The 144,179-nt window shown below is 40.8% G+C and overlaps 1 protein-coding gene across 2 annotated transcripts; it reads right to left on the bottom strand.

Moving 5' to 3' along the window:
- Positions 1-69,061: 69,061 nt before the first annotated feature.
- On the bottom strand, positions 69,062-120,410 carry CHIC2 (cysteine rich hydrophobic domain 2). 2 transcript variants are annotated; one of them, XM_007075883.3, is made up of 6 exons: positions 119,882-120,410; positions 97,042-97,096; positions 96,738-96,893; positions 73,102-73,158; positions 72,876-72,935; positions 69,062-69,419 (listed from the first exon to the last, which is right to left on the bottom strand). In XM_007075883.3, exons 1-6 carry the CDS (start codon positions 119,998-120,000, stop codon positions 69,369-69,371), a joined length of 498 nt encoding a protein of 165 aa, XP_007075945.1. In that variant the 5' UTR covers positions 120,001-120,410; the 3' UTR covers positions 69,062-69,368. The 2 variants fall into 2 exon arrangements, with proteins under 2 accessions (XP_007075945.1, XP_007075946.1); XM_007075884.3 differs by lacking the exon at positions 119,882-120,410 and adding an exon at positions 115,520-116,076.
- Positions 120,411-144,179: the final 23,769 nt, after the last annotated feature.

Genomic DNA, 144,179 nt, shown 5'->3' with positions numbered 1-144,179 from the left:
CCCCATTTTACAGAAAAGAAAACGGGGGCTTGGTGAGAGACTAAGGATTAGTGAGGCCTAGTGAGACTAATTTTTCCAGTGCCTTCGAAAAATGAGCCTTGCACTGGCCTGTTTAGGTCCTCCAGCCAAACAAGTATCCTGAGCAAGACCCAGCATGCTTTTCTCAAACTCACACCCTCTTGCAATGTGTCAGTGAGGACAGATCAGATATTGGACGAGACAGATTTGAAAAGCTGTGCCATTCATGAAAAATAAAGCTATGAGTAACTTCTGTGTGGGGTCCTGGGAAGGCAAGGAATCTTCTGGTCATCACTACAAAACCTTGGACTTTGGTTTGCTCCCCTGACATTTATTAAGTACTTAACTGCATTCTAAAGAAGGCACATGCACACAAAAATTTACAATAGCACTATTTACAATAGCCAAATGTAGAAACAACCCCAATGTCCATGAACAGATGAAGGGGTAAACACATTGTGGGGCGTGTACACAAAGGGATATCATTCACCCTTGAAGTCATGATCCATGCTGCAGCATGGATGTACCTCAAACACAGCATGCTGAGTGCAAGAAGGCAGACAATAAGGTCACATATTGTATGGTTCCCCTTACAGAAAATGTCTGTCAATCCATAGCGATAGAAAGCATATTGGTGGTTGCCAGGGGCTAGGACAAGTGACCGCTCAAAAAGTACAGTATTTTACTTTGGAGGAAAATGTGTTCAAATAGAGATAAAGGTAGTGATTGTACAACATTGTGAATGTACTAAATATTACTGAATTATTCACTTTAAATGGTTAATTTTATACTATATAAATTTCATCTCAACGTTTTATAAAAACAAAAAGCATGTGCATAAATCTGTTCCTGTAGTCCATATATATATATATATATATATATATATATATATAATAAAAAACCTATAAATTAGATACTAACACTATTCTTCTCATGAGAAAATTAAGCCTAGAGAGGGTAAGGGAACTGGTCAAGGTCATACTGACATTAGACTTGAAGTCAGGGTCTGGTTGACTCCAAAGCCTTGGCTCAGCCGAGCCGCTGGCCCCTCGGCCCCTCAGAGTCTGGTGTGGACGCTGGGAGAACACACGGCTAATTGGGGAAGTGCCAAGGTAAGAAGCACTGGGGCAGAGAAAAGGTCAAAGCGGAAAGGCTCTGGGGTCTCTAGGATCCCAACTTAATACCAGCAAAGCTCCGAGTCCTGAAACTTTTGGCTCCTGCTACTTTGGTCCTGTGGTGTGGCTGAGCTCCTTGCATCAGGGAAGAGTCGAGAACCATGGATAAGAGGTGAGATGGGGGCAGGGGCAGGGGTGGAATGAAGAATTAGAAACATATCACAGAACACTAGACCAAAGGCCCTGTTAGCAATGCCTCTATCCCTCTTCCTTAAGATGTCTGACGTCTTTGACTCAGTAACAGGGCACCTGGGCGACTTGAATGTAAACATATCTACAGGGATATGCAGGGATATGTAAAGTATATCTGAGGGAGCTCCATCTCAGATTTGAACCTGGTGTCATTCAGCTTGTGGGGAGGGGCAGAGGCGGCTGGTGAGCAGGTGGGATGGAAAAATGAAAGTGAGTGTGGCAGAATGGGCCCACAGTAATGGGCCTAATGATTTCAACACTTAAAAAGTTTAACAGCCCTTCGTGAACACCAGAGATAAGCTTCCGGTGGGAGGCTTCGGGGGGAAAAAAAATCCACTTTGACAATTTCTGCACTTTTTTGAGCTTCTCCTGTTTGTTTCCTCTTCAAAGCTTGTTAGCACCTCCCATTGGGGAGACATTGGCCACCGTAGGATTGTGATGAGGCCTGGTTCCAGGGGGCCGGACCCCAGCCAGGGCTAGCGCTCTTGAGGATTCGATGTGAGTTTGTTTAGAGCTGTGGGGGTGGGGAGGACAGAGAAGGCAGAAGATCCTCGGAGACCCTATCTTGGTGCCATAACCAAAGACTTCAACCGTAATTTCCTAAAAGCGCAAAAGATCAATGCGTAGAACAGAAGCGAGTATTGGTGACTTTCATGAAGAAGGGCCAAGGTATGACTGGAGATGAGCAGGGACTCAACCCGCCCCTCCTACCAAGCGGAACCGACCTTTAGAAAGAGGAGCCCCACAATCACAAGCCTGGCAGATTCTTCTCCTGGGACCCTGCCTAGGGAGTGGCTTCGTCTTTTGAAAAACCATGAGGCTCCAGTCCACAAAGTCGTCAAAGAGCCTTACAGGAAGCAAGCAACATGCCTCCCTTCATGCTCCAAACAGACCAAAGCAAGCAATGACGGGATGGACACTCAGTCAAGCCTCCATTCAAGTGCCAACGGTGTTGACCCAGTCCTCCATGTTTGCCCCAGGAAAGGACCAACCCAGCTGAGTCTCTTAGGTCGCTCAGCTGTCCCACTCATTCACACCCTGGAAGAGGAGGCTGGAAGATTTGAATATGCAAAGGCCCCAGTTGTATCTTCCTCAATCGGGTTGATTAGTGAGGTTGTTGGTGAAGATCAAACGGGTCAAAGAGGCTGTTTACAAATTTATCAGATGCCGGGTTTACAGGTCCTCTTGGTGAGCTCAAATCTTGGTGGTGTTAATTGGTTTTGACTCACTAAGGATTAATTGACTAAATTACTAAAGTCACTTGGGTGGGGGGGGTGGGGGAGGTGGGGGGGTGGGGAGGGGATTATATTCAGCTGCATGAGATAAAGACTATTTTATACAATTTTTATTTATTTATTTATTTATTTATTTATTTATTTATTTATACTATTTTATACAATACAATGCTTATACGCATTGTCTTCAGACATTCTCTGTGCTTTTTCTTTTGAAGGGCTCGCTTGTCCCTGACGTTTTAAATACAGTATTGAAATATAAGTAAACTATGTCTAGAAAAAAAAAAGATGAAAGGACTCAAAATTAAATGGAATGCCAACAGATATGTGTGGAAGAAACTATAATAGGGAATGTGGACAAGTGGATAATGACAAAACGGTTCTCTAGATTATTGTTAATGTCCCCAGAAGTTCTCCCTTCAACCTTTGAGTGAGCTATACAGTGTAGTGGTTAAAATTTCAGGCTTCGAAGATAGAATATCCAGGTTCAAATCCCTACTCAACCACGACTTTTGCCAAGTACCCGACCTCTTTGTGTCCCGATTTTTTCCTTGGTAAAAAGGGGATGCTACGACTTGGCACTTAACCTGACTGCTCTGAATGCTGTCTACACCATGCACGCGGGACTGTAGCTGGTCTGGCACACAGCCACCAAAGGGCTTGCGACACACTTCCCATGTCCATTGTTTTAAAAAATTTTTTTAAATAGTAAATGAAGCATTTCTATGCAGAAAGGTTGTTTTCCCCTCTACAAGCCTACCTAAGCAGGCCCTTTCGGCCGTTAAACACGTATTCAGTGTTCCCTGCCAATAGGGTAACCTGTTCACGTATATTTGGGCTGAAATACAAAAATATCCGCGGTGTCATCCCAACCTCTTCTGTGACGGTTTCAATGGTAATTGCTTTCCGGACAGTTGCATTTCTCGTTCCAAGTACTGCCCCAGGAAGGTTCGCACAGATTTCAGTTAGGATGATAGGTTCAAAAAAGCCCTAGGTGGCCTCCCGTTAGTTCCCAAGCCCCAGGAGAAGACACCGACATAAAACTGGGTAATAATCACAGGAACAGCAATTACTACCACTGTATTTGAGTGCCCTGTTCTATGCCAGGCACCGTGTCAGGTATCAGATATAATCATATATATCATAATTATCTTATCAGCTTCAGGAGGCCGGCACTATGAGCCCCGTTTGACAGATGAGGGAAACGGAATGGACCCAGGGTTGCTAAGTGCCACGAAGTGCCTGAGGCTGGTTTGAACTAGACCCATCTGGCTCCAGAGTCAGTTTTCCTTCCAGTCCACGGGGTGTCCAACCAGCTCTTGGTCCTTCTCGCTATTACTTCTGAGACCAGAAGCCATACATTTCAGGATCGTATCATCTGGAAAATTCTTGTCCATATCTACTATAAATCTCATGTTCCTGGTTCTCAACCAGGGGAGTCTTGCCCCCCGGGGACGTTTTGCCGTGTCTCAAGGTATTTTTGGAGTCACAACTGAGGGGAGGGGATGTGTTACAGGCAGCTAGTGGGCAAAGGCCAAACAGGCTGCCAGACGACCTGCTACGCACAGAACAGCCCCCACAACCGAGAATTAACTGGCCCCAAAGATCAATTGGGCCAAGGCTGGGAAACTCTGAAAACACAACTCTTGATTTCTGTGCCCCAAATCTATCACCCTGCAGTCTGCCTCTGTAAAAGGCACCATCGCTCTTAAGCAGCTCAGGCCCCAAACCTAAGAGTTTGCTTTGATTTGGCCCTTTTCCTCACGCCTTTTTACACATAAATTTTAGCTGTCACTGTTAGAAAAAAAGCATTGATTCAAGCACGATATTCAACTCATATTTCAACCCTTGTGGGGACTCAGTTAATTCATTACAATATCTCTTCATTCATTCAATAGATAAATGATTATGGAGAGACCGCCAAGTGCTCAACACCCATATCAGCTTTCACCTGAACTTTCTAAAGTCTCCCAACTTCACAAACTTTGTGAACTTTCCCCCAAACACAATGAGGCGCCAAAGGGCAATTCACTTAAAGGAGTCTAAAAAGATTTTGCAAAAATGCCAAACGAAGAAAAGTTTAAGGATAAAACAAACATGTAATGGCATAAAGTGAAAAGAAAGGCAACCAGACAGGAATTCCGAGGCAGGGCTCAATGCCCAGGTCTCTATTGTGAGCTCTGTCTACGGGCAGGGGGGAGGAGGTAGGGGGGAAGGGAGAGGGAGGCGCAGCTGAACCTGCCACAATCCCCGTCTTCAGGTTGCCTAGAGTCTATACATAGCACAGTGGGCTGGGGAGGAGAAGAGAGATCATTTAAGCTGCCCGCAGGAATCCACTGAGAAGCCTTTTTAAATGGTCACCCCCAAAAGGAAACACAAAGAGGCTCGAGGCCATTAGGCAGGCCATCCCAGAAACGATTCAAGGTACAGTTCCTCCTCCTGGAGCCAGAGTAATGACCCCAGTGGTACCAGGATGTCTAAGGGGAGTGCTTTTCATATCTGTCTGACACCTGAAGACTGCTCAGGGTTTCATGGAGGCCAGACATCAAACCATGAGTTAGGAACCTTTGTGATCCTGCCCCCAGGGAGTGAGCTGGATCCAGGACGAGCCTAAACCATTTTCTTTCACACTATAGATGTGGAAACATGGGTTCGAGTCCCAGGTTAAGTTATGTTGGGAAAGTCACACAACCTCCATGAGCCTCATTGGTAAAATGAGGATAGTAATACCTACTTCAGAGAGTTCTCGTAAGGATTCAATGACCTATCATATGCCAAGCACTTACAATAGTACCTTTCATAAGTATTATGTATAATTTCATAATTGCTATTGTTCTTGTTATAGCTTTCGCAAGAGCCTGGCACACAGTAGACGCTCTGTAAATATTAACGATTACATCTTAGGCCTAGGGTAGACCTGAAAATCTTAGGTGATCTTGTGAAACCCCGAGATGCCGGGATGCGTCCCAGTGTTTTGTATAATCATTAGAAGGAGACACAGGGAAAAACAAAAACTCATGTTTTCAAAAGGAGCAATAAACATTTAGTAAGCCCCTACTGTCTGCCAGATATGTAAGGCACTGAAAACACGATGGAAAGTTTGAGAAAGTTCCTGCATTCTTAGTGGTTCTTAGAAATTGTAGGGTCACACACCCCCTCCGAAAATGTAACTAATTGTATCAACCCTTTAATGATGAAATGAAGGCGTCCTAGTTCTTGGCAATGTTTTCCCTTGGTCCGGGTTACATCCTAAAGAGCTGAATCATGACCGCATCACCCAGTTAACTGGGAGTAAACTGTGAATTTCACTGGCTTGGCCACCAGCCCCCCTCCCCCAGGGGTGGTAATCTAGCAGCAAGCAAATGCTTTGATAAAGGTGGGAGCGCGCTAGACCTTCGGAGATCACAGTTAGGATCTGGATAGGATGAGCAGAGAGATAAAAGCAATGCAATGGGCTCCTCGGTTGGTGTTTTCTTTTTAAAGAGGCATCCAAGATAGCCAGAGAGAGGCACATGACAGTGAATCTGTACCATAATGCCTTTTGTGGTTATAAAATTCCGTTTTCTTATCAAGCCAACCCCAAAGATTTCCCTGGGACCATAGTCTCTGGAACTTAACCCCTCCCTGCCTGTGGACCTCGCTCAGCGGAACTTTCCCAGCCTACATCTGGCTCAGAGAGATGGCTGGGACCAGGCTGAACTGAGGGCCGGGGAGAGTATCTGCTCATCCGTGTCCAGGTCGTGAGATGTTCAGGGACGAACGAGACAGCCCCGCTTTGCCACCTCCCTCCACTGAGCCAGCCTGAGTTGAAGAGCGACCACAGGCTGGCCTAGTGCACAGTGCGGTCTGACGGATCCTGCAGGGCCTCCCACCCTGTCTCTAGACACTCGTCACCCTCTGCCCAGCCACCTCCCACGACTTCGTCCCTTCTTGCCTTTGCCCGTGGCATTCCCTCTGCCAGAAAGGCCCATCTCCTTCCTTCAAACTTCAGTGTCTGCTGATCCTTCCAGACCATGCTGGAGCCTCATCTATTTCTTGCACCTTTCCTCATGCCCCAGGGCAGAGCAACAGCTCCCTTCAACCTCTGTACCTCACTCTCCCGGGGCGCTCAGTGCACAGTCCCCTCTTATGTACGTGCACATGGCGTGTCTCCCAATAGCGTGAGTTCCTGGAGGGCTGGACATGGGCTGAGCTGATTTTAGTGATTTCTGGTACGTGGGTGGCTCTCAGTAAATGTGGAATGAATGGGTAACTGACTGCATAAAGGACACCAGTCTCAAATTGTAACTAAAGTTACTCTTCTGTAGAATCACAGAAAGACTGTAGAGATCATTCTTCCCAACCCAGCTCTACTCCTTAGTTAAGCTACTTAACTTCCCTGTGACTCAGATTTTTGATCTATAAATTCAGATAATGGAGTGAAATATCTACTTCATAGGGTATATAAGGTACTTAGAACAGTGCCTGGCATATAGTAAGTGCTCTATCAATATCATAGTTTATCAGTATCACTGCGGTGATGTCCCCAACGTCCGGCTCTGCACCTGCTCCACCCCACCCCACCCCCTGTCCCCACCGCTTCGAGGGCTGGCTATGAATGGCCCTACCTGCACTTTTTCTTTGGAGACTTGTCCACAGCCAAAGGGAGCAACCTCACCTAGATGGTTACCCCATGGGGACCGTGTCTGAGCTGTTCCTCTGCAATTCATCAATGCCTGATTGACACGGGGTATGAAGTCTTGCGCCCTACCTGAAGGTAGGATAGACTTCAAGCTACGGTCTCTGTTCCAGAACTCCCCATAGGAGCAGACTCAGCTGGGATCCAGCTGAGCATATTCTGTCTCCCTTTGTCCTAATTCCACAACCCCTTCTCCTGAGGGCACACCCTCCCCCAATAAATCACTTATACAAGAATCCTCACCGCAGGCCCTGTTTCTCGATAGGCTGATCCACATAATCATGGCTACCGCCATTATCATCAGAGAGGGGGAAACAGACCAAGAGTGGGTGCTTGATTTGTCCAAGACCCAAGGTTAGGAAGAGAATCAGCTGGCTGTCAGGCAGTGACCGGGAGTTTGTTTGTTATTTTAGAGGAGTGCAGGTTTCTGAACCTCCAGGGAATTATTTCGAACAGCTGAATGAATTAACTAAGGATCAGCTAGAAAAACAACAAAAAGCTTCCGGTACCTGAGGTTGGTGCAGAAAGTCACAGCCTCTGGGGCGGCGAGGGAAGGTAGGTCAGCCTGTGTTGAGACCAGATATCCTGGGATGAGAGTCCAGGGGCACAGGCCAACAGGGGGGCCCTCGGGCCAGCACAGCAAGCGGGTGTGGTATAACTGGGGGCAAGACTGCGTTCCTGCTAGCCTTGGCCTTACTGGAGATCCCGCCAGTGCCAGAAACACCTCCCCACTCTCTCACCTGCACTGAGCACTCTCATTGAGCCCCCAGCCCGGCTGGAAATCATCTCCACTTGATGACCCCGTGGCAGTTATCAGATTCTGCCCTTGCTCTGGCCAAGCTGTCACCCGAAACCACGAGGTCTTGGCCGTGGATTTTTGCCTTGCCCCACGGGGGAACTGCTGCATGAGGGAGGAGAAAGGAAAGAAAGTCACAGACTCTTGCTGTTTGGCAGTTGTGAGGTGGGGAACCTTACGACACTTTCTCTTGTGAGTCGGGACTGGGAGCAGCCCTTTATTTCATGGCCACCCAGCTGCTGTGACTGATGAAGTTATGTTTAAATCCAAGGCGGTCGGATCCCAAAGTCTGTGCTAAAACAGACTTGGAAAAGGAAAATATACTCCAGGTGAGGAGTTTAAAGACAGTTGATGTGGGGCACCTGGGTGGCTCAGTCAACTGAGTCCGGAGCCTGCTTCGGATTCTGTGCCTCCCTCTCTCTCTTCCCCTCCCCCGCTTGCTCTCTCTCTCTCTCTCTCTCTCTCTCTCAAAAATAAACATTAAACATTTTATTGTTATTTTTATTTGTTTAAATAAAGGCAGTTGATGTAATTAGATGAATATTCTGATGGGGAGGGGACTGGACTGGTAGGAAAGTTTTGCAGGGCCTGGTACAGGAGTTCTTTTTTTTTTTTTAATGAAATAAATTTTTTTGTAACTACAAAAGTAGCATATATTTGTAAAAAAAAAATCAAATAAAATAGAAACATATAAAACAGACATTGGTAGTGCTCAGTATTTCCTCCCACCTTCAGTAACAGCTACTATGAAAACTGGACAATCCTTCCATCGTTAATAGACATGTCAGCTGGACAGACAGACAGATAAAGTACATACAGATCTGACTTTTCCCCTGATCTTTTTTCCTCTTTCAGATATTTCTCCAATTAGTATCCCTTTCTGTTTAACATCTGAAAAATTATCTTAACCATTCAGCAAATATTTGTGTACCTGCTATGTACCAAATAACATGACAGACACTGGAGATAAAGCAATTCCACGCTGCTGGTAGACTTTTAGTTTCCTTTTATTTACTTATTTTTTGCTCTAACAAGCCAAACTATTACATCTTTTTACATATACCTTTGGGTATGTGTTCAAGAATTTCTATAGGAAATTCTATAAGAAATCGATGAATCAAATGTCCATTACAAATTTAAAGGTTGTTACCAAATTGTTCTCAACAACAACAAAAAAATCACGACAATTTATATTTTCACCAGCAATGTATGAGATATATATTTCCCTGCATCTTAGTCAATAATATCACTCTTGTTTATACTCTGCTAGATAAAAACTTACGTCGTGTTTTTTAAATTTTCATTTTTAAATTACTTTCATGATTGGTAATTTTCATATGGTCAATAGCTACACGAATTTCTTCTGTAGTGAATTGCCTGTTCTATACTTGTGTACCTTTTAGGAAAAGGTTTCTCATTAATTTGTTGAAGCTTTTTATAAGTAAAGGACCTCAATTCCTTTGTCACATGTGTTGCAAATATTTTTCCCCATTTGAGTATTTTGCAACCTTCTTTAGGGCAGGCTTTCTTGACCAGGAGTTAAAATTTTTTTAATTAATTAATTTATTTATTTATTTAGAGCAAGCAGGGGAGGGGCAGAAGGAGAGGGAGAGACAGAATCCCAAGCAGGCTCTGTACTGGACAGCCTGATGCGGGGCTCGATCTCACAAACCGTGAGGTCAAGGCCTGAGCTGAGATCAAGAGTCTGATGCTTAACCAACTGACCCAGCCAGGTGCCCCGGGAGTTTAAATTTTCATGTTGTTAAATTTTACCTATCATATCTTTTGTGGGTTTTGGTTTTCATATGTTAGAAAGATTTGTTATTTGTGAGTTAACAGGCCAGTCAAGAGTTTTGATTTACAGGAGTCGATTCTAGTATATGTGGAGTGTTATATTGCATTTTGGGAGCATATAAATACTTGTGTGAAGCAAGTTGTTTTTAAATTCCTGTAATTACAGTTTAATACTAAATCAAATAATTTTTTTTATTATAGCACAAGAATGCAAAGAACTACGTTCAATTAAAAGTGAGTATCTGATTAATTGTTTTTAAATAGACATTTTTCTAATCACAGAAATAATGCAGATTTATTATAACTGGGGGGGAAGGATTCCATAATAGCACAAAAGGGAACAAAAGCTTTTCTCATAGTTGCATTTTCCCAAATAGTTTATATTTTACTACTATTCTAGTCTTATGCACTTATACTTTTTTTTGTTTTAACAAAATTGGATTCATACTCTTCTGAAACAGCCTTTTTTTTTTTTTTTTTTTTTTTTTTTTTGGTCAATATCAGATTGTGAATTCAAGAGGAGGGCTGAGTGACTGTTGTATACTCTGTTCCACAGCCTGGGATTGATTCATCTATCAGTATTTGTTTCCCAGGGAGAATCTTTTAAGATAATAAGGTGCACACCCAAACAATCTTCCTTGAAATATCTCTTCATCCTTTGATCTTTTATTATCTTGCCTTTTTTCTGAAGCTCCTCTTACAGGTAATTGTGGTGCTATGCTATCTTGGGGAGACCCACTCCCTTTTCCCCATTATCAGCAGGACTTCGTTGAAGACCCTGTTAGCAACTCGTCCGGCTGCTGTTTCAATGGAATGCCAAGACAGCATTTACTCTGTGCCCTTCAAAGCTTTGTATAAATCCCAACACTATCTTATTTTCCCAGGGATACCATTTCATCAGATTTCAGAGGGAATCGCCATTTCGGACTGATCTCCAGCTTCTCAGAGGTGCCTCCTGATGTGCTGATTCTGAATTTCTGTCACACCACGGCCGCCCTCCGGGTTTCTGACAAATCTAATAACGGTTGTTGAACCAGAATAGCCAGATCAGCTGAACTGCGCCTGGTGGGGGCTGGAACCACAGATAACGCAGCTAGAGGGCGCTCACGTCCTCACATTTCTGAAGAATTAGATGTGAAAGATGTTTTCTTTTTTTAATGTTTATTTATTTTGAGAGAGAATGAGAGAGAGAGTGGGGGAGGGGCAGAGAGAGAAAGAGACAGAAATCCCAAGCAGGCCCGGCACTATCAGCACAGAGCCCAACATGGGGCTCTGTCCCCCAAACCTTGAGATCATGACCTGAGCCAAAATCAAGAGGTGGCTGCTTAACCAACTGAACCCTCCAGGCGCCCCAAGATGTTTTCTCTTAGTACCCAAACTTAAGAAGCTTACAGTCTTGGGGGACGGGAGAGCAATAAACTAGAGCACATGAAATAACTGACAAAATATTGTCATCTATCTGTTTTCCAGATAAAATTGATATATAATGAATACAGCATGTCAGATGCTGTTCTAAGCCCTAAACTCTTCCCCCAGCAACCCAAAGAGACAGGTACAGTATGATCAAACCCTCCCTTTACAGGTGAGGCACTAAGAGATTTGTAATTTTCCCAAAGTCACAGGGACAGAGGTAGAAGTCAGACCCAGGCAGCTTGCTCCAAAGCCCATGCTTGAACACCATGAACTGGCTCAAGAGAAAGGTATTTGAAAATGGATGTCAAATTAATTGTGGTTAGCTCTGGGGAGCAAGGAGTATTGGGGGACTACATTATTTACTCTTGATACAAAGTTCTGTATGTCAAAAATTATTTTTTCTCATGCGTAAACTATTATGGTTACTTTTAAAATTCAATAATTTTTATAGGTATAAGAGTATAAGGAATTGTTCAACTGTGGTCAAGGGCAGATTCAGGTATTTCTTTTTTTTTTTAATGTTTATTTTTGAGAAAGAGAGAGAGAGAGAGAGAGCGTGAGCAGGGGAGGGGCAGAGAGAGAGGGAGACACAGAATCCGAAGCAGGCTCCAGGCTCTGAGCTGTCAGCACGGAGCCCAAGGCGGGACTCGAACTCTCCAACCGTGAGATCGTGACCTGAGCTGAAGTTAGATGCTTAACTGACTGAACCACCCAGGCGCCCCAGATTCAGGTATTTCAATTAAAAAAAAGAAATCACAACAAATTACAAATTTTTAGAAGGTGACAAATACCACAAACATAACAAAACCATGAAAAATTATATACTAACCCTCTATTACACTTTTTCCTGTTGTGTTTTTTTTTTTTTTTTTGGTTGCAGACTCTTTGTATAATCGTCTCTTCATATGACAACAATTCTGTAAGTATCATTTTCATGGAGAGAAGAGAAGGTAATTTAAATGCATCTTAAAATGTCATTATATTGAATTGAGCCCCATAATTGTTTAATCGAGTCATCCTTAAACTACAAACAATAACTCATGGGTGAATATGTGTGGGAGTTTTATCACAGGAGCACTAGGTTGCTTTTCTGTGATTTTAGTGCGTGTGTGTATGTGTGTGTGCTTTTGAGTGTCATTTCTTTCCATAATTGCCAGGCTTCGTCAGGCCAAGTTGTCTCAGATGCTAAGACTAATCCAATATCTTGGGAGGCATAAAACACAATTTGGCATGCATAAAAATGCTGCTTCACAGTTCATAGTATTGCTACAGTTTTGTGCCCTACTGACACGAGAACTCTGGTCAATTCTATTTTGCGTTGATTCTCATTTTAAAAGCATGGTAGTACGGTGCATTATAATTGCATATGGAGGGGTGCCTGGGTGGCTCGGTCGGTTGAGCAACCGACTTCGGCTCAGGTCATGATCTCACGGTTCGTGAGTTCAAGCCCCGCGTCAGGTTCTGTGCTGACCCTCAGAGCCTGGAGCCTGCTTCGGATTCTGTGTCTCCCTCTCTCTGTTCCGCCCCCACTCATGCTCTGTCTCTCTCTGTCTCCGAAATAAATAAACATTAAAAAAAATTTTTTTTAATTGGATATGGATTATTATTTTCCTGAAGGTAGTTTCCGTCTTGACTAGACATCAACGAGACCCAAATATTCCACTTAAAATTTTGTGCATCTGGTGATGAAAAGAACATTCCTCACGCTAGCTTCTGTTTCTGCACATTTTGACTCTTTTTTCTTCTCACTACCCACACACTTCCAGTGTCAAGCATAGCGGGACAGATTTATATTTGCAATAAGACCCAGATGAGTATGCTCTGAGGACCTCAGGAATACGCCTAGAAGTCATTCTTACCCTAGAATAGCCAACAGAGAAGTAAGTGTGAACCATATGAATAGATCCACTGAGCCCAAACAAATCAATGTCCAACTCAACGTCTCCTTAGCTACAGTCCCCCAAATGCTCAGGGTCTCTCCACCGACACACAACTCAAGGAAAAACTGATGAAGGGGGAAGCCAAGTGGGAAGAGACCACATCCTTTGCCTGTTGCAGTTAAAATATCTCACTTTTGCAATTTCAACCAAAGCACGTGACCATGTGAACCCATGATTGGAAGTTGCCCTTACAACTAGCAAGTCCTGAAGCCTAAGCTTCCCTTGCTTGACGGGAAGTCTGCCCTGACCGCGGTGAGGGCGACGACTGCAACAAGGGTGGAGATCGTGGATGCATCCGTGTGGACTGGGGTTGTCAAAACTTCGTGTGGGAGGCAGGCACTGAGCTAGGCCTTGAGCCATCGGTAGGATTCAACAGACGCAGGAATAGGAAGCAGATAAGCCACAAGTTTCTGCAGTCTGCCAAAAGCCGCCACGCATATATGTGGATGTAAAATGTATTCCCCTGCCAATGAAAACATTTATTCATCACTGGCTTAGAGCTACATAGTAGGAGCCAATGGCAATACATTTGCACATCACTAAAGAATGAGAATTGAACTCTCTTTTCAGCCCCCTCTCCCCCTTCCAACCAGCAAATAATGACTCCCAAGCCAGGATCAACCAAAGCTTCAGGCATTTGGCGCACATGTGTCCACCATCCACCTCTCTCCAACACAAGGATCCAAGAACGCAGGGTTTGCGCTCCAGGCAAGGGGGGGGGGGGGGGAGCAAAGGGGAACTGGCTAGAAACCAAGTTTTCTGGGTAGACACAGAAAGAACCCGGCGAATGCCTGATCAACCAGTGTGAGGAACGAAGGTCCATTCCCAACTCTAACTCCTCTTTCTTTTCAGGATCTTTTGTGCCATGACACCCCCAGAGAAAAGGAAACTGTTTCCTGCCAGAGGCAGCAGCCAGCCAGCCATCTGGAAGCCGGAGAGTTGATCTGAGCCATGGTCTTTCGCCTGTGTCTTTAATACGCCGTGTTTAATCTTATTTTATTCCTCTATTTTTAAAAATTTTTTTTAATGTTTATTTATTTTTGAGAGAGAGAGAAAGAGCACAAGTGGGGCAGGGAGAGAAAGAGAGAGAGAGAGAGAGACGGGGACAGAGGCGAGCCCGATGTGGGACTTGAACTCTTGAACCGCGAGATCATGACCTGAGCTGAAGTCCAACCGACTGAGCCACCCGGGTGCCCCTCAGTGTTGTTCCCCTTGATCCAGGTTCTACTCTGGAATACAGATGAAATGCTCCCAGGAAGACCTTGAGTGTAAAGACGTTTTTTAAGTTTATTTATTTATCTTGGGAGAGAGAGCACAAATAGGAAAGTGGCAGAGAGACAGAGAATCCCGAGCAGGCTTCCGACTGTCACTGCAGAGCCGGATGTGGGGCTTGAACCCACTAACCGGGAGATCATGACCTGAGCTTTGAAACCAGGAGTCTGACCCTTAACTGACTGAGCCACCCGGGTACCCTGAGGGTAAAGAGTCTTCAGACTTTAAGGAGCTCTGGGCTCCCGCAACGTTCGCCTCAACCGTCAGCACTCAGCTCTGCCCAGAAAAGCATCTCATCCGCAGACATTTCTTCAGCCTCCACCGCGTGCCAGCTACTCTCTTCGAAACTACAGGGTTCCCGAATTCCCAGTCTCCTTTCAGATCATAAGCGTGACTACCCTCCTTTGGTTTCCCGTAAGTGGAGGTCTAGTAAATTGCAATTTGTCCTTCATCCAAATAGCACATGGCCGCTGGAAGTCAGCTGGGTTTGCTCCCAGGTCAGCCTCCGCGCTGCCTCGGAGCTGCGGCCCTGGCGCTGTTTCGCTAGTAATAACGCAGCCTCCCTGCAGACCAACTAGCTCAGCCCGGAGCCTGGGCGGGATTCTGAACATTGGCACGTGGAAAGAGGGGAGGTTAGGGAACAATTAACAAAGGCTAGGTTAAATTCATTTCAGGATATAGTTGGGATTGGGGTGTTTTTTTTTTTTTTTAACTTTTTTTAACACTTATTTATTTTTCAGAGAGAGACAGACCGAAGATGGGGGAGGGGCAGAGAGAGAGGGAGACACAGAATCGGAAGCAGGCTCCAGGCTCTGAGCTGTCAGGCCAGAGCCGGACGTGGGGCTCGAACTCACGTGAGATCATGACCTGAGCCGAAGTCGGATGCTTAATCAACTGAGCCACCCAGGCACCCCAAGGGTTTTTGGGGTTTTTTTTAAATGTACATTTGTTTTTTGGAGAAAGAGAGAGACAGAGACAGAGCATGAGCAGGGAAGGGGCAGAGAGGGAGGGAGACACAGAATCCGAAGCAGGCTCCAGGCTCTGAGCTGTCAGCACAGAGCCCGATGTGGGGTTCAAACCCACAAACTGTTCGATCATGACCTGAGCCCAAATCAGACGCTTAACCGACTGAGCCACCCAGACGCCCCTGGTTCAGTTTTTTTAATGCTTATTTTTTAGGGGCACTTGGGTGGCTCAGTCGGTTAAGCGTCTGACTTCAGCTTCCGTCATGATCTCACGGGTTTGTGGGTTCAAGCCCGCATCGGGCTCCGCACCAACAGAGGAGGCTGCTTGGAGTCTCTCTCTCTCTCTCTCTACCCACCCCCCACTCATGCTTTTTCTCTCTCTCTCAAAAATAAATAAACTTTAAAAGTAAATGTTTATTTTGTATTTTTGAGAGAGACATCGAGGAGGAGGGGCGGGGGAGGCAGACAGAGGATTCGAAGTAAGCTCCACCCTGACAGCAGAGAGCCCCGTGTGGGGCTGAAACTCACAAACCGGAAGATCATGACCTGAGCAGAAGTCAGACGCTCACCCTACGGAGCCACCCAGGTGCCCCAGGATATGGTTTCAAGTACAAATCCAAAGCGCTTTTTCTCTCATTTGAATCCATTTATTGAATGAGCCTTGCTTTCCCTTTGTGACGCTCACACATCATTCTAGATTTCATTATCATGTACCTTTAGATCTATGCCCAACTCTCTAGCCAGCTTCGTTGCACTGCATCTTTATCCTGCTGAAAGCACAGCGCTGGAACCTGGAGGGCTCGATCCATTTCTCCCAAACCCCACCTTCCTTCCCCCTCTTTTCTGGGGAGCTTGTATTCTCTGTAGGAAAACAGTATTTATGCCCCTGAGATAAGTGAAGGGCTCACAGTCAGTGCTTGATTGAAATAATAAGTTCAAACACAGTGCAAAATACCATCAACCAGCTTCTCTATAAATTACTCACTACTCTATAAAAACGGCTCCAATCATCCTAATTCCCATGAATCTCTACTGTTGCATAATCTTGCTCTTGTCTTTCAGATTGGCCCAATGTAAGTTGTGTAAAGTAAAACTCAGTGGGATGACTTCACCCAACTTATTTAGAGATAGAAAGCTAGTTATTTGAATCATTGTTTTGTTTCATTCTAGAGGGGGAAAAATAAGCTGGAAAAGGAATATTGTCAGATAAACAGTTTATAGAAATTTGAAGCCACAGAGGGGGAAACAACTGGAATTTAGGGACTATTTCTCCATTGGCACTTTGCTGCTTCAGTTTTTTTTTTTTTTTTTTTTTTTTAACGTTTATTTATTTTTGAGACAGAGAGACAGAGCATGAATGGGGAAGGGGCAGAGAGAGAGACACAGAATCTGAAGCAGGCTCCAGGCTCTGAGCTGTCAGCACAGAGCCCGACATGAGGCTCGAACTCACAGACCGTGAGATCATGACCTGAGCCGAAGTCAGATGCTTAACCGACTGAGCCACCCAGGCTCCCCGGCACTTTGCTGCTTTAGAAGCACAGGAATGTATTCTGTACCATCAGATCACTTGTGAACTTATATTTGGCATTTCCAGAGATGTAAAAGGTTGATTTAAGAAGACAAAACTCAGGGACGCCTGGGTAGCTCACTCAGTCAAGCATCTGACTTTGGCTCAGGTCATGATCCTGTGGTTCATGACAGCACAGAACCCACTTCAGATCCTCTCTCTCTCTCTCTCTCTCTCTCTCGATCTCTCTGCCCCTCTTCCACTCGTACTCCCTCTCAAAAATAAATAAACACTAAACAAAAGAAGAAGACAAGACTTGGCCTCATCCTTACACAAATCAGGAGGAAAGATGGGTAAATACTCCTACTACTACTAATAATAATTACAAAGTTGTTTTCCAATCAAATCTTTCTGACTTTAAAAACTCTAAAGTTAGGGGGCGCCTGGGTGGCTCAGCTGGTTGAGCGTCCCACTTGGGCTCAGGTCATCATCTCGAGGCCTGTGAGTTCAGGCCCGGCGTCGGGCTCTGTGCTGACAGCTCAGATTCTGTCTCCCTCGCTCTCTGGCCCTCCCCCGCTCACGCTCTGTCTCTCCTCTCTCTCTGTCAAAAATAAATAAACATTAAAAAAAATTTGTTTTTAAAAACAAAACTCTAAAGTTAAGATGTTCTCCAGTGACCCAAGGTTAATTCTGGGCTTCCAGAATTTTTAACAGGAATGCTTGGCGCTTCATCAGCCATGATATGAGACCAATCTCTCTCTAACCCAGTTCATTCATGTCACCCCAGTTAGGGTGGAGCCTGCCTGGACTTTGAGGAACCGCACGCGTGGGAGTCTCTGGATCCCTCAAAGTCCTAACTCTCTAAAGCTGGGTTTTGTGATTGGTACAAATAACACTTGCTCCTGACCAGTGTGTCTTAAGCATTGGGATGCATTAGAAAGAATCACCGACTGAGTCAGGCTGTCCCAGAGTGGGACCCAGGCAGGCAACTTCCTACAGGCTCCCCCCCAAGTCCTGGGAGTCCCCACTAGACTAGAGGCTTTACAAGGCACAGGAGATATTCTATTTGGTTCTGTGTCCAGGACCTTGTACAGTACCAAGCACAAAGTAAGTACTTTCTAAGTATTTACCAAACTGATCATAACTGGCTCTAAATTCCAGTTGGAGTTAAGTTTTCAGTTTTGTTTTGTTTTTTTTCTTTACAGAAAACAGATAATTGGAACAGCCTCCAAATGCTGTCAAACAAACAACAACAAAAATACCCTACACTTGATTGTATTTTTTTTTAATTTTTTTTAACGTTTATTTATTTTTGACAGACAGAGAGCACGAGCAGGGGAGGAACAGAGAGAGAGGGAGACACAGAATCTGAAGCAGGCTCCAGGCTCTGAGCTGTCAGTACAGAGCCCGAGGAGGGGCTCGAACCCCCGACCTGTGAGATCATGACCTGAGCCGAAGTCAGTTGCTTAACCGACTGAGCCACCCAGGCGCCCCACCCTTCACTCGATTTTAAAGAAAACACAAAAAGATATTTAAATTTTTCAATTCAGAGGTACCTGGGTAGTTTTGGCAGTTAAATGTCCGACTCTTGATTTCAGCTCAGGCCATGATCTCACAGTTCTGAGATCAAGCCCCATGTTGGGCGCCTTGCTCAGCATGGATGTGTGTCTGCCCCTCCCCCCCCAAATAAATAAATAAAATCCTTAAAAAATAAAAAAAACAAAAAACAATTCAATTTCAACAATTATCACTGCTACGAATTCAGCTAGTGTCAGGAATCACTAAAAACAAGATTTTTCCGTGCTGGCTAAAGCAAATGACACATCACTCCGTTTCATGAAAGCCAGAAGCAGCAGGGAGAAAAGTTCAGACAAAAAACTGTCCGGCTTTATGATACAGGCCACTTGAAAATAAAATCCACCTTGAGGTTGTGACCACATCTCAGTTCTCGCTTGTCTTGTTCGTTTCTCTTTTTCTCCCCAGCTTTTCCTCTTCTTTGACTTGCTATTGTCTCTGCCTGTCTGTCTCTCATCGTCTCGGGAGCCCTTAATGAACGAGTCGTTCTCAGAGAGGGTGGTCGAAAGGCTCAGGCCGGCGCCGTTGAGAGAGCAGAGAGAATGGATCCAGGGAGACTTCCAGAAGGATCCACAGCTTGAGTATGGATGGGCTGTGGCTTCGCAGAGAGTGGCTGGGGGTACAACCCAGGATAGCAATTTGTAAACTTACGTGACCTTAGGAAGCTTGCTGTTCCAATAGGAGTCTGTACTAGATTCAGTCCAATCCAATGAAGGTTCATGGACATAGGAGTGAAGGTTAAGGACACAGGGTCTGCAGGTGCATTATCTTATTTCCAAACCCAGCTCCAAAACACACTCCCTGTGTGACTTTGGGCAACTTACTTTTCTCTGCCTTGGTTTCCTCATCTGGTGAAGGCAGATGACAATAGAGGTGATGTAAAAATTAAACAAGGGTATGATGAGAGGATATAGCTCAGTGGTAGAGCATTTGACTGCAAGGGTATGATGACCTACACATATTAGTCATTACTTTTTGGCCATGATTGCTTTTATTTTTTTTTAATTTATTTTATTAAAAAAATTTTTTTTAATGTTTATTTATTTTTGAGAGAGAGAGAGAGAGAGACAGACCGTGAGTGAGGGAGGGGCAGAGAGCGAGGGAGACACAGAATCTGAAGCAGGCTCCAGGCTCCGAGCTGTCAGCACAGAGCTCGACCTGGGGCTCAAACCCACGGACCGTGAGATCACGACCTGAGCTGAAGTCGGACACTTAACCGACTGAGCCACCCAGGTGCCCCTGCTTTTCTTCTAAAAGTAAATGAAAACAAGAGCTTATCATTTAGCTGGGGGCAGTGGGCAGGATAATATGAACAACTCATACTGATTTTCCCTTCCCTGATTATTTCTCTTTTTGTTTTTAAGGAGGACATGGCATATGCATGCAATGGAAGAAATACTTAACCAACGCATTTTGGCAAGCGCTTAGCTAATTGTGTCAGTTAATCCTTACAAACCCCTAATGAGACAGACGTCATCAGCCCTAGTTTACAGATGAGGAAACTAAGCCTGAGAGGCATCATTAAGTTGCCCAAGGTCTCACAGCTAGTAAGTGGCAGGGCAGGGGTTGGAGCTCTGGTCTCCTCCCAACCCATAAGCCCTTGCGCGACACCATGAAGCAGCCAGAGAGCTTGAGAAACAGCATCAGCCCAGAGTTTTCACCATGGGTGAACTCTGTGAACCTTCAGAAGAAACCACTTTCCTGCTAGCACCCCTCGGAACCCCACCCGGCTGACTCACCAAGAAACTGAAAAGGCAGTGTCACTAGGGAAGTCACAAAAACATGGGAAATCTTGACTGGCAGAAGCCACCTTGCCTTTCAAGCCTCCGGGCAAAGTGATCAAGCTCCAGGGAGATTAGGTAATCTTGGGCAAGTGTAGGATACCTGGTTGCCAGGATTCACAGGAACTTGTTGGATTCTGGTGTTTACTGTGCATTTACCGGTCTCCCGAAGACGCCCCCTTGGAAGTCCTAGTTTTTAGCCAGAGGCAAGAATAAATTTGGGGCCAAGCCATCCATTTACCAAATAAGACAGCCGAGATTTGCCGACCAAGCGGACAACACGCCAATATTTCCTCTCCACTAGGTCTTCGACAATGGGCAAGCGTTTTAAGGTCTCCTCCACACCGGCTATGAAGGTCCCATTTCTCAGAAGCATTCCAGAAAGCTCTGGGGAAGAGCAAGTGTTCGGTGACCTTCTTTGGGTCACTTATGGCCAGATTGGGAGACCATCCAAGATCTTAGAACCGATCTCCTCCTCTTCTTCTTTGGATGCCATCGACCAAAGAGCGTTTAAGAATGTGTAAATAATTCCCAGGAGAAATTGGCCAGGATTACCTAGTCATGACTAATGAAGCCGTCATCCACTGATCCTTCCCGCTGTTCAATAATGCTTTCCAAGGAGTGCTTTATGAAGATGGATAGTATTGTAACACTGCACCCAAGAAACTGGCACGATGTCAAAGAAAACAGAGGCCAGCTTATTTTGCATGCCACTCTATTTTTCATTATACCTCACAATAACTTGTTATTAAATGAAAATGAATTCGCCATTAGGGACTAGCTACTATTTAATAACTGTTCAGAGATGTCTCATGATTCAAATTTTTTTTTTTTTTCCTGTTTGGTAACTAGTGCAGCAGCCATGTGAGCAAATGTCATTCTGGATTAGGTGCGGTTGGATTTTCGAGAACAATCTTAAACGTTTCACGGAACTTGGTCGCTAAAACTTGTGGTTCAAGACTTTGTTTGCAAGATTCTGACTTCGAATTGGCTATTTGAAAAACAGAAAGAGTGAGGTAGACTGTCTCCATAAGTACTCCCAGAAAATGACATGAAGTGGGGATAGGACAGAGTTTATGTGCACACACACACATGCTGGCTCTCCCAGGAGGGGCGAGGAGCCTTTCTGGAAAGCAGTGTCCCCAGCTGCGCTCTCCAAATGGTATGCATGGGTCAGGATAGTCAATGTTATTTTGCAATAACAAATAAACCAAGAGTCCAGTGGTTTAAATGGCAAAGGTCTGCTTCTCGCCTGTACCCTATGTATACGTATAAGTATCATGGGTACCATATCTGCGATGAATTCTCTTAGAAGGTAGAGGCTGATGCCCCTACTATCTGGAAGGGTGGGAGAGGAAAAAAAAAAAAGAGCTCTGGAGGATCTCAAAACAGCAATTAAAAGCTTGACCTTGAACTGGTCACATGGCCCCAACCAACCCCAGGGGGTGGGTGGGAGCCAAGAACTACAATCTTGCTATGTGCCTAAAAAGCAGAAACCTTACATCTGGTGGTCAGCCCTAACAAGTACTAATGAAAGATCAAAATGAGGATTTTATTCAATCAGTTCAAGGCCTGAATAGAACAGAAAGGCTGACTCTCACACAAGTAAGAGAGAATTCCTCCCACCTGATGGTCTTTGAACTAGGACATTGGCTTTTTTTCTATCTTCAGACTCCAACCCAAAGGCTGGCTCTTCCTGAGGCTTGAGCCACTCCTACTCAAGATGAAAAGGTGCAGATTCTTTGACCCAGCAACTCCACTTTTAAGGAGTGCCACGCACTGTGCCTGTGGATTGAATGAGATGGTGCGATTAGAAATGTGATATTTAGAGGGGCGCCTGGGTGGCTCGGTCGGTTAAGCGTCCGACTTCGGCTCAGGTCATGATCTCGCGGTCCGTGAGTTCGAGCCCCGCGTCGGGCTCTGGGCTGATGGCTCGGAGCCTGGAGCCTGTTTCAGATTCTGTGTCTCCCTCTCTCTCTGCTCCTCCCCTGTTCATGCTCTGTCTCTCTCTGTCTCAAAAATAAATAAACGTTAAAAAAAAAAAATTAAAAAAAAAAAAAGAAATGTGATATTTAGAGTTATAATATCCCAGACCCATCAACTGCTAACAGCATGACCTGTTAAATTCTGTAAAATGAATGCTACCACCTCACAGCATTGTTGTGGAGGTTAAATAGGATCATTTATGTACAGCCTGCTGCCTGGGATGTGGCACGCTCAATCATGGTGGCTCGTTTGTTATTACAACCCAAGACCGGTTGGTGTCCTCTCCCTGCAGGAATGGACTCAGTTTCATTGGTTCTGATAGACAGTGGGAAAGAAGGTTGGGCCCTTTAAGTCGTGGCATCTAGATCAATGACTCCCTGCGCTTTTTGGTGTTAGCAAACAGCCTCCATGTACCTCAGAAAATTGAGACCCCCTTCAAAAATGACAACGATTATGGAGCGTTAAACCCTTGACGTAAGCACGAAGAAAACCTAAGAAACTAAAAAGCTTCTCGAAAGTTGGCCCTCAAGATGTACACACCCAGTAGTCTCCTTCTATTTGCACGAGATTCCTTCCAAGACCCCTAGTGAATGCCTGAAACCACACACATACTCAGTCCCATATGTACTTTTTGTCCTTGGGAGCTTGAAATGGTTGTACTTCCTTCTCGAGCTTCCTCCGACAATGCAGCCCCGCCCAGGGAGGCGTGCGCTGACCGGAGACTTCCCTCGGCCACCTCCTCTTGAGGGGCTGAGCCACCATAAACATCAGTCACTTGCTCAGCTCCAGTATATACTCCAGTATGAAGACATGACTAAGAATTATTATCTCGTTCTCAAAACCTTATTTCTGAACGCATTTGCCAAAAAGATTAGAAAACCTAGGGAGACCGCACACAAGCATAAGTTGGAGGGCGGGACATCTGATCACTTACACAGGAAAGATGTTGTGAGACCAAATGGCCAGGACTGTGGTTCTGGCCATGGTCCCAAAGCCCAGGGAGACCCATCTGGAGAGAGACTGTGGTCCTCTCTGCATATGTGACTTTAATTTCACCATCTCCGGGGACAACATCCCCACCAGTCACAGTCCCACACGTGAGCTGGTTCCCTCTTCGAGAAGCTAGGGCAAAATTGGCTTCTTGCTGGCTCTGAAGGTTGTTTCGTCTAGAATCGGACGTCTATACAGGTAGGCTGAGAAGTCGTTTGCTTCTTGTCCTCAACGTGCAGCCACACAAATCAGCGAGACCATGGATACACTAAACACGAGGAAAATGTGGGGCCCAAAATGACAGATTACAAAGATCTTCACATGTATGACATGCATAAAAATCAGCAGGAAGAAGCAGCTTTTCTTGGCTACAACTCATTCATTCATTCATTCATTCAACCAGTATTTATCAAACCCCTACAATGCGTCACACGCTGTAGGCTAAGCATTCTACTTTTGAACAAGCAAAACAGGCAAGGCATATCTTCGTGAAGCTGGATTTCTACTGGCAGACAGATTATTTGTCAAATAGTCACAGAAACAAATGCAAAACTGCAAAAGTGACAAGTGACACAAAGGAGAGGTTCACGGTGCCAAGACAGCCATAATGCAGGGTGTCAGCTAATGAGGGAGGACGGGGAAGGCTTTCTGGGTAGCGGATACGAGAGTGAAGAGAAGAGGAAAGAGGTTTCCAGGCATAGGAAACAGTCTGTGCAAAGGCCCAGTGGTGGGGAAAAGTCATAAGGAGGAGATTTCGATCTTGTCTCTCCTGAAATTAGAGAAATTTTTTTTTTAATGTTTATTCTTTTCAGAGAGAAAGAGAGTGTGAGCGGGGGAGAGGCAGAGAGAGAGGGAGACACAGAATCCAAAGCAGGCTCCAGGCTCTGAGCTGTCAGCACAGAGCCCGACGCGGGGCTTGAATTCACGAACCATGAGATCACGACCTGGGCCGAAGTCGGTCACTTTGAGCCACCCAGGCGCCACTGCCCCCAAGATTTTATTTTTAAATAATCTCTGTACCTAACACAGGGCTCAAACTCACAACCCAGAGATCAAGAGCAGCATGCTCTACTGACTTAGCCAGATGGGTGCCCTGCATTTTTACTTTTTTTAAACCTCTCTGGAGGGGCGCCTGGGTGGCTCAGTCGGCTAAGCGTCCGACCTCAGCTTAGGTCACGATCTCACAGTTCGTGGGTTCGAGCCCCGCGTCAGGCTCTGTGCTGACAGTTCAGAGCCTGGAGCCTCTTTCACATTCTGTGTCTCCCTCTCTCTCTGACCCTCCCCCGTTCATGCTCTATCGCTCTCTGTCTCAAAAATAAATGTTAAAAAAAAAAATTTTTTTTTAATTAAAAAAAAATAAAAAATAAAAAAAAACCTCTCTGGAAAACAAATTTGATGCATGATGGTGTGAACATCGCTAAGAACCTCTGTTGGCTCCCTCACAATTTGTATTTGAGATATCTCCTCCACTTGGATCTGTTTCTTTTCAGTGCCATTGATTTATTTGTGGGCAAAAACTATACTTTTAGTTGTTGAGAATTCAAATTATCTTGCAGATAATTTCGCAGATGTCTGGCGCAGACTCCATATCTTCCTCATTCTTTTTTTTTTTTATTTTGGAAAAAATAAAAACAGAAAATTGCAGAGAATAATATAACACCGCCTACCACATATTGTAAACAAAGATTCGTATTTTAGCATAGTTGCTTCAGACATTTGTCTTAGGAAAAGGTATAAAATGTAGCAGATTGATTCAAAGTCCCTGGCCCACTCCCCTGCCTCCCACCCACCAAATGAACATGAACTTGACATGGAACCTTCCGGTTCACATTTTAAAACTTTAACTTAATTTGTATCTACCCATAAGGAAAATGCCATATTGTTTTGTGGGTTTTCACTTATTTATTCTTCCAGGTGAATTCTAGAATGATCTTGTCTAAATCTCTGTAGACTCCTTTTTTGGGTTTTTATTGGAGACGCATTAAGGGGATTTATTACTTTGGAGAGAGTTGACGTCTTCACGTTATTAGTTTTTCCCTCTAGGGACAAAGTATGTTTTTCATTCATTTAAGCTTCTATCAAGTCCCTTCATAAAGTGTCTATTTTCCTTCTTGTCCATATAGCAAATTTCTTATTATTTCCAGGTAACTTGTGATTTGTGTTGACGTTGCAAATAGGATTTATTTTCGTATTATAATGGCTAATTCGTTCTTACTAATATAAAAGGAAGAAGTTAATTTTTCAAATATTTACTCGGTAACTGGCCATTTCACTATTCTTATCATATTTAATACTGTAGTTTTTCAACTGATTCTTTTGTGTCTTCTTGGCACATATTCACACAGTATATGTAATACTAGAAATTTGCAAATAATGATCATTTGGTCTGTTTCTTATGATGGTCACGCTCCATTTTTTTTTTTTTTTCCTTACTCAATGAGTTAGCTAGGACTTCCAGAACAATGTTAAATTACTTTAGTGATGTCCATTATATTATATCCAGTAAGGTATCTTCACCTTATCCCTGTTCTGTTTTTTTTAATTTCTTTTAATGTTTTTATTTATTTTTGAAGGAGAGAGAGAGAGAGAGAGAGAGAGAGAGAGAGAGAGAATGAGCAGCGGGGGAACAGAGAGAGAGGGACACACAGAATCAGAAGCAGGCTCCAAGCTCCAAGCTATCAGCACAGAGCCCGACGCAGGGCTCGAGCTCACGAACCGCGAGATCATGACCTGAGCTGAAGTCAGATGCTCAACCGACTGAGCCACCCAGGCACCCCTCACCTTATCCCTGTTCTTAAGTGGAGTGCCTTCAGTATTTCACTTTTTACAGTGTCAACAGCTGTTCGAGACAGGCTTTATCATGTTTTTTTTTTCTTTTACAATAATGAGAGGTTTTCCACACACCCCCCCCCAATCTGTATATATTTATAAAGCAGAGTTGATTAAAAAGACACTGGAACTCACTATGTTTTTTGGTAATATTTTGCAAAATTGAAGACTCAACCCTCATCAGCTCTCTTTTCGGTTATTTGTGTGGGGAAAAAACATTAGTTCCAGTTCAGGCTTTGAATCCAGTTGATGGCTTCATTTGGGACAGGCCCTTTTATTTCCCCGGCCCTCAGTTTCCCGCCCCCTGTAAAATGGAAAAGGATAAAATTCTAAAATTTACTTCCAGTTGTTAATAATTGAAGCCCTGCTTTAACGAAACCTCTATTTTTTTTAGTCAAACAATTTTACGGGGTCAACCACATGCCGTAATTTGACAAGGCTGAAGAAGGTTGAAAGTTTAGTGAACTCAAAATAGTTCATGATAAGTAGACTGTAAACCTGCATGAAGTTCATGGACTACTTATTGAGGATTTACCGTGTCCTGGGAATACGTGTTTTACTTACACTATAGCCTAGTAATTGCTTATGACAGCTCTACGAAGTAGGGAAAACCGCGATTCCCATTTTCTAGATGAGGAAATGGAGATGTGGTGGGTTGGGAGCTCCGGAGGTTAGCTCACTCAGCGCCTGGTCCAGTTTCCTTGTGGTATAGCCTCCTTCCTAGAAGCCCAAGTCCACGGTTCCCGGTCTCCCTCACATGTAAGATTCTGGATTTGACTTAGCTTTCATCCATCAGCTGCAATGGCCAGTGACTGGATTTTGAAATGGAGAGAGGCAGAAGGCAAGGCTGTGTTTTGCAGATCCTTGTGGTTCAGATGCCTACAGTTGGGTGCCTGGCTTCCCAATCCCCAGATCGCAGTGGAAGCAGGGGATCCTGGCCCCCCTGGCTGGGACAGCAACTTCTTGAATCTCCAGATCGAGGCAGAGAAGTTATTTCCTTCCACAGGCCACTTCTACAGTACTCTTCTTGGAGCCGTTCCCAGAAGCCAGTCTCTGGCCTCCCCTTTAGCCCTTCCAGCAAAATGCGATAAGCACCCAATTCCCTTATGAAATCCTTTTCTTCTTAAACCAGCTAAAGTAATTTCCATTATCTGCACTTGAACTTGGATCATTATTTTTTAATTAATTTTTATTTTATTTTTAATGTTTATTTATTTTTGAAGGAAAGAGACAGAGCATGAGCGGGGGAAGGGCAGAGAGCGAGGGAGACAGAACCAGAAGCAGGCTCCAGGCTCTGAGCTGTCAGCAGAGAGCCCGATGTGGGGCTTGAACCCATGGACCGCAAGATCACGACCTGAGCCGAAGTCAGACACTTAACCGAGTGAACCACCCAGGCGCCCCAGAACTTGGATCATTATAAGCCACATAATGAATCTTCCTTTTCTCATGTGCCCCCTTCAGCTGAATAAGAGAAGCCACACAGGACAATGAATTTGGATCAGTGGCCTGGGTTCTAGTCCCATCCCTGTTATTTAATAGCTGCATACCCTGGGCGAGTTCCTTTACTCTCCCACGTCTCAAGTTTTGTGGTTGTGGTGGTGGTGGTGGTGGTTGAATATTTGACCTGAGGGAATACAGGGTCCCTTTTGGCTCTAACATTTCATGAGTATCATCAGCCCAGAAGACTATGAAACACCCAGGATGCTGATGGCCCGCTCAGCAGTTCACAGGAAGCCAACTACACACCTGAAACTAGCAAGGCTATTTCTAGTTCCCAAGTCTTGGCTCTTCCCTGGTCCAACCCATTTGGCAGAATGCTCTGTGGGGGGCCTGGGATCCAGACCCTCCCCGGAGAGGGACCTGAACCACTGGAGCACCACACTGATGGCCGGGAGGGTGTGACACCAGCAGGATCTAGCTTCATTAGGAAGCTGCCGGGGAGACGAGCTGGGGGGCGCAAAGCCCGTGACTAGTAGGGACCAAGCCAAGCAAAAGGTCAGGAAACTGGAAAATCAGGACAGGACGACGGAGAAGTCTGAGGGCAGAGGCCAGTCACGAGTCAGGGAGGGGAGCCAAGAAGTCTAGCCTGAGGCCGAGGAGTTGACAGTTCAGAAAGCCGTGGTCCAAGCAGGGGTGAGGAAGGCAGACAGGCCTCAGCAGTGAGGACAGAGAATTCAGAGTCCACATTGTGAGGTAAGATGAGGTCCTCATCCACGCTCGCCTTGCTTGCTCACGTTCGGCCAACTCGGCACCCCGCACGGTGTGCAAGCTCCGAAATGGTCGTGGCATCCGTTTGCCTTGAATGAGTGAAAACCTCGGGGGTCACAACAGAGCATACCTCGTCTTGGAACAGATGTTTCCAGCCCCAGTGACAGGCAGTGTTTTGGTAAGTGAGCCAATCAACTGCATCTGGGGAGAATGGCTGTCGCTGAAGGAGAACAAGATGAGGTGCAGTTGAATTCTGGCAGATTGTCGAGCGGGGGGGAGGGGTGCGGGTGGGAGGAGAGCTGGGTGGGGTGTGCTCCAGCCATGCAAGGGTAGGCTTCTAGGGTCTCACCGTGTGGCAGGGAGAGCGAAGACCCACTGTCACATGGGTGTGTGCCTTCATCATTTGCTATCCTCCTGCTTATGGTTCTTTTCCACCCCCCTCTGCCCGTATCAACTCCCTAAGCATGACCCTTTCTTTTTTTTTTTTTTAATTTTTTTTTTAACATTTATTCATTTTTGAAAGGCAGAGAGAGACAGAGCGCGAATGGGGGAGGGGCAGAAAGAGAGGGAGACACAGCAACAGAAGCAGGCTCCAGGCTCTGAGCTGTCAGCACAGAGCCCGACGCGGGGCTTGAACTCACGGACCATGAGATCATGACCTGAGCCGAAGTCGGCCGCTTAACCGACTGAGCCACCCAGGCGCCCAAGCATGACCCTTTCTAATCTGCTCTCAGGTCCCTCCCAACAAGGAAGCTGACAAACAAATTCATAAGATCCAAATGACTGAGATAACACAAGTCATCTCCCTTCCCAGAAGCTGTTGCCTTTTTACAGGCAAACTAACAATGATGAATTTAGAATATCAGGGGAATACTGTGGAGGAAGAACAAGGTTAATGAACTCTTACCCTGAAGGGTATACGCTCAATCTTCATCACTCACAGGGGCTGTATTTGTGAGTTTGTCTAACCACTAAAATTCACTCATAACCCCCCAAATCGGCACGTGGCAGGAATCGTGCGGTCACTCCCGGACGTGCGCAGGGGGGAGAAAATCTCGAGCCACTCAACATACAGGTTCCCAGGGGAGGTTGAACACGGCGACCCTCTGCCTTCTTGCTTCAGCTCTCAGAAACAAGTGTCCTTTTCCTGGTCTATGTAGTTCCACATCGTGCGTGCTTTTTGTTGGTGATATCACTGTTTAATGGCCCCCAAACACGGCGCTGATGATGTGCCGTCTAATGTTCCTAAGTGCAGGCGCCTTAGGGAGAAAACACGCGTGCTAGATAAGCTTCCTTCAGGCATGAGTTATAGTGCTGTTGGCCATGGGTTCAAGGTGAACGAATCAACACTATCTACTAAGGAAGGTGCTCTTAAGTGAAAAAAAATGCATGATACAAGGTTACGTGTTGATTGAGAGATGAAGACGCTGTGCCCAAAGCTCAAAGGATACTAACTGTGTATTACCCCAGGAGAAATACTTGGGTATTTGCGAAGCATTGCTTACGGGGACTTTCTAAAACGTAACCACCTCCAATAATGAGCATGGGGTGTCCTTGGTACTTGGTCTACCAAACACTTCCTCATGCTAACACTGTTACTAGGAAATGCTTGCAGGGGCCTCCTGCGTGATTCTTGCAAAGAATTATAACGAATTCATTCATGCAAATGAGTTTTAAGAATTATAATGAATTATTATGTCGCAGGGGAGGGAAAGAGAGAGACAGAGAATCCCAAACAGGCTCCGTGCTGTCAGCGCAGAGTCCCATGCAGGGCTCAAACCCACGAAGTGTGAGGTCGTGACATGAGGTGAAGTCACGGGTCGGACCCCTAACTGACTGAGCCACCCAGGTGCCCCCCAAGATCTTTGCCCCTTAACCTTTGCATAGACATGGCCAAAAATTCTCATTGACAAGCCTTGAATTTGGTGGCCCATTTAGGATTGGATGTGACGTTCCAGAAACTAAGACAAAAAAGAAGTTCTGTAGTAATTCTACCTGAATTTTTTTCCAACTTTAGCTTTAGGGGATTTCTCCTCCTTGAACAGATTCCTGATGAATATAAAACCAAAAGGGCCTCCTAAGTGACTACTAATTTCATTAATTAGTGCTCACGCAGAGTTTGTCTCCGTGAAGTCCTCAGCAGCAAGCTTGGTCTGGGGCAGAGTTGGGTGGACAGAGGTTTACAGGGAAGTCCTTACTCCTGTTCTAGCAGATGGTAGAGGGTTTGCTTTAGTCACCAACAGAGGGAAATCTTCCTTTTTAGCCCTTAGTCTGCACTGTTTCTACCCTTTCCAGAACCATCCTGACTGGAATTAGAGCCTGGTAACACTGGTGAGAATAAATTCAAACGACACCAGGAGATGGCTGTTAATACGGACGCCTGGAGAAGGTGCTTCTTAATCCCTAGTGCACACAGCCCAAGACAAGAGTCCCGGGGTTACTTTTAAGCAACGATACCCGGTAATTCACGTCCCAAGATGGTTTTAAGTGTATTGTGAGGATTTGAGCAGCTCAGATGTTAGCTGAAAGTTTGGCTTTCCTGGAAGGAAAGGCCTCTCGGTGCAGTCTTCCAGAGCCATGGGCCCTCTGGGCTGGCTGGGCCTCCGACAGGGCCTCCGCAAGGGCCTCAGCAGCTCCCCGCCGAGCCGCTCGTGTGGCTGAGACCAGGGAGGAATTCGTAACCAGGGACGGGGATCAGACGCCTTTCCAGTTTCCTACTCAGTGACACGCTTTCTCACACAAAGGTCGAGAGTCAGGGCCTGACGAAAGCGTCCTTCGAGACGAGCTGCTACGAATGTTTTCTTAGTAAGAGCCCTTCTCTTTTCCCTTGAGACGCTGAGAGTTTGAACCTCAGACCTTTCAATCCCTCGACAGACGCCATAAACCACAAATGTGCTGCATGCTGAAAGGGTGTGCAAGGGCCCGGCACTTTGGTCTTCCCCTCAGCTGACCACTTGGGCAGTCTGCCCACACTGGTGGGGAGAGGGGAGGGGACAGCTTCCTCTGCCACCAGGGAGCCGTCATCGTCGGGACCAGGTCAACTCAGGCAGGCCGGCTCTGGCGCCTGTTCTCAGGCCTCGGCCTCTCTGTGTGTTTGCGGAGGGCCGGCTTGTTTGAGGCATTCTCGTCCTCCCGGGGGCCCTTCTGAGAAGTCTCCTGCGGCTTTTGCCGTGAGACAGAGACCCCGGCTGCTGGTCCACAGGGAGACAGCAGAGCAGACACAGCCCTGAAGAAACTGGAGAGCCGGGAGGGTGGCCAGGCTTACGCCTGGCCCCGAAGCCACCTGGCGCGGGCTGCAGGGACTCCACCGCAGGGCAGATTTCCTTCCTTCTTTCTTTTCTTCTTTCTTTAACGTTTATTTATTTATTTTGAGAGAGAGCATGCACGGGGGAAGGGCAGAGAGACAGAGAGAGAGAGAGAGAAAGAGAGAGAGAGAGAGTCCCAAGCAGGCTGCACGCTGTCAGCACAGAGCCCAACAGGGGGCTCGATCCCACGAAACGGGAGATCATGACCTGAGCCGAAATCAAGAGTCTGCCGCTTGCTTTACTGACTGAGCCACGCAGGCACCCCTTTCTTTGCTTTTTTAATTGATTTGCAAATATTTTTAGCAAATGTTAAAATCTGCGTGTGTGTGTGTGTGTGTGTGTGTGTGTGTGTGTGTTTGGTGGTGGGGTTGGGGTTTTCTTCGTTTTGGAAAAGAGAAAAGACGGAAGGAAAGTGCAGGGGGGGTGTTTGAGGGTTGGGCACGCAGGAGGTATAACGACCTTTCACAGAGCGAGGTGTGTCCTTCCAGGTGTCTCTTTATGAGTGTGTGTGTGTGTGTGTGTGTGTGCGCGTGTGTGTGTTAACAAAAACATATTCCACTTTGCGTACTTCAGTTTTTGATTTTTTTTTTTCAGTCACTGAATTAGAAACGTCTTTCCAGGAAGAAATTTTTTTCAGTCTATGAATAGTACATGAAAAATCTTCAACAGTTACATTTCGGTTACCACATATTTAACAGATCACCTTTGTTTTTGTTATTGTCCCTGGCCTTTGTTAAACAGAACAAAATTACGGAAAACCAGGGATTTTCTGGGGCAGTGCTGTCCATTAGCCCTTTGGGCCATGATGGAAAGTTCTCCATCTGTGCCATCCAATATGGTGGCCACTGCAGTGGCTGTCGGGCTCTTGAAATGTGACCAGTGCTACTGAGGGAATAAATGTTTGATTTATTTAATTTTAATTAATTGAGCTGCTAATTTAAATAGCTATGTGTACCTGGTGGCTATTGCATTGGACATCACATTTCTAGAAGATTCGGGATCATCCCATCCTCTACTACTAGAGGAGTTACGGGAAGAAATTTTGAAGCCAGACTTCCTCCATTTGAACCACAATTCCTTCCGGTTACCAGCAGTGTGACTTTGGAAAAGGCACTCAACCCTTCTGAGGCTCAGTTGGCTCATCTGTAAAATGAGGGTAATAATAGAAATGCCTCATTGTGTTGTTAGTAGGATTCCGGGAGTTAACACTTGTAACGCCGTTGAACACATTAGTGCTCAATAAATATTGGGTTATATAATTCCCTCCTAAGAATAGGAATGGAAGGGAAACCAATTAGGGGAGAGGGGGAGGCTAGAGAGAAAAACCTTTGAGTGAATAACAGGGTGCTTTTTTCTTCCAAGAAAGGTGGGGGGCAGCCGCGCCAGCAAATCACGCTAGGTTCTCCCTTGCGTAGACCTCACCTTGACCACAGACTTTCAGAGGTAGGGGGGTGAGCAAAAAGTACTGTCTGGAAACCAGCACACTCCTCCAGTCAGTCATCTATGGAATTCCTCTTTTCCCCCAGAGGGCGCCTCCCCTGCCGAGGGGCCCAGCCTGAACCCCCCTGAGGCCCTGCAAGACAAAGCCCCTGCTCAGCAGCCTGGGCCTCCCATCAGATGTCTGCACAGGCCTCACAGGCAAACAGTGGGCGCGGTGTTCCCAGCCCCGAGGAGCAGTCCCAGCCCCAGGAGCAGTCCCTGCCCTGCGGCTGTTTCAAGGCTAGTTCCAGTAAAAGGCCGGAAAGCGGCATCTAACTTTGTCTTGTCGTAGGAGGGGGATCCTTCTTCCAAGGGGCAAACCCAGTTCTTTATAGCTGGAATAACTGATGGCGCAAAGCAAGTATTTTTCTCTCAGGCCGTGTAAGAGGAGTTTACGGATTCATTCAGACTGTTGGCTCTTCCCTCCCACATTTAACACCCAGTTCGTGTCCAGGATTTTTCAGAATGTGTTTCTCTGGCTGTTGCCACCTCCTGAAACCCCACCGCAGGCAGCAAGTTGGGCAAGAGCCTACTTGTCTCTCTCATCCCTCCCCAGTGAGTGATTGGTGAATGAATGGATCAATGAATGATCATTGAGTGCGTCCCTGAAAACCCATATTCTAAAATCTACATTCTCCGAACATTAGCCTTCTGCGTTATTAATAGCATTTAAATAGAAGAATTCAATACGTTATGGTCTTGGGTCCGTGTGGATGGTAAAGAATGTCAAGAAACACTCCCTTATCTCAGGAAAAGCCAGCAGCCCAGGCTGGCCATCAGAAGGCCCGGGGGTCAAGTTCCATCTCTGCCCTCTGGCATAGAGCCTCAGCTTCCTTTTTTTGTCAAATGTGGGAGAGATACAGATGACCTCCGGGATGCATCAGAGCTCACACCTTGTAGACAACCCGGGGCTCCCCGGAGTGAGACCATCCTACCCGCCCAGCTGGAATTTTCTCACCCAGGAGGAGGCCCTCGGGGAACCTTTTTCAAGGCTGCTCTTGTACTGCTTCTAAAAGGGCCAGTTAGCCCAGCGTCGCTACAGAAAGGTCCACAGTGGTGGTTCTTGGGGAGCCAACCCACCCCTCCAGACACTATTACAGCTCTGATCACCTCACTGGCTTCTGAGGCGGGATTTCCATCCACAGGCCCCATTCAGCCCTTCTGTCCTGGTGCGATGAAGCAGGCTGCTGCTTTTTTCCACCAAATGGCCCAAAGGGAAATGACATTCACCGAGAATTTGGACAAACTTTTTTAGAAGAAGAAACAGTGTGAAAATTGCCCAGATCCTTGTTACTTAAAGCGTTTGAGAAGAAAACTGCAGGAAGTTATATTCGGGATATAAAAGACATCATTTGCCTGCCTTGTTATCTCATTTTTCGGCGGAGTTGACGGGACAGCTGCCTGTTATTACGGGGCACACCAGGAAATGTTTAGCTGCCAAACGGAAAAGAACGAGTGAGGGATTAGCAGCCCTGTTCATGCCACACAAATAGAATTCTTGCACCTGGTAGTCACGCAGTTAGATTTATCATCTTCGGAGGGTACGTTACTTAAATCCCATTTACAAAGAAACAAAAACAACCCCGAAAGGCGCCTTAATGTCATTGTAATTATGATAAGTGTTAGTAGCCATTTTGCAGTTTTTAGCCTAGATGAGATTAATTGGTGGTGGTTTTCATTTAATCGCGCTGATCTTTTATTTGGTTTCTGTAATGTTGGAGATTTGCTATTTTATGTTGCAAGTCCAAAGTGTTCTTGAAAATGGAAGATCGATAACACTTTAATCCTCCGGAAGGCTGCTATCACTAATGATGTTGTGTAACAATAGCGATCTCTTTGCAAGGTGGCAGGATCACCTACAGACAGGACATTTCAAAGTCAATAATTTGCCTCCAAGTTTCCTTTTCTACTGTCGGGGTTGGGGGCAGGGGGACGGAGGCTGGCGGGGGGGGGGGGGGGGGGGGGGGGGAGCCAGCTCCTTGAGCCATAGCACAGCAGAGATCCGGAGCCCAGAGAGGCCCTAAATAGCCTCCTTGTTCACACCAGGAGTAAACTCATTTCCCTCTTGCCAAGCCCCAGGGAGGAATCTAGCAGGAGGAAAAAAAGTGAGTCTTGAAAACCACCCTTTAGTAGGAATCTGGGAATGAATGAAAAAGTGAACTCTTCAGGGAGGCTGGTGGCTTAGAGGATCAGGGAAGAGACCTGAGACCGTTAACTCTTCGTTCCTCCTCTGCCGTCTCCTAGGTCCTCTCCGTGCCAACCGCTGATATAACGAAGGATGAGACCAAAGGGGACCCTGTAGAAACCCCTCACAGGCTGGGAGCACCAACTCTGCCCGGAGGTCCCAGGAACGCTTAGGTTTTCCAGGGGCTATTAGTTCTCCAGGCGGACAGCAGTCCGGTGGAGACAACCGTAAAAAGAACACACAAAAGGTCTGAGAGGCAACTGCAAGAAGTCAGACGGAACCAGAACTCCACTGTGGCTACGCAGGAGTAAAGGCAAGAAAAAGAGAGGGCCTTGCACGCCCTTCTAAGGGGCCTGGTCTTCGTCCTCCCCCACCCGCCGGTGGAGAAGAGTAATGGAACGTGGGTGACGTCTGTGCGGGGTACTCCTCCAGCATGGATCTGAAGAAGCCGGAAAGGCAACGCTTAGGAGACTGTCGGGGTGGTCCAAGGAGGAGACGCCGAAGCCGCGTGGCAGTGAGTGTGGAGGAGACACGGGGCTTCAGGACAGAGCTCTGACGAGACACCGCCTGGACGTGGGGTAAAGGGGCCGGACAGCCCGCTTGTACACGTTCTGAAGGACGGTACCATCAACAAAGGTGGGAAATGCAATAGAAGGTTGGAGTAGGGAACGAGGGAAGAGTTGATTTGTGCCATCGGGGCATGCCGGGTTCCGGGTACTGTGGGGACGCCCACGTGGAGATGGCTGTGGGGGTGATGGTACTATCAGCACTCAGGTACCTGGTGCCCCAAGAGAGCTCCGGAAGTTCAGGTTCGGTAGTTACCCAATTTGGTAGAGCTCCTGTGTACTTTGGTGAAAGGGGGGTAGTGGTTGAATCCACTGGAGTAATGAAATCCCTCGGGGACCATGGACCGAGACCATGTTCGGGCTAAAAACAGAGAGAAAAGAACCCCACGTGGTATGGACTGAATGTTTGTGTCCCCCCCTGCCCCCCCAAACTCATATGTTAAAATCCTAATCTCCAATGTGATGGTACCAAGAGGGGGGGCCTTCAGGAGGTGATGAGTCACAAGGCTGGAGAGCCGTGCTCTTATGAAGGAGACCCCACAGAGCTCCCTCCCCACCTCTGCCATGTGAGGACACCGTGGGAAGACGGCCGTCTCCGCACCAGGAGGAAGGCCTTCACCAGACGCCGAATCTGCCAGAGCCTTCACCTTGGACTTCCCAGCCTCCAGGACTATGAGAAAGAAACGTTTGTTGTTTAAGCCGCCCAGGCCATGGCATTTTTGTCACAGCAGCTGAAACGGACTAAGACACCACTCTTGAGAGCTGGCAAGAAGAGGCAGCAAAGAAGAGTCCGGAAGCTGGCGGAGAGGAGGGTTTTCATGAAGGACGTTAGCAACAGTGCCACCCGCCAGACAGGTCTCGCGTTCCTGGAGTTGACAGTGCCGAGGCCACTGAGGACCCACAGCGAGAGGAAGCAAGAGCTTCCTCTTTCTGGGGGTGGAGGTGGGGCGCCTGGTAGGGAAAGGCCAGGGCACCGAGCAGAAGCGCTGGACTGTAGGGAGATGAGCAGAGGGTGAGAGCGGGGAGACCACCGACAGACTTTAAGGACTAGGATAGGAAAGAAAGACCCCCAAGGAGACGTGGGATTAAGGGAGGACTTTTCTTCTTACCCTGGACCTGCATGTGAGCTAGAGGCAGGGCGGCAGCGAAGGGCGACAGGGACAAGGGGGTGATGGCTGCGAAGCACAGGGGAAGCCGTTGGCCGCGTACTGTACGAACTCCGTTCTCCGGGAAGGGTAGCTGAAGGATTTGCTGTCTCATTTCCTGCTTGCACTTGCTACAGCTCCTCTCTCCCCTGAGAGGGTGTCCTTTTGTCCCTCTGCCCCCCATCACCTCCAAACCAGTATGTGCATCCTTCAAAGCTGTCCCTTTCTCTGAAGTCCCCCGATGCGTCCGGCTGCCAAGTGATGTTTCCCCTGGCCTGTCTTCCCTCCCGGCTCAATAACGTTCGCCCCACGTTGCTCTTGTTCGGAATCGGGATGTCCCCACTATTAGATACGTAGCTCCTTGGGGGAAAGAATCATACCCTGGATCACTTTTGAGCTCCCCCCATCCATTCGCAGAGCCTGAACGGGGTGCCGCACACACTGGGCATTCTATAATGTTCTTTAAAAGATCAAATGCATAACCTGAAATTACATTTCATCTCCCGCCGGCTTCAACTACTTCTGATCCACTTCCCGCCATCATCAATTTCTATTTTCTAAAAATATAAAATGATTTCCATTTTGGCTTGAATTCCTAAATGAAATGTGTCAGAAAGATAAATGTGCTGTGATCAAAGTCACATGTGAAAATTTTTGCGTGATCAGCCTGGGGTGGCTCAGTCGGTTGAGAGTCCGACTTTGGCTCAGGTCATGATCTCGCGGTTCGTGGGTTCGAGCCCTGTGTCGGGCTCTATGCTGACAGCTAGGATCCTGGATCCTGCTTCGGATTCTGTGTCTCCTTCTCTCTGCCCCTCCCCTGCTCATGCTTGCTCTCTCTCTTGCTCGCTCTCTCTCTCTCAGAAATGAAGAAACATTAAAAAAAAATATTTGAATGATCTTTGCCATCCAGGGCAAGTTATATAATCTCTTGAAGTAGGTTTCCTCAGTCAGTAAAGTGAGAATAATAATAATACCTACTTTTACTGTTTCAATCATTAAATGAGACCATGTGTATATAGTCCTTAACAATCTTACATACAGTAAATAATAATAATAATTATTATTATTAGCCAACTAGACAAACTTGAGACCTACTGTGGCTAAGTTCTATGAGTCTTTCTCCCCCAGTGCAGATAATTAAGGGTAAACCATACATACCTATAAAACATGCACATATTTAATAATGCACGATAGCCATGAAATTAGGGTTAACCCTGTACTTAAAATTTTTTTTAGTTTTTTTTAAGTTTATTTTTATTTATTTTGAGAGAGGGATAGTGAACAAGCAGGGGAGGGGCAGTGAGAGAAGGAGACAGAATCCCAAGCAGGCTCTGCACAGTCAGCACAGAGCCCAGTGCAGAGCTCGAACTCACGAACTGTGACATGAGATCATGATCTGAGCTGAAGTCAAGGGTCAGGTGCTTAACCGACTGAGCCACCCAGGCGCCCCTCGTACTTAAAATTTAAAGGAGGAAAAAAAAGTCAGAACTTGAAGCAAACTGAGAGAACAACCCTTGGGTATTCCTTTCTGTAAACATTTCTAATGCTGTAATGCAGTTAGGGGCTATCAGAGTGAGCATGCAAATGGGGGAAGGGCAGAGAGAGAGAGAGAGAGAGAGAGGGAGAGAGACAGTCCCCAGCAGGCTCTGTGCTGTCAGCACAGAGCCCAACTCGGGGCTCCATCTCATGAACAATGAGATCATGACCTGAGCCGAAATCCAGAGTCAAGACGCTCAGACTGAGCCACCCAGGTGCCCCTGCCAAGCGTCATTTTTAAAACAGATTTTTCCAAACCATTTGCAATTTGGAATACGGACTTGAGCTCTGGGTGTTTTGAGAAGGGGAAGTAAGCAGACTGCGTGACCCTGACAGTGCAGACCAGCAGCCCATGGGGGCTGTGGTAGAACTTCAGCCTTTTGGTTTATTGGGTGGCTTTCTTCTTCTGCCTTCCATGGGTTTCTGGGTGTGAAGCAGAGGGGGCGTTAGAGACATGCCTGATGGTGGTAGTGACTGTGGAGGAAACACCCTGGAGGCCTCTTGTGTGGTCTGCTGGCCAGTTATCCGCAGACGGTATATATGTGAATATTTCGCCAGTGAACCTGAAGGTTGTATGTTTGAAAGTCTTGGTGCAAGAGGAGAGTTCCATACTCACCCCTCCCCAACACCAAAAAAATAATAATTCTAAAAATTAAAAATAAATAAAGAATGCCATTGGCTTTAAAATGTCTAACCTCACCATGTGCTGGTGACAATTTTGAATTATTCACGTCAACGTGAGTTTTTGGCGTTCTTAGTAGAAGCTTTAGAGCATAATAAAAACTGCTTGCGAACACCTTGAGTTTTTTAAGTAGTATGACATTTCTTAAAGGAACACATTTTCACTAATTCTAAAACCTAGTTTTCCTTACACCATAAAGTTCAATTTAGAAACCTTATTAGTCTACGTATCAATTGAGAAAACTTTATTTTTTTTTATTTTTTATTTTTTTAAATGTTTATATTTATTTTTGAGACACAGAGAGACAAAGCATGGCCAGGAGAGAGGTAGAGAGAGAGCGAGACACAGAATCGGAAGCAGGCTCGAGGCTCCGAGCTGTCAGCACAGAGCTCGATGTGGGGCTCAAACTCGTCAACCTCGAGATCATGACCTGAGCCGAAGTCAGAGGCTCAAGCGTCTGAGCCACCCAGGCGCCCCATCAATTGAGAAAACTTTAACCATCAGTTTCGAGGGGATTTAAACTCTGTCAACTAAAGCCACACAAACTAAATTCTCCTAAACAGTCCCATGTACAAACTCAGTTAAATTCCACCAGAAATTCAAGCTCCGTTATGTATTTAATATGTTGGATCATTTTTAGCACTTCAAATGCTGCTAACAAGCAAAATGTTCTCAAGTACTTCCATGACTGTAGCAAAATATAGCCATAGTGAATCTCAAGTTCTCTTAAGTATTCTAAAATCATTCCTAAAGTTCTCTTTACTTGTTTCAACCAAAAGTCAGTAATTACACTCTTTAACTTGGGATTGCCATTCTCTAACAGGTCAAATGCTTCCTCACCAATACCTGAAATACCAAACAACACACATCAGACTCAAGCTTACGAAATTCTCTTCCTGACCTTACGCAAAAATCGTCACTTTAGAGATTTCATCGACTTCACCATATCTCTAGCTAACTGTAAATCTTAACGGCATTAAAAATTCCACTAAGAAAGCAGTTACGCCATCCCAGATGAGTGAAGGTCACATTAGTGAAATGTGCATTCATATTGGCAGGTGGCTTTCAGTCAAGGTGTGAGATTTCATTCTCCCCTCGACAATGGCCAACAACATAGTGAACTCTTGCTATGATTGCCATAGCAAAAGCAATTCCAAATCCCTGCCCTTTAGAGGGTGCCAGTCTTTCCCAGTTTTAAGATATAGCATCACCTGGTGTATCTGCAATCCAGAGACTGCCCATTTGCTTACCACTAGAATCACTTATTCATGCCTGATTCTATTCTAAATGGTTTTCTTACTCTTCCAGTGTGACCAGGCCATGACTCTTATAAATATCTAAATGACATTTTCATAAAATTCTGCATATCTCCCTCGTCTTTGTCTGGCTCTGCCTATAGCTTGATCGAAGTGATGACCTCAAGCCAAACTTCTTCCCTTCAAATGACCCACCTCATCTCACAAGATGCTGGACATGTGCTCTTTTCCTTTTCTCATGAGGTCTACCTCCAATAGAAATTGTTTGTCCCCCAAGGGGCTCCACCCAAGTTCAGACACTGCAGATCCAGCAAGGTGAGAAGGGGCTCTTTGTAACAACAAAAAACCCTCTTCGACTTGAGCTTGCGGGTGATAACGACCTAGGACCCCATTCTCGAGCAGATGCCGACACAGGTGTGGGCTGAGACCCGGGACTCTTCATTTCTAACAACCTCTGGTCGGGCTGGTTGCTGGTTCCCCAGGTCTCCAGACCACACCTTGCATACACAGTTCGACAGTTGATGGTATTTGAGCTGAATGATCAGTCTGGCCCGCAGTTTCTCTAAATTAGGCACAGAAACATCTAATCCCCCCTCAGTAAATCCTTCTGTCTCTTTTGTCAATCACCAGTCCTCAGCTCATTCTCTGTTTTTCCCCTCACACACAGACACATACACATATCCTGTCTTTTCCTGGCCCCTTTTCAAACCTGCCAGTGAGCATCTAATACTTCAGCCACTTTGTGGTTTTTTTTAGTTATTTATTTAAATTCAAGTCAGTTAACAAACACTGTAGTATTGGTTTTAGGAGTAGAATTTAGTCACTTTAAAAGCACTTGCTATGCGGAGTGGGAAAGAAGACTTTCTCGAGAAAAGACACACATTTCAGCTACGTACTTAATAATAGTTACCATTTACTGTGTGCTAAGTGCATGCCAGTCACAAGAGCTATTTGTCTCATATAATATAATCCTATGAGAAAGGTATCATTGCTCAAATTTTTTAAAGTTTTATTTTATTTATCTTTTGAGAGAGAGAGAGAGTGCGTGCAAGTGGGGTAGGGGAAGAGAGAGAGAAAGAGACAGACTCCTAAGCAGGCTCTACGCTGTCCGTGGAGACCCTGACTCGGGGTTCGCACGCACAATCCGTGAGATCATGACCTGACCTGAAATCAAGAGTCGGAAGCTCAACCAGCTGAGCCAGCCAGGTGCCCCTCATTGCTCACATTTTAAAGGATGGGGAAACCGAGGCTCAGAAAAGTGATAGTAACTCGCCCGAAGTCACGACCAAGTGCGGTAGCTGGTCAGACTCTCTTGAAAGCTCATCCTACCAGGCGGCCTGTGACCGACTTTGACAGAAGGTGGCAGAAGTGACTTCCGAGCTTTGACCTCAGAAGCTTGAAGCTTCTGCTCCGGCCTTTGTAGAACACTAATGCCTTGTGAACAAAATCGCTCTCCCCTCGAGGCTGAGGGGCTTCATGGAGAGCGAGGCCGAGTTACCCTGGTTGTTCCAGCTGGGACCTGCCGGCCGACTGCACACGCGTGAGTGAGCCCGGCCAACGCCTCGTGGGGCAGAGATGAGCCACCCCAGCTGAGACCCGCCCAAGTGAGGAAAGAAACAGGTGCTGTTTTAAGCCACGAAAACACAGGGCAGTTTGCCCTACAACGGTGAATGAGTGAGCCAGGATTTGAGTTCCAGGATGCTGGAGTCTAAACCTCTTCTGGGCCCAAAGCCAGGACCCACCAAATCCCAACTTGATGGATGCCCCATGACTGGTTTGGGTCCTGCTTTGACTCCTCTCTGAATTCCCCGTCGGGCCTGGTATAACCCACGCGTCACTTCTAATGTTCCCGTGTGCCCCCCGCCCCCACCGCCCCCTTGGACCAGCTGCCTTACTTACCTTCTTTCTCTCTGGGGTCCAGCTCCCCTTCAAGATCGCCCTTGGCTGCGCTTCTTGGAGCTCTCTGCCTGGTAACGTGAGGCTTAAGTTCTGGTCCTCCTTTGACGTTCTAGGCCAGCGTTTCTTCGATTGGAGCGTGCTTTAAAACTCCTCTGAGGATTAGGCGCCGCGTAAGGAATACAGTCGACCATACTGTAATGGCGGTGTAACGGGACACAGGGTAGCTTGTGGCCAGCACAGCATAATGTATCGACTTGTCAGATCACTATGGTGTACACCTGAAACTAACGTAACATTCTACTCATTTAAAAAAAAAAAAAACAAAAAAAAAACCAACAAACTGAGGCTTTTTTAAAACTGCAGATTCCGGTCTGGTGCTTCGGGTAGGACCTGAGATTCCCAATTGCAGATAGGCTCCCAGGTGATGCTGACAGGTTTGTCTGGGGATCGTACTTGGGGTAGGAAGGCTCCAGACTTACTCCGGGAGGGAAGCAAGAGCAGGGCTCCGCCACTCACGTAAAGAGCGCCCGGGCTGAGAGGGGGTGGGGCGGGGCTGGACTCTTCAGCCAATTAGAGAGCCTCTCCTGTGCACGTGCCGACCCCCCTCACTCCTCCTACAGAGGAATCGGAAGTCATTTGCTGCTGTGGACTCGCCATGCGCGACCCAGGGAATAATGGAAAAGAGAGACCGGATGAAAGATACAGATTCCGTTTTCAAGGCATTCATTCCAGACTACAATGAGTTGTTACCATACACCAATTACAAACACTGTGTGATACTATCCAGGTAGGGTACCCCAGGACATGCTCTTTGGGGGACCTGGGCCCCCTAAGCAAATGTCATTTTGTACTGAAATCACCGGTCCTCGGAACTAGCTGAAGCCTGTGGGCTTTAAATAGCGTGCTGTCCGATGCAATTTCATTGTAATACAGCAACTTGAGCTGAGGAGTAAATGTTACATTTGAAATGTAAGATGCTGTTAGCGTTTACCTGTCTGTATGTAGAGGAATGTTGTGTCTTCATTATTTTTTAAAAATACTTATTTATTTTTGAGAGAGAGACAGACTGTGAGCGGGCGAGGCAGAGAGAGACGGAGACACAGAATCTGAAGCAGGCTCCAGGCTCTGAGCTGTCAGCACAGAGCCCGATGCGGGGCCCAAACCCACAAGCCGTGAGATCAACCTGAGCCAAAGTCGGTTGCTCAACCAACTGAGCCACCCAGGTGGGTGTCCCTGAAGTCTTGCTTAGGCCCTGGAGAAGCAATGTGACAGAAAACAGACACAGTCCCTTCCATCTCGATGGCCTCGTGTGAGACTGACCCATGCTCTTGGGCACTAAAGAGATAGACACTACATTATGGAACATATGGTGTTCCCCTAGGGGCACTTAGGAAGGACACTCAGCCTAGTCTTGGGAATGGGGCTGGTGGCGCCAGGCAGGAATGACGTCCCTAAGAAGTTGGCACCTGAGGTGAGTATTAATGAATGAGTAGTAACTGAGCTAAGCAGAAAGGAAGGAAAGGATGGTAAGAGCATCCTGAAGGAGAATAGCCATTGCGTAGAAGATGTTTGAAGAAACTGTTGAATTACCAGCTCACATCCACGTGGTAATGCAATTGGACACGTGGAGAGAAGCTCTGTAGCACCGTCTGGGTTGAAAATGCACTTGAGCCAGCCCCCAGGGACTTTTTAGTTTAAAACAGGCATATCTGGTCATTATTTGTAGAAAAGAACAATACATAGAAAGGAAAAAAATGCAAAACATTCTATTAAAGTTTGGAGTGTTGCAACATTCTTTGCTATTGTGCTCACTTCCAGAAAGTGAATTCCATGTTGAAATGCCTCCCCAGGGAATGGGTGATAATTGGACAACGTTGGGCTGACATCTACCTTTGCTGCACCTATAAAGAAAGGATTTGCTACATTAAAGAATAGAGTGACTGAAAGCAGGGAATATACTTCATCTACTTCAAGGGCACATGTTTCCCCCAGGATTTTGTTAAGTACACTATATGCAAAGGATGTTATGCTTTAAATTAAAAATCAGCCTCATCTAATCATCAAAGCAAGTCGTGGCGGAACATCTACTGGGAAACCCTTAGCCATTATAAAAATAAACACGAATGTAATTACGCAATGCAGCATTTCATAAGTATTTTTTTTTAATGTTTATTTATTTTTGACAGAGACAGAGACAGAATGCGAGGGGGTTAGGGGCAGAGAGAGAGGGAGACACAGAAGCAGAAGCAGGCTCCAGGCTCTGAGCTGTCAGCACAGAGCCCGACGCGGGGCTCGAACTCACCAACCGTGAGATCATGACCTGAGCCAAAGTCGGTTGCTCAACCAACTGAGCCACCCAGGCGCCCCAGTATTTTTATTAAAACTCTGTGTGAATTCAGCCTGACCTTTAACCTATCTGACCCCTGAGGTTTCACCAAATTTGATGGATGTTCGATTTGCCTATTCCTGACTTAACATTTTTCTTAGCCTTGCATATGGAAAGGGAAGTGTCTACATTCTTCTGATATAAACAGTTGAAGCGGCACTATAATAGTCACCCAATTTATGTTTATTAATTTAAAATTTGGGCCCAGCCTCTTTATCTAATTGTCTTATGGAGGATTTACTAGGAAGTCACCTTTTTTAATGTTTGGCAAAGGGTATCAAAAAATCATAAAATGTCAGTCAAGTCCGAGAGTAGCTCAGAAATTTTTCAAACCCAAAGCACTCTTTTTACACAGCAGCAACTAAGCAACTAATTAATATCTAGAGAAATCAAGTGGTTTCCCCTAAATTCACAGCTCTTAGTAAAATATCACTATTAGGTTCACCTTCTCTCCTCTGAGATCTCAAAGGCCCCCGAAAACAAAAGTGGCTTTGAAGTTTAGTGCTAAAACTTGTCAAGTAGCAAAATCTGGCCTAGGCTTTCAGGAGGCTGTGTATCCCACTTAATGTGAATATTCTTACATTTCCCTGAAGAAATGCCAGTGTATTTGATGACGGAAATCTTTCCAATACCTCAACGGAGATGTCTAGATTAGGAAATGTATCAGGCCTCAAAGGTTTTGGATAAGGCATTATAAACTCCTAGCGATAGCCATCAATCATTGAGCGTTTGCTTCGCACCAGATATGGTCCTAAAACTTTAGATGCGTTTGCATAATCTTAGTTTGCCAGATTCCATGCTGACCCCACCCCCAGTCTTCCCAGCTCACTTTCTAGTACTCCAATTCCTCCAAACCATGATCTTTCCCCTTTTCTACTCGAGGCCCTAACTTCTCTCGCTACCCAGCTTAAACTCCTTAGTCGGTCACCGTGTTGTGATTACTCACTTCAGAACCCCTGAAGTCCCCGCCCCACTCGCTTTGTCATCCTGGCTTCGGCAAAGCCACAAGCCTCGCAGAACCCAAGCCTCTGCCTGTACAGAATGGCTGAATGTGTCTGGCTGAAAAGCGCACTGACCAGCCTCATTCTGAGTTCGTGATCATTAACCCTTCCGTGGGCCCGTATGTCACCTGCCCTGCGCGGTATGTTCTCGAAGTCCGTTTACTCTCCTGTTCTCCTCAACAGCAAGCTCATACTTTCCTCTCCCCACCTCCTCTCAGCTGATTACTTTGCTTCCTACTTCCCTAAGAAATTTGAGAGAACCAGAGGCAAATGTCCACAGACTCCCGTGGCCACATCTACCCGCTACCAGCATCTGCACCCACCTCTCTGCCCAATACCTGTTGCCATAGAACCCGCTGCGCATCCCCCCAGAGCCAGTCCCTCTCACCACTTACTCAAGCACATCCTTCCAGCAACTCAAACCTCTCCTCTTTCCTGCATCAGCGGTGTTCCCTCAACGGGATCATGATACGACTGCATCATCAGCCCGCAAACTTGCTATTATCCCTCCCAGAGCCACCTCCCTCCCCCAAATGGCCCCAATATTGGTCAGACAGGCTTCCCATTTCACTCCAGGTTCTGACATTAGCCTGCGGGTCCTATACAACCTGCTCTGCCGTGACTTCTCCCGGCTCCAAGCCACTAGCTTTGGCGCTCTTGGCTCTTGGCTCTCAAACATGCCAGGCATACTCCTACCCTCTGGCCTTTGTACCGGCTGTTCCCTCTGCCCAGAAAGTTTTGTCTCCTGATATCCACATGGTTTACTCCCTAACTTCAAAACTTTGCTCAAGCATCACCTTTTCTTTTTCTTTTTTTAAATTTTTTTAATGTTTGTTTATTTTTGACAGAGAGAGAGAGAGAGAGCATGAGCAGGGGAGGGGCAGAGAGAGAGGGAGACACAGAATCAGAAGCAGGCTCCAGGCTCCGAGCTGTCAGCACAGAGCCCGCCACGGGGCTCGAACTCACAAACCGCGAGATAATGACCTGAGCGGAAGTCGGACGCTCAACCGACCGAGCCGCCCAGGCATCACCTTTTCAATGAGGCTTATGCTATGTACCTTTCTCTGTGCTACATAGACTTGTAACCCACTCCTTCCTCCCAGATCCCCTGACTCTGCCTTGGGAACTCTTACCCTGCACCACTGTTTCCCTAGCACACAGAACTTCTAACATAGCATTTATTGATTTTATTGTGGTTTTGGTTTTTTGTTTGTCTCCCACCCCTCTACCCTTGCTAGACTACAAAGCATCACAAAGACAAGGAGCATTATTCCATTCACTGATGTCTCCCAAACACCTAGAACAATGCCGGGCACATGGTAGGTATTGAGTACATGTTGAATGAATGCAATATTTCACCTCAACTTCACAATAACCTTGTGAGTTAGGTTTCATATGCTTTATATGCTTTCATGCTTATTTTATAGAGGAAGAAACAAGGCTGAGAGAGGTTTTAAAAATGTGCCCATGGTCACACCACAAGAAAGGAAGGCAGCGGGGAACCCAGTCTTTCTGACTTCATAGTCTGCTTGCTAAACGGCCCTACCATGTGGCCCTCCCTACATTGTGCCGACCTGGGGGGTTGGAATAAACATGTTGAATTATATCCACCATAAATACACCACCATCCAGGGCTGCCTTCTTATGTCCCCTTGGGGCACATGACAGTTGGTAGTTTTCAATCGAAGATCAAATGCTACTCAATTTACCTCCTTACTCCATATGACAATAGGCCAAAAAGCCAACCAAAAGGATCGCTTTTCATTCATGTATGCATTCATTCAATGTATATTTATTGGACACCAACACACTGAGGCTATACTGAGGACTGATTTTCTCCTTAACTAAGCTACCAGGAAGAGGAAAAAAAAAAAAAAGCCACCATCATTTTTGGAACTAAATCCACAGATAAAGTATGATCTTTCCTTTAAACCTGTCAGAACTAATGGCACTCCCCTCAGCCCGGGAAGGGTCTCCGGTCTAGCCCCTGTCCTAAGGCCTCCATTCCAAGCAGAGTCAAAAAGGGAGGCCTGTGGGGACCAGGCCCAGGGCGACCACCGCATTGCATGGCTGATAGCTTGCCAGTTCTGAAGAGCCTTGTGCTGGAATTTGGAAGGAATTTGTGCCGTGCTCAACACGAAGCCCAGTTTGGCTTCAGGGACCATTTTAATTAAATTAATTATCTCTAGAAGGAACACTTAGCGCTGTTTAAGCCTAAACAATAGGTACTTGTTCTCACTTCTAATAGGATGGCCTCGTGCAGAGTTCTCTTGGTGAGCGGAGGACAATACCACAAGCAGATATTTAAGGAAGGCCCTCCCCTCCTGCTCCCTCTCCTCCTTCTCTTTTGCTTTCTGTGAGCAGACCGTCAAGAGGCTTTTTCAGAGAGCAGGGATGCGGAGGCCGGCAAGATGAAAGTGTCCAGGATCCACATAGATGCACTTACCGGCTTCCCTGACTTTCCGCACTCGTCTGTGTCTTAACGTGTCAATTGCGGACGCGGAGTCACGCGGCCTTGCCTGTACAATCTGCATTTCCAGTGGCCCTTGCGGTTACCCTAAAGGAAAAGGTGTCACCACTTTTCTATTATGTTCTCCCTGCCTCATTTCCTTCTAATGTTTCCTTGTTTTCAAGAACTCCAGGTTCCTTTTTTTTTTCTTTAATGTATACTTGCCTCATTGCAAAAAAAAAAAAAAAAAAAAAAAAAAAAAAAATCCGGCTCATTTGTTCCATTTCAAATCGCAGTGCGAGGAAGTAAAAGAAGTCAACACCTCCTCCGCCTCCCCACCTCCAAGTCCATTCCCCCCATCCAGGAATACCCTACAAATTATCAGCAGAAAGACAAGTACAGGGCTGGAGAGTTCCCTTACCCCTCAAAACTCAGTCTTCAGACCTGTGTATTATCTTTCAGTGTGCATCACTCCTTTGGGGGAAAAGCCTTGAGGCTAAGTGCTTTTTTTTTTTTTCTTCTTTTCATTACAACTGAAGGAGAGCATGTTTAAAGCGTCTCTGTGCTGTGAGAAGCCCTCCTCCCTGAGTCTTTCCTCTGAGTTTGATGTACCCTCAATGGAGCCATAAAGGGCCTCTATTCTTTGGTGGTTCTGCCAGTGCCTGGGGGACATGGCGCACAGCAGAGAGCCCTAAAGGCAGTCACTATGACAGACTGATGGACAATGGTACTATTACAGTGCCACAGGGACTGGCTTTGCCGGAATGAGTGCAAAATCAGGACCAGAACTTGCCAAATTAGCTTCACATAATGATGGCGTGCAACTGGCATTGGAAGAGGCAGCTACCGCCTGGGCCACAGGCGAAACGGGTCTCACAGCAGCTTTGACTGGAGGCATTATTTATTTAGCAAGTAGGACTTGGTCTGCAGCGCAAGTGCTAACTCCGCTATTGAACTCAAGTGATGGGTAATAATGAGGCTGAGGATTATTTTAAATTTCCTTTTGGTATATTCTAAATTCTTTATAAGTTTATTGATTTTGAGAGAGAGAGAGAGGGTGCACGCAAGTGAGAGTGGGGGAGGGCAGAGGGAGATAGAGAAAGAGAGAGAGAGAGAGAGAGAGAGAGAGAGAGAATCCCAAGCAGGCTCCGTGCCATCAGTACAGAGCCCGACTTGGGGCTCAGACTCACCAACCTCGAGATCAGGATCTGAGCAGAAACCAAGCGTCTGGCGTTCAACCCCCTAAGCCACCCACGCGCCCCTCCTTTTCATATATTCTAATCATTACTAATGGGCAACAGAGAAAAGAAGGAAAACAGATCTATTTTATCTTACATAGTTATTTAAAGAAAAACAATTTTGTTGTAATTAAAATCTCATGACTAATTGTTAATGTCTGCTACTTTTTTTTTTTTTCTGGAATGACCCCCACTTCCAACCTATTTAGCAAAAACTGTTCCTTTAAACACAGTAAAATTCCAAATCTTTTCACTATCATTTGTATACAGATAACAATCAAGGGAGTAGACCAATTGCAAATGACCAGTTTTTAAAGTTTTTCTAATCTGTGTTGGTACCATTTGCTTCACACCCCAACAATAATGGCTACAACACTATCCTCTTCTATAGTAAGGAAGCAGAAATCTAGTAAAAATTGACAACAAAAGTGAGCGTGGTAGCAGATCACATTGAGACAACCCTTAATTTGTCAAGTGCTAACCTTTAATGTAGCCCAGGCACTACCTGTTTTCTAAGATGAACTCTCTTGGGATACAGAAGAGTTTCCATGCTTGAAAACAAGTTCTGCATTAGAGAAAAGAGTCGAGGTAAATAAATACGAGTGGTGATCGTATCCTGCTTTCCGCTTTTAAATGCTTGGTAAAGTGCACTCAGCACACACATTCTTATGTTAGGAAATACATTTGGATTAATGAAGACTAAGTTTCATTGTTTCAGTCACTTGAAAAATTAAAAAAAATAAAAAAAATAAAAAAAATAAAACTTCTACAATTCCAGGAAAGATTAGTCCGTGGTTGGAAAAGAGCATGACACTCTTGGGACTACCCTCTATTTTGTACAAACACAAAAAGGATAGAAGTTTTTCTTTCCTGCTTTTTTCTCCTAGGACAGTCTGTGTGTGGTCTGAAGTCATGACCTATCAGAGATTTACATATTTTCAAAGTAGACTCTAGCCTTTGTCTCATCTCTCCTCACATCACATAATAGTGTTACCTTTAACGAGCCCCATCAGGGAAGTATACTACTTTATTTAAATCAAGGGTCAAGCCAAATTCTCAAGCGTGTGAGAGGTTTTTATGACAGAGTCTCTATTTTTTGTTTCGGTCTATATTGATAATCTACTGTTGAGTTTCCTCACTGATGTCTATTCAAAGATCCTATTGCCCTTCTTTCCAATCTGAGGGGGTTTGCAGACTATAATTTCCTAACAGTGGCTGGGTAGGAGTGGCCAAGCTTCTCAAAGGAAGGAATGAGGACACACATTCCTTAAGAGAGGACACACAACCATAAGAGAAACAAGAGAGTTTCCTAAGGTCAAAGTTGTGGGGTAATGCCAATTTTATATTAAAACATGTGTGGCTACAAAATTTATTTATTCAACAAATACTTCTTGAGCACTTATCACGAGTCAGGCATTGTTCTTGATGCTGGGAATACAGTGCTGGGATTTAAATCGGTCAATGTCCCCAATTTCATGGGGCTGATATCCTAATAGAAGCCATACCAAATGACAAAAATATGAAAAAGATAAATGCAGACAGTGAAAAATATAATCAAGAAACTACAGTAGGATACTGACTGGGTAGAGGGACTAATTCAGACTGAGTGGTTGGGAAAGGTTTCACTGACGAAGGTAGACACTGGTGCTAACACCTGAATGACCAGAAAGTCATTCTAGGCAAAGGCAACAAGGAATAAAAGGCCCCCAAAGAGAATTACACTTTGCCTTTTTGAGTAACCGGGAAAGACCATGGATCAAGACTGGAGTGGGTGAGACTGGGTGCTGGGAAATAGGAAATGGAGGCCAAAGATAGGCAAGGGCTGGATTACATAGGAGGTTAGAAAACAGTTAAGAGCACCAATTCAGGTAAGAATGGACAGGAAGTAATGGAAGCTTAGACAAAAGCGCAAGCAACGATACGGACAGAGATTAAAGTACCGAGGACGTATTTCTGAGGTAGAGCATGGAGAGCAGGGCACATGGAGGGGAAACGACAACTCCTGGGTCCTTGTTCTTGAATATCCGAGCGAAGAAGCCACACTCAGGTATGGGAGAAGAATGAAGAAAGAACAGTTTTCAAGGGGAGAAAACCAAGAGTCCTGCTTTGGCCATTTTAAGTGTGAAATGCCTTTTTGTTATTCAAGTAGAGAAGTGTTAAATTGGCATCTGGGCATCTAAACTTACAGCTCAGTGGAAAGGTCAGAGCCGGCAACATGAATCTGCAGATAGGTGGTCTCTAAACCATGGCATCAGATGAGATTGGGTATAAAAAAAGAAGAGCACAAGTCTTGGACCTGAGACCTTGAAGGGAGCCACCATTTGGGGGTTAAGAGGAACTGGAGCCAGTGGGTGGAGAGAGGAGTGAGTAACTGACAGAAACAGGAAAGGCAGGGCAGGGAGAGGACAGAGTGGCCAATGGACGCCAAGCTTCAGAGTAACAGAGGCTCGACTGCTGATCTGGCAGAGTGGTGTTGGTAATCTTTCAAGGGGAGAGAGCAACCAAAACTGTATTAGGGTCAGCAAAGGTAAGCTGGGATGTGAGGAAGCTTCTGAGCTGTCTGTGAGATGTGAGAGGAGCGGCAGAAAGGGATAGGAGGTCCGGGGAGGGTTTTGTTTTGTTTAAAGATGGGAGGCAAAAGAGGATGTTTGTGTGTGGATGGATGAAAAGATTCAGTGGTAGGAGAAGGTTGGTGCTGGACACTTAAGAGGGAAGCAGAGATACGACAAAGTAATTTTGGAGAGCAAGGGACCAATTGTATTTGCAAAGTATAACAACAACTCTGGGTGGTAACTCTTTGACACTTGTGGTAACGAGCTAACAATGAAATGCGCACTGGTTGTGGGTTCTTCTCCAGCCCCCTTCGGCTGCTAGGTGTAAGCACCGAGTCGGGGACAGCTATGTTGAAGACACGTTGAGACTCCCAGGTGACTATGACGGGGCGGGGGGAGGGGTGGAGGGGTTGGGGGGAGCAGATGAAGAAACGGCTGTAATTACAAGGCAGCAGATGCTAATGACAGCCTTTGATAAGTTGAATTCCCAGTGCAATGCGAGTGTTTATTAAATGTTTGATGAAAAACACAGATCTGGAATCGAGCTTAATCACTTCCTAGAAGAGCAAGTTTATTCAGCTTAAGTCAAAGCTTCCTTTGCAGAATAGAAAAATTATCCTCTATGTACAGGATTTCATAACTTGTGTGTGGTGTCTAAAATCGCACCTGGCGATGAGTAACCACTCAGGAGATGTTAGTTTCGGTTCCGCTTTCCAAGCACAGTATCGTTTCCTCCTTGAGTTGTTCAATAACCATTTCTTCAACACTTAGTCTACGCAAGGCATCGTACCACGTGCCTGGGATAAAATAACAGACAAACAGGGCCCTGCTCTCGTGGTATATCTGGGAACACAGAGATCATATGAATAACTGCACTTAATATTTAAGTGCAGTCATGATGAACACTATAAAGGTTGGCCAGTGTGGTATTTACATAAAATAGACATGTTGGAATTAGATTTTTAAACTTTCAGTTAAACTTGCATAAAAATGTTCAAGGAATCAGAAGTTTAACATTCTGATTTATCCTTCCTGATTATGAAAAACACTAACTCAAAGTAAAAATCTAAAATGTAAGAAAAATCTATTCACATACAAGAGGCCAACAGAGCCACGATGCCAGATTTCAGAAAAGCATTTGAGACTTGGGCTCAATATTACAGTTCCTTAAGAACTATTCCTTAAGCTTTAAGTGTTTGCCAGGCATCGTGCTCACTAAGGGAAGAAAAGCAGTCCATGGCATCTGGAGGCTGGCTTGTTACTATCAGCTAGGCCTTGGTGTTCTCCTGTTGAACACACACTTAATGTCACAGAACACCAATATTAGGCAAGGTCACTCTATGACCCTGATGAAATGAGAAACAGAGAAGCCCTCTTCATAATTTCGTCTAAGTATAGACAAAAACAAAGCCACGGTGCAAAGCACAAATTCCAAACATCACCCTCGCCCCGTCAAGACTAGCGACTGCCGCTTCTTTACCAATTACAGCTTTAACTTCGCCACATTCTTCCTACCTTATAAACAAGATCCATGAAGATAGCCAATCATAAAATAACCCCACTTCCTGAGAGAATCTCAGGAAGCAAGCAAACTCTTGCTTCCTTGAACTCTCCCAAATAAGTCCATATCCCATAACAAAGTCCTTTCAGTGCTGTCTGATAGGAATACACTCACTGATGCCCCATTGTGTGCTCTAGTTTCAACAACGCAAGGAACCCAACTTTGTTCGACCCCTACACTTCCTGGTGGCTTATGGCCGGTGGCATTGCCAGTGGCACATAGGCAGGATGTTATTTAATCCTCACAGCTATTTCGTGAGGGGTGTCTGGGTGGCTCAGCGGGTTGAGCGTCTGACTTCAGCTCAGGTCATGACCTCAGCTCAGGTCATGACCTCACGGTTCGTGAGTTCGAGCCCTGCATTGGGCTCTCTGCTGTCAGCAGATTCCTTGATAAATTCCCAGATAACTACGCAAAATTGTCTGAAGGCTAGCCTTTAAGTTAAAGGGTAAAATCATTTTTCTACACCTCCATTCCCTCTTACCCATTATTTGCTCTTATTTCTAGAATAATGAGTTCTTTAAGGAAGTATGACTTTAACCTGTTTTACAGGTTAAAACATTAACATTGGGACTTGTTTCTTTTGGCTGATTTCAGGGTCAGGATGAGCTTTGTCAGTGGCAGACCGATCAGGCCCGCTCATTTCCTAAAAATCCTTTGACAGCTTCAGGTTAGAGTTAAAATTGCAGCAGGCCACACACCCCTTCTTCCTTTTCTGGCCTTCTCTTGATGCTTCCACTTAATTCATTGATTTAACATATAATACTATGTACCAGACAATTCTCCCTGTTTTCTAGTCTTGCAGAACCCATTTTTGTTGTTAGTAGTGTGTGTGTGTGTGTGTGTGTGTGTGTGTGTGCGCGCGCGCGCGCGCGTGCTTGTAGTTGGCATACAATGTTATATCAGTCCCAGGGGTACAGTGTAGTGATTCCACAACTCTGTATGTGATGCTATGTTCACAAGCACAGCTGCCATCAGTCTCCATACAACACTTCTACAATACCATTGACTTCATTCTCTATTCCTATGCCGTTCCTCTCATCCCTGTGACTTCTTCATTTCATAGCTGGAGGCCTGTGCCTCCCACTCCCCTTCACCCCTTTTGCCCATTCCCCACCTCTCTCTCCTCTGGCAACTGCTCATTCCCTGTTATTTATCAGAACCCCTCAGTTTTTTTTTAACGCAACATAGTTCTGTCTCGGCACACGTCCGTTAAGTTTCAACTGGGGCTTCGAAATCACCTCTACTCTCTCTCCTGCAGACTTCACTGAACTTCCCACACGGTACACAATGTATTGCTGAATTACATGGTATGGTCGTTACCACGGCCGATTCCCTTGGCTCTTGTCAGACCACGTTGCATGCTTATTCCTCCAACCTCAACTCTTCAGAAACAGAGATGTTATTTCCTTTAATATCTTGTGCACTTGGCACACGGTATCTGGGAATGGGCCAAGCTTAATACATTGTTTGAGCCTTTCCTTCACCAAACCCATCTGAAATAGGACTCGATTAAAGAGAATAATTCAAATGTCTTCAGTAGTAACTTATTTCTAGCTCTGTTACCTGGCACTCAAATCTACATTAATCAATTTAGTGCATTTAGCCACAATGAGGGGCAATTGGTTTTCAGACTATTTTCCTAAGATCGACTGTGGATTCGAAGACAACTTATTAATTGAATTTTTTGTCTTAATCAGGAAGAATAATTCAACAGGTCTTTAGAGCACCGTGGTGTCATCTCTTGGAAGTACACTTCAATACATCTTTTTTTTTTTTTTTTAATTCTAGTTAGTTAACATAACTACCTTTTTTTTTTTTTTTTAAAGGAAGTCTTTATCTTCAATTCCAGGCCGCTGTACATGATTTGTGGACGCTGTAATAATAAATCTCCTTAATAACTAGTAGGAAAATAAATACTAATAACAAAAACAAAATAACCTCACAAGGTAAGGATTACTTAAGGAAGTGAACTGAAGAGAACGAAAACTAGCAATTATTCTCTTTTGTGCCTTCTGAGTTTTGAACTGATGTCAAAAAAACTTTCATCTGATGATGAAAGTACTCTTTAAAGGGAAAACTGGGGGCGCCTGGGTGGCGCAGTCGGTTAAGCGTCTGACTTCAGCCAGGTCACGATCTCGCGGTCCGTGAGTTCGAGCCCCGCGTCAGGCTCTGGGCTGATGGCTCAGAGCCTGGAGCCTGTTTCTGATTCTGTGTCTCCCTCTCTCTCTGACCCTCCCCCGTTCATGCTCTGTCTCTCTCTGTCCCAAAAATAAAATAAAAAAATTAAAAAAAAAAAATAATAAAGGGAAAACTGTACTTGTTGGAAGTAACAAGAGTCCTACGGATCGTGTGAGATAATGGAGACGACTTTTTTTTTCAATCTACTTAAATGTAATGAACAATCTTATTAAGAAAAGTATACTAACAGGGTAGCTTTTAACAGTAGATTTGCCATATTGAGCTGGACTCCTTTGCTTCAGGAAAAAAGATGAGGTAATCACCTATCTTTACTGTTAAAATTAGAGTCAAAGAAAACACACTTGAAGTGGCATTTAAATGACAATAATAAATTTGTCAAATTTGTTTCTCTCTTTTGCTTTGAAAAAAAGATATTCTTGAAAGGCAATTTTGTAAGTAAATAGATTTGCTGTCATAATAAATCCTATCTTGTTTGACTTATTTTTGCCATTCCCTTGGATTTGTTTTCAAAACTTCAACAATTAGACCTAGCAGTTTCAAAAAATCCAAAGCCTTAAGCCTTTTCGTTGTTGAAGAAAGCAGAATCAGCATTTTGTCAAAATAAACATAAAAATAACACTCAAATTCTGAAATCTAAATGTTACTTCAAGGCAGAACTACTACTATCTCTGGTCAATACTTTGAACTATTTAAAAACAAAGATCATTTTTGTTTTACTCCTTGTTTTAAGCTACTTAAATATTCCCCCAATTGATTTTAGACATCACTCAAAGGTGTGCCTTGAACAAATTCTAGCATGCTATTTAAGTAGATAGGGTTCAACATTGTCAGCTGCTATACTTCATCTTCCTGTTTAATTGAAAACATTCTCCAGTTGGTTTCCAATGATGTAATGAACTTCATTTGTGGTCTTAATACAAATTTATTCCAAGAATGTCATTTCGATGAGTAAATCAGAGTAGTTCAATGGAGGAACCACAGATATAACCAAGAGATGCTTCATGTTTACCCTTCATGTTTGAAAATGTGGCATTCGGGATAAAGAAATTGTGGTTTATATACACAATGGAGTACTATGTGGCAATGAGAATGAAAGAAATATGGCCCTTTGTAGCAGCGTGGATGGAACTGGAGAGTATTATGCTAAGTGAAATAAACCATACAGAGAAAGACAGATACCATATGTTTTCACTCTTATGTGGATCCTGAGAAAATTAACAGAAACCCATGGGGGAGGGGGGAAAAAAAAAGAGGTTAGAGTGGGAGAGAGCCAAAGCATAAGAGACTCTTAAAAACTGAGAACAAACTGAGGGTTGATGGGGGGTGGGAGGGAGGGGAGGGGAGGTGATGGGCATTGAAGAGGGCACCTTTTGGGATGAGCACTGGGTGTTGTATGGAAACCAATTTGACAATAAATTTCATATATTGAAAAAAAAATGCAGCATTCAGGTAGAACACACCTGAAGCATAGTTTTAGGGGCTCCATACTGCTGCAAGAAGACCATTACCGTAAGAGAGACAACGTTGAGCTCAGCAATCCTACATCAAAAGGCTCTATCTTCGCTGACGCCTGCTTCTTTGAGAAGAGAATCCCAAACTATGTAAGAATCTGAGTGCTCGAAGCATTCAAAGGAAAAGCACATTCATAAAAACTATTAAAAATTCTGTGATTTTTAAAGTTTATAGTTTCCTCAAAAATATACCTACAACTGCTATGTTTTTTTAAGCTGCTAAATTTTCAAGCTGTACAAGAACAAGTCCTTAAATGGGAGATTCCAGTCAAAGGACTTTCAGTCAGTAAAAACAATTTTAGACACTATAACTTTCTGCAATTGAATAATTCACACTTCAAATTCATATGATAGACTACTTTCTTCTTCAGTCACCGCCTAGAGCCACAATGTCATTATTACTGATGCCAATAACTAAACTAGGGTCTTTCCTCTCATCTCTCAGGCACCTGCTTGTCAATTACCCTACACTGGCAGCCTGCTGGCCAGCCAGCCCTTCCAGCATAGAGTTCTTAGTTCCAACATTTCAATTCATTACATTAGTCAGTTGCTATTTCCTCCACAACCCTTTCAAATCCCTTGTAACTTCACAGAACTTCCCAAAGTATAAGATGTTTAAAAGAATGGCAAGCTGAAGTCGAATTTCTAGTCCCTAGTGAACATTAATTGTCGAACATTCCATTTTTATATTGTCACTCCTTATCAGGACAATTGATTTCTATCTACGTGGATGCAGAACTAGAGTGGCAAGTCTGTGGAGAATGGGTTTACTACATAGCTGAGCAATGATGCTCAGACTACACTTCATTATCCCCAAGCATTTGTTACATAGGGAAGAAGAGTACATGAAGTTTACATGCGTAGATCTATAGCAAATGTAAAGCAGGGTTCACTGAAATTAATGTTGCTACACATTATAGTTAACTCACACTTTAAAATAAAAAGAAAAAAAGGGGGGGCGGGAGAAAAAATAAATAAAGAGGGAAATTAATGGTAAGGAAACAGGATATAGTTAAGTTAGCATTACATTATTCACTGTTTGCTTGGAAAATGCAATGAGAACACACACATACAAATCGGTATTTGTAGACCTGCCTTTGTAATTTAAAATGTTAATGAAATGTAAATTTTTTCAATACAAAATTCATGAATGTTCATCTCTGGGCCACATTGTGTCCAACCTTGTTGGAGTCCTTTTTTTAATTTTATTAGTACCAAAAGTCCCTCGTTGTCCATTTCTCTTCCATCTCACCACCATGGAAGAAAATACACCTGACAATCACAACCAGAATGGTGGCACTAACACATAAAATAATTTTAATTTAGAAAACAACACACCCCTTGCATTTTTTGTAACGAAATCAAGTTTTTGGGTTCCAAGCTATTCATCATGAAGAGAATGTGTTTAATTTGATGTGAAGTTGGCTACCCAGCAGTCTCGTCAGGCCGTAGAATGTTTAACTCGGGCCTGGGAGGCTGCCAGCCATTCTGAATGTTTTCACACGGATCAGCAATAAATAACTAAATGTCTAAGTCACAGCTCTCAGGTTGGGCAGGAGCTAGAGCTAAAATTTCCTCACTTTGGACCTAAGAAATTTTGAGAACTTTTTGCTCGAATAATTTGCTTTAGATGATACTCTTTCAGCGACAAAGAATCAATTTTGATAACGCTTTCTGGATTTCAAATGGTAACTTCTTGGATTTAAAAAAAAAAAATCACTAAGTTTGTAAAAAAGACTCTATTTATAGCATTTACTGCAAGACAGACCCCACATTTGTGAACTAGGGATTTTAGTCCTGGTACTATCACTAACCATCTAAGAGTGTAGACAAGTGACAACCTGCCTAGGTCATTATAAAGTTAGAATGGGAAGGGAAAATGTCTTACCATAATTGAGAACACTTTTCAAAATATACATGCTCTCCTTGCCTCTCCTCCCAATTCTAATGGGGGTTGGGTGGGGATATAGTCATGGGTAACGGAAAAACAAAAATACTCCCCAGCTGATTCTAATGCACACCCCCCATAGGACATCTTTGGGGTTTCTTCCAGATCCGATATTCTACATTAAAAAAAAAAAAAAAAAGTCTGTAAGCTATGGCTAAAAAGCAAGACCCACTCACTAATGACAAAACTGGAAAAGAAGGTAATTTATTTCCTACACATATCCTTTCGTCAGAGCTCTTTTTCCAGCCAAATTGTCGATGATTTTGACAGTATTTACACACACACCATGCATTTATAAATAATCCAACTCATCTTTGCCCTAAGTAGTATGCAGAAGAAATACTAGTCAGTCAAGGCAGAGTGGTTGGTTTTACACCTGTGTTCTTTTACAAAATTACCTTCCAGCAGGTAGTAGTAGCATGTTATAAACAGAAGACTGACTAACTATAAAGAGCTGGCTTATCAGAGTCCATCAATCTTATAATACTTCTGGTAAATTTTACCTATATTTGGAAAATAACTTCACAAGAGTTTTTGGTACATGCTTGATGCACAGAGTAAGACTATAATGATTATGTCTTATGTACATGAACAGAACAGGTTTGCCTGCCTCTTCAGGTCAGGCTGTCCAAGTATGAGAATTCTAAAGTTTAAAATAATGTTGGAGCACCGGGATGGCTCAGTCGGTTGAGCGTCCGACTTTCGCTCAGGTCATGATCTCACGGTCTGTGAGTTTGAGCCCTGCGTCGGGCTCTGTGCTGACAGCTCAGAGCCTGGAGCCTGCTTCGGATTCTATGTCTCCCTCTCTCTCTGCCCCTCCCCTGCTTGCTCTCTCTCTCTCAGAAATAAACATTAAAAAAATAAAAAATAAAGTAACGTAAAAGTCATTTTCAGTGGAAAGAAAAAAGCTCTCAATATATAAAAATACTTGTGTTTCTCACTACTTTTCACCTATAATGAAGTCTTAGCCATTTTCCTCATTTTTACAAATTCTCAATTTTAGGATTCCAGCATTGAATGGTAGCATAGAAACCTTTGATAAATACAGTCAGAAACAGAAGGCCGAAGATTTAAATTCATCCCCGTACTTTTCAACTTTAGTCTTTAAGCTATAGGTAAGCTTTTAAAAAAAAGCTTTATAAATATCACAGAGGGAAAAACATCCACAAATATGTATATACCAAGGTTTTTGATTGTAAGAAAAATTCTTACCGGATGTAGTCTGGAAATTGGGATTTTATCTATGACGCACAGTAGCCAACAAGCATCTTCTGGGGGAAACAACTAATGAAAAGGTACAATAAGTACAGGAATTAAGAATTTCCTTTTCAGATGTCTTTTTAATAAATTTCGTATTTCCCCTGGTAGAAGAATGCCTTTGCAATTTATGCTTCTTGCCCAGATCATTCAATATTAAAGAACTACTAGTTTAGAGTTTTTACTGATGTAATTACTTGTTTTGACCAGGAACAGTCATTTCTCACCTCCAAATCACACAGGCTTGTCCTTTTAATACTTGAGATACTTCCCTTGTGATCAATTTTAAATTTGCGGAGACTCGTGTAGCAATTTTTCTTCCTAGTTTCTAGATTTCTGACATTTCTAATTGAAAATGTCTAAACTCTCGTCAAGTTATATCAGTGCAGTATTTGTGCTGAACACAAAAACAAAACAAAGCCACACGCATCAATGCCAGACTGTCTGAACGATGTCAACCACTAAAAGGGTGTGTACGATGTGCCATAAAAGGAAGTCCCTAGCACCTTCAGGTACTGCAACCTAAGCAAGTCAGTCCACTGGCTCAAGACCGAATTGGATCCTCCTTCCACTCAGCTTTATAGCAAAGAGAGTCTTGGAAGTCTGGAACATGATACCAAGTAAGGAGCATATAACTAAAACCTTCAATTTCACAATCCAGTTAAGGTCTTTCTCACCTAGAGCCTTCCCAACAATTATGAATATGCTAATCCTCACAGCCAAAACTGGTTCATCCACAGGGCTTCCTTTAAAGGACAACTTCAGGTCATAAGGTGTAGGAAGTCTAGCCTCAGTCACGCACCAGGAAGGATTCGGAAAGAGAGTTGAACCATCTCTTTGCCACTTCAGAAAAGAGTTTCTCACTGTTTTAATGGCCCCATATGAGTCAGTGAGGTCATCTATGGTATGCAGCCTTGCGCTCCAAAAAGTGGGTGGTCTTTGCAGAGGGGAGGTGCTCACTCACTCTACCTCTGGCCAGAGCCAGTTCCTGCAGCTGGACCGAAGGCAGCCCACAGACTACACTCGGCACAGTTCTTCATTTCTCACTTGAGTGCCCTTCTTTAGTTCCCTTTCAACTGCCCACTTTATATCGGCTTCATTACACCACCGCTCCATTTGTGATGTAAATTGGGAAACTCGGGGAAGTTTTTCTTTTGGCCTTGTCTGCGGAAGAATACGGAGAGGTATTCAAAACGTATTAACACAAATCAATGGCACCAATAAAAGCAAAATCTCCTTAGCAACATAATCTTGATTGCAAAAGGAGAACTGAGAGCATTTAGCAGAACAGTGGCCCACATGGAATACGCATTTGTCTGGAAGAATCCAGCACAAAGCCTAAAAGAGAGATTTTGAAAAAATCCAAAATTAACTCACAGGGAACAGTTACTCTTTTTTTCAAAAGTACACAATTGGCTACATTAAATCTATCGTGTGCTTTTGGCTCAGCAACATTGTATCACACCGCTTTGCAAACTGAAATTACAACACCCTGCATGCTTCACATGAGTTACAGGGTGTTTTTTTGTTTGTTTTGTTTTTTGAGGGTTTTTTTTTTTTCTTCGTTGATTTCTTTAGTAAAGCAAACAAAAAAGTCTCAAGAAATATTCATCTCACACACAATGCAAAGAAAATTGAATGGCTACCTAACAATATCTAAGGCTGTAGGTACAAAAGGTTGAGCTATCTTTTTTAGGCTTTCTGTGCTGCCTTCTAGTAACTGCTGCAAGAGGTAATGGCATTTTTGCTTAGGCCTCCATTTGTGAAAAAGGAAACTGAATACACTTCTGAGAACTCTCATATTTTTCTCATCAGAATGAAAAAAAAATAAGCTAATGAAAGAGCAGGAATTCAGAAAATAAGGAATCAATTCTTTGAAAACTACAATATTGAGATGATTTGAGGAAACAATCCACAAACACAAAATTTCCCCCTTAGTTTTTAAATGTTTCAAATAGAATTGTCATTTTTATTTTAACGTCAGCAATCCAGGTGACGGACGGAAGCACCTTTCCTGCCTACTGTGACGAGATGCCTTAGTAAGCTGAGTTACAATTTATCTTCGAATGAAGTTTGTGTGCATGTGTGTGCTGGGTCATCAGGTACAATGAAACGTAAAAAATCTGTATGACAGTCATTTGAAACAATACAACAAACTTTAAACACTGCTAAATATGTATATTTACAGGAGTAGTGATTAGAATTATTTGTGTCCCCCTGAAAGCTTAAAAACCAAGGCTAAACCTAAATGAGATAACTGAGAATCCTATTTTAAAGCTGTATTGACTTTTGAAATTTAGGAACACCTTAAATAAGATCTTTGGAGAAAAAAGATAATATATAAGTTGTATTTCTTCCTATTCTTTTTTCTAATTACATGCAAGTTATGAACACATAAATATAAAGGTTTGTTAGGCATGGTTCCTAAACTCATATACATAATGTCAATTATTTAATTCCCTGATATTCGTACAATCCATGTCTACAGAAGTATTTGTGTGTGTGTTCATTTACATGGTCAATTCAACAGACATCCTTAGTTTGGCCAATTTCTTTTAAAGTGATTTGATCTCTACGTACCAGGCTCTCTTTTTCAACTTCACCTAAATTGCCTTAAAATTTTATCTAATATAGTAGAGTCTGCAAAGACCAAATGCTGTAAATCAGCCCACATTTTAGTTTCAAGCATAGAAACATGCACTGAAGTCACTCATTAAAACCAACTCACTTAACAAAAACTCAACTAGCCAAAGCAAGCAAGTAAAGAAAAAGTAAAAAAAAGTCCCCTATTTCAAATTAGAAATCCATTTACTAGAAAAACCCTCTCAATTAAGACTTGATTTTATAAGACTAAACCTACTGCAACCAACATGTGACCAAAAAGCAAATCGCCTCACATATAACCCATCTACATATTTCTTCACAATTATGAAGGTCAACAAATTTTTATCTAACCCCCCAAAAATCTAATTTTAATAAAAACAGACGTTTGACAATGGTGTTAATTTCTCAATGAAAGAAAAATACAAATACCTTTAAAATTCAGCTGTATATTTTACCGGTTATTTTCATTTTTTACAATGTTACTAGACTTACCTGATTGTAACTAGAATTAACTGAAAACACAATACGGACCGTGATCTTGGGTCTGCATAATTGTCACCCATCATGAGTTTCTGATTATTCTATGTGAAAACTATTCCATGCTCATTAAGGATATATATAGGAACAAATTCCTAAAATCCTTTATTTAGTATTTTTTAAAAAACTGTCACACTTCCATTATAAAAGATAAATAAAAGAATACTTTATTCAAGGTAGCCTCCCATTCTCTTCTCAAAGGACATGATAGCCGAGGAAAACTATCTAGAACAAATTTAAAAAAAAATTCCATTGTAATACATAATGTATAAAAAGGAAGCAGTAAAGCTGTGTGCAACTCCCAGCCATTGCATAATTTTGCCCCTTGTAACCAAAGTGTAGGATAACAATGCAGTTACTTCTCTTGGCCAGTAGATTTCAGCATACTGCTTTCCAGTCATGTCTACCTTGCTTCCACTGCCAGCTTCATAACGCTTAACTCTTCTGCCAGGACAAGATGTCAGTCATTAGCTCCGACAAATGTAAAGAGAAATACGAACTTTCAAAGGGCTTTGATAACTTCAGTTAATACAAACTCCTGTTCATGAAGACCTCAGAGCAATGCAATGAGATTATTGCAATTAACCTAATTAAATAAGCTGCTACTAGAAGATAAAGAAGGAGGTGGTCTTTTTATTAGTGCCAAAGGTTTCTTGAGAGAACAGAATGCTCTTTCCTTCTAGAACATTTTAAATCTGTATAGTATTTGTGTCAAGAAAGAACTGGAACCAGCTATACTAAATTACAAACAGGCAGGCAAGATAATAGGAGGAAATCTGCAGTTTGAGAATGTATTATGGTCCAGAAGAGTAGCCAAAACACTGATCCATTACTTGTCTTCTCTTAAAGGCTGGTTGACTTTCTTTACAAATAAAATGTTGGCTTATCTGCCCAAATTAAGAATGCCTGGTATAGTTAGTTCACTGAAATATTTCTGACAAAGAGCTAGGAAAGCAATATACTATCTTTCATACGGAGAAAAAAAGCACTCAACTCTCAAATTCCGAGCACCATGTTTTATGAAGTAGAGGAAATGTCACTAAAGGGGGGGCATGGTTTTGCTCAAGTATCTGAGATGTACCTATTATCTTAAAGGGTCTTATTAGAAAGAAACCTTTCTCAAGTATTATATTTAATGTCTATGTGATTTTTAAACATGCAAATCATTACTATATATATAAGGAGTACTCACTCTAACTCTTTAATTTTAAATGCAAAATTGGACAGTAACTCAAATTTCTGCTGACTTTGTAACTCAATCAAAAAGCTACTCATTCGTTACTATTGAACATCTAGCTACTTACTTTTATATAGGATTTAGTAAATAAAAGCAAAATAAATGACTTAAAAATATGAGGTAGTCATAGTATCTTCCTTTTGTGGAAATGAAAATAAATGCAAAGAAGCCAAGTAATTTGATGATTTTGCAGAACATCAGAAATAAATTCAAAATCAGGATTAGCACTCTGAATTTCTGCTTTCAGTACTATTAAGGCTACAATCAGCCTCTGCTGTTTCAATTTACCATGGTGGGAGGAAGGGCAGTATTGCTCCCCGATTACAGAAACAAGTGCACAGAATTATGACTCACAATACAAACAATATTTAAGCTTCTCTTTTGTTACTACCAAAAAATCTCTGTAAAAGTACAGAACAAGATAATAAGCCTTAAAGACTAATCACCTTGAAATTTCAACTTAAATAAAAGGTATGTTCCTTAACTTAACATAAAGTTGGCTATTATATCTAAAAGTATATTTAAGCACAACTATTATGGGATGATTAACAGTCTGGTTTAGGACTGGCCTTAGGGCGCCTGGGTAGCTCAGTCGGCTAAGCATCCGACTTGGGCTCAGGTCATGATCTCATCATTCGTGAGTTCGAGCCCCGCATTGGGCTCTGTGCTAACAGCTCAGAGCCTGGAGCCTGTTTCGGATTCTAGATCTCCCTCTCTCTGCCCCTCCCCCACACCCACTCTGTCTCTCAAAAGTAAACATTAAAAATTTTATATATATATATATATAAAAGGATTGGCCTTGAGCCTCTTCTTTCCAATACTCTATGAATAAATCAGCTTTCTTCAGAAATGGTGGTTTGAGAAGCCCCACTTGCAACCATCCTTGCAGAGTCTGGACTGATAGAGTCTGATGAAAAGGAAAATACCAATTGTACCACTGCAACAATGGGAAACTTAAGTCAGGAAATTTTTTAAATTCAAGTACCATCTTAGCAGAATTGAGAGAGTCAGCCATTAATCACTTAATGTGACTAGCTCAATTTAATTGGCCTTCTAAACATGTAGCCAAGAACGCAAAAGAATTACCATTTGTACTGGGGAAGGAAGACAGAGGCATGGTGAACTCTGTCCATGGCCATCTGGACATCGAGAGGGCAGCAAAAGGACCCACGGTACTTCAGTAGGATAGGACAGGAGAGAAGGAAACAGGGTCCAGGACTAGATGCTGGAATTCAGTCAAAGACAGTTTTTTAAACAGGTTGTACTTCTGATTTAGTACTACTGACCAACAGCCGAGCCAAAGCAAATATTTACAGTGAAAATCAGGCATGCAGCTCAAGGTTGTAACTGTAAAGCAGAATACCATAAAAGTGGAAACAGTCTATGTACATAATGTTATGTAAGACTACTGTAGTTTGAATACATGCAACTGTGAATCCAGCTGTACCTGTCACTATTAATATCATTCTTTTATAACCAAAGATGGATATGGAATGTTGTCAAAGTTTTACACACAGTTTGCCTGTGTCTACTAGTATAAAGAAGCAATCAGAAGTCGTCTGCAAATAACATTGAGAACACAACCATGGAGAAATTTGTAGTTCTTCCCGCTCCAAAACTGTTCAATTATAAAAGTACTTTTTCTAGTAAGAAAAGGGAATCATTGCTTACTATTAAAGGTTTGAACACTTCTTGATTTTTGGCCAAAATTGTATGTTTGAATTTCAAATGAACGGAACCTAGTCATTGAAGAGTCTTAATAAAGCATCTGATGACCATTTGCTATAGGTAAGGTGACCCTCTTGTGAGCGGGGCCAGTATCTGCCTTAGAAGCTAACTGTGTCACTTGAGTTTTACTATAGTCATTAGGTTTTAGAGTATACGTTTTAACCCAGTTATATTGTAGTCATGTATTAAAATATAATAAGCTTTGCAAAGTAAATGTTTCTACACAAGAATGATGGACTACCTGTAAAATGCCAATCATACATAAACAAGGATCACAGTTATTCACTTAGCCTATGTAAAATCTACACATTAGATTTTCTGCCAATAATACCTCTTCTTGGCCAACTTAAAAAGTACCTATAGTTTATGTCTCAGGAACTTTAAGTCAGAAAATAGGAACTGAAGAACAATTACCATTTTAAATATTTCCTTTGGGCTAATGTTCACACAACATATGCATCTCTGACATTTCAACTTCTAGTAACATGGGCCTTTAGATTCATGAATCAAGAAAAGATAAACCAGAGGGCTCCGCGGAAGCTAATAACAAAAAGCCGAACGGGGAAATGGAACTGCTCAAGGTCTAACTGGCTAATGGTGATGCCACATATTAATCATTCATCGTTCTTTTCTACACACACATTAAAAATATGAGAGTGCATATTTCTAGGGAACCTTAAAGCAACTGACATACTTCTCAAAATCAGAAAAGCTTGAAAAAATCCTATTCCTAAATATTGTCAACTATGAATATTATCTTACTGTTAAAATATTCTTATGGGAATAATTTTAAAATTATAATTTCCAGAAGACTAATAACAGGAGAAAAAAATTATGTCTAAATAGGTATAGTACTTCCTATAAAGCTGATCAATATGGTACTCTACAAATTTACAAAATTTTTGATATGGAATACCTAAAATATGTAGACGTGTTGCAGTGTCTACGTATGTATTTTTCTGTTCTTTCTGAATCCTGAGGCAGAGTCAGCCTTCTCCACTTAATACTTTTCACACTGAAACCATACAGGAATACTAGTTTTTGAGTAGCATTCCCTTTTAGTTCCACTACTTTAATGTGGTAGGACATGCCCTGGACATAAAGTCAATAAAGCGAGAAAGAAGTGATTGAATCTTTGTACTCTGAACTCTTCGTAGGAAAAGTGTTTTGGGGGGCAATGGAAACAAATAATTCTCAGACAAAAAACAAAAACAACACCCTAGTTTTTAAGATAGTTCCTAATGTCCAATATAGGATATAGGATATAAGATTCTAGACTCCAACTATTCAAATTTATATACAATTACAGTACTTTGGAGAAGTACAGAGAAATACTTTTAAAAAATACAGGTATATAAATTAAAGAAACTGGTATTTAAAAGATTTAATACAAGGAGAAAAGATACTGTATAGTGGTACCAATTCTTAATACAAATTAATAAGCATAGTTTATATAATTTCAAAAGTTATTCACATTATTGCTAGATACCACAGTTGAATGGAACAAGTTCTTGACACACATTAAAACTTGTATAATTTCAGGTTTATAAAAACAAAAATTTACACATAGGCCATTCAGAAATTTAGAAAGTTTTAAAATGCATGGAGATATGTACAACCAAAAGGGGGGGGATATGTATATTTGTATATATTTAGAAGAAATATGTTAATCTGATTCAAACTTACATGTCGCATTCTCAGTCAAAAAAGTATACATAACTGGACTGAAAGCAAACTAGTGGATAAAAACAGTACTAAATATGTCCTCCGTTTCTTAGCAATAGTAATCTGTTCTAAGTATCAATGGGGTATTTAAACACCAGCTTACTTTTAATTCTAGAACTTTTGCTTTCTTTCAAAAACTTTTCAGAAACATATATCCATTCTACAATTATGTTAGATTGGGAGAAGTATTTTCCTTAGAAATTTTAAAAGGAGTATTTCCATACTTTTCTATAGAAGATTTGACAAACAATAAAAAATAACGCAAGTAAGGCCATTATCATCATCTTGATCAAAAATATACACAGATTGTAATGCTACTATATTTTGTGATCCTGAGCTCTAGTAACCATTAGGTGCATGCATACCATTCATTATTTGTCTATTCTATTAAAAATAATTTAATACTGCCTTACTACCTCTGAAGACAGAAACACTTTCAAAATTTGTTGATAGGTCTTCATAACGTAACAGATATTTCTGCTGTAAACAGAGCATTAGGAACTGTATGGAAAAGGATATGTTAGATTCCAAAAAGCTATTAAAGAAAACTTACTATTTTAAAATAATAACTATTTTAAATTTTAAAAGGAAGAAAAATAATACAAAGAGTGTGCTTGGAATAGATAAGTAGAGGCTTACAAAAGTGTTCTTCTATATTATGGAATTAATAAATAGAGGACTGTGTGTGTACCTTGGTGATAAAATAAAAAAGGCTGGCCACTTTTTATGCTAAGTTCAAATGTATTTTTTCGATAATACAAAAAAGTAATCCTTGAAAATCAGAATACATAACAGAAAAGAGCACAATAACTTAAGTATTAAACATCTGTATGAAATAACTGTTGCAAAGTTTGACAAAAATGCACACTTAGAACATGCGGTTATTTAAAAAAACAAAAACAGAAAAAAAAAAAAAAAACACCACACGATTCTGTAGAACCAATGTTATGTCACCACCAGGAGAGCACCAAGCAAGGCACCATTGGAAAGACAACATACTTGGAAAGTCTCTATAAATAAAGTGAATGCTAATCTGGTCGAAAAATCGGTGTCTTTGGTAAAAATTCTATGAGGATGACCTGTAGAGGGAGAGAAAAAAGTTTTAAAAAGATTTAAGTACATTTTTATCTTAAAAACTTTCAACTCTAGTCCGTCGCTCACAGCAATTTTGCTGCCTCTGAAGGAGAATGCATGCACGCGTGACAAGAAAAGGGAGCCAGAGCTGGCAGTCATGGGATGAGAACTGGACTACATACCAAGTGTTTCATACTCTACGCATCTATTTAATCCCAACAACTTTTCTACGAGGCAAGTATTAGCATCCTCATTTTACAGATGAGGACAGCGATGATCCAAGAAGTATAACATCATGGACTGTGGAGTCAATACTTGAACAAAGGGCTATCTTAACTCCTAAGCCTTGCCCTTTCTACTGCACCATGTGGTTGCAGCCAACCCAGGCTTCCTCTTTTGTACCTAACCCAGTTCCATGGGTCTTTAGGTTCTAGATTTGCTCTCACTTTACTGTACCAGGATATGTGGATCTCTTGATAAAGGATCTCTTAATTTTTTAGAAGCCCTTTTCTTCCTAGGTTAGCAAAATTAAAGGTTAAATTTGTTCCAAAAGACCTTTTACTAGGAAAACCAATAAAAACAAGAACACAGTAACACAGAAAAACACAAGTTGACTAGAGCTAATTTTTATTCCAATCTTGAGCTGCTTTAAATTACAATCAATTCTTTCCCTTGTTCCAACTCTGTATGAAATAGATGCTAAACAAAACATTACTTGAACAGCTTCCAAGTTTGGTCAACCCCTCATTTTTTCTTTCACAAACTTGTCCTGATGTAACCTCCAGGTTTGGACACTCTTGTACATTTAGCCAAATAGGCCAGAAACATTCATTTTCACTATTCACTTCTCCTGACTTTTGATCTGCCTCAATAAAGAAGGCTCTTCCACATACAGCTCAAAAATATTCCTCCGCTACTTTGGTTATCTCATACTAATAAGCCTTAGGTGCCACTCTCTGACCTGTTATTTGCTGACAAAATGTCCACTAGCTTCCTGTCTAGCTTTCTTATTTGAGCTAGATTCCCCTGTTTCTCAGTTTCCTCATATTAAATAAAGGGACTGGACTAGATGACAAAATTCTGTGCAGCTCTAACATCTGATGATTAAACTACCTGATTTGAGGTTTAACAACTTATGAGTCAACATTCAATAAATACTTCTATATTTCAAACATGTCCTCATCAAGCAGTTTTTATAATTTCAGGTCTTAGGTGTAGGCATTACATTACATACTACAACTACGTAATACAAAATAAAAGCTATCTTTGACTACATGTCAACTATTATTGGTTTTCAAAAAATATATCCTAGAAACTGTTTTCCTTCAGAGTCACACACAGAAACTGGCCACTTGTCTTATTTCTTCTATTGCATCTGGATAAAAGTTGGTATCAAGTTTATTTTTTTCCAGATTGTCCCCAATATTCAAAATATAACCGAGGAGAATTCTTTTCTTTTAACTAACAAATGAAATTTCTGTAAGTTAAAGAAAAGTTAAGGTCAAAGAGAAAGCTGTGGTAAAAAGGCCCAATTCATTAGAAAAACAAAGCACTCTCTTCTTATTAATTATTGTGCTATCTTAACTTTTTAAAATTATTTCTTAGGGAGTTTTTGAAATTATGTTATTCCACCATGCGACTATCACAAATGACACGTACTCTGAGAAAATTTAGAAAAAAATACATTTTGTAGCAATTTTTCTGTATTTTTCCTTTTTTAAAAACAAAATTTGTATTTTTAAGTAATCTCTATACCCAACATGGGGCCTGAACCCACAACCCCGAGATCAAGAGTCCTATATGATCTACTGACTGAGCCAGCCAGGCATCCCTGTTTTTTTTTCCTTTTTACTACTCTTCTGGGTATCTTCTATGATGGTGTAAGAATAATATGGCTTTAGAGGAAAAGTGTTTATCTAAAAATTCGTAATAAATTAAACTATTTTACAAACAAAGCACATAGTTCAGAATGTTTTGGAAGGTTAGTAAATTATTTTTAGTTAATAAAATATGTCATAAAAATAAGCATGAATATAATGAGTACATTTTATGAATGGATGACTTTCTTATAGCTCTATCTGGAAACAACAGCATTGGGAATAACTTTTATGTTTTACTTTTGAAAGTCAATTTAGAAATTCACTACTATTTGGGTTTATAAATATAGCAAGTATTTTTTCACAAAAGCCTTTAAATCTACATATTCATCCCTCCTCACAAAATACATAAACTCTCTTACCGTCATGAGAGCATAAGACCAACATTTTCACAGGTCAATCTCAAAACGAGTTATTGGAATGTACTTTTTTTAATAAAAAAGTATCAAGTGACTTTCACATCATCATAAATTAACATGTCTGATACACTAAATAATGATAAAATCTACATTTTTGATTCACTGAAAAGACATTTTTAAGATGTCTTTTCTGTTCAAGGTTAGAAATGGGATTTGACTGTATGATAATGAAAGAAAGGGAAAACGCTACAGAGAAAAATGATTTTATGATAATTTGCAACTATTTAAGCACTGTTTTAATCAATCTCTTATCCATACACACACTCTCTCACACATGCACACACAAATCTATACTATCTATGATGGCTATACTGTTTCAAAGAATACACAAAATTTGTCAGAAATGTGCCTGGTACTTCACAAAGACTAGGACTTTAATTTTCAACAGTTAACCCTTCACAAATCTTTTTCTTTCAATATAATAACCTTTCCATATTTAAAATAAAACACTCAAGCTCAAGGGAGAGTAAATAAAAATTCATGATTTTCTACAGTATTTTCAACTTTGTACAAGGAAAATCGCTCAAGTAAAATCAAGGAGTCAGTAAGTTAAATCCCATACTGAATAAATTTTCAAATTCATTGTATACATGCACCACTTAGATGTCTCTTAAAGAATACAGGATGAGCAACATCTCACCTCCTGCTTTCCCTCTAAGATAATTTTTACAAGACAATATTCTAATAACATTTTTAAAGATTCTTTATTTAAAGGCCACTGAGGTATGGGCAGTTAAAATCTATAAAGGCTAAAGGTTTCTTAAGCTCCAACGGCTTGGTTGAAAGGTTTTCTTCCATACTTGGAAACTTGATTAGCATTATATAAAAAAGCCATATCTGACTTGCTGCGTAACCAAAGTTGTGGTTATTCTTTATACAGCATCTAAAATTTCACACTCCATCAACACATGTTCAGGCTATTTTATCTTGGCAATTAATTTATTATTTTTCAGAACACAGTGAAGCCTTGTTCTCAAGTCATTCATAACTTTATAAATCAGTCCTGCACATGAAACCACGCATCTGTGAACCGTAGAAAATCCTTGCACTCAGGAGATTAAGCTCCTGACACCTTTGCTGATTAATAATCATGGAAAGAATAAGATCAGAAGCAAAATAAATGATCATTTAATAGAGAAACTCACAAAACAGCCCTTTAACTTACATATTCCATCATGTTATTCGTTTCACATTTCCTTTTGCTCAGTCTCCAGTGCAAGCACAGCTAGACAAGTGGGAGAGTAAAAGAAGAAAAATGAGCTCTGTTTTATTGCAGTGCACAGACTAACCCATTTGTCCACCTTTCATATTTTTAGTTCAACAAAAGCATCTGTTTCCATACTGTGCAATTCAGACCCCAACAGTACGAAGCTGCTCCCTGCGGTACTCACCTTGTGGTATAACCTATTGTTTTCCCATTCTAATAACTTCTCAATCGATCTTCGTGTCTGGAAGACAAATGAGAAAAAAGTTTACTCTTGACTGGTTTTAGAAAAACTTTGTTTTGCAGCTGTTTTTTGTGTGAAAAGGAGAGAGGTAAGAAGACAGTGACTGAGTACATGGTAGTCTAGAACACTTTCAGCATTTTCGTCCTGCATAGTGACCTGACCAGAAGGAGTACTCTATTTTAATAAAGATATGGCTTTATTCTCTAGCACTGTATCTTTTTTTAACCGTTTCAAAATTACTAGCTTCTGGTTTAAAACTGTCAACGTCTAAAAGGCTAATGTAATCTACCAAGTGATATACATTTCAATCCCCGTTTCTTTCAAAAATATTTTTGCGGTATTTAGTGATAAAAGTTCCTTCGTATCGATTTTAAAACAAGTTAGCTAGATATTAGTTAACAAAATACAAAAGACTTTAGGGTAAAATCAAAAAGAAAATAATTAAAAATTAATAAAAAAAATCAATCAGCTATCAAAACAAACTTTTACATCACACTTAAAAATAATATCCAAAGTTAAAAGCTAGTTTATTAATTATTCCACAAAGACTTTCAAGCAGAGGCAAAACTGTACATAAACCAACAAAAGTGATTATTAAAATCAAAATTTTAAATCAATACTGCTAGTTGCTCAAGGAATCAACTGAAAAATTTATGTTTAAGTTCACTTGATTTTTGCAATATACACCATGCAGCATGAAACGTGTCTTGCCTGGACGTGTGAATAAAGGAGAGGATAATTCATGATGCCAGGTGTTAGGATGAGACTGACACAGCTGCAGGTGCAAAAGGGACGGTGCTGCCACCAGAAGCAACTGCAACTTGGTGCAGCTGCAGCTTCCTTGCAAGGGAAGGAAAAAAAGCATCCAGCGCTATTAATGTGCACAACTAAATGACTACTAAGAATCAAATATGAAAATCTGCATGTCAAGCAAGGATGAGCAAGGTGAAAAATTGTTAGGATCAGGCTGGTTTTCAATAGTTTGTCACAGAATAAATGGTTAATATTTAAAGTATATACAGTAACCTAAGTTACCACATTACCTTTTAGCATGTTGTACATACTAACATTACACTACTCACATAGGTGCCAATTATAATTCATAGCTACCAATGAGTTACCCACTATTACTATTTTCTCCAAGCTTATGTCCTAAGAATCAGAAAATCACCTAACTCTGAGGAATAATACGCCAATGACTAATTTATTACATTACTTTTTTTTTTTAACAGTTGTGTGGGTTTTTTTTTTTTTTTTGGCAAGAATTTTAAAGGAAAAAAAGTGCCCTTGTTAACAATGATCAGCAGACCTCACTTGTTTCTTTGTAAAGATAGCCTTTTAGAGGCAGCTCTCCTTTTAAATGAAAATAGGGCAGCAGTTATGGTCACACTTTTTGTTAATTTAGTTGCCAGTCAGCCCCAAATCAAAAGAAAATAAGGCTGCAGAGTGTAATTAACATTCAGTTCAGTCGTTTTGTCCCTTGTCTAGCCCCCAAGCTTTGTTAAAATTGCCATCTGAATGCTGAAGGCTGTAGGGAAATCGATTTGATTCTAATCGCACCATGAAAAGAACATGATCTAACTGCTTTCAGCCCTCCGTAAATCTGTACTAGGTCTTTAGCACAATGCAACTTCCAATTTAAAAAGCACTGAATGTCTCGTCAATGACTTTGTGAAGAAAAAAGAACAAGGAGCAGACATAAAAATTCCAATAGTTGTTTAAGCATTAAAGTTCATTTGCATCACAGCGAACCTGAAAAGGGCTGACCTCTCAAACCGCCTCTCAGGTCTATGAAGTTGTAGCCTTGACAAGCTCACATTGACAGAGCTCATTGACTCTGAAAGGCTACTCTATCAATGGTGAAAAATGGCAATAGGTTCTACTCTGAGCAGGCATCTGCCTGCCCACCCGCTGCTAAACCAATGGCAAAACCGATTCAAGACCTGAATCTACCTTGTAATCTTCCTTTCTAGGACTTTTTAATAATAGATTAAGATTACTATACAATTTGAGGTTTTACTTTTACTGATGTTTAAAACAGGGGGAGGAGAATGAAATAACTAGGGAGGAGAGAACAAGCTTTCCGAGTCCGTTGTTTTCTATCAATGTATAAAAAGTAAAAGCTTAACATTACATTCAGTAAATATTCATTGCGCAAAAAAAAGTGTAGATACCATCAACATCATTTCATCACAAATTTAAACCTATACTATACTATAGCGAGAATGGATCTCATTAGGAATGGATCTCATGGTGTATATGATGCACACAAAATTAATTTAGAAACTTGAAAGTAGTTACTTTAAATAACTGACATCAACTAGCAGTTTTTGGATAAAAGGTAAATTACAAAGTATGAGCCTGAAATTCCAAAATATTTATGTAGGAATTCTGAACTCTTTGCCTCTAATTAGGAGTTTAATGATAGGGTTTGGTATAATAATTGTATCTTACGACATTTAAGAATTCTAAAGCAAACAAACCCTGGTATGCCGTATTCTGAATAAGCATCTAAATATAAAATATTTCTACGTACTTGACAATCTGGAGAAAAAACTGTGAATTAGCAACATCTAATCTTGCGATAAGACTTCTTTCCTGCTTGACAGGTGAAAAAAAGCACTTGCACGTGCAGCTTAATTAATCACTGCACTTGACATCTCAATGATTTACAGTGAGGAGCAGGTGAGAACATACAAAACCAGAAAGGAACCCTTGATCTAAGTGGAACATTTCTAGGACACTAAGGTGACAAGTATATAGATTCTTAGCAGTCATTTAAAAAAGGAGAAAGAAAGAAAGAAAGAAAGAAAGAAAGAAAGAAAGAAAGAAAGAAAGAAAGAAAGAAAGAAAGAGAAAGAAAGAAAGAAAGAAAGAAAGAAAGAAAGAAAGAGAAAGAAAGAAAAAGAAAGAAAGGAAGGAAGGAGGGAAGGAAGGAAGGAAGGAAAAAGGGAGCAAGAAACTGTGCCACAAATGATTTGTTAGTAACAACAAAAGCTCAAATTAAATGGAAAAATAAAGCTTTAACTACCAAGAATGTTTAATATTCTGTACTTATTTTAGCTAACAAAATCAAAATATATTTTCGAGATCAAATACAACATCAATTTAGCAAATATTGAAAAAATATACATCTCAGCATTTGTAAAAGCTACTTAAGTCTTTAAACAGGAAGAGAAAGCACCTCATAATTGCAGTCACCTAGAAATCAAAGTTAAGAGTTTATGTCCACAGTGTTGTTAGATAGCTATTTCTAAAGAAATATAAGATTTAACACTGCCAAACTCTATAATTACTACTAGACAAGCAAACCTAGCCATATAAAAATTTGTTCTTGATTTTTTAAAAGTTTGTATCAATCACCAAATTCAATAATTAAAGCAAACTAATGTGCATCGAAAAAAATTAGTATGTACAGGATCTGTCAACACAAAATACCAAAAAAAAAAAAATCCTTTTTCAGTATTCTAGCCCACTGGATTTCTAAAAATAAGTCATCTTATTAAAAGAATTTGGTGCTTATGAAAAGCACCAGATTGATATTCATGGGAACCAAAAATCTTCTTCTATTTAACTGAAAAGAACAGGGGAGAGGGCAGTGCAGGCTTCAGTGCAAGCTTCCCTACAGTGGGCCTTAATCCTTTTCAGCGTTCACACCCTGGGGGTGAGAGGACAGGTTAGTGGTTCTTTACCAATGAATCCTCGGTCCAGCAGCATAAGATGATCAACAAAAATCTAATTTTATCATGGATTCTTAACGAAAAGGACCAAGACCACCAACTCACACCATGCAAGCAAAACAAGTTTTTAAGGGAATAGTGGCATGCCACTAACCTGGTCTGTAAGGGGACAGCTCCAAGAACCTGGACTCCCACCTATCTTCCTTATCACAAAGCTCACTTTAACTCTTTTTTCACACATTTCTTCAACACCTTGCTAATTCTATTTCTGTCACAGGTGAACTAACTCTAATATAGTCATATGGCAATGTTAAAGTAAAAAATAATAGAGATTCAAAAACATTGCAATTCTAAATAAACTTATTTAATAAACAGACTTTTAAGTAACAAGTAGTAATAACAGAAGGATAGAAATTTTGGCTTCTATTTCTATTACCTTTGAGACCACTTTTTTGAGAATTGTGAAAATAAGTGAAAACGTGAAAACCTTAAGAGAAGTAAAATGGCCTGGACAATTCACAAAATGGCTAACTAAATAATGATTAATAAAAAAATTTACAATAGGTATGACATGTTCCTATCAATTTCCAAAGAGGCATCTAAATAAAGTAAGCTTACAATAAAATACCTATGAGGCACCTAGAAATAGTAAGTTAGCACAACTGAAAATTAGGGTTTCCTGAAAATTCAAATTTGACTCATTATGAAGCATTTTTGTCATTTTTTTCTAAATATCATTACTTCCTAAGGAATAAATTACTACTCCCTATAAGCAAATTATGTGCCAGTAGATCTAAATAAGTCATTTAGGGCAGCAAGAAATCCTTTAGAAAACCTTGAGCATATTACTCCTCTACTTTGCTACAAGTATTACTTAATAGCATACTCAATTACCAACGATTCATTGATCACAATCAATTGTTTAAAAAGTGGTTTTTCAAAAAGTAGTTTTCTAAAAGTTGCTAATACAATCAACGGAAATCTCATGAATTTTAAAGTACTTTAAAGCCAAAGAAAAAAATGCTAAATGTAGAAGCTGTAACAAAATTTCTCTGAAATTTTCCCAAAGAAATGGCATTCTTACCAGTCTTTAAAACATAAAGATGTTAAGATATGTTAATAAGATGTATAAATAAAATCTCACTAATAACTATTTATAAAAGTTCAGCTATTGAAACTTCAAATTTATTTGAATAAGATTAATTTATAACATCACAATATCAATTCTTATTTAAATTCAATTTCTTATTTAAAACAAGTTTTAATTTTAAACTCCTAAATTTATAATGCATTAAGCTTTAACTAGAACAATGCTTGAATATATGCAAAATCTTATTTTTTAAAGTATTTAAGTATTTTTCAAGAACTATGCTTTCCTTTAACATCTGTGCAAATTCAAATTGCTAAAATAAGTGACACAAAAATGTTTTTAGCTGTAATTCATTAGAAACCATATAAAATTTTAAATGAATTATTTGAACAAGAGAAAATTACATGATACACCTCTATTCGGAATTAATATGTCTTATATTGTACTGATGTGCAGAAAATTAAATGGCATATCTTACTGTGACACACGAAAAATCTGGATTCAGCAAAAAGACAAACTAGAACATGATCAAAATCCTCAGAAGGATGTTTAAACAAATTCCCTCCCTATACTTAAAGGCTCCTTTTGAAAATTTTATGTGGACATTAACTTTTTAATAATTTAAAAAATTTAAAAAATTTTTAAATGTTTATTTATTTTTCAGAAAGAGAGAGAGAGAGAGAGAGAGAGAGCGCGCGCATGGGTAGGGGAGGGGCAGAAAGAGAGAGGGAGACACAGAATCCAAAGCCAGCTCCAGGCTCTGAGCTGTCAGCACAGAGCCCAACGCTGGGCTCGAACTCATAAACCATGAGATCATGACCTGAGACGAAATTGAACACTTAGCTGACTGAGCCCCACCCAGGCTCCCCAGTAATGATCTTACTTTAAGTTTCTTTCAAACCTTTAAAATCCCCCTACTTCTAGGTATAAAATCAAATTACAATCAGTAATTTTTAAAAGCTTAATTTTGTATCCTTATCAGAGAATGGAAAAAAAAAAAAAAAAAGCATGAGATCTGGAGCAGTAAGGCTGGGATTCTAGCCGTGGCTTAGCCTTAAGACTAATCAAATAGATTACTTAACTTCTCCAAACAGATTACTCAGTTTTCTCATCATTAAAGTAGGAATAACATGAACATCTACTCATGAAATCTGGGGAAAATTACATGACACACTGCAAGTAAAATGATTAAGCCAATCCCTGGCACACAGTATGCACTCAATAACTATTAGATATTGTAATATTTACCACATAGGACTGGTATAAAAATTTTATATGGGTTTCAACAATGTATGTATATATCAAATCATCATGTTGTACACCTTAAATTTACACATGTCAATTGTATCTCAAAGCTGGATAAAAAAGGCAATGTATGGAATAGATCTTACAAGTTAAATACTCTATCATACACACAAATACACACAAAAGAGGGAGGGAAGGAGGAAATTATCAGAGGTGATGATCATGTTCATGGTATTATGGTGACAGTTTCACAGGTGTATACTTAGCCGCAATTCATCAAGGTGTATACATTAATATGTACAGCTTTTATGTACACCAATCATACTTTAGTAAAAAGGGAGACAGAAAATCCAAAAAGAATGCATATAAAATGCTTTGCTAATAGCAGGTGTATAAGACAGGTTTCCCCCACTATCCAAAAGAGTGTTCTTAACAAAAACTTGTCCATAAACCGAAACAGTATAAAGAAGCAATTACCATTAATTTATATGGAAATTTTTTTGAGATTTCTCAAACCCAAAAAATAACCTCTTAGGTTCTTCTGATACATCAGGAGACATCTTGCTAACAAATGTACAAAATAAAAGGAGATAAGGTACTGATGCTCACAGACACAGTTCAAAGCTATGGTGGCTGGATGCTGAGATGCTCACTGTAGTTCCCCAGGGAGGCAGCTTGGTGGGATCCTTCCTGCTGCCCCGGGTGCCCGCTGTCTCTATGACGGCTGGCTGCAAAACAAACGCTAAACACTATTTTCATTTTTTGTCTTTTTTCCTAAAAGCCAAAATCCTCTTCAGATTTCATTCAGTGAGTTACCAAAAACAGGTACGAATACAGAACTTTTGTAAAACTGAAGTATTCACAATGTGAACTTCCAAAAAGCAGGGGCTATCTATAATGATCTTTCTCTTCATTTGTTCCTTGGAGTCTATTATTCCATTACATATCACTGCAGAGTTTATATCTTATAGCAAAATATTTTCAGTTATGCAAATATCAGGAATTTAGCAATTTGGAGTGACTTACGTTATAAACCAAATGCCAATATGTTAAATTACATTAAAGAAGGTATAAAGGTCAGATAGCCAATATGAAAGGTTTTCTTAAATATAACATTAATACATTTCTACATTAATACATAATGTGAGTTATACCCAAATGTATAATTCAAGTTTGTTTCTCCTGGTTTACAGGATAGAAATTTCTATAAATCGTATTTTATAATACTAAGTGTATCACTGTACATTAAAAGAGCATTAAACCTTCCTTCGCGACAAAGATCAGATTCCTGAAAAACCTCTGTAAGAAGGGCATATAAAGTCAAGAAAAAAAAAAGACATTGAAGATAAAAAGCATTACTGACCACATGAAAGCCCTTATAAATATCCATTATACTTATAGAAACAAAGCAAACTGGATAGCATTCTAAAAAAGAAAAAAAGTTAGCATTGATTTTCTACATCTTCAATTAATAATAATGACTATTATAAGAATACATTTCTTTCATCATCCCTTGTTTATTAGAAACTTTTCAGGATTCCCCTTCACTAAAATTTCATTATGATGTTTTTAAATTTGGGGGTGCCTGCCTGGCTCAGTTAGAAAAGCAGGTGACTCTTGACCCATCAGGGTCATAAGTGCAAGCCCTACTGAATGTAGAGATTACTAAAACATAAATAGATACACTTTTAAAAGAGAGAGAGAGAGACACACTTTTAAGTTTGTTTTGCTTCGTTTCATTATCTGCAATACGGTAGAGGCATTTTTGTTTATCTAATTCTTCACCCAAATGTTCAATGCCATTCTCATTTTATGATTCAGTTACTGACTACAAATTCTCACCATCTAAACACAGAGTAACTTAGAGTTCTGAAAACTCTGGTAACTTTTAATACTATAGTATAACTGAGTAAGTATATTTCAAATTTCTCCCATATACAAGTATTTGTAGCTTCCTAATTATGATTCCCCCAGGTTGACTTTCCCTTGAATTTCTTCAAGTCTTACAAGACTATATTCTCACTCAAAAACTCTACTCCTGGCCTCCCCCATTTGGATTTTTAACTCCAACTACATCCCAAGGAAAGTAATTCATAATTATTAGTTAACTGGGGCTGAGAGAAAAAGATATCCAAAAGTAAATCTAAGCATACCACAATTTAAAGAGAAATTCAGTTAGACTGTATACAGGCCCTTTTCATCAGTTTCAAAACCTAAATAGCAATTACCTTTTAAAACAAACAAACAAACAAACAAACAAACTTGAGGAACCTGGCTGGCTCAGTCCGTGCGTGGAGCCTGTGACTCAGGGTTGTGAGTTCAAGCTCCTCGTTGGGTATAGAGATGACTTGAAAATAAAATCTTAAAAAACAAACAAACTCAGAGAAGCCAAAATTAAAAAAAAAAAAAACCTATATGAAAAATTTTACTGAAATGTTCATTCTTTACATTTGAAATTAAAATCAACATTGAAAACTTCTTTACTTAAAGCTCAGAAATACAAACATTTCTGTAGACTGACACAGATCAATTTTTAAAGGATTACAGATTTTCAGAGCTGGAAAGAACCTGAGAGGTCAGTTAGGCTTCCTTTTTTTTTTTACAGATTAAAAGAAAAAGAGGAGTAGGGGATAGAAAAACTTCAAGCTCACAGAGGTGTTAAGTGATTCCTTCAAGGTCACCCAGTTTCAAACGGTGATTTACTATTACACTATTACACTGCAGGAAAAAAATGCCTGTTACTTACTCTAAAAGACAAAATGCTTTTATTTACTTAGGAATCTTGTTTTGAATAGTAAGAACCGTATCTTCTGAAATCTTATGATCTTACTACTCAAGGATTTCAAAAGCCAAAGGGTATATTCATTCAACACATATTTATTGAACACAAGGTAGATGTGAGGCACTGTGAGAGGCACTGGGACATAGCAGTTAGCAGGACAAATACCAGGAAGAATAATAAAAAAATGATAATAATAGCAACTGCCATTAACTAAGCACCTACTATAGGCAAAATACTATACTAAGTATTCTACATGCACTTGCTCTAAGTCTTAAAACACTGCAAGTAAGAGATTAACACCATTCTATTTAGGTAAAGACTGAAGTTTAGAGAGTGTAAACTGAAAAGTCACTCAGAGTAAGTGCCACTTTCCAAACCAGTTCTTTCTAGCACCAAACTACAGATCCCAGGTACCACATGGTGCAGCCTACTTCCCTATTCCTAAGCAAATGATTCCCTGATAGAGGACTAAGTAAAAATAAAATTAATAAATAAATAAAAATAAGTAAATAAAAGAGTATAAAGGGAATGGAAATATACACTATTTACAACAAATCCATATAGCATTTTTAGAAACCACATAATTCTGGTCATATGTAAGAGAGATAAGGCATGAAAAAGAGGAGGTAAATTTAAACTAACAAGTATAAGAAGTTGGTGTATGAACAGTCAACAACTTAGGGTTTTCAGTCAAAAAGGATAATGGCTAAGAGCATATACAGAGTCTATAAAGTTATTAAAGTTGGAATAGGATATAAATATGCACAAAGTCTCAGAAGACTGAAACTAATAGTTACTCCAATATGAAACACAAATCAAAACAAAAATACTGTAACACAACACACAGTAAAGTTATGAAACTTGTTTCCTCAAAAAATCAGCCAAACCCAAATGAAAACACATACAAGTCAGAGTTCACTTATTTGGACACACATTTTCTAAATTATAATACTACAATTAAGGCACAATCAGGGAGCAAAGTATAAACAAATGTGTAAGCAAAAATAAGCTTTTGCAAAGAAAATGCCATAAAATCTATTTAATGAAGCTAAAGCATTTTATTCAGTTGGAAGCTCCTCAGGTGCTTACCAGAGAACCTACTAAGAGGCTGAAGTTTCCTGTTTTATTGTCTTCCAAGTTCTTATCAACTATCTGTAATCACCTCATTGCTTTTTGTCTTTTAAGTTCACAAGAGGAAACGCATAACCTCTAAATAGTACCTAAACAGCATCTAAAACAGTACACCAAGCCCTAATGAGGTTTCAGAAATATTAGTTGAATAAGTACTTTCCAGAGAATGGCACACTAGCAGCATAAAGAAATGGCAGTTGAAACCAGCATTTTCGTAAGACAAATATGCTTTTTCCACACTATCAACTTAAGAAGTAATTTTAGGGGCGCCTGGGTGGCTCAGTCAGTTAAGCGCCTGACTTCAGCTCAGGTCATGATCTCACGGTTCGTGGGTTCGAGCCCCGAGTCAGGCTCTGTGCTGACAGTTCGGAGCCTGGAGCCTCCTTTGGATTCTGTGTCTCCCTTTCTCTCTGCCCCTCCCCCATTCACACTCAGTATCTGTCTCTCAAAAATGAATAAACATTAAAAAAAAATTTTGAACAGAAGTAATTTTAAACATTTTCTATTAAAACAAATATATGTTATGCAATAGAATGAAAAATTCAAATGAGTATTTGAGATATAAGACAAGATTCAAATGCATTTTGTGACTGCAGGTGGCCACTTCATGTTCCTAGGCCCTAAGGACATATATTTATTGTCTTCTGTTATTAGAGCTACTTCATGAAAAACATTACAAGTAATTACAAACTTACACTATTTCTGCACTCACTCAGCCAACTGTCCAAAGAGACTACATACTCTCTAAGCATTAACATACATGTTTCTATCCCCAGCATCCAGCATAGTACTTATATGTCAAGATCGGTTCTATAAAAAGAGAACGGACTTCCATTTTCAGCCAAGATACTACAAGAGGCACCATACTTACACTCTGGCCTGACACAACAAAGAAAAGTGGGGGCAAAACATATGAAATTGTTTTGAAGACCATGGACAACAGACGATGAAAAATACTGATTCCTGAGAGACCAGGAAAAAATGACACAGGTCCCATGCTTTCCCAAGCTTATTGATATAAGGCAGCTTCTGGGTCACAGCACATGGAGAGAGCCCAGACAAAGCTGGGGCCTCCCTAAGTTAAGGCGACAAAACTAAGGGTCTGGGGAGACCAGGGCAGCTAGAAGCCACAGAACAGAACACCAAAGAGAGTGCTACGCTGAACAAACCCCAAAGATATGCAGATGCTTGCAGGTAAAGAAACTACCAGAGGTGGAGCAAAGAGAACTACTAGAAAGAATTAGAGGTAACAATGTCCCGAATTCACAAAAATCTAGCAAACTGCCTCTTTCCATCAGCCATACTAGAAACGGTAACAATTCACAGGCTGTTAAGAAAATTATCCAGGATGGTCTTGCCTCACTGGTGGGAAATAACTAGCCCTAAACATAACACTGCTCTGGTTCCTCAACAAATTAAACATAAATTACCTTATGATCCCACACTCTTAAGTATACACCCAAAGAACTGAAAATAAGTATCACATCCATGTACACCCATGTTCATAGCAGCACTAGCACCTTTTGGGTAAAAATAGGCTAAATGTCCACCAACGGATGAATGGATAAACAAAGTATGGTATATACATAAAATGAAATATTATTCAGCCATAAAAAAAGAATGAAGTATTGACACAGGCCATAACATAGATGAACCTCAAAAACATTATGCTAACTGAAAGAAGCCAGACACCAAAGGTCATACATTATACGATTCCATTTATACGAAACAGCCAGAATAGATAAGTCCATAGAGACAAAACCCAGAATGATGGTTAGCAGGGCTGGGGGAAGAAGGTAATGAAGAGAAACTGCTTATTAGGTTAGGGATTTGGAGTGATGGAAATGTTTTGGAACTAGAGAGAAGTGATAGTTGTACAACACTGTGAATGTACTAAACGCTACTGAATTGTTCACTTAAAATGGCTAATTTCTGGTATGTGAATTTCACCTCAATAAATTATATTAATTAGAGATTAATATATTATATGAATTCTCAATACATTAGAGAAATAAAAGGCCAGAAAATGAAAATGGAAACTAAACATTGATGTAGGAAAAAAGAAAACAAACAGTAAAATGAAATTTTAAATTTGGCCATGTCACTGGTCACAATAAGTGCAAATGGTCCAAAATCCCTAAAAGGCAGATTGCCAGACTGAATAAAAAAAAGCAAGACACAACACCGCCTGGAAGAAATGAACTTTATATAAAGGTACAAATAAGTTAAAAGCAAAAAATTGAAAGATCTGGATATTAATCCAAAGAAAGTAGAAATGACCAATTAGAGAAAGTAGTGTTCAAAAAAAAAAATATTATCAGAGATAAAGATCAATTTCATAATGATAAAGGGTCAATCTACAACGAAAATACAAAACCTGTAAGTTTATGCACCCAATTATAAAGTGTCACAATATAAAACAAAAACTAGAAGAATAGAAAAACCCACGGTTACATAATTATATCAGAGATTTTAATACTAGTCTCTTGATAATTGATAGAACTAATAATCAGTGAGAATACAGAAGATCTGAACACTACCAACCAACTTGACTTAATTGACATTTATAAAACACTCTACCCAATAACAGATGAATGCACATTCTTTTGAAGTGCACAAAAGCTAATTCATTTACCAAGACAGCTCATAGCTGAAATAAAACAATTCTTAATAAATATAAAAGGACTCAAAACAAAGTGTTATCTAACCACACTCTTAATTTTTAATTTACAAATTAAATTAAAAATCAGTAACAGAAAGATCTCTATGAAATCCCCCAAATATCTGAAAGCTAAGTAAAATACTAAATAATGCACTACTCATAGAAGAAATCAAAAGAGAAATACATGCAAAAAAATGAAACTGAACCACTTCCTTTCACCATACATAAAAATAAATTCATACTAAGGGGCACCTGGGTAGCTCAGTTGGTTAAGCATCCAACTTCAGCTCAGGTCTGATCTCACAGTCCATGAGTTCAAGTCCCGCATTGGGCTTTGTGCTGACAGCTCAGAGCCTGGAGCCCACTTTAGATTCTGTGTCTCCCTCTCTCTCTGACCATCCCCCACTCACACTCTGTCTCTCTCTCTGTCTCTCTTGAAAATAAATAAACATTAAAAAAATTTTTTTTAAAAACCTCATAATGAATGAAACACCTAAATGTGAAACCTGAAGCCATAAAAATTCTAAAAGAGAGAACAGGCAGTAATTTTTCTGACATTGGCTGTAACATTTTTCTACATTGGTCTTCTATGGCAAGGGAAATAAAAGCAAAAATAAATTATTGAGACTACATCAACATAGAAAGCTTCTGCACAGTGAAGGAAACAATCAACAAAACTAATAGGCAACACACTGAAAGGGAGAAGATATTTGCAAAAGACATATCCAATAAAGGGTTAGTAACCAAAATATATACAAAATGTATACAACCCAATACCCTGTAAACAAATAATCCAATTTAAAAATGGGCTTCAAGAAAAAGACTTGAACGGACATTTCTCCAAAGAAGACATCCAGATGGTCAACAGAACATGAAAAGATGCTCAAAACCACTCATCATCAGGGAAATGCAAATCAGAACTGCAGTATCACCTCACACCTGTCAGAATGGCTAAGATAAACAACTCAAGAAACAACAAGTGTTAGCAAGGATGTGGAGAAAAAGGAACCTTTGCGCACTGTTGGTGGGAATGCAAACCTGTGCAGCCATGGTGGAAAAGAGTATGGGGATTCCTCAAAAAGTTAAAAATAGAACTACTCTATGATCCAGTAATCACACTACAGAGTATTTACCCACAAAAAATCCCAAAACACTAATTTGAAGGGATACACACACCCCTATGTTTATTGCAACATTATTTACAATAGCCAAATTATGGAAGCAGCCCAAACGTCATCGATAGATAAATAGATAAAGATGTGGTATAGGGGCACCTGGATGGCTCAGTCAGTTGACTGTCCAACTTCGGCTCAGTTCATGATCTCATGGCTCATGGGTTGGAGTCCTGCATTGGGCTCTGTGCTGACAGCTCAGAGCCTGAAGCCTACTTTCGATTCTGTCTCCCTCTCTCTCTGCCCCTACCCTGCTCACATTCTGTCTCTCTCCCTTTCTCTCTCTCTCAAAAATAAATAAACATTAAAAAAAAATAATAAAAAAAGATGTGGTATATACATACAATGGAATATTACTCAGCCATAAAAAAAGAATGAAACCTTGCCACTGGCAACAACATGGATGGAGTTTGAGAATATAATGCTGAGAGAAATAAGTCAGGTAAAGACAAATACATAATTTCATTCATACGTGGAATTTATGAAACAAAACAAAGGAGTAAAGGGGAAAAAAAGAGAAAGACAAACCAAGAAACACTCTTAACTATAAAAAAACAAACTGATGGGATGGGGCACCTGGGTGGCTCAGTCAGTCAAGTGTCCAACTTTGGCTCAGGTCATGATCTCACAGTTCATGAGTTCAAACCCCGAGTTGGGCTCTGTGCTGAAAGCTCAGAGCCTGGAGCCTGCTTCCGATTCTGTGTCTCCCTCTCTCTCTCTGCCCCTATCCTGCTCTCTCTCTCTCTCAAAAATAAATAAACATTAAAAAAAAACAAAAAACAAAAAAAACCCTGATGGTTACCAGAGGGGAGGGGTGTGTGTGTGTGTGAAATAGGTGATGAGGATTAAAGAGTACACTTAACAACATGAGTACTGAGTATGTACAGAATTGCTGAATCACTATATTGTATACCTGAAACTAACATAACACTGTATGTTACACTATACACCATAGTAATGTACAGTAGTATACTATATACACTATAAAAAATCTTAAAAATAAATAAAAATATATATTATTCAAAATAGCATAAAAATCATATATACTTGAGAATAAATCTAAGGAAAGATATACAAGACATGTCCACTCAAAACTTAAAACATTGATCAGAAAAAATGTTAAAAGTAAATGGAGTGATATATTATTGTTCCATGGGTCAGAAGATTAAATATTTTTAAGACACCAATTTCTCCAAATTGATGCATAGACGCAACGCAATCCAAACTAAAATCCCAAAAGAATCTCCTTGGTAGAAACTGACAAGCTGATTCTAAAATCCATATGGAATACAAACAACGTAAAAAGCAAAACAACTTTGAAAAAGAAAAACAACTTGACAAAGTTGGAAAACACTACCCAATTATACGACATAATTATAAAGCTACAATACTCAGGACAATGTGGTATTGGCATCAAAATAAACAAACAGATCAAGAGAACAGAACAGAGCTAAGAAACAGATGCACATATATACAGACAACTAGTTTCCAACAAATGAATAAAAGCAATTCAGTGAAGAAAGAATAGCCTTTATAGCAAATATTACTGAAACATCTGGATACCTATATGCAAAGAAAAAATATTTTAACTTCAATCCATACACTGCACCATATAAAAATTTTAACTCTAAATCAATCATAGACCTAAAAGTAAAACTTGAACCTATAAAAATTCTAGAACAGGAAAAAAATCTTTGCACCCAGGCTTAGGAAGAGTTATAAGATATAACACTAACAGCACAATCCATAAAAGAACAAACGAATAAGTGAGATTTTATTAAAATTAGAAATTTCCACTTTTGAAAAGACTGTTAGGAGATGAAAAGTCAAACCACTAATTGGAAGAAATCTTTTTAAAGCATATACTTGTACCCATAATACATAAAGAATTCTCAAAACTCAACAGTAAGAAAACTCAATTTAAAAAAAAAAAAACAGGCAAAAAGTTGGAATACTTCACCAAAGATACACAAATGTTAAATAAACATGAAAAGATGCTCAACATCATTTATTATTAAGGAAATGCAATTTAAAACTATAATGATGACATTACATACCTACTAGCATGACTAAAATTAAAAAGACTAACCATATTAAATGTGGACAAGAATAGAGCAGAAAAGACTCTATTGCACATTGCTGGTGAAAATGTGAAAAAAACAGCACCACTTGGGCACACAGTTTCTCCATTCCTTAAAAAGTTAAACACACATATACTATACGACCACACTACTCTGTTCTTAGAAATTGTTACTCAAGAGAAAAGAAAGCATATGTTTATAAAAAGACTTGAACAAAAATAGTAATAGCAGATTTATATAGACGAAAACTGGAAACACAAATGGCAATCAAATAAACAAATGTGATAGATCCACACAATAAAACATTACTCAGCATTAAAGGGAATGAACTACCTACCATCGACCCAACAACATGGATGAATCTCAAAATAATCATGAGTAAAAGAAACAAAAATGAGGGGCACCAGGGTGGCCCAGGTGGTTAAGCATTCAGCTCTGGATTTCAGCCCACGTCATGATCTCACAGTTTGTGAGATCGAGGCCCATGTCAGGCTCCTGTTGCTGACAGTGTGGAGCCTGCTTAGGATTCTCTGTCTTCCTCTCGCTCTCTCTGCCCCTCCCCTGCTCGCGTGCTATGCATGTGCATGCTCTTAAAATAAATAAATAAACTTAAAAAAAAAAATGAATACATACTGTATGGCTCCATTTATATAATACTCTAGAAAACGCAAACTAATATATACTACCAAAAAGCAGATTAGCAGCTGCCTGGAAGGGGTGGAGGAGGGGATTACAAACAGACACAAGAAAACTTTTGGGGGTGATGAGTATGTTCACTATTTTAATGTATACCTGTATAAAGGTGTTAATTTTATGACAAAATTCATCAAGTGATACACTTAAAATATATGGAGTTTATTGTATGTGAATTACATCTCAATAAGGCTGCTAAAATAAAAACAATTTTAAAGACATCATTAACAAAGCACACAATACTTGAGGCCCTAAAATAAAACTTAACACATTAAGAAAATGAAATTACACAAAGTATATTCCCTGACAACAGAATTAAACTAGAAATCAGTATCAGAAAGGTGTCTGGAAAATTCCTACATATTTGTAAGTTAAATAACACATTTCTTAATAATACATAAATCAAAGAGGAAGTTTCAGGGAAAATCATAACATATTTTGAACTGAATGAAAGTAAAATATGGAATGCAAGCAAAGCAGTGCTTTAGAGAAAAATTTCAGCTTTATATGCTTATATCAGAAAAAAAGGAAGTTCTCACATCAATGTCTTCTGCATCAATCTTAAGAAACTAAAAAAATAATAAATGAAATCCAAAGCAAGGAGACAAAATAACAAAAATAAGAGCAAAGATCAATGAAATCAAAAACAGAAAAACAATAGAGAAAACCAAGACTGAAGCTAAGAGTCCACTCTCATCACTCCTATTCAACATTTTACTGGAAGTCTTGCCCAGTGGGAAAAAAAGAGAGAAAAATAAATAAGAAGTATGCAGATTAGAAGCCAAGAAATAAAACTGTCACTATCCTCAGACAACATGTTTGGTTATTTTCTACATAGAAAATCCCCTGGAATCTCAAAAAACATTCCTGGAATTTAATAAGTGAGTTTGGCAAGGTCACAGAACACAGTGTTAATATACAAAAATCAATTGTAGTTGTTATGTACTAGCAATGAACAACTAGAAATCAAAATTTAAAAAATGATACCATTGGGGTAGCTGGATGGCTCAGTCAGCCTGGATTTCAGCTCAGGTCATGATTTCACAAGTCATGAGTTCAAGCCCTGCAACAGGCTCCATGCTGACAGTGCAGAGCCTGCTTGGGATTATCTCTCTCTCTTTCTCCCTCCCTCTCTCTCTCTCTCTCTCTCTCTGCCTCCTCCCCCATGCAAGCTCTCACTCTCTCAAAAATAAACTTAAAAAACTACCATTAACAATAACACTATGCACAAAGAAATACATATAAAGCTAACAAAATGTGTGTATGATCTATATGCAATGCAAAAAACTATAAAACACTAATGAAAAAAACCAAAGAAGATCCAAATAATTGAAGAGTTATGCCATGTTCATGCTGTGGAAGACTTGTTCAAGGCTTCCCAAAAACTGACCTACAGATTTAATTCCAATCAAAAAAAATTTCAGACACAGTACTGGCAAGCTGAGTTTAAAATTTACATAGAAAGTAAAAACATCAGAATAGCCAAAATAATCCTGAAAAATAAGAACAAGTTTGGAAGCCACCCTATCTAATTTCAAGACTTACTAGAAAGCTATAGTAAAGATCATGTGGTATTAAAATTAAGACAGACACACGAAGATCTAAAGAACAGAGTCTAAAAATAGATCCATGTAAATAGGGTCGACTGACTTTTGTCAATGTGTAATGGCAATTTAATGAGGAAAACACAGTCATTTCAAAAAATGGTACTGGAAAACCTGTAGTTATATACAAAAAAAAATGAACTCAGACCTGTACCTCACACTTACACAAACATTGACTCAAAATGGGTCATAGATCTAAAAGTAAAATACAGAAGAGATCTATAGGAGAAAAAGTTTGTGACCTTGATTTAGGCAAGGAATTCTTAGATAGAACACCAAACACACAACCCATTTTTTAAATATTGATAAATTAGACTTCATCAAACTCAAAAACTTTTGCTCTGCCAAAGGCATTAAGAGAATGAAAAGACAAGCCACAGACTGGAAAAATATATTTGGGGGCACCTGGGTAGCTCAGTCGATTGAACCTCCAACTTTGGCTCCGGTCATGATCTCGCAATTTGTGAGTTTGAGCCCCACATCAGGCCCGCTGCTGTGAGCCTGTCAGTGCAGAGCCTGCTTCGGATCCTCTGTCCCCCGTTCTCTCCTCCTCCCCCATTTGTGCTCTCCCAAAAATAAAAGAAAAGAAAAAAAGAAAAACCGTTTAAAAGAATTTTCTCAATGTTTATTTTTTGAGAGAAAGACAGTGTGTGTGGGCGAGGGAGGGGCAGAGAGAGGGAGACATAGAATCCGAAGCAGGCTCCAGGTTGAGCTGTCATCATAAAGCCCCACAAGGGGCTCAACTCATGACCTGAGCCATGAGTTGGGACACTTAACAGACTGAGCCACAGAGACACTCCTCTTTTAACTTTAATATTTAGAAAAAGCATTTAAAAATATATATGGCTACATACCTAACAAGGGACTTATACTCCAAACATATAAAAAATTCTCAAAACTCAACAATAAAAAATATTTTTGAGAGAGAGAGAGAAAGAATCCCATGAAAAGCATCAAGAGAGAGAAGTGGGGCTCACCCTAAGTAGGGCTCGTGCTCACCAGAAGCAGGGCACGAGGTCACCTAATGAGGGACTCGAACTAATGAGCTCACGAACTGTGATCATGACCTGAGCTGAAGTCAGATGCTTAACTGACTGAGCCACCCAGGAATCCTAAAAAATAACGATTTAAAAACGGGCAAAATATTTGGGGGTGCCTGGGTGGCTGATTCGGTTAAGCATCCAACTCTCGATTTTGGCTCAGGGCATGATCTCACAGTCATGAGATCGAGCCCTGCGTTGGGCTCCACGCCACACAGTGCAGCCTGCTTAAGATTCTCTCTCTCTAACCTTCTGCCCCTCTCCCCCACTCTTGCTCACTCACTCTCTTTCAAACACAAAAACAACAACAAAATGGGAAAATATTGGAATAAACACTTTAACAAAGAGGTACAAATGGCAAATAAGCACATTAAAAGGTGTTTAATACCATTAGTCACAAGGGTAATAGGAAGTAAAACCAGAATGAGATGCACTACATCTATGAGAACGACTAAAATTTCTAAAACTAACAATACTAAGTCCTGGTAAAGATGCCGAGCAACCGGAACTCTCATATATCGTTGGCTGGTATGTAAGACGGTACAGCCACTTTGGAAAACAATTTGGAAGTTTCCTATACAATCAAGCATGCACTTACTGTAGGATCCAGCCACCCAACTCCTAAAAATAAAAACTTACGTTCACAGAAAAATATGCATGTGAACATTTACAGTAAGTTTATTCAAAATCACCAAAAACTGGATTGTGGAAACCAATTACACAATCCACACTGGATTGTGTAAACCACACAATGTCCCTTCAGCTGGTGAGTGGATAAACAAATTGTGACACATCCATACAATGGAATGCTACTCAGCAAAAATAAATAAGTAAATAAACTACTGATACATGCAACAAAATAGATGAATCTCAAATGCACTAGCTAAAGGAAACAGCCACACTCAAAAGGCTACATATACTGCATAATTCCATTTATATAACATGCCTGAAAAGGCAAAACTGTAGGGATAGCACACAGATCAGTGGCTGTCAGGGTTGAAGAGCTGAAAAGGGTATGACTACAAAGGAACAGCACAAGGAAGTTTTCTGGAGAACCGTAATGTATCTTGGTTGTGGTGGTAGTATACTACTCTATGCATTTGTCAAAAATCATTGATCTACATCAAAAAGAGTAAATTCTGCTGTATATTAAATAATTTTCAAAGATAGGTTATGGCGGTTTGTTTTTAAAACGAAAGGTAATTTGAAAGGAATAATAATAATAATGCAGATTGAAAACAAGGTCTCCAGAGGAAGGTCAACTGATACAAAGGGGTACTTAGTTTGGAGATGGATTTAAAAGCAATGCAGAAATCTTAAGGAATCTACTCCTGAAATCATTGTTGCACTATATGCTAACTAAATTGGATGTAAATTAAAAAAATAATAATAGAAAAAGAAAAAAATAAAATAAAAAAATACAAAGCAATGCAGAAATCTAATAATCCAAATTATTGAATAATGTCATGAAGGTGGAAACACTGAGCTGCACAGAAAGTATGCCTTTGGTCCTGATTCGACTTAAGAGTCGGAGACAATTCTAATTTTTGTTTTTAATGTTTATTTATTTTTTGACAGAGAGAGACACAGAGCGTGTGCAGGGCAGGGGCAGAGAGAGAGAGGGAGACACAGAATCTGAAGCAGGCTCCGGGCTCTGAGCTGTCAGCACAGAGCCCGACACAGGGCTCAAACTCACTAACTGTGACATCAAGACCTGAGCCGAAGTTGGACGTTTAACCGACTGAGCCACCCAGGCACCCCAAGACAATTCTAACCAATACCACCTCACAAATGAAGACAAAGGAAAGGTTCAGTGGCTAACAATCAGGCAGGGTTTTAGCCTTTATTTATACTAGTATCTCAATCAAGGGTTCTTAACATGAAATACCTAGATAGAATTCTAGGACTCCATGAAAAGTAGATGAAACAAAGATTCGTCTTCATTTTCACTAACCTCTAACTGAAATGTGGTATAGTTTCCTTAGGTCATGAATGTATGCAACTATCTGTGGTAGACTAAACAGGACCTGTACTTCCATCACTCACAGATATCACAGGTTTTTCCTATCACATCGTATTACCATAGATCCTCTGCTATCTTATTTTGTATGCATTAATAAATATTTATAAGTAATATATTTGAGGGATTTTAGCCCTTTGATAATGAAAGTTATAAGGAAACTTTATAACTTGTGTATTTCATTTCCTACATTTAAAATACATTAAATATTTCATTTCATACATTTAAATACATTAAATCTTTTAAAATACAAATAAAACATTCTAAGAGAGGGTTCATAGGCTTCCCCGGAACACAAAAAGAGTCCACGACAAATAAAAGTCAAAAATCCCTGCTCTAAATTATCCTGCTCCCATTGTACAAAGCACCTTCATACATGCATGAAGTGTCACTCTCTCCCTGGGTATGTAATACTTTACATCAGAGACAAGGAAATGCACGGCTTTTTTAAAAGCGGTAATCGTATTTGTTTGCACTCACTAGATAGTAAAGTCCATATAAAATTAAGACCTTGGACTGAATACTACATTGTTGAACAAAATGTACTTTCTGAAACTACAGATGAGAATAACCTAAAAAAAGCAATCTACCTTATGTCTCAAATAAGAATTTAATGAAAGCATCTAAGAAATGACTTATGTTGGGGCGCCTGGGTGGCTCAGTTGTTGAGTGTCTGACTTCAGCTCAGGTTGTGGTCTCTCAGTTTGAGAGTTCAAGCCCCGTGTCAGGCTCTGTGCTAACAAACAGATCAGAGCCTGGAGGCTGCTTCGGATTCTGTATCTCCCTCCCTCTCTCCCCCTCCCCTGCTCATGCTCTGCCTCTCTCTGTCTGTCAAAAATAAATAAATGTTTTTAACAAAATGATTTATGTTGCTAAAAACACATGGAAAAGAGTAGGAAGTTTAGTTTTGTTTTCTAAACCCTACACTGTACACACATTGCAATGTCTTGTTTTCTCGTTTAAAAGGTAAAAAACAAAGGATCTCAAAACCTCAAAAACAAAAAAAAACTAGATTTTAAATACGTAGATTTCTAAAATAAGAAAATTCTTATGATTCCCTGAGTTAAACAGCAGTAAATTGCCAACCAAAATGAGATACAGCAGTCATTTAAATAATGAAAACATCCCAAACAGGAGGCGGAAGTAAGAGGATCTAACCTCCAAGGGCTGCAAATTTGATCATGGATCAAGGGACAACCAAAGATTAAAAACAAACAAAACGAAACCAAAAAAAACACAAACAAACAAACAAACAAACAAAAACACCATTCTGTGGTCTGAAGATGATCTGGTCAGAAATACAAGAAGGAAAAGAAGAAATATTCTTGGAGAAAAAATGAGTATTACAGGTATTACAGTAAACATTACAAAATTAATTCTATCACAAAGGCATTATCTCCTTCCTATCAATAAAATGTACTAGCTAAAATTCTTTCTCATTAGGAATATACTGCTTATTTTCATAACAGAAATCAAGGGACAAACTGAATTTGCTTTTCCATATTCCCTATCATTATTTGACGACAAAATGAAATGCAGCCACATAAAACCACTCATTCAATTTCAACTTAACAGGATTTCATTTTTATACATATAGTTACCATACTTCTTAAAAACCTTAACAAAAATGTAATGCATTCCATCCTTAACAATTTGCCATATCTCTATCCATATCTTAGTCAAAATTATGACTCTTTAGATCATTTTTTCCTGATTACAGAATCACTATGTACTCATCTCAGGAAACTTGTAAAATACAAAAGAAAAAAAAAGCCACCAAATTTCTTCAAAAGAAAACAGAATTCCCCATAATCTGACCAACGAGAAACAAACATTGTAACCATGTTATTTCATCTGTTGGTACTATCTTACATTTTAGTAATCACGCCATTAGTCAATGTTTATTAGACGCTTTGAGCTACTTAGTTAATAGCTTTCCATATACTATTTCACTTTATACTTGCCACAATCCTATTCAAGTAGTTGGGTGAATACTGTCATTTTGTACATAAGATAGCTAGATTTTAAAAAGGTTAGGAAATGTGCCTAGGGCCACAGAGATTAGTGGTAGAGCTGCACCCGGCATTCTCAATCACTATGCTATACCACCACTAATGTATACGTAGAGGGAGAATGCCGTACTCTACTCTACTCTTAGGTACTTTCCTAGATCATAAAAATTACAGATATAACATATAATTAAATTTAATATGACATTATGGACATACCATAATGTACTTAATCATTCTACTGGATCAGATTATTTTTGTTGTCGTATTCAACGGTGGGATTCGTTCAATACAAAAATAAAAAGTAGGTAAATGAAAGATTTGCTTATCTACTTCTAAATTTAAATTAAAATATATTAATTCAACTTACTCTTTTACTGAGGCAAATAACTGGCCACATACTGCAACCTAATGTGCAGCAGCAACAAAGGCAGCCACAAAGTAGCCAACGTACATTAACAGGAAGGTTCTTCTTAAGACAACTGTTAACTCTGTTGATGCTGGCTTTAAATTCTTCAGGAGCTACCTAAAGAAAAATTTTAAGAAATAACAACACTGCAATATTAATGTCAAGAAACATGTCTCATTGGCATAATTATTTTTTCTAATTTGTTATGAAAAGACTCTACTTTTGAGGTATGTAAATAGTACCTAAGTAAACGATAGACACTCACTTTTCCAGTTAACGAAGAAGGGAATTCTGATTCAAATTTGTTGCTCAGTCCAAATCTAGTTTTTAAAAAAAGAAGAGAAATATGTTATTACATGTCATCGTTGAAAAAAAGACCATTTAACTTAATCAAAGGTCAAGTAAATAGATGCAACTTGATATACAGAGTAACAGTGGAAGTTTGAGACACAAAAACATTGTAATCAGCAAAAACTTATGAAATGCAACAAGCAATTTTAGCAGCTGAATCAAAACTTTTGTGTAAGAGGCTAAAAATACAGAAAGAAATGACTTCTTTGGGGCTCTCTTTGTAAGTCAAATATTAATGTAATGAGAAACAACACAACTGTCCAATGTTGCCAAAATTACTGAGATTCTTCCAACTAAGTAATAGAAAGCCACAACCTCTGCTATTAGTTATTTTTTAGGTCAAGAGCACTTGTCAGCACTCAATAAAGCAGAAACATGTCTAAGAATGCAAGTTGATCAGTTAGCATTTTCTGAGATCACATCGCCACTGCCATTACAACCAGAGAATGCTAAAAACACCTGGACGATGTGACAGCTGCCCTGGCTAATTAAACTTTCAAGTACGAGGACACCTGCTATATGCATATACCCCCAAAGAAATAGAACTGAGGTAGTACATTTCAATATGTTTAAGCTTTTAAATGTCTGCAAAAATCATGAGATTGGACTGGGCACTTGACTATTTCTTTGTATGAGTCATTAGGAAAGAATAAAATACTCATGGACACATTGGTAATAGCAGATTGCACCTGGAAATAAAAAGTGAGATACTTAAAAATGATAACTTGGATCCTGAAGCCAAAATGTTTTCCACTTTTATTGATACAATTGACATATTAACACTGCGTTAGTTTAAGGTGTACAACATGACTTGATACACGTATATATTGTGAAATGATTACCACAGTAAGTTTGGTTAACATCTATCACCTTACATAGTTAGAATTATTTTCTTCCTGTGATGAGAACCTTTAAGATTCGCTGTCTTAACGACCCTTATAAATACACAATACTGCACTTCAGGTAGCTGGCACTAGTAAGAAGGATCCCCTAGGATAGTCTGTGTGAAACAGCTGGCCAGATGAGACTTCTAACTTAACCATCAGTAGAGCCAAACAGGAAAATCAAATAAGGTGAGCCATGTGAAAGCAGTAAGGAGTGGTGGAGACTGGCCAAGAGGAGGGTATACAGAACGTGTGTGTGTATGGTGTCATGGGACAGATCCAGCTGATTATGGTCCTACTAGAATGCAGGCCCACGTCTGAAAAATTGTATGATTTGTCTTTAAGAAGAGTTGGAAAACTAGATTTCTATGTAAAATTTCCCATCTTTAAAGTACCGTGCAAGGCAAACAAAACACTTCTGTGGGTCAGGTTGTGTGGTCTGCATCATCATCTAGATTTCCCTACGTGCGAATGGTGGCCTCGGAGACCATTTTATCATTATCGTAATTCATACATTATTTTATAGAAGCATTGAAATGATATCAATCTGTCTTTATAAATAATGGATACTGTTTACAAAATAGATTACAACCCAACTACCTAAGTCCAAGCCAAAGTTCTTTTCGTACTAAACATAAACTGGCAATTATTGGTATTGCACATAATCCTGGCATTAATGCCATTCTAAGACTGAAAGACTCTGAGTTAAATCTATTTTCTGTCTATGCAGGGCCCTCAGAGCAATGTGGTTTTACTTGAAAAAGCCCCAACAGATAACTCACTTCCAACCTCAAAAGTCCTGGCATGAGGAAGAAGTCACTGTGAAGTGTTCAATGATAGCTCTCAGTGAGGCGTCTACATAATGTACTTCCTTTTCATCTATTTCCCTTAGGGAAGAGGACATTCAACAAATGTTCAGTGAGTATAAATTATAAATTTCCATCTCTTGAAGTATTATCTCCCTTGGTCTGATGGTTCTTGCTTTCAATCAGTAGTTCCCATTTCAACCACGTTTATTATTGCAATTAACCATCTCCTTCCAATTGGTCTTTGAAAATTTTTTAGAGAAGCAACCACCAGATTACTCCAAGTCCCCTAAATAGAAAAGCCTCCCCCTTTCATCCCAATCATTAAACATTTAACCCAGATTCAATTATTTTAGTGAATATCTACACTTTACTGCCAGGTAATATGCTAAATTGAAGGGAACAGTCCAGCGTGAGTTTAAACCCCAATTTCCTTTCTTTCTAGAGGCTGAGTATTTCCTCTAAGTGGCTAAGTGGCTGAGTATTGATGCTTTTGAGTATTGAGTATTGATGCTTTGCCCAGGGAGCACAACCAGTAATAAATTGTCCTGTTGTTCCTGCAGGTCAGGGCTCCTTTTAAGTCAGGCTTGTTATTCTTCCAGTAAGAACTGGTAGCTCCAAGGATATTCACTCAGTTCCTCTTTAGTCATACTTTCTGTTAGGTTTTATCTTAGGAACAGATAGTAAACCTGCCTCTTCCTTCATCTCACCCCCCAAAGAATGTCCCAAGAAAAGATTACCCAGTGACATGATTAACACTATATGGGAGTGCTTAGTTTTTCTACCAGCCATTAACTTGGGGCTGATGATTTTTCCATTCCTCTTGGCTCGTGTTTCCCATCCACAGAACAACAATACCTGGAAGGAGGGTAAAGAAAATCCTGTGCTTGAAGCCCTTGAAGTCTCCCCAGCCCAACAGGAATGAACCCCAACTGTGCTTTCTCTTTTAAAGTCTCTAAACAAGTCATTTAATATTCAAATCCAGTACTCATGATTACCAGGAGAATGAGCCATGATAATCAAGCGCCCCTTCTTCATCTCCATTTGGAAATTAGTTCTCTGCTACAGGGGAATTCAAAGGTTTGGTCAGGACCTCTTTGCTCTCTTAAATCCTTGAGGACCTCAAAAAGCTTAAGTTTATGTGGTTTATATTTACCAGTATTTTGGATTAGGCATTAGAACTGAGGCATCAAAACATTTTTAAAACTTATTCATAAAAGAACCTAGTATATGCTAACAAATGTAACATTTTAATGAGACACAACTTTTTCAAAAAAAATTTTAGAGAGAAAAGTATTGTTTTACATTTTTACATCTCCTTAATATCTGACAATGGAAGACAGGTGGATTCTCACATTTCTTTGTGCATTCAAACTGTTGTGATATGCTCTTTTGGTTGATATTTAAAAGGAAACTTAGGCTTCACCAGATAGGCATTTGGAAATCTGTACATATCATTCTTTGATTGTATACAAAAAACTCAACATGTGGTAGTTTCTTAACTGTTTTTTTGCAAGAAGGAAATTGAAACCATATCGATAAACTTTTAATGCTTTGTTACATAAAATTCCGCTGATATATTTTGCCTTTTGAAGGCTTTACTTACACCTGATTTTATAACTTCATGCATTTGTCCCTTGGAAATGGAAATATTACTAAGTTGAATTATGCAGATACTCCAAATGTTGACACACTTCATTGTATGATGTTAGAATCATCACACTCATTAATAGAACCACTGATCTCATCAGAAAGGTCTTTTAAGTATTGGGAAGCTGTCAAGTTCACAGTGACAGATACAAGTTTTCCAAAGTTCTAATTTTCATACTGAAAGCTAGAATTTTATTACTGACAACAAATGCTATCAGTTGTTTTGAAGTGACAGTCTTGCTTTATTTAAAAAAAAATTTTTTTTAATGTTTATTTATTCTTGAGAGAGAGAGACTGAGCATGAGTGGGGGAGGGGCAGAGAGAGAGGGAGGGAGACACAGAATCTGAAGCAGGCTCCCGGCTCTGAACTGTCAGCACAGAACCCAACGAGGGGCCTGAACTCGCGAACCTCAAGATCATGACCTGAGCCACAGTCGGACACTTAACCAACTGAGCCACCTAGGCACCCCCGGTCCTGCTTTATTTAAAAAAAAAATGTTAACAAGAGGGGCACTTGTGTGGCTAATTCAGCTGAGCATCCGACTCTTGATTTTGGCTCAGGTCATGATCTCACAGTTTTGTGACTCTGAGCCCCACGTTGGGCTCTGTGCTGACAGTGCAGAGCCTGCTTGGGATTCTGTCTCTGTCTCTCTCTCTCTCTCTCTCTCTCTCTCTCTCTCAGCCCCATTCCCCTGCTCACTTTCTCTCAAAATAAACAAAAAAATTATAAGAGGCTGAAAGTTAACTAACCAGCATTATGTAAACAAAGAAAAAAATGATTCATTTAAAAATATTTGCACTACCATCTATACCTTAAAAACTAAAAGCATATTATTTTAATAGTTGTTTTTCTAGCTTTGAATGTTACTGGTAGAGATACACAATGGTTGTTAATTTTAACAGGTCTCCTGGCAATAAAAGCAGGAGAGAGGAAAATGTAAGGAAAAGTGGGGAGGGGAAAGTAGAAGGAAAGAGGGAGAGATGACATAAAAAAGAAAGTAAGCATTAACAAAGTGCTACCAACAACTGTCTCATTTACCCCTCAACACTTATTGTCAGTCCACCAGATGGAATTAAAGAAAATGCAGACGTGCTATATCGACATCTATCCCTATTACCTAAAAGACCTTTTCCTCAATTACGGTTAAAATACTCACGGCTTCAGAACTGATAAAATATTTAAAATTTTCTCAAAGAATGGCAAATATTACAAGATAAAATATATTAAACTTAGCCTATTTTACAAGTTTACAGGTCTCCAAGTCTCCAAGTGCAGTTGGAGAAAAGACAATTCACTCAAATCACAACCACCGACAACCTTCTATGTAATACTTCAAGAAAACAAGGTCCTACAACAGAAGACATACAGTTTTTTTAAAAAAAAAATTTTAAAAAGCAAGCATGTACAAGGCTGATTTTTACTCTTATGTAATTTGAGGTAATTTTGAAAGTTCATGTAATATACTTAGTAAAGCTTTGGAGAGACAGCAACTTTACACCTAAATCTATTTAGTTCGTTTGTTTGTTTATTTAAGCAATCTCTGCACCTCATGACGACATCAAGGGTTGCACGCTCTTCCAACTAAGCCAGCCAGGTGAGCCCAACACTTAAATCTAAATGAAATCTTCAAATAGGTTTGTTTTGCTCCTATCCCTTCTTCAATTTCACTGTCCCCTCATTCTTACAATTCTTTTTTTGTTTGTTTCGTTTTTCATTCTTACAATTCTATAGCCATAAGTCAGAGTGTGAGCCATTCTAATCTGTTACCCTGCACTGTCATGTTTATCCAATTCAGAATCTCCCTTTCCTGATAGACCACTCCTCTTCCAAACTCCTTTTAATATTTAACTCTGGTATCCCTAACCTGGATACCTTCTTCTATCTTCTCTTTAAAATTTTTTTTTCTTCTTGAGTATAACCAAAAATCCTGTTGGAATGACACTCTTTCCTAGAAATTCTCAATGATAGCTTATTTCCTCAAAGTCCACCTTTCAGACTCCCCATCTTCCAGGTTCCAGTAATACTTGACTACATTCTCTCCCGTACAGTCCTTACCGTACCTTATTATAATTATGTTTACAGGCCTAACTCCCTACTCTGATAAATAATGAGTTGTTTATAGGTAAGTATGGTTTCTTAATTATACCCCAATGCCTGATAGTCAATAAATACTTGCTGAATAAATTAATTAATTTCCAAAACAAAAGCTGAATCTACATTCCACTAACTCTTTGTTGCAAATTTCCATACCATTTTTCTCTCTTCCTCTGATGCCCATGACTTCTGTTTCTGCCACATTGTTCTAAGTCTCAACCATCATTTTCAGCCTTCCAGGTCACCCCCTTTGTTGGAGGTCCACAAAACTACCCTCAGGTTTGATGATTTACTAGGATGACTCACATGACTCAGTACATAGTTGTACTCAAAGCAAAGGATAAAAAGCAAAATTAGCACAGGGAAAAGGCACATAGGGGAAAGGCACATAGGGCAAAGTCCAGAGGAAACCAGTAACAAGCTTGCAAGAGTCTCTTCTCAGTGAAGACTCAAGGATGCGTTTAATTCCTCCAGCAACTAGTTTTGACAACATGTGTACAATACTGTCTACCAGGAAAGTGCACTACAGATTCACTGCCCAAGGCTTTTATCGGGAACTGATAGAATGTACCCTCTGCTTAGCATATACCAGAATTCCAGATTCCCAGAAGGAAAGCAGGTGTTCAGCATAAACCACACTGTTTGTTCAAATAGTTTAGGCTCAGTAAACCATTCTCAAATAGTTTGGGAACACTGGGAACTTTCCAAAAGTTCAAGTTCCCAGACACCAGCCAAGAGCCGACAGTATAGGCAAGTATTTCTAAGGACAGCGATCTCAAGCCTACTATGTTAAATCTTTTCTGTACACCTTCCTACTCTCTAAGGACACACATCCTAACTCTCTACGGATGAAGACTGTTGTCTTTATCCCAATCACATTTACCTATGTCTTCAGTATCTACCATCTGTCTCAACGCAGGCAAGCTTCCCAAAAGCTAAACCATCTGCTCCTGGTTGCATCTCCCCCAGTCTCCTCTGTAATCCGCTCTATTGTTCCCTCTCGTTTGGCTCCTGACACATATCCTACAAACCTGCCTATGTCTACCCAGCCTGAGAATCTGAATCCCTATGTTCTTCTCCCTCAGTGAATGACGGCATCCACCTCTTTTCTTTCCTCATCCAATGTCTTGAAAGAGTCCTTATATTCACTATCTTTATCTCACCTTCCATCCAATATTCAAACTACTACGATCCAGACTTTACATTTCTTTACTGATGAGACCACTCAACAGACTAGTTGAAAACAAGTCTTTTCAGCAAGTCCTCCTCCACAGAGCATGCTTTCTCCCAGCAAAAACCTTCAGTATTACGTTGGCAAATGTCTTTTTTTAAGTTTGTTTATTTTGAGAGAGCGCGAATGGGGGAGGGGCAGGGGGGTGAGAGAGAATCACAAGCAGGCTCCTCAAAGTCAGCACGGAGCCCAGGGCGGGGCCTAAACTCACAAACTGTGAGATTATGACCGGAGCCAAAATCAAGAGCCAATGCTTAACCAACCGAGCCACCCAGGCATCCCTAGAGTGGGCAATGTCCTATTTGGCACAGGCTACAGCAAATAACTCCTTAGCAATGTCTTTGAGTTCTGCTTTGATTTTTGTTTGTTTGTTTAATTCTAGGCCAACCAAAGCAATACCGTCAGATAAAGTTTTAAGAAAATCATCTTATTTTATTAAGTAAGAAAAGTCGCACTTCATGTTTGTTAATATAACTGCAAAGTATCTTAAATGGTTTTGATGTGACCTAGATCACTTAATTTTGATGTTACCTTAGTTCCAGTTTCAGGGGGTTTTAAGTTTGCCAGGAAGTGGGGTCGGTTAGCAATGAAAATGAGTTATATGTTTCAGCTTAACTTGACCACATTATAAATTACTGCTTTTATTATAAATTACTTACTTTTATCCATTATGCTCCTCCAAGTTTAAAGTCTTTAAATATGGCAAAATATAATTTCCTTTATTCTAAATCAAAGGACAATTGGCTCTGGACAGTACTGAAAAGGCCAAATTTCGTCTTCTACAATGCCAATTTGATATGCTTGAAAGAAGAGCAATGGGTAGGAAGCTGAACTGCCTTCAAGCCTAATAACCTAACATTGTATTGATCCAAAAAAGCTGCAAGTAACAGAAACCCATGGGGGAGGGGAAGGAAAAAAAAAAGAGGTTAGAGAGGGAGAGAGCCAAAGCATAAGAGACTGTTAAAAACTGAGAACAAACTGAGGGTTGATGGGGGGTGGGAGGGAGGGCAGGGTGGGTGATGGGTATTGAGGAGGGCACCTTTTGGGATGAGCACTGGGTGTTGTATGGAAACCAATTTGACAGTAAATTTCATATATTAAAAAATAAAAAATAAAAAATAAAAATAAATAAAAAAATAAAATTAAATTAATTCTGTGATTAAAGACAAAAAAAAAAGCTGCAAGTAACAATAATTTCAAAAGATATGATTCAGGGTGGGTGGCATCTTAATTCAGTTATCTACAAAGACTAATATATGAATACAACAAAAAACTATTTGTCAAGAGGTCTTAAGATAGAAAATACCATGCACTGCTAATGAAACTTTAAGTCATTACAACCAGGGGCACCTGCCTGGCTCCTGTAGAGCATGCAACTCCTGATCTTGGGGTTGTGAGTTTGAGCCCAACACTGGGTATAGAGATTACTTACAAATAAACTCTTTAAAAAAGTAAATAGGGGTGCCTGGGTGGCTGAGTCGGTTAAGCATCCAACTTTGGCTCAGGTTATGATCTCATGGTTCGTGGGTTCGAGCCCCATGTCAGGCTCTGTGCGGACAGATCAGAGCCTGGAGCTTGCTTCGGATTCTGAGTGTGTGGGTCTCTCTCTCTCTCTCTCTCTCTCTCTGCCCCTCCCCCACACACACACTCTTTCTCAAAAATAAAGTAAATAAATAAATAAATAAAATTAATTAATTAATTATAACCATTCTAGAAATCAATTTGGCATTACAAACATTTAAACCTTTGTCCCAGTAATTTCTTTTTCAGTACTCTAACCTAAAATATAATCTGAGGGGTGACTGGGTGGCTCAGTGGGTTGAGCATCTGACTCTTAATTTCGGTTCAGGTCATGATTCCAGGGTAGCGGGATCAAGCTAAGCTAAGCGTGGAGCCTGCTTGGGATTCTCTCTCTCCCCCTCCACTTCTCTCCAGCTCACATGCTTGCTTGCTCTCTCTATAAAATAAAAAAATAAATAATTTAAAAAGAAAGAAAAATAATCTAATGTGGATAAAATAACAGGCATAAACAAGTTCCCTGAAACTTTATTCACAATAGAGAAAAATAAACATAATAACATTATGGGAATGTTAAGTAACTTTTAGTATCTCAATATAACAGAATATTACACAACTATTAAAAATGAAGTTTGCAAACAACTAACATAGGAGATACATATACAATACTATTAAGTAAAAAAATACAAAGCTGCACATACACTATGACTTTAATTGTAAAGAAAAAAAACTTACAAAATAACAGAAACCTTCAGAGTACAATTTGTAAGAGTCAAAAACATACACATACCTTTTGACCCAGTAATTCTCCCTCTAGAAATGTATCAGAAGAAAATAATTACAGTTGGCACAAATATGTTAACAAATAATCAAGTTTTCTAGAGCGTTATTTTGGTATGAGAGTTAAATGTTTTATTTGTTGTTTCTTAAAATAAGATCTAATTTTCAGATGTACTATAGTTGCTAAATAAATACTTTAAAAGCGTTTCATAATATACAATACCATTATAATTTTTTTCTATATGAATCTATTTGGTATTAACTAGGTAACTTATCATAAGTAAACATAAAAAAAAACATAAAAAAAGTTTGGGTTCACTAATCAACAGTTTTTCTGAATGCATTTCAACCTTTTCTATAGTTCAAGCCTATATAATATCCAGTCTTGGGGCACCTGGCTGGCTCAGAGAATGCAACCCTTGATCTTAGGGTTGTTAGTTAGAGCCCCATACTGGGTGTAAACATTACTTAAAAATAAAATCTTAAAAAATATATATCCGTGGCACCTGGATGGTTCAGTCAGTTAAGCATCCGACTCTTGATCTCAGCTGAGGTCTTGATCTCAGGGTCTTGAGTTCAAGCCCCATGATGGGCTCTGCGCTGGGCATGGAACCCACTTCAAAAAAAAAAAAAAAAAAAAAAATCCAGTCCTTTTTGCCTCCATTTTTAATTCTTCCATGTTCCTTATATCTTCTCACATTAATGTCTCTTATAATTCACTAATGCACTGTTATTTTGAGTTGAATCATGTTTTGATCTCATGACGAATTTTGTCTTTGAAATACAGAACTGCAAGAATCTGACTGCTTCATCTTGTTTTGTATTTATTTTCCTTGCTTCTCAGTCGCAGTGCTATTTTTGACAGTGAAAGTTCTCAAATACTAGAAATGTCCTACAATTACATTAACGATAATATATCCATCTGAAAAGACACTGTGTAGCTCAAAACCACGTATACTAAAGAGAAGTCTGTTACTCTGAGTGCCTGACCAGGAGTTCCCTATGCTCTGGTGAATTAGACCACAAATGGGCATCTGATTTTAGAACCACTAATCCCTGGGCTAGCTAGCAGCATGTGGGATGGAGGCCCAACAAACCCGCCCAACTTAGACAACATTCACTAATTCAGTCTGATCCTCTTTCTCGAGGTGTCTATCTACACAGGAGACAATAGTTGGTAACATGAAGCTTCAACTGAAGCCAAGATACAGTAAAGCCATGAGTAAGTAGAAGTAAGGAATAAGCTGAGGCCAACAGTAAGCAGATACAACAAGAGAGGGAAAAGCTCTCTGCCAGTTCACACTGCAACAGCACAAGCTCCAACTGAAAGTAAGTCATTGTGATAGACCATTAGACCAGGGAGCACAGGACACATGCTATTGAGAAAAATAACAGAATAACCTCATAGCCAGATTGCACTATATCCAAAAATATTAATATTCCAGTCTCCTTGAAGCCTGGCTGTACAGTGACAAATGCCTCCTGTCTTCCTTAGTGTCCATGCATTCTTACAATAAGTTTCCACTGCCTACGGTCCTCTGAGTGATTCTGTTCTCTGAAATCTAATAGAGTCTCATATTTCATACTTTAAGAACCCATAGTGACACTGGCATATTTTCCTAGTGTCAAATGAAAAATGTAGAATACAAAAGACTTTTAAGTATGGTCTCAATTTTTTTCATAAAAATATTTACATATACAGAGAAAATTTTTAAAAGATAAGCCATAAAAATATTAATAGCGGTTAACCATAGGCAATTACCTTATAGGTGATATTTCACTTCTAATATTTTCAAGTTTTCTAAAATTTCTATAATAACATATATTGCTATTTTAAACTAAAAAAGAGATTCCTAGAAAGAAAAATTTAATAAGGACTAGAAACAAATACACCAAAATATTAAATGACCTTGGTCTCTTGCTGATTATAGACAGTTTATTTTCTGCTTCACTGAGAAGTATTACTTTCCAATTTTTAAGTAATCTTTGTTTTTCACTATAATTAGAAAAGAGTAAAAAAAAACCCAAAAAACAGAAGGGACGCCTGGATGGCTCAGTCAGTTAAGCGTCCAGCTTCAGCTCAGGACATGATCTCACGGTTCATGAGTTCCAGCCCCACATCGGGCTCTCTGCTGTTAGCACAGAACCCATTTTGGATCCTCTGTCCACCCACCCACCCCTGCTTCTCTCCTGCTCACACTGTCTCTTTCTCAAAAATAATAAAGTAAACATAAAAAAAAAAATCTGTAGCATAATGCTCCATTTAAAATCAATCAATCAATCAATCAAAGGATCACTATGTCAGATGTACTAAGAAGACTGTATAGGTTGAGAGGCAAAGGAAGGAGGGAGGGGGGAAAAATTAAGTGTATAGCAGAAGAGAGACGATGACAACTCACACCAGTAGTGGAGATGATAAAAAATGGTCGAATTTTGAATATGTTTTGAAGACAGAGCCAATGAATGATTTCTTGACAGCCTGGATGCAAGGAAAGAGAAAGAGGGACTTTAAGGATGTATCAAAGATGTTTTTAATCTAAACAAATAGGATGCCAGATCTGCCATCAACTGAGAATAAAAAGACTGCAGTTGAAATTAATTTGGGAAAAAGATTATGAAATCAGTTTTGGCTATTCTGGATCTTGAGACACTCAACCTGTACAAACCTAGACTCACAGAATTTTATTTTCCTATTGATATGACAAGATCTATGAACATATGAACTAGAACTTTCAAACTGAACACATGGGGAGTTATGAGGATGGCAAGTGAAGACAACATTTATTTCCTAATGTTGAACTCTGAGTTCAACGGAATCAGTTTTTTAGCTATTTTGGAAGATGAAGTCGTAACTATAGAGAAAATTAACAGTTTAATGCATAAAAGCCACACTTTAAATTCATCTGGCTGTCTCGATAGACATCAGAATATCAATGTGGCTCAAGGAGGAAGGGACAGAACTGAAAGTGCAGTGTTTATTTACCCAGAAGATATAGAACCCCTGGTGTTGGGAGACATATACACATGCATCTCAGAACACATCTAAAAATTTTAACTGTGTGACCAAATTCTGAATATCTGCGGTTCATCCAACTCTGTAAAAGTACAATCTTTTTTTTTAAATGTTTATTTATTTTGAGAGAGAGAGAGAGAGTGTGCATGCTGGGGAGGGGAAGAAAGAGGGAGAGAGAATCCCAAGCAGGCTCTATGCTGCCAGTGCAGAGCCCAATGTGGGGCTTGAACTCATGAAGTGTGAGATCATGACCTGAGCTGAAATCAAAAGTCAGATGCTTAACCAACTGAGTCACCCAGGCGCCCCCGTGAAAGTACAATTTTACTAATAAACTTGTGAAATCAAAGACTTATTTAAATCATTTATTAATTCACTCATCACTATATAGTTCCATAATATTCTAGCATTAGAATTTTACTAATTTTCAATTATTAAGATTATATTTTCAAGTATTTATAGATGTTTACATATGTTGTTAAACAATGGCAGTTATGTAATATATATTGATTAAACTTAATGGTATTGACTTCTGATGATATAGGAATTCAATTAATCTAACTCAACTATCTAATTTATACATATGTTAGAATATTCTTCACGCTTACGTAAATTGTATGAGCAACACAATAATGATAAATTATGGGGGCGCCTGGGTGGCTCAGTGTGTTAAGCATCTGGCTCTTGATTCCAGCTCAGGTCATGATCTCACGGTTAGTGAGACTGAGCCCCCTGTAGGGCTCTGCACCGACAGCACAGAGCCTGCTTAGGATTCTCTCTCTCCATCTCTCTCTGCCCCTCCCCCACTCTTGCACAAGCATGCTCGCTCTCTCTCTCTCTCAAAATAAACATTTCAAAAATAATGATAAATTATGTTCATTTAAGAATATGTGGTTGAACTGGATTATAGTATAAACTACCAAAAGTATCAATTTCAAGTGACATTTACAATTGAATAGTTTAGAAAGAGCAGAAAAAGAAGGTTAGTATACAGGAATTCCTTTACTAGACTTAACCAAGGACTCCACTGTAACTACAACACAAATTCAAAGAGAAAAAAAAAAGGAGCTCTTGCAGGAAGCATACACACACACACACACACACACACACACACACACTAAAAAACAACAACAGGGGTAGCTTACCCCAAAGTCCAACCAACTCTAACCTAAATAAGTTTAGGTTTACTTAGATGGTAGGACCCTACGTAAATGAGAGGCTGGAGAAGAGCTTAAGGAGAAATCAAATCATCAGCCCAGGCCTTTGTGAGAAAATTTCATCCACTGTGTACTCAATTTCACTTTAAGTGTCAAGACTTTAAAAGCACAGTCTTTTCTTCCAGTCTAATAGATCATTGTCAAACACCACACGTCTTGTCGTCGAAGGGTAAGACCTGACAAAGTTCCTCGCTTCCAAATCTATGATCTTGTGGGAAAGCCCCTCTCCACTTCCGACACAGGCTGTCCTCTTGGCACGTGAGCTGCCCTGTGGCAGCAGAACAGGAAATGCAGGTATGTCATCAAGACAGTCGCGTCTACAGTCAGGGAAGCCACAGTTCTCCGACCTCACTCTTTACAAAGCAAAACAAAAAACACAAAGCAAAATAGAAAATGAGATGGGAACGAGACAGCCAAAGCAGTTACTGCTATTTTTTCCGGCTCTCACAGGAAAGTTGCGAAATTTGATGACCTCTAGACAGAACCGTAACACCTCCTTTATCAAAAGACTATCACCACCATCGTATCTCATCTACGCCATTCAAAAGCCTTCTGAATTCGGTTTCAGTCTAATCCCTCTACCATCCTTTCCTGCCCCTACGGACCTCACCGACCTCATTTCAAGGCACCGTCCCCTTAAACTCCCTACACTCACCGCAGTTCACAAGTAGCTTTTCAGCATCTCAGGCCAGCCAGACTTATTTTACTGTTCTCCACACCCGGGATGCTCTTCACAGAACTCTTTCGCCCTTCCTAAATGTTACTCCTCAGGGAGCTTCTCCCTAACCACGTTATTTTCAGTCACAGCACTCTACCGGGCTCCTTCACAGCAATGTGCTCCGACATAATTTGTCTCTTAACTGTAAGCTCCAGGAGGACAGAGGAACTATGTGTTTTATTCATAACTATGTACCTAGAGTCTCGCATAACACCTTAACACAAAATCTGATAAATGTTTGTTAAACTACTTATCAGGAAACTTTAGTAAGACAGCTGAGAATGGGGGCGCCTGGGTGGCTCAGTTGGTTGAGCGTCTGACTTTGGCTCAAGTGACGATCTCACTTTCCATGGGTTCGAGCCCTGCGTTGGGCTCTGTGCTGACACTCAGAGCCTGGAACCCATGTCAGATTCCGTGTCTCCCTCTCTCTCTGCCCCTCCCTGGCTCACGCTCTGTCTCTCTCTCTCTCACACACTCTCTCAATAATAAATAAACATTTAAAAAAAAAAAAAAAAAGGACAGCTGAAAATGAAGGATTAAGCAAAAAATTCTCTGATTAAACAAATATCTTAAAACTCAAGGATCTAAATCCAGCACCCAGAACCAACTACTCTTACTTTATTCATAGTTCTGATAATGTTGGTTGTCTCATTCTCAACCTACAGTTCATCCATTAGATAAAGAAGGTATATAGAAAAGAAAAGCCCACACATGTGAAATTTAAAATAAAGTGCTACTTAGAGAAGATCCTCAGGATGCCTCAATGGCTCAGTCGGTTAAGCATCCGACTTCGGCTCAGGTCAGATCTTGTGGTTCCTGAGTTCGAGCCCAGCCTTGGGCTCTGTGCTGACAGCTCAGAGCCTGGAGCCCCCTTCAGATTCTACCTCTCCCTCTCTCTCTGCCCCTCCCCCACTCACGCTCTGTTTCTTTCTCTCTCTCTCTCTCTCAAAAACAAATAAACATTTAAAAACATTTTTAAAAAAGAGAAGATTCTCAAACTCCAAAATAACTCAAGAACCCCTAAGACTATGACTGTGTACCACTAAGACTATGACTGTGTACCAACCTGATAGGATCTGCTTTTGATTAAATGTTTCCTCAACACAATGAGATAATTCTGATTTATGGTCAGGATCTTGTTTTATTTTTTTAATTTCTTTCATTTTTTTTTTTTTTTTTTTTTTTGAGAGAGAGAGACAGAGTGCGAGCAGGGGAGGGGCAGAGAGAGAGGGAGACACAGAATCCAAAGCAGGCTCCAGGCTGAACTGTCAGCACAGAGCCCGATGCAGGGCTCAAACTCATGAGCCTTCGAACCATGAGATCATGACCTGAGCTGAAGTCGGCCACTTAACCGACTGAGCCACCAGGATCTTGTTTTAAAGTAGGAAAGCATATGTTACCTTTTATATGGATTTCCAGGAAAACGGTAAATATTAGCCAAAAATGTGCACAAAAGCATAAATATCAAAATATGTAATAAGTAATAATTTGCTGTATTTCTACTGTGGGCACATGACATTAGATAAATTATTTCTGACTCTCACACCTAATCTCTGAGGCAGACCTTACTTATCCCTTTTGCAGATGAGGAAACTAAAGTTCAAAAATGTTAACGGTTACAGTTAGGTTACCGTTAGGAAGTATCTGAGAATTAAAACTAATCTGCTTAACATCAAAGACCATACTCTTTCCACATATCATCAATTGCTTCTAGATGTGTCTGATATGAGAATTACCTAAGCTCTTACTAAAAATAAAAATTCCCAGGGACACCTGGGTGACTCAGTTGCTTAAGTGCCCAACTCTTGATTTCGGCTCAGGTTGTGATCTCACAGTTTGTGGGGTTGAGCCCCGAATCAGGCTCCACGCTGACAGCACAGAGCCTACTTAGAATGGATTCTCTCCCGTCTCTCTGCCCCTCCCCAGCTTGTGCGCAATCTCTCTCTCAAAATAAATAAATAAACGTTAAAAAGAAAATAAAAATTCCTAGACTCTTCTCCTTAAAGATTCCGACTGGTGGAGAACCTAAAATGTGTATTTTTCAAAATGCTCTTGGGTGCCTGGGTGGCTCAGTCAGTTTAGCGTCCGAGTCTTGGTTTCGGCTCAGGTCATGATCTCACGGTCTGTGAATTCAAATCCTCCATCAGGCTCTGTGCTGGCAGCCTACATGGAGCCCGCTTGGGATTCTCTCTCTCTCTCCCTCTCTCTCCCCCTCCCCCCACCCCCAAATGAATTAATAAACCTTAAAATAAAAAATAAAATAAAATACTCCCAGTGATTCTGATAATCAGGCAAGTTGAAGAAATCCTGCATTGGGCAGGGGCACCTGGGTGGCTCAGTCAGTTAGGCGTTAGACTTTAGCTCAAGTCATGATCTCCCAGTCTGTGAGTTCGAGCCCCGTGTCAGGCTCTGTGCTGACAGCTCTGAGCCTGGAGCCTGCTTTGGATTTTGTGTCTCCCTCTCTCTCTGCCGATCCCCCACTTGAACTGTCTATGTTTCTCTCTCTCTCTCAAATAAAAAAAAAAAAACAAGAAGGAAATCTGCATTGGGACTAAGCTAGACTACATGAATGGTGAAAGTCTGGCTTAAGATTTAATTTTATAAATGGATTCTGAAACAAATTATGAAAAGTCACAAAAAAATGTTAAACAGAAGATACTAAAGTAAGGATACTTAAAAGCATCTGTTGCTAAATGTTATATTTAAAGCCTAATTTTATTGAGAATAAAATCTTAAATAGCTTTATAGCTTAGAAAGCTAAACCAGGCATAGATACTACAGGGAGTAAAAGATCCTGGGCCTTTAACCTATTCCTAATAAGGACTATAAACTCAGGGCGCCTGGATGGCTCATTCGGTTGAGCACCCAACTCTTGATTTCATCTCAGGTCATGATCCTAGGATTGTGGGATCGAGCTTCGTATTAGGTTCCATGCTGAGCATGAAGCCTGCTTAACATTTTCTCTCCCTCTGCCCCTCTCCCCCACTCCCACACTCTCACGATGGCACTCTCTAAAATAAATAAATAAATAAATGAAGGAATATAAACTCAATCTGGAGTTTAGGAGTAGCTCTCAAAATAAAAATATTACTCTTTAGAGAAATATTATTAGTCAAGGTAATGTTATCTAGAATAGTATTTAAGTAATTATAATTTCATAGAACTAATTTTCACCATTTAGTCCCTGTATTGCACTTAGCTAGTCACATAAAATTTTAAGCACTAGTCAATTTCACATCTGTTAATAGGCAGAAATCCAACACTAAACTGTTTACACTGAAACACCATGTAAATTTCAAATTCGAATACAGTAAAATTTTGAAACTTCAGCTTACGGCCATAATCCTCATTTCTTCAAGAAAGTTTACCCACTGAGAAGTTTTGGTAGCTGATCCAATTAAAGTGTTTAGCATTCTTTTTCTTTGTGTTAGTTACCAAAGATATGTTCAACTCTATATTCTAAATCAAACTAATTTCCTTTGAAATAATGAGTAAGAAAAATCTGAGGAAAAAATATCTTACCTTAATTTTACAATTTCCTTATAATTATCAATTAAAAAAAAAAAAGGAAGCCAGTTATCATTTGAATATGATTTTATAAGAGTTCTATTGTAAAACACTGTTTGCCTTCATCAGGAGGTTCAGGAAAGAAAACAGTTACTCCTTTGGCAATTCTGACAAGATCCAAAGATGTATGCAATTATCTCATTTATTTAGCAAACATTTTAGGACCCATAAAATTCCAGACACTAGATTAAACAGTGGAGAAATACAAACTAATAACCACAATTCCTGACTTCAAACAACTTCACAGCCTTATGGAGAAAGATCAATAATGTCTTTAAAAAAAAATCTCAGAACAAAAGTTTAATCCTTAAAAATGGAATACACCTGGGGCACCTGAGTGGCTCAGTCGGTTAAGCATCCGACTTTGGCTCAGGTCATATCTCACGGTTTGTGGGTTCGAGCCCCATGTCAGGCTCTGTGCTAACAGCTCAGAGCCTGGAGCGTTTCGGAATCTGTGTCTCCTCCTCTCTATGCCCCTCCCCTGCTCATGCTCTATCTCTCTCTGTCTCTCAATATTAAATAAACATTAAAAAATATTTTTAATAAATAAAATAAAATAAAATAAAATAAAATAAAATAAAATAAAATAAAATAAAAATGGAATACACCTTACATATCATGCTGGGTGGGGGAGAGAAGGTGAAAGCTATGAAGTTAAAAAACTTGTTTAACTGAAGTGATTCTATTTTTTGGGAAAATCACGTTCAGATCTCCTGTTGCTAACTACAGCATCTGGTATCAGTCTTGGAATACTGATACATTTCAAGATAGACCATTTTTTATTAACTCTACCATTTGAAAGGTCAACGTGTTCTTGTGATGTCTCCTATGCAAAGATTTTATTGCACCCCAAAGTAGTTTCCAAGTTTTTTCATTTCAAGCCCCATTCTAAATCTTTCAATTTTCCACAGCATACCTGACATGAAGACAAGCAAAGAGAGTGAGTTCCACAGCCATTGGTAAAAACTGGTACTGAAGAATGAGGAATTATTTGTGGAGATGGTAGGAAGATTATACCTCAGAAGAGAGTACATGAAGATACAATAATTTAGTGAAATTAAAAGAGAATAACATTATTAGAAACAAACCTTAGCAAAATAACTTGCCTCTTTGACAGGACTTAAGTTAGAAGTCAAAGATTATATATGCCCTAGGAAAGCCCCAAGTGTGATTCTGATATGGGAGGGCATTAAATGAGCCAGAAGCAAATAATGTCGGTTATAATGATAGATCAGCTAGAAAATACTGGTCTAAAAACTATTTTTAAATTCTAAGTTTTAGATTAAATCCTTTAACACTGTCATCATTGTGAAAAATCAAAGTCTTCAACAATGATCACTATATTTTGGCAAATCTACTGAAGAGTAAAAAACTTTATAATTTAAGAATATTAACCAATCTCGCCTATACCCCCTAATGAGATAATCACTTTCCCCTCATTTTCATTACATAATAAAATAAGAAAACTCCCTCTCTCTCTCTCTCTCTCTCTCTCTCTCTCTCTCACACACACACACACACACACACACACAGGAAATCTACTTTTAATTGAAGTGTGAACTCAAGTCTTAAATTCCATGCACATAAATGTTATGCAATAATAGGAACTTATTTCCCTCTTCCTTCAAATACCACCTTTCCTCAAAATATGCTTCTGTATAAGATTTCTCCCTGTTGGAGCTGCCACTCTGTTCCATATTGTTACATGCAAATCTAGCAATGAAGAAAATTATTAAACTTATCCAGAAGAATGTCAAAAAAGAATACTGATCATGATGGAAGTACAAAGTATAAGTCTGATTTGCAATCGATATAAAAATATTTGTGTTAAAAAACACATTAAAACAGACTTTGTTTAGACAAATTGTTTTACATCCTTATATCCCAAAAATCTGATTATACAATTATACCCCCAAAATAACCACGACCTGCCTATGTAGGGGAAAATGGAAGGTATCTTACTTTTTCACATCACTATAATGACATGCCAGATCATGTCACCTGAGAATACAGTAATTTCTAAAATAAAGTAAGAGTAATACTGTAAAATGATTATTATGGTAGGGAGGAAAAAAGAGTGGAAATATTCAGATATAAAGGTCTACTCAAAAGTGAAATCTATGAAAAACAAATATGGATGAATCGATATGTTTTGAGATTGATCAGGATTACAGACGATTCAGGTGGCACTATCATTTACTTCCAAACCTGTAAGAGAAGACTGCTCTGAAGAGCTCCTTAGTTTAAAAAAAGCAGGTAGGGTGGGAGCAGCAGCAGCTTCACTACAACTGTTTTAACAACTCTTATTTATATTTAAAGGTAAGAAAAACTGAACATGCTCAACAGTTACAGTAACCCATAAGAACCAATTTCAGGGGTGCCTGGGTAGCTCAGTCGGGTAAGCGTCCAACTTTGGTCAGGTCACGATCTCACAGCTTGTGGGTTCAAGCCCTGCATGGGGCTCTGTGCTGACAGCTCAGAGCCTGGAGCCTGCTTTGGATTCTCTTTCTCCATCTTTCTCTGCCCCTTTCCAGCTCGTGCTTGCTCTCTCTCACTCTCTCTCGCTCTCTCTCTCTCAAAAATAAATAAACTTTAAAAAAATTTTTTTTAAAAAAGAGCCAATTTCAAAAACCTTATAGGCACTAAGTGGGCTACCCACGGGCATAGTATGCCAGTGAATTATATATGACAGAGTCATGTAAAAAGTTTTGTATTACTATTACTATACTTATCTATGTCGTTACAAAACGGGTTTAGGTTTTCAATGAAGATTCTCACTAATTTTCATGCAAATACTTCACACAGTAATTTAACCTCATATACATTGTTTAGAAATGGAAAAATAGGACTAAAGTCAATCACTGTTAGGTTTGAAAATGGCAGTTCGGATTTCTTAGTACTGTGCTTTACACTCATGTTTCTCAAAGTGGAACATTTTTAAATACAGAGGGTAACTAATGAAGGTTAATATTTATTGGGCACAGTATCACACAATGTGATGACTTCCTGGCGTATACTGTCTCATTTAATTCTTAATAACCTTAAAAATTAAGGACTATAACGATCCCCATCGTAACTGAAGAGGCATAAATAATTTACCCAAGTGGCAGAGAGTAGATTTGAACCCAGAGCCTAGAACCAAGGTAATGGGGAAAAGAGGGAAAGTGACTGAGAGAGATCACAGAAACATGAACTCCAGTGCAGAAAGGCATACTGCTTACTGGGGGCATGGAGTCCCTCCTCATACTCTGGATGAGAGGTTTTCAACTCTGCCTGTACATGAGAATCACCTGTAGGACTTTCTAAACCAACATCCAGGCCTGGGACCTCACTCAGATACTAGGCCTTCAACTGGCCTGGCCCTGGGGAAAACGCAGCTTTTCTTGTTGTTGTTCTTTTGTTTGTTTAATTTCCGCAGGTAATTTTAATGGGCAGTGAGATTGAAAACCACTAATAATCATTTCCCACCCCATTAACCTCTCTGAGTAGCCAACTACAATCAAATTTACTAATCACCTATTTAGTTCTGAGCACTTTATTATATTTTCTATTTACCCAACAAAGTGCTTAGTTTTTCTTTTCCTTAAACAGAGGAAACATTATAACTCAAGCAGCGCCTTTTTAAATAGCAAAAAATTGCCTGCTTTTCTTTAACAAGAGGAATTTAGGGGGGGAAAGGCAGGGAGATAGCATCAAAGAGTTTGAAAAAAAAAATCCCTTCTTTATGCACACATACACTCATTAGGTTTAAAACAATGTAAAAAGAAAATAAATAAATAAATAAATAAATGTATGTATGTAAAAAGGTCCTGAGTGTCAAACTAAAAAATTAAATGGCAGGCTATGAGACTAAAAAAGTTCTGTAATACATGTTAAAGAAAGATTTAGTATCCATGAAACTTCTTAATTCTGCTGGAGATGACAGTTAAAATACTAAGTAACTGTTATTGTGGTGATAAATCCCATTGTCTTCCCATGGCACTGTGACAATGATTATGCAGTGTTTTTACCCTATTAAGTCACCTGAATATAGACTAACAGGTGCTAAAGAAATCAAAGCATTACATAAGCATACCCAAACAACAATATGGCTGGTCATATCACGTAGTGAGAAATACAAGGATTTTGCTGAAAATCTTCTATAAGGAGTCTTACCTTTTCACTAAAAGTTATTCACTGCACATCCCACTCACCCCACACCAAAAACGCAACGAAAACTGTTCCAGTCTCGGATCTGCTGGCCCTTTTATTTTACTAGAAGGGTGTAGTGTGGAGATTTCTGACAAGCATACAAGTTTGATCTAGGATTTGAACAAGAGATCTAAAATGAAGAATATAAATACTTCAAGTTGTACACAACTCTGGACTTCTCAGACAAACATTACAAAACTTCCTGCTTCCGGACAGCTCATTATTTGGTTCAAGTCGTCACATTCCTTTGATTAGTCATGACCTTTTTACAAAGCTCTCATTCCTTATTGTTTGAATAACATCGGACTTTTAAATGTTGCAAATCAGACTTACAGGAAGGAACCCTTATCAAATGAAGAAGCCATCCCAGAGTTCATGCCCAAAGGAGGCTCTGATTACAGAGAGAACTCAGTAACCCCAGCAGAGTGTGTCCAGCACGTAGATTTCTTTTTAAAAACTGGTAGTAAACATATATCGTTCTGCAGATCTTAAATATAGGTTCATCCACACATTTTTATCATATACAATTACAGGAACCTGCATTTCCGCTGAAATTGACTCTGCAAGAAACTGGGAAGACCTGTGAGTATGTGTGAAAGGCACAGACACCACGGTGAACCACTCATTACCAATTGTCACTGGGGTCTCACATGGCCCAGATCTGGCCTCTGAGCCATATGTCACTAGGCTCAAAGGCACAGATGAGAGGAGAGAACCACAGGGTAACTGGAAGAGAAAACAAGGGGGAGGAACCTCATAAATACGTGTACTTCCACCCCGAAGCTGAAGAGGTGGCCCAAAGGGCAGACTCAAGAAAAACCTTCGCTCCTGGGATCCGTCACATCGCCCAGGCCTGTAGGGCCTGCTAAAGGGGGCGTGTGGGGGAGGAAGGGCAGTGTCTGTCCCCACTCCGGAGATCGAAACAAACGAAATTAAAGCAAGTTCTCACTTCCTGGTCTCCTACTCTTCCCGAAGGCCCCGACACAAGACGGACACCGGGGAAAGAGGGCTCCCGAGGAGTAAAGGGGGGGCGCCCACCCCAGCCCTGCACCTTCCCGTCCTCGCCCTCCCCTCCTCCGGGCCTTACACGGTGACGTGACCGGAGCCGCGGACCACCACTGGGTCCGGCGAGTATTTGAGCAGCTGCTCCTCCAGGGCCCGCTCCTCGTCCTCCTCCTCCTCATAGATCTCGTCGAAATCCGCCATCCTGAGCCTCCGAGGCCCCCTGCCCAAAGGGGCCTGACTCCAGGGGCCGGGGCCGCGGCCGGGAAACGGGCAGGCGAGGCGGCGGAGGCTGAGGGGAGTCGCTGCCTCGGGCTCAGAGGCCGCGGAGTTAGCTCTTCGCTGCCTCGGCTCCGGCTACAGAGGAGATGGGGTCCCGGCCGTCGCCGCCGCCGCCGCCGCCATTACCATCAGCAATAACAACAACACAATGTCAACATCCGCCCAAGGGCCGACACCTCCACCAGTACCGCCGCTGCCGCCGCCGCCGCAGCAGCAGCAACTCAGGCAACCACAGCAACAGCCAGAGCCACCCGCAGCGGGAGCAGCCGGCTACGGCATCGCGAGACTTCCCGGGAGTGCGGTCGGGCGCGTGGGCGCGCGGGCGCGCGCGAACGTGTGGCCTCGCGCGCTCCCAGGGCGCCTTCCTTCCTTCCTCCGCTCCCACCCGCCGACGACGCTTCGGCAGCGCGCCCCCGCCGGCGCGGTCCCGCCCTCCAGCAAGCGAGTCCTGCAAAGGGCGGCTCCGAGGGCCCGGGGCGTTGATCCCGCCTGGAGGAATGGAGCCAGGGGTGTCTGTCCAGTGGAGCACTTAATCACCCAAAGTAACCTCTACCCAAAACTACTAAAAACAAAAACCCTGGTTGGAATACAAAATTTATAGTGCGTGTTTGCCAGTTTATCTAATAGCTGAATCTCGCTTTTTGTCAGTGTTTTTAGTCTTGATGGAAGCCAGAGTCTGTACTTTCCCAATTTGAGGAGCCCAACAGAAACATTGCAAATGTTTTTGTCCACTTTGATAAAAGAATTTTCAAAACATGTCCAAACTGAAACATCATGTCCCATCATCCCCTTAAATACAGGCCAATGATGCTATTTTTTTCTTACAAGAGAACTCACTGTAGTCATGACATGAAGCAAAAAAATTGCCACATTCTCTGGATTCCAGTTTGAAAGATGCAGTTTTCCTGCCCCAACTCCCTCATCACAACCATAACCTGTTTTCTTCCCTTAAGACCTTACGGAATCCCTTTCCCTTCCTTACAGCCCCTTCTAGAATGGAAAGGGTAGAGGAGGGAGAAGAGGGGAGGGGAGGAAGAGTTTAATGGATTCTGCTTACCTGCCTAGACCACTAATGAAGGCCTAAGGGTCACTCTGGGTGCTTAGTTTCATAGTCAAGAACCTGTCCGGCCATACAAAAAGTTCAGGGGCAGCAGTGGACTCCTGAGGGAGTCCTAGATAATGAGTATATACCACAAAGACAGGAGAGAACAGTCATACTGGATCCAGGGCTGGTGTCAGACTATTCTGCAAGTACAGTGTTCACATTCTGACATTTCCCTTTAGATGGGTCATTGTTGAACTTGAGAAAAATGCAAAGGAGGGCAATAAGGACGGCAAGAAATACCAAACATTTTCTTACTGGAAATGGTTGAAGGAAATGAGCATAGGTAGCCAAGAAAAGATAAAGGAAAACCGCAGTAGTTGTATCAGACTTGCTGTATATCTCCCCAGAGGACATTTATTCATTTACTAATTCAACAAATATATACTGAGCTCTATGTGTCAGGCACTGTGTGCGTGTGTGTGTGTGTGTGTGTGTGTGTGTGTGAATGAAATACAGTCCCTGCCTTCTAGTAGTTTATTTATCACTAACGTAAGCAATTATAATTGTGTCAAGTGCTCCCAGAGGAGTATACAGAGGGTACTAATGAAGCACACAGAAGGCAGCTTAGTTTGGTGGTTAGCAGTGGGCTGTGAAGCGTGACTGCCTGCCTTTGAAGCTCAGCTCTGTCACTTACTATGTGACCCTGAACAGGTCACTTAACCTCTCTGTTCCTCATGTGTCAAATAAGAATAATAGTACCCACCCCCCACCCCCACACTGGCCTCCTCCGCAGATGCATGAAATGCCTAGAAGAAGGTCTGGCACACAGCAAATAAGGGCTGTCTAAGGCCCCATCCCACTAATCAGCTCTATGAGGATCAGCACAATTGCTCGCATTATGTAATGCTTTACTGTTTATAAAGCACATACATATCATTTAATATTCCCCCAAGACTCCTATGAGGTAACCAAGGAGGATGTAATTTAGTCCTTCATCTCCGAGACGCTATGTGACTTTCTCATCACCAAATGGCTATTTAATAGTCAAACCCACAGCTTCAACCTCAGTGCACTGGGTAGGCCAAGCTCCCGAGTCTCCTTCTTAGCAGGAACCAAGAGGCCAGTGGCTGCCCTCCGTTGAAGGAGCCGCTGCAAATGGGAGGGTGAAAAAAGGGAACAAGAGGAAGGAAGGTCAGCATGTTCTAAGCGTGGCCCACACCCAGCGTGCCGTGACTGAGAATTCACCTTTCTGTGGAAACAGTGGCCGAGATAAGGGGCTGGGGCCCCAAAGTATCTAAACCATCACATAGCTGGAAACTTCCCAAGGGCAGAGGAAGTCACCCACAGCAACTCACAGCTCAGCCACAGCTCCTGCTTCAGAAAAGGAGCTGGATAAATGTTCTCTGAATGGACACATATTGCTACTAGTGCTAGTTCCAGAACAGCACGAGTTAACTAGGCTTCTGAGGACTGTGTGAATGTCACCCTTTATCTTAACACTGGTTCTGTGTGGGAGAAATGTTCTTAGTCTAAGATCTATTCAACAGAGAGATCTTTGTATCTCCCGCTGCCTTGGTGTAAGGTGGGGGGCTGTTTTATTTTTGGTCTTCCTATTTTGCTCTTCTTTTTCCTGCTCTGAAAAAAACCTGTCAGAGCTAGCAAAGGGGTGTGGGACCTGGGAACGAGGCGGAGAGGATGAGAGAAGATGAGTCCAAAGTTTCCCTAATGATCGATGACATCACAATCCCAAACTCCACCCCCAACCTTCCAGGACCCAGTTTCCTGTCAAACTTCTTCCCCAGTTTCTCCCCGGGAACAAACTCCCCTTCTCAATATCTTTTCCCTCAGTGTTCAGGGTTCTCCAGCTCTCTACTGTACAGGCTCCTCTCCATTTGGCTCCCCTTTACATTCCTACTTCACACGCTGTCACGTTCACCTTCAGACTAAATGACTCAAAACCAAACGAGATAATGCCTCAGAGGCCTCATGAGGCAACAGACGGACATTCAGTTGCTTTTAAGGCAGATATTCCTAGATTTGAAAACTTACCAGTTCTATCACTACCTAGCCAGTGGCTTTGGGCAGATTCAACTTCCTAAGCCTCCTTTTCTTCATTCTGAAATGGAACTCATGCCATTGAGGTTGTCAAAGATCAAATGAGGTAATGCTGTGGACTGAATTGTATCCCCCCACCTAAAATTTATATGTAGGAATCCTAACCCTCCAATGTGATGGTATTGGGGAAGTCAGGCCTCTGGAGGTAATTAGGTTTAGGTGAGGTCCCCGAGAGTAGGTCCTTAGGATTTAGTGCCTTTGTTAAGAAGAGACCAAAGAGCTTGCTCTCCCCACCAATCTCCCCTTGGTGTGAGGACACAGAAAAAAAGATTGCCGCTGGCATCACAGGAAGCTATCTCTCACCAGGAGCCAAATAAGCCAGCCCTTTGATCTTGGACTTCCAGTCTCCAGAACTGTGAGAAATAATCTTCGGTTGTTGAAGCCACCCAGTCTGTGGTATTTTGTCATGACAGCCCGAACTATGACAGCATGTCAACCCTCCCTTTTTCACTCATTTATTCATTAAATAAATATGCATTGACTTATTCCCATGTGCCATATTCTGTGCCAGGAACGAGGGCTTAGCAATAATATATTAAAACACAATCCGTGCCTCCATGTAGCATAAAGTACATTGGGGCACGAGGGAGGGCTGACGGGTAATTTTAAAAATGATTAACTATTAGAATTGTAGTCTGTCCTGTGGAGAAGTTCAGGGACCATGAGAACAGTTAATGGTTGTAACTCAACTCTGAGAAATCAGCAAAAGTATAAGGATGGGAAACAGAACAGAAGAGAAAGTTCCAGGTAGTGGGACAAGCATGTTTGTAGCAACAGAGGCTGCTATAATGGAGTACCATAGACATATAAAAAACAGAAATTTATTTCTCCACCCTCATGACCTACTCTTCTACCAAAGACCCCACCTCCCAACACCATCACATTGGGGGTTAAGACTTCAACCTATGAATTGTGGGGAAACACAAACATTCAGTCTATAGCAATGGTTAAAGACCCTGAGGCAGAAAAGAGCATGGCCTAAATCAGGTACAAACCAAAGCCACTGTGGTTGGACCATAATAAGGAAGGCGGAGCCAAACTGAGATGGGTTCAAAGAGGTTGATAGAAACTTGAAGGCCTTGCTAAGGAGTCTGAACTTCATCCTGAAAGTAAAGGTGATACACTGAGGACGTGAAGCCAGGCAATGGGTCCAAGAAAGCCAGTGCATTTTAAAATTTTCAAGTGGGAGGGGCACCTGGATGGCTCAGTTGGTTAAGCATCCAACTTTGGCTCAGGTCATGATCTTGCAGTTCGTGGGTTCGAGTCCCACGTCTGGCTCTGTGCTGACAGCTCAGAGCCTGGAGCCTGCTTCAGATTCTGTCTCTCTCTCTCTCTCTCTCTCTCTCTCTGCCTGTTCCCTGCTCACGCTCTGTCTCTCTCTCTCAAAAATGAATAAACTTAAAAAATATTTTTTTTAATTTTCAAGTGGGAGACCAGTAGTCCAACCTACCCAGAATACATCTCCCACTTCTTCTGAAACCAGCATATCCCCAGATGATTTGTGGTAAATCATACCTCCCCCACTCTAAGTACTTGTGATTGGGTTAAGCTGACCATATCATCAATTCCAAGAGTGGGCTCATGGCCTAAAGCTGGCAAATCAGAGGCCATAGGATACCTTGGAGCACAGTGATTGCTTTGAATGGACACATGATTCAGACAACACCAATGAGATTCAATACCAGGACTTTTAATAGAACTATGGGGAAGGAGGGAAAACTCCTTTTGCATGAAACAGGAGCTATGTCGCTCTTGCCATGGTAGAAAATGCTTAGAAATGATGCCAACCCTGAGGAAAATAGGGTCAAGGGATGAAGCAAACATGACTTTGTCTTCATGATCATGTTTGAGTCTCCTGCGTTCAGCCCAGGTTTATAGGAGAGGATAGTAGATTCAGTTTGTGGAATGGGAGACACCAAATGGAGATGCCCAGTAGAACATAGATAAAGACATTAGAAAGATAGATGGATAGATGTGTGCATGGGCGAATGGATAGACAGACAATGCAGGGCAAAGGGAAGAAAGGGAAGGAGGAGATGCAAAACAGAATTCTTGGCAGGGAATGCAGTCTCTCCTATGCTGTCCTGTCCTCCACTCCCTTGTGGTGTATTCAATAAACTCCTGTCGCCTTAAAAAACTATTCTTGACAGGAAACACATTGGGATCCATCAGATCCCACAGATGGTAAAAGCAGCCATAGAAATGACCGAGATGGGGGTGCCTGGGTGGCTCAGTTCGTTAAGCGCCAACTTCGGCTCAGGTCATGATCTCAAGGCTCCGTGAGTTCAAGCCCCGCGTCAGGCTCAGTGCTGACAGCTCAGAGCCTGAAGTCTGCTTCGGACCTGAAGTCTGCTTCGGATTCTGTGTCTCTGTCTCACTGCCCCTCCCCCACGTGTGTGTGTGTGTGTGTGTGTGTGTGTGTGTGTGTGTGTCTGTGTGTGTGTGTGTGCGCGCGCGCGTGCATGAACATTTAAAAAATGCAGCACATGAGATGCTGCAGAGATGATGTAAGACAGGAATCAAAGAATATCCGCTGTATTTAGGAGAAGAGCAAATCCTAGGGAAGGACTTAATTCTGTAGCCAGCAATTGACAGAGCCAACCAAAACCCCTTGACTCTGCAAACACATAGGAATCCTAAATCAATATAATTAAAAAACAGTAACAAAAAGGGAGCAAAACTCCCCACTCCTTAAGTGGAGACTATGCAGAGACTTTACTCCAAAGAGTGCAGCGTGGGGGCTGCACTGCACCTGGGTGGCTCAGTCGGTTAAGCGGCCGACTTTGGCTCAGGTCATGATCTCACGGTCTGTGAGTTCGAGCCCCGCGTCGGGCTCTGTACTGACAGCTCAGAGCCCGGAGCCTGTTTCAGATTCTGTGTCTCCCTCTCTCTGACCCTCCCCCGTTCATGCTCTGTCTCTCTCTGTCTCAAAAATAAATAAACATTAAAAAAAAAAAATTCAAAGAGTGCAGCGTGGAAAGTAGAGATGACTAACTACAATGGCAACACCTCACAAATGCTACTGCAGCCTGGAAATCAAGGTCAATATCAACAGCTGTAAATCATGTTGATAATAGGTACCTTTGTTATGATATGGTGAAAATGGCACCTAACCTTTCTGATCTTCCTCCTAAATACCCACAGCACCACCCTAACCATGAGAAAAACATTACACAAATTCCAATAGTGAGGCATCCTGCAAAATACCTGGTAGGTACTCCTCACGGCTGTCAAGGTCATCAAAAACAAGAAAAGTCTAAGAAACTGTCACAGCCAAGAGAAGCCTAAGGAGACATGATGACTAAATACAATGTGATATCCTGAATGGGATTCTGGAATAGATAAAGGAAATTAGGTAAAAACTAAGGAAATCTGAATAAACTGTGGACTGTAGTTGATAATAATGTATCACCCACAACTATATGGTCAACTCATCTTTGACAAAGCAGGATTGAATATCCAATTAAAAAAAGAGTCTTTCCAACAAATGGTGTTGGGAAATGGACAGCAACATGCAGAAGAATGAAACGGGACCACTTTCTTACACCATACACAACAATAAGTTTAAAATAGATGAAAGACCTAAATGTGAGATAGGAAACCATCAAAAATTCTAGAGGAGAACACAGACAGCAACCTCTTTAACCTTGGCTGGGGCCATTTCTTACTAGACACATCTCTAGAGGTAAGGGAAACAAAAGCAAACATGAACTATTGGGACCTCATCAAAATAAGAAGCTTCTGCACAGTGAGGGAAACAATCAACAAAACCAAAACGCTATCCATGGAATGGGAGAAGATATTTGTGGAATGTTGGGGTGGCTTAGTCAGTTAAGCGACCAACTCTTGATTTTGGCTTAGGTTATGACCTCACAGTCATGGGCATGGAGCCTGCTTGGGATTCTCTCTCTCTCTCTCTCTCTCTCTCTCTCTCTCTCGGCAGCCCCCTCAAAATAAATAAATACACTTAAATTTTAAAAAATATAAAAAAGAAGATATTTGCAAATGACATATATGATAAAGAGTTAGTATCCCAAATCTATAAAGAACTTATCAAACCCAACACCCAAAAAACAAATCATCTAGCCAAGAAATGGGCAGAAGGTATGAACAGACATTTTCCCAAAGACATCCAGATGGCTAACAGAAACATGAAAAGATGCTCAATATCATTCATCATCAGGGAAATACTTACCAAAACTATGATGAGATATGACCTCATGCCTGTAAGAATGGCTAAAATTAACAACACAAAAAGACCACAGGTGTTGGTGAGAAGGCAGAGAAAGGGGAACACTTTCACTCTGTTGGTGGGAATGCAAACAGGTGCAGCCACTCTGGAGAACAGTATAGAGGTTCCTCAAAAAGTTAATAAAACTACCCTATGATCCAGCAATTGCACTATGAGGTACTTACCCAAAGGATGCAAAAATACTGATTTGAAGGGATACATCCACCCCAATGTTTATAGCATCATTATCGACAATAGTCAAACTATAGAAAGAGCCCAAATGTCCACCGATTGATGAATAGATAAAAAAGATGTGGTGTATATATATACATGCATATAATGCAATTTTACTCAGCCATCAAAAAGAATGAAATCTTGCCATTTGCTATGCTGTGGATAGAGCAGGAGTGTATTATGCTAAGTGAAATAAGATAGTCAAAGAAAGACAAATGCCATATGATTTCACTTACATGTGGAATTTAAGAAACCAAAACAGAGGCACCTGGGTGGCTCAGTCGGTTAAGCATTCGACTCTTGGTTTTGGCTCAGGTCATGCTCTCACGGTTTTGTTTGTTCAAGCCCTGCATCGGGCTTTGTGCTGGCAGCACAGAGCCTGTTTGGGATCCTCTCTCTCTCTTCCTCTCTCTGCCCCTCCCCACTTGTGCTGTCTCTGTCTCTCTCAAAATAAATAAATAAACTTAAAAAAAGAAGAAGAAGAAACAAAACAGATGAACATATGGGACGGGGGGAAAAAGAGAGAGAGGGAAGCAAACTCTAAGAGACTTCTTTAAAAATATTTTTTAGGTTTAAAAAATGTCTCAATTGGGGTGTCTGGGTGGCTCAGTCAGTTATTTGTTTTTTGGGTGTTGAGTTTGATAAGTTCTTTATAGATTTGGGATACTAACTCTTTATCATATATGTCATTTGCAAATATTTTTTTTATTTTTTTATTAAAAAAAAATTAAGTTTATTTATTTATTTTGAGGGGGCTGCCAAGAGAGAGGGAGAGAGAGAATCCCAAGAAGGCTCCATGCCATGACTGTGAGATCATAACCTAAGCCAAAAGCATCTGGTTAAGCATCTGTGCTGATAGCTCAGAGCCTGGAGCCTGCTTCAGATTCTGTGTCTCCCTCTCTCAATCTCTGCCCCTCTCCTGCTTGCTCTCTGTCTCACTCTCTCTTGAAAATAAATAAATATTTTAAAAAATTTTTTAAAAAGAAATAAGAATTTTTTTAAAAAGGCTAAATATACACCAAACTTGTGATACAGGAATGGCCAACCTAAGAAATTAGTTGGAGAAGGGATCATATCAAGTATATGATTCCTGAAAAGGGCAAATGAGATGGGATCTAGAATATAGTGCCTGGAACCTGGTAATCACAGAGAATACGTCAGCTGTTTTTCCTCTTATTATTTTATCGCTATTAAAACATGACAAGAGTGAACAAGAGTAATAGGAACGATTGTACTGAGATTAACATATGCTTTTCTTTAATGTTCCTGAACTTATTTATTTGCATGAAGTAGATATGATATTAGGATACCTGGCAACAGGAGTAGAAATGTGTAGTGCCAGCCATGAGCACTATGTTCCAGCCCTAAGCACCATCTTCCTAGAGCGAGGAAGAATTTTAAAACACATCAAGAGGGTTTTATATTGTTTTGAGAAACTCAAACTTCTTGGTTCTCTGGGAAGACAAACAAAATGTCTTACTTAGTCTTTACTCACAGGTATGGTTCCAAAAACAGAAATTGATCATCTCAACCCTCACCGATCATTTTAAAAGATCTTTTTCAACGTAAAATTTGTGTGATGGGTGCCACCCTTAGAGTTTGTGGTCCCCAGAGCATAAGTAATGTAAAATAGCACTGCTTAACTCCAGTGGATGAAGGAAAGGTTGCTTGCCATACGACTATGTCAAAAGCTCTGAGGAAGCAACAGATACCCTCTGCTGCTTCCATAGTCACCTCAACAATTGTGCTCCTGAGGGAGAGGGAAAAAAGATGATATAAACGGACTGGGAGCCTCCTGAAAGCAGAATCTATTTTGTTTGGGAACAGAAACAAACACTTATGAGGCAGACATGCCATCAGGCACTGCTCTAAACCCTTTGCCCACAGCAACTCACCTAGCCTCACAAACATCCTTATAATGTAACATCTTCATCCCTACCTCACATGTGTGCAAACTGAGGCAAAAGGAAATTAGGTAACTTGGCCCAAGGTCACACACCTAGGAAGTGGTAGAACCAGGACTGGAGCCTAAACAGCGAGTTTCCTCTTCCCATGATCTTACGCTTTGTTTTTAAACTCCAGCAAGAGAACTATTCAGATTACTTCCCTCTACCTTCCCAATAACTACAATAGTGCTTAGCACATGTTTGGTGCCTTAAAAATATTAGATACATGAAGTCATCCCATTTCTTTTCTTCCTTGATTTCACACTGTATATACATATTTACTGTGTCTGCCCCCAGATATTTTTATAAAGAACGGTAAAATAGGGGCACCTGGGTGGCTCAGTCGGTTGAGCGTCCAACTTCGGCTCAGGTCATGACCTCGTGGTTCGTGAGTTCGAGCCCTGCATCGGGCTTTGTGCTGACAGCTCAGAGCCTGGAACCTGCTTCAGATTCTGTGCCTCCCTCTCTCTCAGCCCCTCCCCTGCTCATGGCTCTGTCTCTCCCTGTGTCTCAATAATAAATAAACATTAAAAAATTTTTTTAAATAAAAATAAAAAAGATCGGTAAAATATATGGATTTTCTTAAATTACCCTAGAATAATATCTGTGGCTGCTTACCTGATTTAAACCAACACTGTAAATATGACATACAAGTTGTACTGGCTTTTCTTCTCTGCCATCTTTTAAATTCACAAATGTCTGGACACTACCCCTAAAATTATAGGCTCACAGAAACAGAATGGTGCCCAGAAGTCATCTTGTCCACACTGGCTCCAGAACTTTGCTTCAGTCTAAACCATGTGGTGCTTCCTTCTTTATTGAGCATCTCAATAATTACATTAAATAGCTATAGCATATTGAGCATAAGCAAAAATATGATGTTCTTCCACAGTTTTTAAAGACTAGATTCTTTAAGGTCTAAGATTATGTCTTGGCGTGTTTTTTTTTTTTCCTTCTTTTTTTTCTCCAAGCCCTTGAATATAGCCTGGAATCCAAGAGTCATTCAATACAACCTCATCCATTAATTCTCATTCCAATCTCTGGGGACACAAGTTTACTCTTTCTTCTATGTGACAGTCCGTCGAATAAGTGAAGATATCCCCACCTGAAATCATTTTTCTTTGAGCTAAACCTGCCCATTTACTTCAACCAATTTTTCTTCAAGAAGGTAGATTCAAGTTCCTGACTCTTTGCAGAGGCTGTATCCGACTCCCACACCTTTTTTATTATTTGGGGATCAGAACCAGATATAGTGTGATTTGACTAAGGTGAGAGCCAGCCTCCAAGAAGATCCCTCCTGAGCCTCATCATCCGGTATTCATGCCCTTCTGTAGTCCCCTCCCACACTGAATAGAGCTGACTGGTGCGACCAATAGGATTTGTGAACATGACAGTATGTGATTTCTGAATCTAGGCTATTAAAGACATGGCGGCGACTATATTATTCTCTTAAATCACTCAGTCTGGGGGAATGCCAGCTGAAATGTCACGAGAACACTCAAACTCCACCATAAGTAGGCTCAGATGGAGAGGAACTGAGGTTTTCTGTCACTCATGCGAATTAAGCCATCTTAAAAGCAGATTCTCCAGCCCTAATCAAGCCTTCAGATGACTGCAGCCCCAACTACCATGATGACTGCAATATTATGAGAGACCCTGTTCCAGACCACCCAGCTAAGCCACTTACCAATTCCGAACACACAGAAACTGCCGGAAATAACAAACATTTATTCTTCCTTAAGCCACAAGGTTTTGGGGTACTCAGTTACGTAGTAATAGATGATTATTCCAACCAAGTCAGAAGACAAAAGGATTAGCTCTTCCTTCTTGACCCTGGATATCATAAGAAATGGCAGAAAGACCATTTGAAAGAAAGACCATTGAAAGAAATCTTTCAATCAATAGATTGATCAAACCATTAATTTTTAAGATTTGGGGGAGATGTGTGTGTGTCCATGTGTAAAAATTTCTCTGGTATCTTTTTTAGGTAAGTTGTGTGTGTGTGTGTGTGTGTGTTTTAAGTTTATTAAGTAATCTCTACACCCAACACAGGGCTTGAACTCACGGCCCAAGATCAAGACTCACATGCTCCTCGCACTGAGCCAAACAGGTGTCTCAGTTAAGCTGTTTTATTTTATGCCTCTGCAGCATTGCCATAATGCCATACTTACATAGACACTCAGCACATAACTTTTTAAATATTGTGCTTCACCTTTAAGGCTTGAGAAGCACAACCACTTTTTGCTCATGAATGGGTGAGATGAAAATCTATTCTGCACCCTTTTGGAACTCTCACTGGGAGCCAGTGGCCCTCTTGTTCACCAATGTTAAGATTTTTCTACACTTCTTTGAGCATGGTACAGGGAAGAGTTGGATTTAATAGTCAGGCTGGACTTCTCACATGATTCAGTTTAGACAACACCTAGCTTCCAACAGGAACTTAGAAGACAGTCTGCCTCTGTGTCCTTGTCTCACTTCTCACCCCACCCCCCACACTTAGGCACTAGCCTTGCTATGGTGTTTTCACTCACATCTAGTTTGTTCTTACAATATTTTCTCATAGCATTTTCTTTCTGAATGTCTGCTTCTTACATTTATACTTTGAAAGTTTCTTTCTTTTCTACTACCATTGGGTAGTATGTCCCAACCTCTTCTGCAAACATGAGTTACTTTTATATAGAACTAAATTTATTTTTTTATATATTGAACTACATTTTTTTAAGTTTATTCATTTAAAAAAATTTTTTTAATGTTTATTTATTTTTGAGAAACAGAGAGAGACAGACAGAGTGCGAGTGGGAGAGGTGCAGAGAGAGAGAGGGAGACACAAAATTGGAAGCAGGCTCCAGGCTCTGAGCTGTCAGCACAGAGCCTGACGTGGGGCTCGAACTCACAGACTGCGCGATCATAACCTGAGCCAGTCGGACACTTACCCAACTGAGCCAGGCAGGGGCAGAAAGAGAGAGAGAATCCAAGCGGGCTCTGCACTGTCAGCCCGGAGCCCCATGCAGGGTTCGAACCTAAGATCATGACCTGAGCCAAAATCAAGAAATGAAGAATCGGATGCTTAACCAACTGAGCCTACCAGGTACCCTGATATAGAACTAAATTTCAAAGATAAAATTCTCTCAAGTTAACTTTAGGGCTTCAATATTCAAAGTATTATATTGCTCCTAATGATATTAAGCACTTAAGAAGATTCGTGAACAATTTTAGGCTTTGGGAAATCCACTAATAACTCTGTGCTTGATATATTTAAAGATACTAGTGTGTCCTTAGAAGATATAATGAACTTTGAGGTACTCAGGGGGTTCAGAAAAATAAATGCACCTTACTACCATGAGAATAACTTACACCTGGAGGAACAAAATAGTTCTAAGTGAACTTCAGAAATCTTGCTATTATTATTTTTTTAAATTTGTTAACGTTATTTTTAAGAGAGAGAGAAGAAGAGTGAATGGGGGAGGGTCAGAGAGAGAGGGAGTCACAGAAGCCGAAGCAGGCTCCAGGCTCTGAGCTGTCAGCACAGAGCTCGACGTGGGTCTGGAACCCACGAACCGTGAGATCATGACCTGAGCCGAAGTCAGATGCTTAACTGACTGAGCCACTCAGGTGCAACCCCTCTTTTTAAAAAAAAAATTTTTTTAATGTTTATTTGTGAGAGAGAGAGAGAGACAGCATGAAATCTTGCTATTATTTTTATTGTTGTAGTTAATTGCACCACAGGAAGACATTTGGATTGAACATGTAAAAGAATGCACTCTTTGTTCAGAAAAATAAGGGGGAAATGAGGCAAAGAAAAAAGACCATCTACGTTAAAAATAATATTTATATCAGTGCTTATACACAGTGCAAAACATTTTACAAAACATTTCACTTATGTCTCATCTCACCCTCACAACAATCCAATGAACTAAACAGTGGGATGTTATTCCCATTCTATAAATTTCAGAGGAAACAGGTTAAATGACTTACTCAAGCTCAAATGGCTCCTGAAAGGCTGAGATGTAGTGACGATCAAAGACTCCTTTTGTTTCTGTGGGTAAGTTTCCACTACCAGGAAGGGAAGATAAATAAGAAGGAAAAAAATACAAACTTAATGGGAAAATGTGGCTAACCGTTTTTTACACAGTATATAACGAGGCACTGCTGAGTGGTTATAAAAAAGCTCATTTACCTCCCCAAACACTTAACATTCCCAGGATGATATTTAAGAAACAGGAAGCTGGGTTGACTCAATACTTGTTATCCTCAGTTGTGCGGCGAAGCTAATTATAGTATACATTGTGTGCAGTTGTTGGGAGGATTAAATAAGATAATATATTTAAAGAATGGTAAGTATTCAATAAGTGTTAGTTGTTATTATTGATGACTGTGTTATTTCAATCAGGGTGGATCGAATACTAGAATAAAGAGTAGTAGATATGCATTTTCATGCCACATTGTAATCAGCCTACCCTGAATTATCTTCCTTCAGTTCTCTTATCTGGAGAATGAAGACAATGTTCCTTTCTAGCTGCCTCCTTCACAGAAACAATTCATCATGCTGGATCGTGTTCTGAGCATTGAAAAGCTGTATAGGAATACAAGAAAATACCGCAACTATTTCTCTCCCCGTTTTTCTCTCTTCTTGCCCTCCTGAGCAAAGCCATACAACAGGGCAATGGAAGGGGTTTATGAGTAGTCATCCCTTCAGACCTACGCAGTTGCCCGACAGCTTAAAAATTCAATGGCTGAACTGGAAAGAACAGTCAACTTGACTTGTCTTCTGAGATTCAGACGAATAGCTCTTATCATCTGTAAGGGGTTCATGTACCATCTAAGGAATGGACAGATTATTTTGCCATGGATTAGCATAGTGATTAGCCCGTGAGAGGTTTGTGCACAAGGAGATACTTCCTCCAAATGTCCTTGTAAGGCTGTTGTGGCTGCTGTTTACCTTAGAAGTGATCCCACTTTGGGGGTGCCTAGCTGGCTCAGTCAGTTGAGCATCCAGCTTCAGCTCAGGTCATGATCTTGTGGTTCTTGAGTTCGAGCACGAGTCAGGCTCTGTGCCGAGTGCGGATCCTGGAGCCCACTTTGGATTCTGTGTCTCCCTCTCTCTCTGACCCTTTCCCACTTGCTCTCTCTCTCTCTCAAAAATAAATAAGCATTTTAAAAAATTAAAAAAAAAAAAAAGAAGTCTTTCTCTGTATGACTTACTTAACAGAAGACCTTGGGGGAGGGGAAGGGGAAAAAAAAGTTAGAGAGGGAGGGAGGCAAACCATAAGAGACTCTTAAAAACTAAGAATAAACTGAGGGTTGATGGGGGGTGGGAGGGAGGGGAAAGTGGGTGATGGGCATTGAGGAAGGCACCTGTTGGGATGAGCACTGGGTGTTGTACGGAAACCGGCTTGACAATAAATTTCATATTAATAATAATAAAATAAAAAAATTAAATAAAAAAAAAGAAGTGATCTCACTTTGGTTCAGAGATCTCACTCTGTTAGATCCCTGTAACTTCATTCCAACAGCATTCCTCCTGCCACCCCACTGCCAACCACTGGGAACGGATGTTTAAGGGCTTGTCACATGAGTAAGTGATCATTCTTGTCAGTATCACAGAGCAGCTGATCATTCATGATCAGATCATGATTGTTGACTAAGTCAGGGTCATTCGGACCCAACTACACGCTGTGGTAATAGCATGCGATTCTACACTGTCCTGCTTGATTTGAGATGTTTCAGGAATGATGTAACTTGGCAAATGAATCCAGAATCAAAAGCTCTTTAGATGATAATCTTAGGTCAACTGCGAGCGATGCCAATCAACCCATGAATGTAATGTTTCTCACATGTTGATTTTATAATTAGTGCCCACTAATATAATAGCCCACTAATACGGGCTATTTCAGGTTAGTGAAATGAGCTTATAAATTTTAGATAGGTCAGGTCCCCTATCATCACATACGTGTCAAACGTCATTTATAAATGCCATTGCCAAAGGCTTAGGTATTACTTTCTGTTCTCATTCCTGAGATGATCAAAAACAACATTATGATGGTCATGTTGAACAGAACAGTTCAGTCAGATTTAATTGAGTCAGATTAGGCTCATATCATTAGGGAACATTCTTACAATCCTTTTTAATACCCCTTTTGTCTCGGATCATAATTAAAATAATATAGAAACAACTTTATTAATATAGTTGCAACTATATTCATCTGTATTGAGCCTGTCTTTCAGTTTTCTGTCCACTCAAACTTAAGAGATCTTCTTGTGATTTATTAACTATTATCTTCACATTTGCCTACATGACACTGAATTACACAATCGAGAAATTTTACTGTATACTTTCTCTTCCAGGTTAGTGTTAAAACTTCCTTTTCCAGAAAATTGACTTTCATCCACATCTTTTGATTTCTTCCATCTTTTCTATATCTTCTTTCTCCTGAGATATGTTATTTCTTTCCTTTGGCTATAATCACAGTGACCTCTTTTTTTCTCTTCCTTTCCTTAATATCTCAAAGATGGTTTAAATACTGACCGAACAACTGTATTAAAAATTTTAACCACATGCCATTTTCGAAGATTAACAGTGAAGAAGATTTCTTTGCATTTAGACTACATTGCAGTAGATACAAAAATATTTCTTAAGAATATTTGGTCAAGGGGCGCCTGGGTGGCTCAGTCGGTTAAGCGTCTGACTTTGGTCCAGGTCATGATCTCACAGTTCGTGAGTTCGAGCCCTGCGTCAGGCACTGTGCTGACAGCTCAGAGCCTGGAGCCTGCTTCAGATTCTGTGTCTCCCTCTCTCTCTCTCTCTCTCTCTCTCTCTCTCTCTGTCCCTCCCCAGCTCATGCTCGCACTCTGTCTCTGTCAAAAATAAATAAACTTAAAAAAAAAAAAAAAGACTATTTGGTCAAAGGGAGGCATAGTTTGTCCTCTCTGGGACATTGGCTTATAGCCATCTAACTGTCAAAATCAGCATTTCTCACTGTGATTTTTTTAAGTTTCTTTATTTATTTTGAGAGAGAGAGAGAGAGAGAGCACTTGAGTAGGGGAGGAGCAGAGAGAAAGGGAGAGAGAATCCCAAACAGGCTCTGCACTGTCAGTGCAGAGCAGAGCCCAATGTGTGGCTCAAACATATGAACCATGAGATCATGACCTAAGCCGAAATTGAACGCTTAACCAAATGAGTCACCCAGGCACCTCTCCCAATGTGATTTTATTCTGAGAAAATCTAGTTCTATAAAATGCTTCCAGAAAAAAACAAAAAAACAAAAAAACAGAGAAGCGTATTTTTCTTTTTTCCTTTCTTTTCTTCTTTTTTCTTTTCTTAGTATAGATTGCTATGCTTTAAGTTGTAACTAACAAAATTAAATTCAAACTGTTTCAAAACATGGAGATATTTATTGGCTTCACTGATGGCTAGAGTCTACAGGTGGGGCAGGCAAAATGTAGTTTGCCCAGGCCTCCAGATCTATTTCTGGACTCTGCTTACATCTGTATATTAGACTCTTCCCTCTTCTCTGCAAAATGACTGCAGCAGATCCAGCCCTCATAGTCTCCAGAGTATTAAAGAGAATCAGTATTCTTTAAAATTTTTGAGATTGGCTCTTATTGGACCGTCTCAGGTCACCTGCTATTTACCAAGCCAATACCGTGGAAGGGATAACATACTGATTGGCTTAGCCTAGATCACATGTTCCTCTGTGGAGCCATAGATAGTGTCAGGTTCCCCAGAATTCCAAGGCTGAGACCACACACGATGAGTGCTGTAGAAGCAACTAACAGGTGTCCCCTATCAATAAATTTGGAAAACACAGGCTTATACTCACTTCTAAGTTCAAGCACAGTCCTGAAAAGGAGGAAGCCTTCAAGCCTAGAGAATAAGCATCAGGAAGAGATCAGTCCCATGAGATTTATGATCACCAAAACTTAATATAAGACTGTTGGAACAGAAGCCCTCTTAGGAGAAAATGTATCTGTTATGCTCACCACTTTTCCCTGGTGCATTGGAGAATAGCTGACATATTGTAAGCACTCAATAAATATTTGTTGAATTAATGAAAGAACTGTTTTGTTTTGTTTTTTACTTTAGAGAGAGAGTTCAAGCAGGGGAAAGGGGGGCAGACGGAGACAGAATCTTAAGCAGGCTCCATGCTCAAGACAGAGCCTGACACAGGGCTTTGATCCCACGACCCTGGGATCATGACCGGAGCCGAAATCAAGAGTCAGACGTTCAACCAACTAAGCCACTCAGGCAGTCCTGAAAGAACTCGTTTCTAATGAAGGGCGTTTTATCTGAAAGCTTTGTTCTCATAGGGAAAGAAAATCCATAAAACTCTGAGTAAGCCCCCTTCTGAGGAAATGGGCATGAGGAGGGAATTTTTTCAATGCTCCATGAGGTCTGGCTGTGCAGTTGCTGAGGCGGACCTACTTTCCTTTACTTCCCCACCTATCCTTACCAAAACACTCATCTGCTGAAGGAAGCTATCATCCATGTGTTCCTGCAACCTAAAATTAAATTACAATGTTCAGTACACAGCCCTATACGAGGAGGAATGGAAAGAGATCAAGACGATACCAGAAACTGTTTTTGTCCTTTAAAAAATGAACACTAGGGGCGCCTGGGTGGCTCAGTGGGTTAAGCATCCAACTTCAGCTCAGGTCATGATCTCCCGGCTTGTGAGTTCAAGCCCCGCGTTGGGCCCTGTGCTGACAGCTCAGGGCCTGGAGCTTGCTTCTGATTCTGTCTCCCTCTCTCTCTTCTCCTCCCCTGTTCACTCTCTCTCTCTCTCTCTCTCAAAAATTAATAAACATTAAAAAAATTTTTTTTAATTATTTTTAAAAAATTAAAAAAAAAATTTTTTTTTTTTAACGTTTATTTATTTTTGAGACAGAGAGAGACAGAGCATGAACAGGGGAGGGTCAGAGAGAGGGAGACACAGAATCGGAAACAGGCTCCAGGCTCTGAGCTGTCAGCACAGAGCCCGACGCAGGGCTCGAACTCACGGACCGTGAGATCATGACCCGAGCCGAAGTCGGCCGCTCAACTGACTGAGCCACCCAGGCGCCCCTTAAAAAAATTTTTTTTAAATGAACGCTAAAAACATGGCAAGATTATGAACTGTAGAGTTTCAAAGACAGGGGTGTGAATCGAGGCTCTGCTCTTTACTAATCATGTGACCTCAAGCAAATCACTTAACCTCTTAGAACCTGTTTTGTCATCTGTAAAATGAAGATGATCTCTCCTCATTCTTTAGTGTGACATGGCAAAATGCTTAGTACATTGTCTGCCACAATATTCAGTGAATGAATCATCATTATTATTCTCCTCATCCAAAAAACTTCAAAATGATTTAACTGAATAGTTCATTCAACTCAACAATTTTTCTAAGTGATGCCGAAGGCTAGTCTATAAGATATTGCTCTGGAAAAATTAACGGTATTCACAAACAAGTCCTAAGAAATTATGCCTCAGGATATAAACAGAGACGAAACTGACAGTTACCATATATGGAAACACTGAGGAATTGTGAACAATTTGAGTGGTTACCCTTAGGAAGAAAAAGTCATATGAAGACGCTACCATTTTGAGGAGCATTTTAAAGATTACAAATGGATTAGTGAGAAAAAGGTAGAAGCACTTTAAGTGGGGAAAGATGTAGGTAAGAAGACTTGGATATGGGGCTGTGTGTGCTATGACCACAAACAGTCCCACCTGGTTGAGGCAGAGAGGTTGATCAGAATGCCATAGCACTAGGGCAGTGAGGCAATGTGGTAACTGATGGAAAATTAACAGGACCAATGACCAGTTCTAGCTGATGATAAATGATGATACTGGATTTGATTCTGTGCATTGATTTGCCATTTCCTCCTGCTTTTTCCATCTACCTGCAATCTCAAAGATGAGCAATCTTCCTTCTGGAGGTGGGTATGACAGACCATTTTGCAAGCACTTTAAATCCTTCGGAAAACACAAACATCTTGTGACCTGGAACAGTCACTTAGGATTCTGACTCAGACTGGGAATCTGAGTAATGCTGTGCTAATAAGCCAGAACGAGGCCATAAACATCTGGCTGCCCTACTTGATGGATCCTTGGCATTTGTCAGCAGGCCCTGTGAAGATAAGGTTGAGTCTATCAGAAAATGTTTAAGGTCTACATGGGAAAAGAAGTCTTTTGGAATGAAAACAAGGCAGGGTACCTGAATATGACACCAGGATTTCCCTACTTTACTCTATTTCTGTTATATAGGATGGGATGAGCAGAGAGTGCTCAGGCCAACCTTCTAAGGCACCTGGTTGGCCAAAGGAAGCCATTTTTATTATTTTTTAAAGTGTTTTATTTACTTTTGAGAGAGAGAGAGAGCACAAGCCGGGAAGAGGCAGAGAGAGACAGAAGATCCAAAGCAGGTGCCCACTGACAGCAGTGAGCCCGACACAGGGCTCAAACGAACAAACTGTGAGATCATGACCTAAGCTGAAGTTGGACACTCAACCAGCTGAGCCACGCAGGTGCCTCTAAAGGAGGCTATTTTTAACTCTAATCCCATATTCACACCAAGCTGCCTTCCAATCTTGTTTTGGTTTCCAAATCCACTGTATTCCAGTCCCACCGTTGAGTGGTAGGTATTTGATTACATCTCAATAGACTGACCAAGAGATTATACAATTCCCAAGAGTAGAAAGTAAGACTCTGGAACAGAGCATTCAACAAATATGTTAAATACGATGTGCCAATTAGTCAGAAAGATACTATACCAAAGCAACGAGCTTGGCTGTCCTAACCATCACCTCAACCCCCAGTAATTTCATTTTACCTTGATGTTCCAACAATTATATACAATTTAAATACAATAGGCTGATGGAATTTTTATTTCCAACCCCAATTTCTCTGAAGTTCAGATCCATATTTCCAACTGCTATTACACATCAAAAATGTCCCATTGGCTGTTCTAACAGTACTTAAAACTCAAAGTGCTTCCAATCAAAACCTTCACCTTCTTCCTCGTTCATCCACTCTACCCACAAGCCTATCCGAAACAAGGAAAAACTGCTTATCTTCTGTAACCACTATTTTGTTAACACTACCCTTGCTAACAGGGATAGCTGAGCCAGAAATCCAACTCTGCACTGACTCATTCCTCTTTCTGTACCCACATCCCATCTAATTAGCAACCGAGGGTTGTTGGCACTCCCTTCCAAACGACTCTTGAATTTAACTTCTCCTCTCCTTTCCCATCGCCACGGATTAATGTGACCCTCATCACCTTGAGACTGACTCTAAGACTTTAACTGCTCTGGGTTTTCTCTCTTTCAATCCATCCTGTTAGTGATTTCAATATAATCTTTTCAGTTCTCTACTTAGCATCCCTCAGAGACAATCCATCTAATATAGAGATATCTCGTACTCCTTCACCTACCACTCAGACCCTTTGTTTCTGCTGCCAAGCAGCCCTTGCTGTTTCTCCCTGTTGCATGCAGCCATTCTACCTTTACAGGATGCATCTTCCAGGCCTGGGCTCATGAATGGACCCTTAGCCTGGAAGGCTCTTCTCTGTTGTTGTGCTATTGTTGTTGCTGTGTTGTTTTTAATCTGAGCATATACTCTAAATAGTTCAAAGCCCAGCCCCGGAGTCCCTGATGCCGGCTGGAAGAAGGGATGGCTCTCTCTTCCATGGCTCCATAGATTATTGCATTCCATCATCACACACCTATTAGATTTCGTTGAGGGCTGTGGTGAGGCTTTGGCCACCTTTGTATCCCAGCACCTAGCACATGCAGGCACCCAGTAAATAATGGCGAACTTCAGTAGCAACTGTAGCTCTGTTTCCAGAGGTCCATCTAACAGTATGACCGAGGCCTTATATTTAAAAGTAGCCATTAATCTGTTATGCTTTGTCTTTTGTTGACAACTAAATACACTAAGAGTTCTCTGGCTGGGGGTTATTCTCAGGCCAATATAAATGGTATTATGGGGCACCTGGCTGGCTCAGCTGGTTAATTGTCCCACTCTTGATTTTGGCTCCGGTCATGATTTCATGGTTCGTGAGATGGAGCCCCTCGTCTGGCTCTGCATTGGCAGCGCGGAGCCTGCTTGGGATTCTCTGTCTCTCTGTCTCTCTGTGTCTATCTCTCTCTCTCTCTCACACACACACACACACACACACACACACGCTCACGCAAGCACACACACCTCTGCCCCTCCCCCACTCACACACGTTCTTTCTCAAAATACATAAACATTTTTTAAAAATGGTATTATGATCATTCCTGCGTACGTTGTTTGGAACTCCGTTAACTTGCTCAGTCTCAACAACAACAACAACAACAACAACAACAACAACAACAACAACAGATCCCAGGTAAAAAGCCCCCTTCAGAAAGGCAACGATGCAGTTAACTTTGGCTGCCATTACACCTTTCTGAACTATGTCTCTTGCATTCATAATTAACATCTCTGTTGCTCTAAGCACCTGGAACAGAAAAAGTGTATAACTGAGACACGTGTTACATTCTAGTGGAGATGGCATGGGTTAATCTCTGAATAATCCAACATTGAATTGATATTTCAATACACAAATTATTCTGTTCCTTTTCTTGTCTCAAAATGCTTACATTTTCCTCATTCACATTAAAAAGTAATAATTTATGATATATGAGAGATAGCAAAGAAGTAACTATCATTTATTTTACATGTGAACATCTTTGAGGAAATACTGTTATCTTTTTTCAAATTTATCTATTTATTTTTAGTAATCTCTACACTCAGAGTGGGGCTTGAACCCATAGTCCCAAGGTCAAAAGTCGAACACTCTTTCAATGGAGCCAGCCAGGTGCCCTGGAAATAGTGTTATCTTAAAAACTTGCTCAGAATTGGTAAACTTGTATTTACATCTATTTTTCTGAATCATAGTATTTTTTTGCTACCTTTGTAGTTCAATATGATAAATTCTGGCTCTAACAGCAGTTATTGATTAGCAACCTGAGATATTAACGTCCTCATAAGGGGCTGTCAATTATTACTAGTATCTGTGGAAGACAATGGTGCTGTGTGTGCCCAGAGAATGAGGGACATTGTCTTGCTCAATTGGTTTTCAGTCAATGAGCTCATCAGCTAAATCTGATGGACTGACAGAGAACCCAAACATGAGGAAGGAACTGTAATGGACTGACTAAGACAGTATGTTCGTTTGCCCAGAGCAGTCAGATGAGGAAGGGCATCCAGCCAAGTCAAGAGATTCAGGCCAGACTCCAAATGAGCTGGAGCTAACAACAAAACAATATCTCTTGTTTTCGACCCTGTGCAAATTATAAAAACAAGAGGATGTGGCCATTGTGACATGTTCCCCCAAGCACCACTCATTTAGCTAGGGATTGAACAACTACCTAATACCAGAAGCAGGCAGTGGAGAAAGGACCCCAGCCCTCATCCCAGGGCCAAAATTTAGAAGGAGCCACAGTGAATCCAGTAACCTATAACTTTTCCTCTTTTAGCCAAGAAGTTTAGAATAGAGAACTTGTCTCCCACCAAAAACGACACTCTGATTTAGATCTTAGTCCTGGATTTGATTTGGACACATCCTTTAACCTCTGAATGCATCATTGTGGAAGTAACAGTTTATTTTTAAAAAGTCCTATCCAGCTTATATAATCGTGCACATCCAATGATATTTAAGAGTCTTTGTAAACCCCAAAGTGCTACACAGAGGTAAGATAGAATTGTGGTCAGGCATCTACCAAGAACACGGGCTTTCTTCTTTTAATCCCTCGTCAACTATTGACCGAGCAACTATTATGCCCGGCACTGTTCTTAGTGACCCCACGGACATAAATATCCTCCAGGAGTTTTTGTTCCCTCAGGGAGATTCAGATAATAAACACATAAGCTCAGTATGTTATATACTATGTTGGAAAGTGGCAAATGCTATGGAGAACAAAATGAAGCATGGGGTAAAGGTGGGGAGGGAGTTCAGAGGGAATAGTAGGAGCTTCAGTATTTTTAAAAAGAGTGAGGACTGCACGGGTGGCTCAGTTCATTAAGCATCAAGTGACTCCTGATTTCGGCTCAGGTCATCACCTCCCAGATTGGTGAGACTGAGCCCTGCATTGGGCTCTGTGCTGACAGCCTGACAGGGGTAAGCCTGCTTGGGATTCTCTCTCTCCTCTCTCTCCGCCCCTCGCCCTGTTCGGCGCAGTGTTGAACTTGTGCGCGCTCTCTCTCTCTCTCTCTCTCTCTCTCTCTCTCTCTCACACACACACACACACACACACACACACAATAAACATAAATAAATAAATAAATAATAAAGTGAGCAAGTGGACTTGTAGGGAAGAGTTCCTGGAAGAGGGGAGGGCAGTGCAGGAGACAGCCAGACAAGAAAGAAAGCAGAGTGGGTGAGTAGGCCAACAGAAGGGGAGGAGTTCAGAGAGACAGCCACCGTTAAGATCATGGAGGGCCATTCTAAGTCCTTTGGGTCTTGCTCTGACCCGATCTGACTTCTGTTTTCAGAGGCTTCTTCTGGCTGCTGAATTGAGAACA

This window comes from Panthera tigris, chromosome B1, assembly GCF_018350195.1.
Source record: "Panthera tigris isolate Pti1 chromosome B1, P.tigris_Pti1_mat1.1, whole genome shotgun sequence".
In the NCBI taxonomy this organism is placed as follows: Eukaryota; Metazoa; Chordata; class Mammalia; order Carnivora; family Felidae; genus Panthera; species Panthera tigris.
Note: the sequence above shows the minus strand (reverse complement) of the source record. Positions and strands in the feature narration are given on the sequence as shown.

What these genes read in the sequence shown, in the direction of transcription:
- CHIC2 (XM_007075883.3), bottom strand. Translation starts at nt 120,000, where the DNA reads ATGGCGGATTTCGACGAGATCTATGAGGAGGAGGAGGACGAGGAGCGG. An exon ending in GGCTCCGGTCACGTCACCGT is followed by an intron (nt 97,097 to 119,881) that starts GTAAGGCCCGGA and finishes TTTAAAAACTAG; the next exon opens with ATTTGGACTGAGCAACAAAT. An exon ending in TTATTTGCCTCAGTAAAAGA is followed by an intron (nt 73,159 to 96,737) that starts GTAAGTTGAATT and finishes TTTGTCTTCCAG; the next exon opens with ACACGAAGATCGATTGAGAA.